Below are 144,179 nucleotides of genomic sequence, written 5' to 3'. Positions count from 1 at the left end.
GAGTAAAGAGAGCATTGTGAGCTTGAGAATATATAATGTTGAATTTAAATAAAGCCACTTGTTTTAGCCATTTGTTGTAGCAAGAAATTTATGTTAGAAATCTTCAGAATGTCAGTGTACGTTATTCTGATTTTTTTTCATGTGTTTTGCCTTAATTTTGAATATAGAAAATCTTAAGAACACTAGGACACTCCAAAAGTTTGTGGACACCCAAACATCACATCCTGATGTGCTTGTTGAGCATTTAATTTCAAAACCGCTGGCATAAACAGGGAGTTGATCTGCCCTTATAGCTTCCACCCTACTGGGAAGGCTTTCCACTAAATATTGGTATACATTGTGGCAGGGATTTTTTCCCCATTCTAAAACAGATCTGACACCTATGTTGAGTGATGGGGACTGGTTCTCAGTCTGTGCTCCAATTAGTCTAATTTCCAAAGGTGTTCAATGGGGTTCAGGTCTGCACTTGTATAGGGCAGTTCAGTCAGTTTCTTCCACATCAGACTTAGTAAATCATGTCTTTATGGACCTCCCTTTGTGCACCTGCACCCCAAAATGTTGCCACAAAGTCAGAAGCACACAATTCTCGAATGTCACTGCACACCACAGACCTTATTCACAGCAGCGCCATCTTTGTTATTTGATGGGAATGAAAATGAGGCAATGAGGGATAGACGTCTAGATTCTTCAGTGGGTTGTACAGTTGTTTAAAGTGTTTTTGGATCAAGAAATTATCTACTGTAAAAAATTTCAGTAGATAAAAAACTCCAGATAACATGAGTTGTGGAAAATTAAATGTGATCAAGGAGCTTTTTGATAGCTTTATACACAGAGTGACCAGATTCCTGCTTGTGGAAAATGGGACAGCCCCCTCCCAGCAAAAATGAAATTGACGTATCCTTACTTAGGTGCAGATCAATGCAAGTAAAGGGTGTATCCGCATCTGTAACTGTTGTCACCTTGTACTTTTTGCTGGCAGTAATTTTTCTCAGTGTGTGCTTGTCTTTCAAGAGTTTATCATAAAATGCAGAGCAGTTGAGTCCAAAATTAAGATGTATGAAAAGCATTGCCTTCATGACTGTTACACTGAGTTGAGATTTATCTGGTGTCCATGCTGCATTCATTAATGAGAACACATGCTCCACAGATGCAGATGTCCCAGGCAGGCATAAAACAAACTCCACGACCTTGGCTAAGACTCTGAAGTTGATGGTCTTGCTCTCCAGCTCACGAAAAACATCTGTCCATCTCTCAGACATGGCCGTGTTGTTCATGTTCCACTCAGTGATGCGACGAGTGACAATGTTTTTCATGCAAGCCCACTCATCAAAGAGTGTGGTTTCATCAATCAAACTGAGAGCGGGGATTCAGGAGTAGAAGCGTTCGAGACTGCTCTGAATGACTTTCCACTCTGGGATATCTCTCTCAGTAGGGCCCACTCAAGTTTTTCTGTGTTCTCCAATGAGCGGCTCCAATTTTGGAGGTAATCCACCGATGCTGAATAAAAGTTTCTCACTGCACAAAATAAATCATCCACTCACATATCACTAGCTTCAACCAGGGCATACAACGGCTTTTTAATGTCAGAGGGTATGAATGATTCCTCCAGCCTGACCTGCAAGACTTTTCTCAGGTCATGAATGTGCAAAGCTATGGTCATGCACAACAGAATGATAAGCAAAAAATCAAACTCAAATCATCAAATAACTTTTATTGTCACACAACCATATACACAAGTGCAACAGTGTGTGAAATTCTTGGGTGCAGTTCCGAGCAACATAGTAGTCGTGACAGTGATGGGACATATACCAATTTACAATAAACATCAGATTTACAGCACAATTAAAAATCTAATATACACATTATTACACATAACACAATATACAAATAATAACATACAATGTACAGAATACAATACACACAATATAGAATACACATTATACAATAAAAAAGTATATATAGTATATATAGAATATACAGTAGGTTGTATTGTACTGTATTGACATTCAGGCTGTCGGTTGATAGTAAGTTGCCAGTGCGTTGTTAAGAGAGAATATAATATAATGATAATATAATTTATGACAGTCCGGTGTGAGATATAAGAGTAACTGTAATAAAGTGCAGTGCTGATGTATTTTGATCGTGGGAGATCAAGAGTTCAAAAGTCTGATTGCTTGGGGGAAGAAGCTATCATGAAGTCGGCTGGTGCGGGTCCTGATGCTGCGATACCGCCTGCCTGATGGTAGCAGTGAGAACAGCCCATGGCCCGGGTGGCTGGAGTCTCTGATGATCCTCCGAGCTTTTTTCACACACCGCCTGGTATATATGTCCCGGAGGGAGGGAGGCTCACCTCCGATGATGTGTCTGGCAGTTTGCACCACCCTTTGCAGTCCTTTGCGGTTGTGGGCGGTGCTATTGCCATACCAGGCGGAGATGCAGCCAGTCAGGATGCTCTCTACAGTGCAGGTGTAGAACCGTGTGAGGATGTGGTGGTTCATTCCAAACTTCCTCAGCCGTCTCAGGAAGAAGAGGTTCTGATGAGCCTTCTTCACAACGGCTTCAGTGTGGATGGACCATGTGAGTTCCTCAGTGATGTGGACACCCAGGAACTTGAAGCTGATGACTCTCTCCACTAGTGCTCCATTGATGGTGATGGGACTGTGTTCTCTATCTCTTCTCCTGAAGTCCACCACAAGCTCCTTTGTCTTACTGATGTTGAGGGAGAGGTTGTGCTCCTGACACCAGTGTGTCAGAGTGTGCACCTCCTCTCTGTAGGCTGTTTCATCATTGTCAGTGGTCAGACCTACCACTGTCGTATCATCAGCAAACTTAATGATGGCATTGGAGCTGTGTGTTGCCACACAGTCATGTGTGTACAGGGAATACAGGAGTGGGCTGAGAACACAGCCCTGCAGGGCTCCAGTGTTGAGGGTCAGTGATGAGGAGATGTTGCTGCCCATTCTAACCACCTGGCGTCTGCTTCACAGGAAGTCCAGGATCCAGCTGCACAGTGAGCTGTTTAAGCCCAGAACCCGGAGTTTCTCATCAAGCTTGGAGGGCACTATGGTGTTGAATGTTGAGTTGTAGTCTACAAACAACATTCTCACATAAGTGTTCTTTTTTTCCAGGTGGGAGAGAGCAGTGTGTATTGTAGATGCAATGGCATCATCAGTGGAGCGGTTGTTGCGGTAAAATCCTTCACTTCCGTGCACCTTGTCAGATTTGGAGCTTTGCTTCACAAAAATTGTTAACACTTAGTGTGGCACACTTACTTTTAGCAGCATCCACATGCTTTTTTGTATGAACATGCTGCGCGATGTCGGTACGGCCTCCATGGGCCATACCCTCACTTTACTAGGCTCTGTCTGTGACTCCTTTTTAAATGTAAACTCTTTTGAAGATCCTCATTAAATGTACATGCACGCTTCCTTGACATACGTGTGCTCTTTCAAACTGACTCTTTAATCAGTTCACTAACTGGACGTCTATTGACAGGGGATTGTGATTGGATTGTTAAATCCAGTCATGTACTTCAAATAACACTGTGTCATTTTATTTGTTTTACAAGCTGTATCCTTGGCTACCTTTGATTAGAATACTCACATGACTGAGAAAGCCGCATAGGAAATATAGAAATTTTAGGAGAAGGTAAATACCAGACAAAACACGATTTTTACAGAATAAGTCAGGACACTATAAAAAGTGCTTGAATACGAGACTGTCCTTGGAAAAACGGGACGTCTAGCCACCCTATATATACAGTGCATGTCATTAAAGAGATGGTGATTCTGTCCCTCACAGACTCGTTTTAAATCATGTCAAAAATCAAAGATGGCGCGACTGTGAATAAGGTCTAGCATTAAGATGCAAGATGTAACTGTCACTAGAAATTGTCACTGGATTTAATTGGCCTAGCCAAATTAATTAGAAGGTAGTGTCAACGAACTCACAGAATGTAAATAAAGTAAGGTAAATCAGATATAAAACAGATATAAAATCATGTGGTGCTTTTCTTTGGATGTCATTGCAATGGGCAATAAATGTCTTAAACTCTCATCCTCCACAATAATAATATGGCGGTAGACTGTGGCTATCCACTTTGTTACAGCAATCGTGAAGCTGCGTTCATGAATCGCATCAGAGTGTCAATGCCTGAGCTTTGAAAACACCATGAAAATCACTTCCAGACAAAAACGTCTCTTTCTGCATTTTGGTGATAGTTAAGATTTGACTTGCTTTTGTGGTAATTAAAATGCATCTTACATGTCCCACCTGGGCATGTTTTGTAAATTAAATAGCGCTAAGAGCTCCTTTCTCCATTATTTTATCACGGACAGGGAAGCGCTGTCAGAGACTATTTTATTTACTTAGATAACAACCTCCTACAACCGCATAGGCAATAAAGAAATTTTAGGAGAAGGGAAATACCAGACAAAACATGATTTTTTCAGAATAAGTCGGGCCACTATAAAAAGTGATTGAATACGAGACTGTCCTTGGAAAAACGGGATGTCTAGCCACCCTATTTATACAGTGCATGTCATTAAAGAGATGGTGATTCCAATAAAATCACACTGTGTTATTTGATTTCACTCTATGAAAATGAGAAAACTTTTGGGAGAGACAACCAATACAAGTGAAGACGGTGTCAGTGGAGCTTATCATTCTGCTGTGCACTCTCATAGGAGAGTATTACCACAGAATATCTATGGGACTGCCGCGTTATGCTATTTTATGCCAGCTAAGCTTGCAGGCTGATCTTGGTAGAAGGGCTCTGGCACTGTGTCTATGAAGTGTGCATCAATGTAATGACACCGGGCGGACACATTACAAAGGTTCCGTCCTTAACACAAGTGTTAAATGGAGTTAATTAACAGAGGTTTGGGAGGAGCATGTTAATTTTAATCTGACAAATCACAGCCTGCGAGCAGGAGTATATAAGCCGCTGCTTACCTGCTTCCTATGACAGCTCTCCTGACACAAGAGTCTTTCCGGCATTCGGCCCCGCCCATTTCCCATGAACAGACCCAGGCAGTCGGATCATCGGATACAACTTCGCTGCAAAGCATTCAGCTCCACCAGAACAGCTCTTCCATCCAAACAATCTCGTTTTTCAACAAAAGCTGCCACAGCAGCTCTTTTGTTTTTAGCAGCATTGACGGCTACCACATTAAGTGTTATATTTTTTTACCCTGTCTTTCTTTCTATGCTCCATTCTCTGAAGCAGTTTATAGCGTGAAGTTGCTTCCGCAAACTGGCTGCTCCGGCTCTATACAAATGTGAAACAGCTCTCTATGACTATTTCTATGCTCTCTTATCTAAACTTTCCACCTGGAAAGCAGTGCAAGCCACAGGTGTCCCCGAGCGGCTGCGCCCCACGGTGGCCACCCTACAAGTGGTCAAAAACTGACCGTTTTTCTTGCAGTTCTGCAGCCAAATGCTGGGTGGCGCCACCACATCCCACTGCAAGCTAATTGCAATGGCCTCCTCTCCATTCAAATAAACCACAGGTGGGCCTTTTTTGGGGAAGGTGGGGGCTGACCACGAAAACCCTATATACATCCAAATACCCACTATATTGCATCACTTCCTCCTTGGGGGGCTAAGGACTGCCCCCATGTCCCATGGAGCCACTAAACGGCCCCTTACCAGCTATTTTGGGGGAGAGCCCACAGAAGCGAGCCTTTGGCCGACCGCAAAGGCGTATCCGGGACTGACCATGAACAAACTATTTGTCCATGTACCCACTATATTACAGGACTTTGTCCCTGGGGGACCACAGACCCCTGGAGTGTGTCCAGTAGGGGATGGGGCTGACCACAAAACAACTATTTGTCCATTTACCCACTAAATTGAACAAATTCCTCACTGTTGGTCTGAGGGCACTCAGTGTGTGCCCGGGAGGTGGTGGGGCTGTCCAAGGACAAATAATTTGTCCACTTTGACCATATTAAAGTATTTATGACTTGTAAGTGGGTGCAATAGCACCGGGGTGTCATTGTGCACAGTACAAGTACAAAGCCAATAAAATGCAGTATGCATCCATCCAGAAGTGCAAATAGTAATATATTATAAAAAAATAGATGTAGGTAAAGTGCAGTTGTGGATGAGGTAGATACAAAATGTAACATATCTATGCAATTTGTAACTCATAAATGTGAATAATATGCTTAAAAAATGTCCACAAGCCATGTATTTGCGTCCATTAAAATAAGTTGGACATGTGCACTTCCTACAAGACTAAGCAAAAAGACAGGAGGTGCCCACGTGCAATTTATTTTCATTGCCTGAAATAGTCACTTGGTGGACATCTGTTTTTAATGTGATAGATAGAGGAATTCACTGAATATCATATTTAGATGACTGTACGACACCCCCTGAACAACATACACCCTTCAAAACCTCAAACTTCAACTGTACACAAACCACCTAAAATTTTCAATGGGGTAAACTGTATGTGGGATCTGCATATCTCAGCTCTGGGAAGACTTTCAAAGCTGAAACCTGTACTACTGTGCTCATCCCAGTCTCCTCTATCTATGGTGTGAATTTCAAGAGGATTGGAGAAAGTCAAACATTTTTTGCAAAACAAATTTTCTGATGAAAGTTTCGAATTTCTCTGATCCTCTCGAAATTCAGAACATAGAAAGAAGTGTGCACAGGAGTACAGGTTTGAAGTGTCTAAGTTGTCCCAGTCTGGAGTAATTGAGATCCCATGTAAAATCTATGCCATTCAAAAAGTGCCACACTTTTTATTTATATGACTTTATTATAATTTATGTTACATATTATCAATAAAAATTCATGTGTACACTCAGGACACTCCTATAAATTCATGTATATAACTTACAACTCTTTAAAATGTATAATTAGCTTAAAAATTACTGTCCATGAACCATTTATTTTAATGGTGGCAAATACATGGTTCGTAGACTGTAATTTTTATGGCTTTTCTTGCTATTTGCATGTAATATTATCAATCAAACACCCTGTATAGCACTCAACAACTCAATGGAACCCACTTATGCAACTTACAACTCATATTAATGTATAATTTGCATTCAAATGATTGTCCATGAACCATGTAGTTGTAAGCCATTAAATAAACTGCAGATGGGACCTTACTTTTGGACTTTGAAAAATTGCCACACTTTATACACTTTATATATATATATATATATATATATATATATATATATATATATATATATATATATATATATATATATGAATTTATTAGCATTAAAATTAAATATTATCAATCAAACATAATGTATGGCACTCAGGACACTCCTATAAATGCATGTATGTAACTTACAACTCTTAAAAAGTGTAATTATCTTACAAATTACTGTCCACAAACCATGTATTTGCCACCATTAAAATAAATTGTATGTGGTACAATAAATTTATAGTGCAGCAAAGAGGTGGTCTGTGTACAATCATGTTTATGGCTTTTCTTGCCATTTGCATGTAATATTTTCAATTAAACATCATGTATAACACTCAGGGCACTTTTATAAATGCATTTATGTAACTTACAACTTACAACAAAAGAAAAATATATAATTAGCAAAAAAAAAAAAACTAACAAAAAAAAAGACTGTCCACGGACCACCTATTTGGCGGCCTTGAAATAGATTGCACGTGGGCACTTCCTGTGTGACCTGGTGAAAATAACCTTAAATTTGATGCTAAGACCTAGGGTCTTTGAATACTTCTTCTTCGGGCCCTCATAAACCATGTATTAAAAATCTGTGTCTCTCACAGACTGGGAAATACTTAAAAAAAATCAAGACAAATCTTCTGGAAAAATAACTGTCATTTTAGGTGCACAAGTCAGATAATTAAGCACTTAATGAATTCATTCAGACTTTAAACTTTGCACACTGTCTAATGGCCTCATGAGAAGCTATAGATTTCAAATTGGAGTCATTTTGAAATCAATGGAATCAATGAGACAGCCTGCCCTGTAGGCCCATGTGCAGCAGTACATTCATCAGAGACTTTAATAGTTAGCAAGCACCTATGACCTCCAAATTCTACAACCTGATTTGGGGGCCCCTGATGGTTGAGGATCTTGAATTTCAAGAGCCTGTGACCTTTTGACCCCTCCTTTCTAGACGTCCCACTTGCCCATTAAACTAATGCATTCTTCATAAAGGGTCTGTGGACGACATACCTAATTGGGCCAATTAAGTGTAAAAAAAGGTCAAAGGGTCATGAAACTCTGGACATGGCCTAAGAGCACCCTAACGAGATGCATATGTCAATTTCGGGGCGTTTGGAGCTTTCTGAGCACCGTCCACCAACCACTTACCAAAAATGAATGGAATAAATTGTAGGTGGGACTTTTCTAGAGGTCCTGCAGACCCCAAATTTCACATGGTGGTAGCCCAAGGGCCCTCAAACGCCATATTAAGAGGATGAGTTTCTAGAATGAGGGCAAAGATTGATTGGGAATTTATGCAGGAATCTCTCACACAGGCCTCTTCAACTTATGCCCAGATAGAGCCTCTTGAATGTTCAGAGTCAGCTAGGTTTAGGGTTGGAATTTATGCTCAGGAATGTTCTAGAGCCCCCGAATTTCGGGGCCTGATTCAGGAGCCCCTGAGGCTCTAGGATCTGGAGTTTCAAGTTCCTGTGACCTTTTGACCCCTTTTTTCCAGACGTCCCACTCGCCCATTAAACCAATGCAATTTTCATAAAGGGTCTGTGGACGATATCCCTAATTGGGCCAATTAAGTGTAAAAAAGGTCAAAGGGTCACAAAACTCTGGACACGGCCTAAGAGAACCCTAACATGATGCATATGTCATTTTTGGGGCATTTGGACCTTTCTGAGCACCGTCCACCAACCACTTAGCAAATCTTAATGGAATAAATTGCAGGTGGGACTTTTCTAGAAAGGTCCCACGGCCCCTAAATTTCACACGGTGGTAGCCCGATATCCCTCGAAAGACATATCGAGAGCACGAGGCTCTAGAAAAAAGGAAAAGTATTTTTTAGAGTTTATGCAAGATTCTCTCAAACAGGCCTCTTGCACTCACAGCTTGACAGAGCCTCTTGAATTAGATTAGAGACAACTAGGCTAAGTACAAACTAACCTTTGCTTCCCTTACAGGTGTTGATAAATCTAATAAAGTCATTTGTGCCCTACTCGATACTGCAGCAACAGTGTCCTGCCACGACAAGCATAATAAAGTTGTATTCTTAACTAAACTTTTGCATCCCTCAAAGCTGCATATAAACATAATTGACATGTTTTCCATAACTAACCTTTTGCTTCCCTTACAGACATATATAAAGGTAATAAATTGACGTATTCCTAACTAACCATTTGCTACCCCTACAGGTAAGTACAAATGAACCTTTGCTTCCCTTACAGGTGTTGATAAATCTAATGAAGTATTTTGTGCCCTACTTGATACCACAACAACAGTGCCCCACCCATGCCAAATGTGTTTACATGGTTATTAATATTTTCTCCACAGGCACTGCAGTACTCCCACAGGAGCACCTTTACCATGCCCCCAAATACTCAATCCACTGCGGCATCTGTACTCTAAACTCTGCTCCTGCAGGAGGCCCACTTACTCTACAGCTGCAGCAGCATTTTACCATGCTTCTGCCGAAGCACTTTGTCTTCGCTTCTCAGCAGCTGCAGCTAGCATTACAGGAGATAGCGGTCACCACCTCTTCCTGTTCTTCTCAAAGCACCATATATCCCTGTCTATGGGTAGTCTATTGAGTGAGGCTACCTCTTCAAGCAAGCCCCGATCGATTGCTTGCTGAGCTTACCCGTTCAAATGCCGTAAGCTCTCTCTCTCTATAGAGCAATCTCCCATTTGAATTGCAGTGTGAGCCCTCCCTTTCAAACGCAGCACAAGCCAACTCTCATTCTCACCTTCCCTGTTTGATTGCTTGCTAGGCTAACCCTTTCAAATTCCGGAAGCCCTCTCTCTCTATAGAGCAGTCTCCTGTTCGAATCGCAGTGTGAGCCCTCCCTTTCGAACGCAGCATGACCAACTCTCGTTCTCACTTTCCCCGTTCGATTGCTTTCTGGGCTTACCCTTTCAAATGCCATGAGCTCTCTCTCTCTCTCTCTATAGAGCAGTCTCGCATTCGAATCGCAGTGTGAGCCCTCCCTTTTGAACGCAGCGCGAGCCAACTCTCGTTCTCATTTTCCCCGTTAGATTGCATGCTGGGCTTACCAGTTCAAATGCCGTGTGCTCTCTCTCTCTATAGAGCAGTCTCCCGTTCGAATCGCAGTGTGAGCCCTCCCTTTCGAACGTAGCATGACCAACTCTCTTTCTTACTTTCCCCGTTCGATTGCTTGCTGGGCTTACCAGTTCGAATGCCGTGAGCTCTCTCTCTCTACAGAGCAGTCTCCTGTTCGAATCGCAGTGTGAGCCCTCCCTTTCGATCGCAGTGCAAGCCAACTCTCGTTCTCATTTTCCCCGTTTGATTGCTTGCTGGGCTTACCCATTCGAATGCAGTGAGCTCTCTCTCTCTATAGATCAGTCTCCTGTTCAAATTGCAGTGTGAGCTCTCCCTTTCGAACATAGCACGACCAACTCTCGTTCTCACTTTTCCCGTTCGATTGCTTGCTGGGCTTACCCATTCAAATGCCGTGAGCTCTCTCTCTCTCTTTCTCTCTATAGAGCAGTCTCCCATTCAAATCGCAGTGTGAGCCCTCCCTTTTGAACGCAGCATGAGCCAACTGTCATTCTCACCTTCCCCGTTCGAATGCATGCTGGGCTTCCCTGTTCGAATGTCGTGTGCTTTCTCTTTCTATAGAGCAGTCTCCCATTTGAATCGCAGTGTGAACCCTCCCTTTCAAACGCAGCATGAGCCAACTCTCATTTTCACATTCCCCGTTCGATTGCTTTCTGGGCTTACCTGTTCAAATGCGGTGAGCTCTCTCTCTTTACAGAGCAGCCTCTCATTCAAATCGCAGTGTGAGCCCTCCCTTTCGAACGCAGCGCAAGCCAACTCTCATTCTCACCTTCCCCGTTCTAATGCATGCTGGGCTTACCGTTCGAATGCTGTGAGCTCTCTCTCTCTCTCTATAGAGCAGTCTCCCATTCGAATCACAGTGTGAGCCCTCCCTTTCGAACGCAGCATGAGCCAACTCTCATTTTCACATTCCCTGTTCGCATGCCGTGAGCCCGTCCACTTCTACGATGAGTGGTGGTCTCCCATTCGAATCATAGTGTAGCCCTCTTGACCAGCCATCGTACAAGAATGCACCTTCAAACACATGCATAAAGCACTCCCTCTATACAGATTTTGGGGGGAAGAACAATTCAGAAGTATCCGCCAAGCCAATTTCACAAATAGAATTGTTGCTGGCTCGCTGTCCTAAATACTCCCTGCCATAGTCATGGTACCGATCTTTCATCTTAATGCCTTTTTGGGGCTAATCAGGACTCGAGTCGAGTCTCGAGCTCTGAGCCCTCCAGTATACGGACAGCAAGCCAAATACGTTTACTTCTTCAACACAAGATTACATTATCATACGAACTACTGAAATGGAGTTAATTAACAGAGGTTCAGGAGGAACATGTTAATTTTTATCTGACAAATCACAGCCCGTGAGCAGGAGTATATAAGCTGCTGCTTACCTGTTTCCTGTAACAACTCTCCTGACATCCCACCTCCACCCCATCTACACTGTTTCTCTAAGTTCATTATCTAAACAACTTAAACCCGGGGGCGGGGGTAATCAGGACTCGAGTCGTTTAATGCGTTAATTCTGAAAGCTCTAATTTAGACTAAATTTTATAGCTTTGCTTTTAGGACTTCCTACAAAAGCAGCATACAGCAATTTGAACAGGTTTATGTAACCAGGTGGATGAATTCCTCTTTGTACTTGTGTAACAAAATTTGTGATGGGGTGCAGGGAGGAGGCGGAAGATGTCTAATTCCAACTCAAAAGGTAATTTTATTTTGATTTGTTTCAGTATTTAACACACACTCAATGTTTGCTTTTCAGCAGAACTGTTTGCTTTTCACACACACACTGGTGTCTGGCTCACTCTTAAAACCAGTCTCCACTCTCATTCCAATGACAAACATCTGTTAGAGACAATCATTGCCAGGTGATGATCCTTACCGTCTCCTGATCTCACTCTCCATTCACAAGTCGGTGCTCAACCATGCCCCACCACCACATATCCCCACTGCCCAACTCAGGCCAGGGAGCCTTCCGGCCTGCCCAGTACTCCCCCACCAGTTCTGGAGAGGAAGTCCGCAACAGCCATCTGCTCCCCCGGCCTGTGCACCACTTCAAATTTGAAAGGCTGAAGAGACAGATACCAACGAGTGATCGTGCTTTGGTATCCTTCATGCAATGGAGCCACTGGAGTGGGGTGTTGTCTGAACAGAGGGTGAAAGCCCATCCCAGTAGGTAGTTCTGAAGGGTGAGGACCGCCCACTTGATGTCCAGACTCTCCTTCTCAACGATGTACATCACCAAGCGTTCCTCCCCCTCGACCACCTGGGACAACACGGCTCCCAACCCCCTATCTGACGCATCGGTCTGTACAACAAAAGGGAGAGAAAAATCAGGAGCATGTAACAATGGCCTGCCACAAAGCGCAGCTTTCACCTGCATAAAAGCCTGTCCAACCATTGAAAGGGGTCTGGGGCTTCCTCACCACTACCATCCACCCCAAAGGAGCAGCTGCGGCCATCCACCAGGGGATGGAGGATTTGCTACCGGCCACCTGGACGCGGAGTAACGGCCGCCATCCGCGAGGGGAGGAGGGGCTCACTGCCGGCCGCCTGGAGCGGTGGGGCCGCTGCCAGGGGAGGAGGAGTTCCCTACCAGCCACCAAAAGGTGGCAGGGTCGGAAGAATGGCTGCCGTCCGCAAGGGGTGGAGGGTCTCACTGCCGACCACCTGGAGTGGTAGAGCCGCTGCCAGGGGAGGAGGAGTTTTTTGCCCGGAAGGGCACGCCCCTCCCCCCCAGAAAAGGGGGGGGATGTACATTATGCCGGGGGCTCCCCAGCCTGAAGGAAAGGAGGGAGGAGTGTGTCAAGGAGGAGGGCAGGGCCGGGACGTGATGACGCACGCCCGGCCCCTAATCAGGCTAATCAAGCCAATGAGAGGGATAAAGGCTGCCGGAGGTGGAGGTTCGGGAGAGAGAGAGAACTACAGGCAGCTGCCCTGTATGTGTTTATGTTTGTGCGTTTTTGTTTATCATTAAACATTATTTATATTGTCAAGCCGGTTCTCGCCTCCTCCTTTTTCTTTTACCCCGTTACACACTGCTTCCAGATTTCGTGTTGCATAGTCCACCAGAACCAACACAAGCAGTGCCTGCGTGCCATCCACTCTAATGGCCCGATGAGGGCCATACCAATTATTTCGATCAAAGGAAGTGGGCGCAAAGGCACTCTTGAGGTGGCCGGCAGATTCACCAGCTGACATTCACAGCACGCCACACACCATCTGGGAACAACCCCGTGAATGCCCGGCCAATAGAAACTGGCCATTAGACGGCCCTAAGTGACCCGCCATCGGATTATAAAGAACCGTCTGGAATAACATTTCCCGACGACTCTTTGGTATCAACAACTGGGTTGTATATTCTTTTGTCTGAGTGTCCTGCATCACTCGATACAATCAGTCATTTATAATTGATAAGTATGGATATGTGAGTGCTATGTTTGGCTGAAGGCATTGACTATCAATCACTCTCACTTGGTCGAAGGCGTGCCTAAGAGTCTCATCTCACATCTGCTCCAGAGGGAAATCCCCAGCGGGGAATCCTCTAAGGGCTGGTGAAGCCGAGACCTCCCCCTCCCTTACATCATCCTGATATGGAGCTGATGTAGATGGCCCCGGCTCTGCCTCCCCAGCCAGTCCATCACAAATCCCACACTGAGACACTCTGTTACAGGACCCATCTGCACAAATTTCCCTTAATAAAGTAGAAAAACGCTGGCCAATTTGTGCCTAAAATTAGCGGATGGGTGAGGCGGGAACTAACCGCAGCCTTGACGCTATGCTTTTGTCCCCAAAATTGAATCATCGCAGTCACTACAGGATAATCATGGATATCCCAAAGCACACATCATACCTTCACCTTGTGACTAGCACCCAAAGCCTCGTCTTGAACCAGGCATTGATGGATGGAGGTTTGGCTGCAATCCGAATCCACCAAGGCCTGGTATGTACTCCCCTTAATACTCACAGGTATGCGGTACATCCCAGCTCGATCAGGGGTGGCCTGCGGCGCGTCTTGGACCCGAACCAATGTCCCCACCTCCATCACCGGGCATTGGTCCCAGAAATGCCCGGGTTCCCCACAGCTCCAACAGACCGGACTAGACTCCACACTCGTGCCCGTGGCAGCGGGTCCACCAACCAGGATAATGCCAATCGACTCTTTTTGCTTTAATTGTCATGCAAGAAAGTTCCCGGCCTTCTCCCATCCCTCATAAATGTTTGTTTTCAGCTGGAACAATGCATACTCTGCCTTTTTATTATAAATCTCATGCAGCTGGAACTTAGGTGTATATATGTCTTGATAGTCTTTATTTCTAAATTAAGCTGTTAATTTCTTTTCAAGTTTACATATTGATTTTTCTATCTCTGTCATTCTCTGCATATATTCTTTCTTTTTCAAGGATGATTGTGCTATATTTTTTCATGATACATAATCTTTCGATGTCTCCTGTCCCATACTGTGGCTACTCTAAAAAACTGGCAATCGTCCATAAACAGATCTTTGTGCGGATGTCTGGTTATGCTACTATTCAGAGCCGGATGTGATGATATGCGGACTGCACTAAAGGCCTATAGTAAGGTGTCTATTAATCATATTCAAATCTAATAGGACTGTGCACATTTGCACTCAAACAATCTAGACAACGTCAATGTCTCTACTCTATTTCACACCAACCGGAAGTCAAAAGGAACAATTTCAAGAGTTTTATTTGATCATTGCTATCTTTTTTGCATGTGGTACATAAAATAGTGGTTCTCAGATTTTGAGCGCGGCTGTGCGACCAGCGCATATTGCAGAGGGAACATTACCTTGACCCTGCAAATGCGTTCATGGCCATGAGCTAAAGTTTGAGCACTTAAGATTTCATGATAGCAAAGTAGGCATAAAACTAATTGTACCAATTGTAATGCATAAGACTTACTGTGCATATTCTTTATTGCAATGCTCTTATTAGGCATCACTTGCAGATTTTCCAAGCGCTAGAGATTAAACTAAATGAGCAGAACTGTCACAATGTACAGCCCTGTATTGGTCGCTTCACTGTCCGTCTGATCAGTTTGGGTAGGCAGACAACAACCAGCGACCTAGGACTCGTTTCGTCTCAGACACCTGTGCCGGCGGCCGTGGTGGCTGCTCCGATCCGGAAGGAATGGATGGAGTAGTGTTCGGGAGATATGTCAAGGTGCTGAGAATATTTTGAAAGTGTTTGTTAAACCAGAATCTTCTAGCCATTTTTTTTTTTTTTGTTCTCTGCGTGAAAGAATGGTTCTTGAGGTGATGAGTGGTTGGCATATCTGGAAAGGATGTATTCCGAAAGTGGCTTGTATGGACTGAGGAAGGAGTTGTTGGGCCTCATGTATTCAGATAGAAGACAAAGGCAGGCCTAACACAGTCGTAAAAACCTAACTCAGGCCCCCACATACCAGGTCATAAATTATACTGATAAAAATCATGCCAAAATCAAACAAAGGGAGTCCAAAATAGACTACAAATCCCATGAAGCCTTACTCACTAAAGGATCGAACTCTCAACTTCTATTGGATGAGGCACACAACAGAACGTTCCTCAAACCATGACATCATCAGGAGTAGAAATACCTCTGAAATGCTTCCAGGATCTGCTTCCAGCAACTTTGTTTGCCAAGTATAGACGTAGCTTATCGCTGCTCTCAGGTGCAACCTCGTGGCACAAGGAAGTAACATCCGACTTCAAACTGTGGTCATACAATCTCCATCTCACTGGACGAGTTGAGATTACTCTGTGTTCAACCGAACACTCTAACGGATCCGAAGGATACTGCTGAGCAATCCGCATCTTCATCCGTTTGCCTGCAGAAGTGAAGAGATGAAAGATTTCTCTTCCATCTTCAATCAAGTCGACATTTCTGATTTCTCCGCCAGCCCGCCGAGAAACAGTCAGCCGTACGCCCACCAACAGAGCGAGGAAACGGCCTCCCGTCATCACCCGAGCCTCAAGGAACCGGGTCGGTATTAAAGGATGGATGAACACACATTCTGCATCCTCATGTGATTCAAGTAAGAGGTTTACGTCTGGGCAGAGATAGAATATTATAGTGTGTTATTCTTGTGTTTCAAGGTTTTTGCTTGTACAGTTTACGGACTGCCATGTCCGCTCATTATTAATACTCAGGGTATTAATTATCACGAATTTGATTTGCTGTATTGTGGTCCAACCAAATTGGACTGTTGTGCATTTTCGCCATCGCGGGTGAGACCGGCAAACTGAGTTTATCCATTAAAGAGTCAAAGAACTAGCCATCCACCGCGTCTCTGAGTGATAAACTAACAGCTGCTTTCTCTCCCACGATCGCAAAATCGGCTTTAGGGCCGTCACTTTATTCTCTCTCTCTCTCTCTCGTACTAACCACACACACACACACGCGACCCCTCACAAACATTCTGGCACACATTTTTGGCTCGTTGATAGCTTCATGCTAAAGCTCAGCTTTGTCCCTAAGCTATGGTACAAGCGGATACATGTGGTAACTGGTAGACGCCATTGACTGGTTTCTCTCCCGTCCGCCATTTTGTGCGTGTCCCTCCTTACACATACACACACACACGCTCTCACACACACACACCCTCATGTGTTATAGGATTATTTTGATTTCCACATCTAATCATATCACTGTTTAGTTTGTAGTTGTAAGTCGGAAGTTTATTGACTGCATTGTATTAATTATTAATTGATATTACTGCATAAATAAACTTTGTTTATATTACAAAGAGAAGTGTTTTGGTTTGTTTTGCATATGCATGTGTCATGCTGACGGGATGTCAAGCCTTCATTCATTGTTTTTCTCCCGAAAATCGATATTCTGCGGATGTCTATTTTCCTAAGAAAACAGTCTAATATTGAGACTGTTATACTATCTGGTTATTAGTCCCTGATTCCAGGGTGGTGCCCCGTCAATGTTAATCCTTATTAATATTCTGTTGATTTTTGATAATTGATAATTATCTTTGATGATTGTGAATTTGAATGATCAATAAGCTTGTGTTAATTTTAATTAATGTTTCATCGATGTTAACAATTAATGATTATCTTTGATAACTGTTGATTTAAAGGATTAAAAAAGATAACATTGATTCTCATCAATATTCTATTGATTTTAATAATTAATAATTACCTTTGATAATTATTAATTATTGCTAATAACCAAACCTGCTCCTAAACATAGCACACTACATTTACTGGGGCCCCATATGAGGTTTTAATGAGTTAGATTCAATTAATTAATTTAAATATTAATTAATAACTAATGAAATAATTATTAATTATTTCTGATAGTAACACCGATCTAAACAACCAGTAAAGCCCTACAGAGTTGAGGCGAAAAATGTAGATGGGAAATGACTCTCCAAGTTGGTTGGTTTTACTTTTCTTCAGTGTGTATATGAGCGAATCTGCAGTATGAGCTGTGATGTCTGAGAGGCTGGGATGAATGGCAGGGTTGAAAGAAAAATACTGTAGATGGGGCACATTCTGAGCACCTCAGGAAGCCGAAGAATGCAAGAAGGAACATAGACTCTAGTGTTTTGTCGACCGAAGGACTCAAGTAGCCTGAACGTAATGTGCATTGGCTAAGAAGGTCGGAAGTTAATGACAAGCATTTAGTGATGGGACTGGATCGTGTTTCTGTAGACCTTTAATGAGCATTGACATGTGAGAATGAGAAATGGAGTGGCATTGGTTGCCGGTAGCGAGTTTGTGGATAAAGTTGATTCTGGATAGGTAGGTCTGAATGGAGGATGCACAGATTTTTTGATTAGAATGGGCATGAGTGATGAAGTTGCAAATGGACCAAATGTTTGTTAGAGGAAAAGGGAGTCGGTAGAAGGAGTGGTATGCCTTGAAACAGTTCCAACCGGTCAGGTAAGTGGAGAGGGTACTCTGGGCGAGGCTGTCAAGGATAGCTTCTTGTGAAGCATTTGAAAGATCTTCCAACTGTGGATTTAGTTGAAGATGGAGGTTGAAAATGGTGGAACTGGCATGGGGTGGATGTCTGATTCTGGAGCGAAAGTTCTGAACTTCTGGAAGGAAAAACGAGACAAAGAGTCAGCTATGGTATTGTGGTAGCCAGGAATGTGAGCTGCTTGAATGAGAAACTGGTGTTGGGCGGATATTAGTGTTAGTCTGCGAACGAATGGCATGATGGCTGGGGAACGAGATCGGCCTTTATTTGTGATTTCAGCTACTGCTGAGTTATCTGAGTGAATGAGTATGGAGTGTCTGGACCATTCATGACCCCAAAGGATAGCTGCTATGATGACAGGATACATTTCGTAGAGTGCGGATGAGAGAACGTCTGATTGTTGGACGAAGCGGCTGAACTCAGGCGGCCATTCGGAAGTAAACCAACGGCCGCTGTAGTATCCCACGAAGCCGGTGAAAGGCGCTACATCTGTGTACAGCTGAATATCTTTGGGTTGTGTGATGTAGTCATTATAAAAGAAGGATATGCCATTCCTTGAAGAGGAGGTTGGAAAGGAAAGATTTTCCTTGGGAAATTATTCTGATGGCATAGTTAAGGTAACCGAGGAGGGATAACAGTTGTTGCTTTGTGCACCTGACTGCTAGAAGATAATTTGATAAGAGCAGAATATGCAATGTATTTGTGTGGGAGGCAGAGATGCTTGGAAGGAGACAGAGTCTAAGGTGATACCTATAAACTTGATAGAAGTGCATGGCCCTAAGGTTTTCTCTTTTGAGAGGGGAACAGCTAGCTCGGAAAAGAGGGTGGAAAGCCGGCTGGAGGTGTGATGATGAGGAAGTCGTCGAGAAGGTGGAGGACGTAGGGAAGCTTGTAGTTATTGATTAGAATCCAGCATAAGGCCTCCGAGAGGGAGTCGAAGATCTTGGGGCTGCTTCTACAGCCAAAGGTGAGGTGCACTACGAAATAATAAGCTCCTTTCCAGAATATTCCAAAGAAACTGCAGAATTCTGGGCGAATGGGCATGACTTTGAAAGCTTTGGTGATGTCTGCTTTGGAGAGCCATGCTCCATGGCCTGCCTTGTGGATGAGAGTGATGGCTTGGTCGATGGTTGCGTATTGCATAGAGAAGTCGGGGGCTGGAATGATGCTATTGATGCTAGGAACTTTAGTGCCATGGGGGGATGAGAGGTCGATGATTAATCTCTTTTTTCTGGAATACTTCCTAGTGGCAATGCCAATGGGGCTAACGTGGAATGGAGAAAATGAAGGCTCTTTGAACGGGCCTATCATGAAACCTTGCTGTACTTCTTTGGCTATTAGTGTGTCAACGGTGTCTGGTTCAGAGAGGGCGGACTGGAGGTTATGGGGATACAAAAAGTGTCAGGATTTATTTCTATACCTGGATGGAAACCGTTTTTGAACCCATTGATAAGGAAGTTGACGAACTCTGTCGGAGTGATCTAGTAAGGCAGTTGCTAGGGCTTTTACCGTAACTGGTGTGCCGAGATACTTAAGTAGTCAGTCTGGTAGAGCGGTTGGGTTGTGGGGGCAAGAGTTCCTTGCATGGGCACCGCCGCAGAAGGAGCAGGTGTGAAGGAGTCTGTAGTTGGAAAGGGAGCAGCCAAGATGGTTGAAGTTGTTGCAGACCATTCTGCCTCTTTGGTAGAGGATTGCTCGTCCTCTTTTGTCGATGCTTTTGGGTATGGGAACATTGACTGTGGGACGTATGTCGAGGGGTTTTGGAATAATAGGAGGAGGTGGGGCTGCTGTAGATAATCGGATGAGTACTGAGTTTTTGCATGAGGAGGAGTGTTGAGAGTGAAAGGGGGTGATGACAATGCACGCTGAGGCTGGATGTGACGGGGCTCCGCATAGCTCGCAGGAGAGTGAAGTACGGGCTGCGAAAATGTGGCGGTAGAGTTCAGCATCGAGGGTGCCCCAGTATGTTCCTTGGTTGAACTGCTGTAACCGACCTGCTGCTTGAGTGGTGAAAAGGACGTGGTAGTTGTAGAAGCCTGTCATTCCGAAATGTACAGCCATGTCTAGAATGATTGATAGGTAATCGTCTAGTTAGGTCCTTCGATCTAGATAGACAAAGCAAATTATGTCACGGAGAATCGAGAAGGCTAAAGCGAATTCGGTAGGGGTGAGGTCTTTAGAGCAGGAATTTATTGTGTGGTTGAGCTGCATTAGGCCTTGGCTGGTTTGCAGCTCTCTGGGCTGGCTGATATTTAAGAGGGATGGCTGAAGAAGTTGGGCTAGATCGGTGTAGTTACCTGATAGGATTTGCAGACGTAAGGATGAAGAAACGGGGGAGGGCCAATGAATTGATGAAGCTGGGTGAGGAGGTGGTGCTGCTGTAGCCAGGGTATATGGGCTACTGTTTATTGGCAGGATGTGAGGGTATTGGGAAGGGGAGGGGTTAAGATAGGTGAGGGAGGGGAAAAGGGGTAGATTAGTTGGAAAGAAAGAAGAAATAGGATGAGGTTGAAAAGATCCATTGAGAGGTAGAATTCCTGGGTTTACTGCAAAGGGAACTTGATTTGGGTTGGTTGATAGAGAGGAACCGGGAATGACAGGAGCCGTGCTGCTGTTAACGGCTGAAGGAAGGGTAGAGGAATGGGTGGTGGGATGAAAGGATGTAAGTGCGTGAGGATTTGGAGCTGTTTGTGAGCATAGGTTTGAAAAGAAGGATGTAATGATTTGGGATAGATCTGAGGTAGAAGGAGCAGATATTGCTGGAATTTGTGCTTGGACTCCACTAGGTGGCATGAATGCTGCTGGCTGAGGCCGTTGTGGAGAATGCGTGGTGACATCACGAATGACGGTGGGAGGATTGTGTGAGAATACTGGAAGTATTAAGGGCTCAGAGTTTATAGTTGCTGACGTATTGTTGGATGCTGTGTAAAGTTGAAATAATCTTGATTTATTGAATGGAGCAGCTGAAGTGGATGCCTTTATCCTTAAGAGCTCGCTGAAGGTGAGCCACGGTCCACTCCTTGATGCTGGTCACCGTGAATGCGAATGCGAAAGCGCTGAGGAGGACTGCGGGTGGATGGATGAGAGAGACATTGTTGACGAGGAGATTGATCGCGTCGGCTTCCATGCCTGTGGCGATCTCGGCTGGTAGTTCTCATGAGCGGAGAAGAGCGGTCCTGTGATCGAGTCGGGGTTGGAGAAATCACCGACAGTGAGCTTGGATGAGAATGCCCGCAAGGTTGGGGAATAAGAACGGCAGAACGCAGTGAAATTTGGCTGTGTGAGGACTGTTGAGATGATTTCCTGGGTGAAGGAGAATTTATTCAAAATAAATCATCGTCTGAGTCAGAAGGGTTGATCTGAAGCTCGGGATCCATGGTAAGTGAGTCCATTGAGAAACTGAGACAAACAGAGCTCAGGAGGTTGGTTCAGTATAAGTGCGTTAATGGGAAGTAGCTGATTGGTTGAGGTGTGGCCTGCTCCCAAACTTTAGTTAACATGTTAACTTAATTTACTTATTTAAAATACAAAATATAAGTAACTGTATTCCAGTACAGTTACAATTTAAATCACTGGTATTTAGAATACAGTTACATTCAAAAAGTATTAAGATTACTTTGCATTTTATTGTCATTTGTTTCATTTAATATTTAGTCCTTTCAGGTGAAAAACATTTATACATATAAATGATGCAATCCAAAGTGCATTTGAACAGCGATGAAACACTTTCTTATGATGTGTTACATTCATACGAGCAGACAGAAAGTAAGTTTGAAGTTAGTCTGAAGCACAAGAAATAGAAATAAACCTTGTGTAAATTGTCAGCTTTACACTAAGCTAAAATGTTATTTCTAGCCATTTTACATGTACATGTTACCAGGCACGATCATATTTTTTTTATCAAGAAAATTCACGTTAGATCATAATTTCATTTTTTCTAGAGAGACCTTTGATATTAGGGCGAAAATCGTATTCTTGATAATAATTTTTTTATTGTTTTCCTGTAAAAATATCTAAAAATCCTTTTCAGTTAGAATGATCTTGTTTTAGAAACAACACTGCATAAGATATTTAGGTTTTTCAGAGAATGTATTTTTAACATGTGTATTTTGTCTCACTGTACTGGCAGATTTTTATAGTCAAAACAAGTGAATCTACCAGTGCTGAAGAAGTAATCCAAAGTATTTAGAATACGTTACTGACCTTGAGTAATCTAACGGAATACGTTACAAATTAAATTTTACAGCATGTATTCTGTAATCTGTAGTGGAATACATTTCAAAAGTAACCCTCCCAACCCTGGTTGTAATTTAACAGGCCGCCCAAGTGATAGAGATTATTTAATGATAATATATCATTATATTATTTAATGATCATGTGGCTTGTTGAGCGCGTTGCCACGGAGACATAACACTTGTGGAGGCTTCACGCCATCCACCATGGCATCCACACTCAACTCACCACGTGCCCCACTGAGAACAAACCACATTATAGTGACCACGAGGAGGTTACCCAATGTGACTCTACCCTCCCTAGCAACCAGGCCAATTTGGTTACTTAGGAGACCTGGCTGGAGTCACTCAGCACACCCTGTGATTCGAACTAGCGAACTCCAGGGGTGGTAGCCAGCATCTTTTAGCACTGAGCTACCCAGCACCCCCCCCCCTCCCCCAAAATTTCATTTTTAATCAATTTTATTTTAAAAAAATTAACTAGACAGTTCTGAATAGAATTCAAATGGGTCGCAATAGTTTTGTGGTTAGCGCCAAGATATCGAGGGAAGATCAGATGACGCGCATGCTCCAGAGATACAGTAGGATAGAGCAGAAAGCATCAGACCTGGTTTTCATTTGAAGAAGAGTGCAACTGTAGTGCGCATCAAGTATAAATACCCCCGGGCCGTCGAGAGCTGTGCGTGCAGTAAGTGTTGTAGGGCATATGGGCACATGTGAGCTCCATTTATGTCCAGAAGAGGTCACCAAAAGCTAGTAGTGAAGCCAGTTGTTTTCAGCTTTACAAGACGTTATACAATGAAGAGAAAAGCATATATTTATAGATTATATCACCCAACCCAAACCCAAACCTTACCTTAACCATTAGTGGAGTAAAAAGTAATGTTAGAGGGTCAAATGAAACCTCCAAATCATGCTCGTCATTGATTATTCAAATGTGGTTGCTGTCTGGCTTTGAACACTCGTCTCCCATGCAGCTGATGCCACTCGCTGCCAATCGCACCAAGTGGAAATGTAAACACATTGCAACCGCATGTCGATCCTAGTATGCTGAAAATATCAGAAACATCATGCCGACTTCACGTGTGATCATGTTGCTCGTTCAGAGAGTGCGTGTGCCACTCAAAACATGTCATGTGTACTCGCAAATCTATTATAACACAAAATAACTCTGCCTCTGTTTATTTATACAAATATTCTGCCTCTGTAGACATGATATAGCGAGGAAGAATACCAGAGTTTGAGGAATCAACTCGCCATTTGGTCGGTGGTGCATAATACATGGTTAAAGTCATATTGTCCGTATGATATTCTGATGCTCACTGACAATGTAAGAGACATGAGCAAATCAAATGACAGAAACCATTATCAAAGAATACATTGCGACTCAAGTCCTCTTAAAACTTTCACCTCAGTTGAAAACTTACCTGCACAAGTTTGTCTAGAACGCATAAATGATTTTTCAGAATCTATGTGGCGGCACATATGATGAAAATTGGAAAATATGTGGAACAAAATCACAAATCATTATTACAAGTTATAATTATAAGGGGAACATAAGATCATGTTGACGTGTGTTCATGTGTTTTTGACAGGTCCAGTTTTACATAGTGACGGAGACTGGCTCGTGATGCGAGTTTATCACAAATGTAGGCTAAAACAGTTAAGTAATCCCATTGTTAAAGGACAAACATCCATCCATCCATAAAAAAAATCATGTGAATTGCTCCAACGCCTGAATTAGAATGAATTTTGATAAAATAACACTAGAGGACGATACCTGAGAAGAAAATAAATAAATAAATAAACTTCAAATAAATGGCAAGAAGGCACTGTTGTTTAAAGTGGAAAGTTATTTTTCTGACATCTCATTTTTTTGTTTTCTTGATTATTGTACAGGCCTATATACAACATTGTGATAGACAGATAGATAGATAGATAGATAGATAGATAGATAGATAGATAGATAGATAGATTCAAAAGACTGAGTGTGTGTGTGTGTGTGTGCCAACAGAATTGTGCATTTTTGCTTATTTTATGACAGACAAGGACACGTAACTCAGACTTGTTGCAGTTATTGGTGACTTGGACTCGACTCGTACACAATATTGGTGATTTGGACTCGGACTCGACTCGTACTCGAGATCAAGTAACTTGACTACAACACTGCCCTTTACATGTCAATTGGAATGTATTTGAAACTTATCTGTTTTTAAAGGGTACATATTAGTACCTTTAGTGTCATATCTGTCCCTAAAGGGTACATATTAGTACCTTAAAATGTAAAAAAGGTACAGTAAATGTACCTTTGAGGGTACTGCCCCAGTGACAAGTTGTTGTACCCCTAAAGGTACAATGTTTGCACATTTTTTCTGACAAATACAATAAATTTGCTGTGAGTTGGGTGGGGTTTCTGCAGGTGTTTTTAAGTTCAAGGCATGGCAACAGTGTATAAGGCTCACAGACAGAGAGGACTGCCATTCAGTTGGGAGAATTCTGCTGCTCCTCCAATTCAATGCATCCTTAAAAGTACAAATTTATCTCATTCATTTAAATAATGAAATGAATGTGTTAAAGTACAATTCTCTTAGAGGAAATGACCAAATATGACTTACAAATTAAGGAACGGTATATATTATATTTGTAGATGCAAACTAACAGATTAGCAAAAGGCTTGTAAATAAATGAGAACCATTTTAAAAAATGTTTAATACTTCTATGTATGATTGCACAATATGTTATAACCATAAGGACAGCGCATAATAGACTGATTGAGATCTGGGTTCCAAGTAATTTTGCAGCCTGGTCTCATGAATAAAGACTAGGTTGAACATTTAAATATTTTGAAATTAAAAGGAAGATATTGAAGCTGGGATCCCTGGTCGCAAGATTGGAAAAAGCTAGGAATGGATGTGAGATAACGTTTGTGGACAATAACAGCAATGTAATAACTATGTATTAATGTAGTTCCTTTTCCAGAAACAGAAACCCAGACAGATTTAAACATGCCTCCCCCACTGGCTTCATATGGCATGTGCCTTAACATCATGAATGAGAGCAACACAAAGACAGGCAAGGGCCCTGCAGAAGATCCTTTGCCATGCCTGGTCTAGGACTACGGCATTTTACTAGATATGTGTCTCGACAAGAGAGTAAGATTTGTTGATGATTACTTGCCACCAGATTTTTATTTTTGCAATACCGTTCGGTGGCGCTAGTTGCGCAGACATCACACACTTCAGCTTTATGATATAGTGTCCTATTTTAAGAGCGCTATGCCTTAAAGGAATAGTTCACCCAAAAAGGAAAATTCTCTCATCATTTACTCACCGTCAAGCCATCCCAGGTGTGTTTGACTTTCTTTCTTCTGCTGCACACAAACAAAGATTTTTTAAAGAATATCTCAACTCTATAGGTCCTATAGGTCCTCCCAATTCAAGTCAACAGGGTTTGAATGGAAGTGAATGGAGAAGGAGCCTCAGACTGCTGAATAAACTGCTTTTGTGTGGAAATATTTCACCATGTGAAATGTTTTAGAAGTGAAGTCAGGACTTTTTATATCATCTCAAATATTGGCCAATGTTTATGGAAAATCAGATAATCTGAAAGTTGGCTGGAAAAGACAATATAATTTTGCAGGCTGTATCTGTCATTTTACATGAATGTGTTGACGGATAGATCTTGATCTATCTAATATGGCGGACGCACCGACGTATCGCGGTTCATAGCAGCTGCTAATAATGTATCGACATATAGATATATATGATCCAAAGGACTCCAGTGGTTAAATCCATGACTTCAGAAGTGATATGATATGTGTGGGTGAGAAACAGATCAATATTTAAGTCTTCTTTTTTTCTTTTTTTCTTTTTTTTTACTATAAATATCCACTTTTAAACAGCCCTAAACACATTTCTCTCCTAAGAGTTCTTCTTTTGTTTTTGGCATTTCACATTCTTTGTGCATTTTGCCACCTACTGGGCAGGGAGGAGAATTTATAGTAAAAAATAATTAAATATTGTTCTGTTTCTCACCCACACCTATCATATTAGTTTCATTTTCATTTAGTCCTTGCACTGAGATTAAATGTGGTTCTCAAAGGAAAATAGCAAATGTTTCTCAAGAAAATAGCAAATTGACATGAAAAATCAAAGATGACGCTGCTGTGAATAAGGTTTATAGTGGAACAGTTTCTGATGTGTCACAGACTGGTCTACCATTTTGAAATCTGTGGTACTGGAATGCTGTACTGAGTTGCCAGAATGGTGTTCTGGACCGTTCCGCCCCAATTTAACCCCTGGCTATTGTCACTAAGGGTTTTCTTAATTTGAGGGGTTTCTTGCAACCGGCTACTGTTACTTTCATAGATTTCCACAGTCTTCCAAATGCCAAATACAGAACGTATTACTTTGTTCTTTTCAGGTATTGTGTAAAGTGCCTGAATTAGTTGTTGGTAGACTGTCCAAGTTTGATTATGCCCAAGGGAATGTAGGAAAGCCTGGTTTTATACACTTATACACTTAAACCGACACGTTTACATAAATTATTCAGTCTATGATGCATGCAGTAACTTTCAAATTTGTATACTCAGTGTTACATGTCAAACTTAAGTTGTTAGAAAATGCAGTTGCAGCTGTAAATACAGTATGTTGTCAAAGATGGCTTTTTTAGTTTGCTGTGGGGCATGTTGTCACCTTTGTTAAATAACTAATATATTTTTTCTCGGACAATGTTCCTTAACAATGTTCAATACAGTAGCTCTTTTTTTTTTTTTTTTTTTTTTTTAAATCAAGAACACATCCACATACAGTGTAATAATGTGTCCTGGTCTCCAATATTACTGGTTATCCAATATATTGGGTTACTATTGCAAGCAAAGTAAAATACCTTTAGTAGAAAAAAAAAAAAAAAATCAAATATGAATTGAAAAATTACAGATATGTAATTTATTGTACTACCAGGTTTGCTGTTTTTATTCTCAGGAAACGTCATGGTTACTTGTGGAACCTCTTGTGGAACAACTCTTGGGAGCCCGAGACACCTGTGGTCTTTGATAAAAGGCCAATGAATATTGGTGAGTGGTATTTGCATGCTTCTCCCCAGGACATTCGGGTATAAAAGGAGCTGGTATGCAACCACTCATTCAGGTTTTTCAGCGGGTAGTTCAGCGTTGTGGCAGGAGGGACACAACGTCTCGTTCCCTCCATCAGGGAATGGAGGTTACACAAGTAACCATGACGTTCCCTATCTGTTACTCACTCGATGTTGTGTCAATGTAGTGACACTAGGGGTCCCTATACGAAACGCCACAACTGGCTGAACTGTGTTACGTGAACTGTGGTGTGTGGCGGGCAGACCACTGTGTGCCTCATAGCCAGCACACTAGGTCGACACGTAACCTCCCCCAACATAGTTATGAGTGTCGAACGGCCCTTTGGGGATAAGTCAACTACCCAAAAGATAGAGACAGGCTAACCCAGTCGTGGCCTCTTTTCCCCTTCTTTTTTTCCACTCCCTAAAAAAGAAGGGGGATTATCCGACTGGGCTGCCAGGTCTAGTTGGGGGGTGTCCCTCCCAAGGGGAGGACACCGTGCAGACCACACCTCACCCAAAGAGAGGGGGGGATATTTAAGTGGTAAAATACGTCACATGGTCTTTCCGACCATGTGGAGAGTCTTCGAGGTAGATCCTACCCAACGGGGGAAGAGTTACTACAAACATGGAGACTGGGGCAGAGGGGCTCTGCCCAAGGAAGACGCAGTTTGCCAACAGGGAAATTAATTAGTGGAAGATATACATTGCATAGGGTTTGCCTTAGAGGGAACCGCCACATGCGGAGCACTTACCCCAGAACAGGAATCTTAGTTAACATGTTTACTGGGCCGGCAGCGAGTCTCTCCGAAAACTCGACTGCCACAGGGCTCGGAGGAAGTCAGCCAGGGAACAAAGTTTGTGAACACTACTGGGAATTAATGGCGCATGTCTTCAGCTCAAAAAGAGGTGGAAGGCGCTATGTGCAAGCAATACACCCGGCCAGCTATCCCGGGCTTATCTGCTTGTATTGCGTGCCACTACCTGGAATGAAACCGGTTCCACCCGGAGGCTGTAGAACCTTGCAAAGGTGTTGGGTGTTGCCCAGCCTGCTGCTTTGCAAATGTCTGTTAGAGAGGTACCCCTGGCCAGGTCCCAGGAGGCCGCTACACCCTTGGTAGAATGGGCTCATAGCCCTACCGGGAGCGGCATTTCTTGGGCGTGATATGCCATATTTATGGCGTCAATGAGCCAGTGGGCGATCCTCTGCTTGGAGACAGCGCTTCCCTTCTGCTGTGCACCAAAGCAGACAAAGAGCTGCTCAGAGATCCTAAATCTCTGCGTGCGATCCAAATAGATGCGTAAAGCACGCACCGGACACAGCAACAACAGGGCTGGGTCTGCCTCCTCCTGGGTCAGCGCTTGCAGGTTCACCACCTGGTCCCTAAAAGGGGTCGCGGGAACCTTAGGCAAATAGCCCGGTCGGGGTCTCAGGATCACGTGAGAGTAGCCCGGACTGAACTCCAGGCACATTTCGCTGACATAGAACACTTGTAGGCCTCCTACCCTCTTGATGGAAGTGAGCGCAGTCAGGAGGGCAGTCTTCAAGGAGAGTGCCTTAAGCTTAGCTGACTGCAAAGGCTCAAAGGGGGCTCTCTGTAGACCCTGAAGAACTACAGAGGGGTCCCATGAGGGAACGAGGCGCAGTCTGGAAGGATTCAGCCTCCTGGTGCCTCTTAGGAACCTGATGATCAGGTCGTGCTTCCCTAAGAACTTACCGTCGACTGCGTCGTGGTGTGCTGCTATGGCGGCAACGTACACCTTCAAGGTGGAAGGGGACAGCCGCCCGGAAAGCACCGATCCGACTGCGCATCTCTGGGGGTCTTCCTGTCGGGAAGAACACCACTTAGCGGACAGACACCACTTAAATTCATACAGGCGCCTCATAGAGGGGGCCCTAGCCTGAGTGATCATGTCTACCGCTGCGGGTGATAGACTGCTTAGGTCTTCCGTGTCCCGTCCAGGGGCCAGACATGGAGATTCCAGAGGTCTGGTCGCGGGTGCCAGATGGTGCCCCAAAAAAGGTCCTACCTCAGGGGAATTCGCCGGGGGGGGGGGGGGTGCTGTCGTGAGGAGCGTGAGGTCCGAGAACCACGTCTGGGTGGGCCAGTAGGGTGCTACCAGGATGGCCTGCTCCTCGTCCTCCCTGACCTTGCACAGGGTCTGTGCAAGTAGGCTCAGTGGGGGAAATGGGGGAATTTGCACAGGCCAGCTGTGTGCCAGCGCGTCTATGCTGAGGGGGGCCTCGGTCAGGGCATACCAGAGCGGGAGGATTCTTGGGAGGCAATCAGGTGCACCTGTGCCTGTCCGAATCGACTCCAAATCAGCTGGACCACCTGAGGGTGGAGTCTCCACTCTCCCCTGAGGGTAACCTACCGTGAAAGCGTCCGCTGTAGTGTTGAGGTTGCCCGAGATGTGAGTGGCTCGCAGCAACTTGAAGTGCTGCTGACTCCAGAGGAGGAGATGGCGGGCGAGTTGTGACATACAACGAGAGTGCAGACCGCCTTGGTGGTTGACATATGCTACCATTGCTGTGTTGTCTGTCCGAACTAACACATGGTTGCCCTGGATCAACGGCCGAAATCTCCATGGGGCGAGCAGAATTGCCAACAACTCAAGGCAGTTGATGTGCCAATGCAGTCATGGGCCCGTCCACAAGCCGGCAGCTGCATGACCATTATAAACAGCGCCCCAGCCCGTTTTGGAGGCGTCTGTCATGACCACGACGTGCCTGGAGACCAGTTCTAGGGGAACACCTGCCCATAGAAACGAGAGGTCGGTCCAAGGGCTGAAAGGACAGTGACAGACTGGTGTGATGACCACGTGATGTGTCCCGCGGCGCCATGCCCATCTCGGGACTCGAGTCTGAAGCCAGTGCAGAAGCGGTCTCATATGCATCAACCCCAGTGGGGTGGCCACCGCTGAGGATGCCATATGCCCCAGGAGCCTCTGAAAGAGTTTCAGTGGAACCGCTGTTTTCTGTTTGAACGCCTTCAAACAGGCCAGCACGACTGTGTGCGCTCGTTCATGAGGCGCGCTGTCAAAGAGACTGAGTCCAACTCCAAACCGAAAGAGATGCTCTGAACCGGGAGGAGCTTGCTCTTTTCCCAGTTGACCCGAAGCCCTAGTCGGCTGAAGTGTGAGAGCACCAAGTCCCTGCTTGCACACAACATGTCCCGAGAGTGAGCTAGGATTAGCCAATCGTCGAGATAGTTGAGAACGCAAATGCCCAACTGGGCAAGGGCTGCCTTTGCGACTTTCGTGAAGACGCGAGGAGACAAGGACAGGCTGAAAGGGAGGACCTTGTACTGATACGCCTGACCCTCAAATGCAAACTGCAGGAAGGGTCTGTGTCGAGGTAGAATCGAGAAGTGGAAGTACGCGTCCTTCAGGTCTATTGCTGCGAACCAATCTTGACGCTCATCCGAAATATGTTTTTGCATCAGCATCTTGAACGGGAGTTTGTGTAAAGCCCGGTTCAGTACTCGCAGATACAAGATTGGCTGCAACCCACCGCCTTTTTTCGGTATGATGAAGTAGGTGCTGTAAAACCCCTTCTTCATCTCAGCTGGAGGGACAGGTTCTATCGCACCCTTCCGTAGGAGGGTAGCGATCTCCGCGCGCAAGGTAGCAGCGTTTTTGTCCTTCACCAAGGTGAAGTGGATACCGCTGAACCTGGGCGGATGCCTGGCGAACTGAATCACGTAGCCAAGTCGGACGGTCCAGACCAGCCATCGCGACGGATTGGAAAGCGCAAGCCACGAGTCCAAGTTCCGGGCAAGGGGGACCAAAGGGACAATTTTGTCGGATGTACCGGCAGGTGGGGCCTCGAGGTGCCACACCATGTCGTGGCCGTGCTGAATCTAGGGACATCGAAGCACTTACCTGGCTCCTTGTGACCACCCCCAGAACAGCCTAGGACGGGGGAGGAAGAGGCCTGTCCTCATGACCCGTGGAGACTGTCACATCGGGGGTGGATTTGTGCCACAGCTGGGCGGGAGACCACCACTGGAGCGCCAAACCAGCCAAATAGAGTGGTGGACGGTGGTCGTGATGACGGCCGTGCACACCGGATACGTGACCCAGGGAACAAGGAAACCGCTCTTGCTGAACTCTTGAGTACTGCAGCCACTTGGGCATGCAGCGCAATTAAATGCAAAGTTAACAAAAAGATTCTCCTCCCGGCCTTCGACCGGGGGATGGAGAGGTCTGCTTACCAGCTCCAGAGCAGCAGGTTTCGTCATCCCTGGGTCGCCCGTCTCAAGGGCGCTTTTAAGCCTTTCGCGGGTTCTTGGCGGCTTCAAGACGGGTGGCGTCTGCTTCCTGCGGTGGGCTCCACGCCGGGGCCGGGCTGAAGGGGCGGGCTGTGGCGGAGCCGGTGCAGTCACCGCAGGGGGACGCCCTTGGCGACGAGCAGACGGGGTTCGGGATCTTGAGCCGCACCGGGGCAGGATATGCCGGATAGCCTCTGTCTGCTGCTCCACCGTCGAGAACTGCTGGGCAAAGTCCTTGATGGTGTCGCCGAATAGGCCAGCCTGGGAGATGGGGGTAGCAAGGAACCGTGTTCTGTCGGCCTCACACATCTCGACCAGGTTGAGCCAAAGGTGGCACTCCTGGACCACTAATATGGACATCGTCTGCCCGAGAGACCGCGCCGTGACCTCCGTTGCTCAGAGAGCGAGGTCGGTCGCCAAGCGCAGTTCCTGCATCAATCCCGGGGCGGAACTACCCTCGTGCAGTTCCTTTAGCACCTTGGCAGACTTGCAGGAGAGCCATGGCATGCAGGGCAGAGGCGGCTTGTCCAGCAGCACCATAGGCCTTGGCCGTTAGAGACGATGTAAATCTACAGGCCTTGGAGGGGGGATTTGGGCACCCGTGCCAGGTGGCAGAGCTCTGCGAGCATAGGTGCATCGCGAGCGCTTTTATCCACCGGGGGATTGCCAAATAGCCCTTGGCCGCCCCACCATCGAGGGTAGTGAGGGTGGGGAAGCTGAAAATATCGGGACTGGGCAGTAAAAAGTGCCTCCCACGACCTTGTCAACTCTTCATGCACTTCTGTGAAGAAAGGAATGGGGGCGGGGAGTGGCTTTGAGCGGCGCCGCGAGCCCAGGAACCAATCATCGAGCCGCGAGGGTTCAGGGAAGAGTGGAGGGTTCCACTCTAGCTGATGCTCACAGCTGCCCGGGAAAGCATATCATCATCTCCGCGTCAGCCTGTGACCGGGCAATCATCCCCGAAGGGAGGAGCCCAGCTGAGGCTTCCGCATCTGACTGGATGAGCCCGCTCTCCAATGCTGCGCTTGAGAGCTCATCACTTTCGCGGGCTCCAAATAAGAGGTCAAACTCGCCGTGAGACGAGCCGGCGGACTCATCCGGAAGCCCGATCGGGGCAGATGAGCGTGCTGGGGAATGGGAGGTCTGTGGGGGGATACCCGGGGATGTCCCATTGGGGTCCCCAAATCGCCCCCAGTGCTAGCCATGCTGGCCTCATACCCGTGGGTAAAAGGACGGAGGCATGGCGCCTCTGGGGTGGCTTGCTTTCTTACGAAGGTGAGCTGCGACCGCATCGTTGCCATGGACATGTCCTCGCAATGAGTACATGACACATCCACGAACGCTGTTTCCGCGTGAGCAGTGCCCAGACACGAAAGACAGTGATTGTGACCGTCAGAAGGCGAGAGATAACGAGCGCAAACAGGAATAACACACAAAGGAAAGGCATCTTTTTAAAAGACGCGTCTTTAAAAAGACGTTCCGTGTGTGCTGCTCTTTTAGAGAAATATACTCTTTTAGAGAAATATACTCTTATTTCTGCCAAAGTGCCCAGGGGCATTCTCTGCAGTGCACCAGTGCAGAGGAGGGAGAAGCCGCTGAAATGCGCCGTTAGATCCAGCAGAGTTGAATGAACAGTCCTGGGAATTCAGCTCAGTGAGCATGACCGTTTGGCTCCAAAGAGAAAATGTGAATGAGTGGTTGCATACCAGCTCCTTTTATGCCCGTATGTCCGGGGGAGTGGCATTTTCATTGGCCTTTTATCAAAGACCAGAGGTGTCTCGGGCTCCCAAGAGTGACCCCTAGTGTCACTACATCGACACAACGTCGAGTGAGTGACAGATAGGGAACTGCTGGTTTTTGGCCTCAGTTGGGGCTCTAACTTCTCAGAATGAATTATTGCCCTGGGTCGTTCCAGATGGACAGTCATTCAAATACAACTATGCTGGGATATTTCACTTTAGGATAAGAGCTGACTGGACTGAGGAGATCATTTCAGCTCACAGTTTTGCAGTGAACATTTATAGCAAATTATAATAATTGTATAGCTATGAATATTTCAGTAATTACGATGCCTTTGTGTTTAATTGTCTTATCTGCCAAATCTAACACAACAGTTTCCCAGCTTTCTGCCACCACTTTCTGCGCATGCGCTGAAATGTTTGAAAACAATGGGATTGGTCTATTATCAAGCATTGCACCCTCAATAAGTTAAGTATTCTCCATTTAAAACTTTCTTGTCTTATTTATTTATTTATTTACTTGCACCAGTTGCTCAGTCTCTGTTCTGTATACTTAATTTTACAGTTCTGGCATTTTGGAAAATGGCTTGATGTTGTGATTGTTGACAAACTGCCAACACTAAATAGCAAACTCATTTTTGTGTGAGTTCTGGCCAACCTTGTTGGAGAAAGCTTATGCTCAGTAGGTGCCTGTACATGTTTTAGAAAATCACCTGACAGTGACTTTTAAAAAATACCATCTCATTTCATACATTGGCAAAAAAACAAAAACAAAAAAAAAAACAATGTGGTGACACAATTCTTAAAATAATAAATTGTAGACAGTCCTTAACATTTTTATGCAGTGGTATTCTTACATTTCAACATGCATGTCTTTACATTGTCAGTTACATTGTGGCATAAAATGTGAAGTTGGAATGACTGTTGCAGGGTGTGCAGCTTCTATGCTGACATGCACGCTTGCCATATATCTGAGGCCCTTATAGACTACACTGGTGGGGTGCACATGCACTATGAACTGAAAACAGCTCCAAGTGATTTGTGGGACCTCATGTGCCGTGCCACCAAGGCAAAGGCCCTCATGGGCAGTGAATCTCATCAGTCAGGGCTAAGCAGTGACTTATTGATCTTATATTTGACAGATAGATACTATAGTCTTGACATGCTATAAAAATATATACTCATATAAATTAGAGCTTTTGCAGAACTGGTCCTGTAGGTATGGTGGCCCTAGAGTGCACAACACAGCAAAATAAGCAAAGCAAACAAAAGCTGAAAACACATCAGAAATATGCAACAACACAACAACATTAAGGTTCTATAGAAAAGAATTAACAGAAAAGAAAAATTAATACAGTTGCTGTACTCATTCATGCACAAGTGCTCAGGACAACACATAGTTTGGTTTTCACCAGAACTCTTATTGCATATAACTTCATCAACATTTCACTATGTTGATAAACTAAAAGCCAAATGTATCAAATCAGTTTAATTTCAAAAAGACATTTCTAGGAGGGGTTTCTTCTTTTTATGTCACATATAACAGAAGAAATGGGGCATTTCTCTTGTGAGGGACTTGCACGGGTGATCCTGGCATACAGTATAGGTGATACAGGGCAGACTTCACTGTTTTCTAGGGCAGCAGAGGCTTTCTGCTGCTTCTGAGCAGTCTCATGTTTGAATCTCACCTGCATTGAGTCAGGACTGCCACATGACCTAAAATGCATTTTGAGCCACAGCTTTCTGTGCTTGGCTGACAGAAGTGGAATCCGATGTGGTCTTCTGCTATTGTAGCCCATCCGCCTCAAGGTTCGATGAGTTGTCCATTCTGAGATGCTATTCTGCTCACTACAATTGTACAGAGTGGTTATCTGAGTTACCGTAGCCTTTCTGTCAGCTAAAACCAGTCTGGCCATTCTCCGTTGACCTCTCTCATCAGCAAGGCATTTACATCCGCAGAACTGCTGCTCACCCTGCTGTGGATAGGACATTGTCATTGATCAGAGACAGATTTTTCAGGCCACAAATGCAACGTGAAATTGAACATTACATAAAAAAGAGTTCCAATTGTCTGAAACAAAGAAACCAAGCAAAGAAACCAGAGCACTACTCACCCATTCGAACTTGCTTCCATCGACTTCTTACATCTGGATAAATGTAAAGGAGGGTACAAATATATCTTAGTCATTGTTGATCACTTCACGAGAATTGCACAAGTTTATGCCACCACATCAAAATCTGCCAAAACAGTTGCTGATCGAATATTCAATGACTATGCACTGAAATTCGGATTCCCCCAAAGAATTCATCACAATCAGGGAGCAGAGTTTGAAAACCAACTATTCGCCCGGTTGACGAAGAGTTGTGGAATTGCTGGATCAAGAATCATACCATACCATACCCAAGGAAACAGACAAGTCGAACGTTTCAGTCGGACTTTACTCCGATGTTAAAGACCTTGACTGAACAACAGAAAACCAATTGGAAAGAGTCACTAAATAAACTTACCTTTGCATACAACATCACATGATGTGAAGTTACAGGATTTTCACCGTTCTATCTTCTGCATGTCCTTGTGCAAAACTTAACACCCAGAGGTGTAACAGGGAAGCTTCGCAACCACTGGGAAGATGTCATACACACTGTAGTACGTCAAGTGGGAGAAGATGGCCCAATTTACGAAATGAACCCGGAACAAGGAAGAGGAAGATCCAGAGTCCTACACCGTAATCTCTTGTTGCCTTGTGACTACCTTCCATTGGAAGTTGAACTCAGGACAGAGTCGAGGACATAGAGAAAAGTGAGTAAACCAACACTCATAGACAAAGATGATTCAAGTCCAGAAGAAGAAGAGGATGAAGACTATGGTTACTATTACTTAACTGTTTTCCAGCCTCAGCAACCTGTGGAAGAAAGCAGTGAGTTAGAACACACAAACTTACCAGTTGTCCAGCCCAGTGAACCTGTCAATGAAGAAAATGAATTTGGTCAAGAGATAACAATTAATGATGATGAGCCTGAAGTCCTAAAGGAAAATGGAGAGTATCGATAAGAGGATATATCACAACAGGATGAGAATGAAATGGAGGATGAACAACCTGCAGAAGTACCTGACAGTATAGCAGATGTGCACGCAGTCTCGGGTGAAGACAACAGTGAATCAGAACAGGCATGCAGATGGCCTAAAAGAGAAAAAAGACCACCAAAGACATTCACCTATGACTATCTGGGTACTCCAGCATGCTAGACTATAGAGCACCCAAACACAATACCTTACCAGTATGAGCCCACGCTGTATGGAATGCAGAACATGCCTCAATTGACCTACCCAGTACAACAGTATTAGCCAGTATACCTACACACATACTGAAGAGACCTCAATGTAAAGAGACTGAGAAAAGGTGCATTAAAAAAAAGATAAGAGACTAAACAGTTCTAAACAAATGCCTTTATTGATGAAAACTGAACACAATAAACATCAGTAAATAAACAATTTAGAGCACATCCACACAACATAATGTCAGGTGTATTTTGTTGATTCATGTCTTTTATTTTGAAAAGTTTAGTTCCTGTTCCCTAGTCATGTGATGTCTTGTTTTCCCTCCATGTTCATGTGTCATGTTTTCATTGGTTTATTGTTTAATTAGCTTGTTATCAGTTCTGTTGTCCATTGGTTTATGTTCCCCCATGTCCATGTATTTAAGCCTCATGTTTTCCATTGTGTAGTTGTCAAGTATTGAATGTGATGAATGTGAATGTTTTTTTGTAGTCATAGTCATAGTCAAGTCTAGTTTATGTTTTTGTTAGATCACGTTTATGGTTAGGGTTTTTGGATTTCACGTACTTTGTAAATAAACTGCACTTGGGTTCTTCATCTTCATGTCTTCGTCATTGCCATCATTGTCAGCAGTTCCAGCATACGTTACAGAATACTTGACCCCACCATGAACCCAGCAGTTTTACTTCTGCGCCTACGTCAGGGGAATCGTCCCCTGGAGGACTATGTTGAGGACTTATGCGGTCTAGCCAGCCAGGTGGACTTTAATGAGGTTGCCTTCAAAGACTGTTTTAGATTTGGACTGAATGAGTCCATTTCTTTTTTGATGCCTGGCGGTCGCAGTTCCCTCAGCCTGGCTCAATATATCGACCTCGCCCTACGGATCATTGGTTCCCTGTTCACTGTGGGGGAGGCGGATGCCGAGCCAGAGTTCCACGTCATGGCCACCGCCGAGCCAGAGTTCCACGTCATGGCCGCCGCCGAGCCAGAGTTCCACGTCATGGCCGCCGCCGAGCCAGAGTTCCACGTCATGGCCGCCGCCGAGCCAGAGTTCCACGTCATGGCCGCCGCCAAGCCAGAGTTCCACGTCACGGCAACGCCTCAGCCTGCTCCATGCCATGTCACAGCAATGCCTCAGCCTGCTCCATGCCACGTCACAGCAACGCCTCAGCCTGCTCCATGCCATGTCACAGCAACGCCTCAGCCTGCTCCATGCCACGTCACAGCAACGCCTCAGCCTGCTCCATGCCACGTCACAGCAACGCCTCAGCCTGCTCCATGCCACGTCACAGCAACGCCTCAGCCTGCTCCATGCCACGTCACAGCAACGCCTCAGCCTGCTCCATGCCACGTCACAGCAACGCCTCAGCCTGCTCCATGCCACGTCACAGCAATGCCTCAGCCTGCTCCATGCCACGTCACAGCAATGCCTCAGCCTGCTCCATGCTATGTCTCAGCCACACCTGAGCAGTGGAACCTGGAGATGGTTCCCACCCTTATACCCACTCTTAGTTCTCCTGAGCAGGCAAGGGGAACTTTCGGCCCTCCGATCCCGCCTGGACCCTCTGAGCCCTGGACTTCGCCTTGGCCTGTCGGTCCCTCGACATTGCCTCAGTTTGGCGTTCCCTTGGCTCCACTACGGTCCTTCAGCCTGTCGGCTGTGCCGGGGTCCCTCGTCCCTCCGGCTCCTCCTTGGTCTGTCGGTCACCTGGCTCCGCTTTGGCTCTCCGATCCTCTGGCTGCGCCTCGTCCCTCCGATCTGTCAGCTTCACCGGGGACCTCCTTCCCTACGGCTCCACCTTGGTCCTCAGTCCCACCGGCTCCACCTCAGTCTTCTGATCCCCCTTGATCCTCTGAGCCTCCAGCACCGCCTTGGTCCTCCCTGCCATCGGCTCCAACCTGGCCCTTTGAGTCTTCGGCTACTCTCCGGGCACCAAGTTCCATGGCTCCGCACCTCGAGCCTCTCACGGCTCCGCCTTCCATGGCTCCGCCCCTCGAGCCTCTCATGGCTCCACCCCCTACGGACTTTGCCTTGGTCCCATGTCCCTCGCCCTTTCTCGCCATGCCACGCCCCACACCTCAAGACACCCCCCTCCCCAGCTCCCTACAGAACTTTGAATTTATGTCATGTTTTACGTGTTTTGTTTATGTGTTGGGTTGTCAGTAGCCACCCCTTAGTGGGGGGGATATGTCAGGTGTATTTTGTTGATTCATGTCTTGTTGATTATTTTGAAAAGTTTAGTTCCTGTTCCCTAGTCATGTGATGTCTTGTTTTCCCTCCATGTTCTTGTGTCATGTTTTCATTGGTTTATTGTTTAATTAGCTTGTTATCAGTTCTGTTTGTTCATTGGTTTATGTTCCCTCATGTCCATGTATTTAAGCTTCATGTTTTCCATTGTGTAGTTGTCAAGTATTGAATGTGATGAATGTGAATGTTGTTTTGTAGTCAGAGTCATAGTCATAGTCAAGTCTAGTTTATGTTTTTGTTAGATCAGGTTTATGGTTAGGGTTTTTGGATTTCACGTACTTTGTAAATAAACTGCACTTGGGTTCTTCATCTTCATGTCTTCGTCATTGCCATCATTGTCAGCAGTTCCAGCATACGTTACACATAATCTCAAGTGAAGTCTAAGAACCTTTTAGAGAAAATTGTCTGGACAACGTTTATTTTTGAAAGGGAGAGTGTGGTGGTCATAAAAAATAAGATGACTCAGGGAAATTAGAGTTGGGCTGACACGGAAAGATTTGATGATTATCTGTACTACGCATCTAAATTTACTGTATACAGTGACAACAACCCACTCACCTACGTCCTGACAAGTGCCAAGCTCAACACGACTGGAAGTAGATGGGTAGCAGAACTTGCAGACTTTCATTTCACCATCAGATACCACCCTGGTAAAGAAAATGTAGATTCAGACAGTCTATCCAGAAAACCCATGGACTTTGAGACAATGAAGCAGTGTACAGAAGAACTGTCATCTTATTGTGTTGAAGCGACCATTCAGGCTGTTGAAGCTCAAAACTCGAATGTGTCATGGACAGCAATGGTCTCTCTCTATGACTCAACAGTGTGCAAAGTTATGCGAGTCATTTTCTGTCAATGAAATAAAACAAGCACAAAGAGATGGTGCCCACATTGTACCAGTAGTACAATGCAAGCTGACAGAGGGAGCCATCTCCTGAATTCTAGAACTGTTACATCATTAATTTCTTCATTGCATTCACCTGCTTCTTAGTTCCTATTTGCTAGTATTTAACCTGATTACTACATTTTGTATTGCTTGTGTTTCTTGTCATGGTTTGAATTTTTGCCTGTTTCTACGATCCACGTCTTTATCTCAATCCCTTTGGACTTGTATGCCTCATTGGACTGATTACTGTGTTATTGACCTTGCCTGTTCCACAACCATCTTCAAAAACCTGCATTTTGCCTATTTACTCTTTTGAATGCACTAAACCTTCCGTGTTGTCAGAAGTGTTACACCGGGTCTCTGAGGGTAAAGGTAAAGTTTTTTTATTTTTATTTATTTTATCTTTTATGTAAGCTATTATTACTCATACCTTACATGTACTACATGTATTATATACTTGTACATATACTTTTTGTTATCTATTAATAAAGTTGATGATCTATGACCCTGTGTTGATTATAATTAATTTACTGTAATGTAACATAAAGAACAATGTTAACTATTACCAATATTCAAATGTATTTACATAATTTGCCATTTTATTTTGAGGCTTTATGTGTTTGATTATTGAAAAATACTAACCACAAAATATAAGAACACAAATAATTGGTGATAAAGAGTAATGTGTTGCTAAGGAATCAGATACAAACAAATGTGGCTGGAACATCTTGCAGTTGCTGAATGTTGCACGACAGTGTTGCTACAGCCTTTCATATGTGCCTTTCTACGTTGTTACAATATGGAGATCACGTATCGAACAAGGTTGCACTTGCAATAGTAAAAATGGAACAAGGTAGCAATGTTGCCACGGCGTAAACTGAGTTTGCTGGGCTTCCCTCAAAATGTTCTTGAGGAACGTGAATACGCATTACGTATTTTTCTTTTCTCACTCAATCTAGTGTATTTAAATGAATTTATGGATATCAGAACATCAGCAGCTCTAATTTTCATGTTTCCAAATAAGATGCACAATACAGTTTATTAAATAGAGTACAGAATGAATAAGATTTTTAATTCTTGGGTGTGTTTTATAAAAGAATAACAAAGATTTGGCTACATGTGTGGCCAACATGCATAATATTTTTAATTGAATGAGAGCTATTGATTTGTTTTAACCTTGTTACTAACATTGTGAATGCATAGCCAAATTATTTGGTGCTCTGGATTGACTGGTGTGAAAATTTCCCTCTTCACTTCCTGTGATGTATATTATGTACCTTTGCAGTGCCCATTCGAACTGATTTGAAATCTCGCTTAGATGGCTGAATACCCTGTGAAGTCGACTGGAATGCACATATTGTCAGCTTTACTCATGAATATATTATTTATGTGAATTGAGGTTTACTCAGTGGTCAACGAATAATCAGTGAATGTTATTGATCATTTTAATACTGCGCTACGCCCATGGCCATAGCATTTCAAGTTTCAAAATGTAAAAAAATAAATAAAAAAAAATATTATAATAAATAAAATAATGAACACTTGTTTGTGTGTTTATTCTTGTTGGCAGTTTATATATATATATATATATATATATATATATATATATATATATATATATATATATATATATATATATATATATATATAATCATTATGAACAAACATATTTAAAAAAACAGAATGAAGATTTATTGTGTCCATATACCATCAATAAAACCAAAAAAGCTGGCAAAGATACACAATACACTTCATGATATACACTTCAACAGCTTCACAGCCGTCTCCGACTCACAGTGTTTACCATCCATTAATGGCAGAGGCTATTTGCACTAAGTGCACATAGCGATATATGCTATTTACACTAAGTGCAAATAGAGACAGATACTAGTTTCACTAAGTTTAAAAAGCAACAAAAAGCATCTTCGTTGCACTAAGTGTGTGGAGGTGAGGGCGTGGTCGACCGCCCGTCTGGGGAGCTGAATTGTGACTAATTACCATTCCAAGCGACCCCGGCAGCAGTGAACCCCCACGTGACGCTGGTGAAGATGGGGGCGCAAGATGACCCAGAGGCCTTTCTGGAGCTCTTCAGGCGCACGGGCCAAGCTCTCCCCTCGCTGGAACGCCAGGCCGGTGTGGCGCGCAGGTGGAAGTCATTCGCCACTTATCTTCCCGGCCTCGCTCTGCACAGACGCTGCTCGGCTCCGCCCTGCTCACCACAATTCTATTTCGGGGTCAAAAGCATATCATTGAGGCTGTGTTTAGTTCCCGTCTCACCCGTCCCCTTATTTTGGGTGCAAATTGGCCAGGTTTTCCCGAATTGTTAAAGGGGTTGTGTGTGGATGGGTCCTTTAATACAGTGGGACGGTGCTTCCCCAACACTTAGGGGAATTCCCGCTGGGGATTTCCCTCTGGAGCAGACACAAGACGAGACTCTTCAGCACGCATTTGACCAAGTGAAAGTCATTGATAGTCAACGCCTTCAGCCATGCATTGCACTCACAAATACATGTTTTTCAATTATAAATGATCGGTTGTATCGAGAGACATAGGACGCTCAGACAAAAGAAGATACAACCCAGTTGTTAGTACCAAGGAGCCATCAGGACAAGTGTGTACCACCCACAAACGGACGGCTTGGTCGAACGATTTAATAAGACCTTAAAAAATATGATTCGTAAGTACGTGCATGAAGATGCTTGGAATTGGGATAAGTGGCTCGAAACTCTGTTATTTGCAGTGCGAGAGGTTCCGCAAGCCTCCACTGGGTTTTCCCCGTTTGAATTGTTATATGGGCGTAAATTGGGGGGAGGAGCCCGCTGACTGATCTCACTAAAAAGGGAGCCCCAGACCCGGTCCAGTGGACAGAGTCGTGCCAACGAACTTTCGCACAGGAAAAGCTGCACTTTGTGGCGGGCTGCTTCTGCATTCCCCTGATTTCTCTTTCCCTTTGTTTTACAGATGGACGCACCGGACAGGGGGCTGGGTTCTGTTCTGTCCCAAGTGGTGGAGGTGGAGGAGCGCCTGGAGCTGGAACCATCACTGAGCAAAAATTTAATTCAATATGTTCTTGAGTCAAGAGCAAAACTACACACACTGGGGCGACTATCACAGGAGAATTTGCTACAGACGCAAGAATGTCAGTCTCAGCTGTATAACAGGGGAGCTCGGCTGCGGGAGTTTGCACAGGGAGAGAAAGTACTTGTATTAGTACCCACATCAAGCTCTAAATTACTCGAAAAGTGGCAAGGGCCCTTTGAGGTCACACGGCGAGTTGGAGAAGTCGATTATTAGGTAGTGCATATGGATAGATGCGGGGCTTGTCAAATTTACCACCTCAACATAATAAACCATGGACAGAGGCAGTCCCCATATCCTTGGCGACGGTTGGTCCGGAGGTGAGTCTAAAAGCCAATCAGTTCACACCGGTCCATTGTGGAGACCACCTCTCGCCATCACAACGTATGGATGTTGCCATGTTGCAAAATAATTTGTGTTCTCACCTCTCCCCGGCCACACTAATCTCATAAAACACCACATCGAGACAACCCCAGGGGTAGTGGTTGATAGTTGTCCCTACCGCTTACTCGAACACAAGAAACAAGTAGTACAGGAAGAATTAAAGGCCATGCTCGATATGGGTGTAATAGAAGAATCCCACAGCGATTGGGCCCGGTGGTTCTGGTGCCTAAGTGCGATGGCTCAGTCCGGTTCTGTGTGGATTGTAGAAAGGTCAATGCGGTGTCGAAATCTGATGCTTATCCAATGCCTCGTATTGATGAACTGCTCGATTGGCTGGGCTCGGCTCGCTTTTATTTGACACTTGATTTGACAAAGGGATATTGACAGATCCCGTTGACGCTGATGTCCCGTGATAAAACAGCCTTCTCCACACCGTTCGGCTTACACCAATTTGTGACCCTTCCGTTCGGTTTGTTTGGGGCCCCCGGCTACGTTTCAGCGTCTTATGGACCGAGTCCTCAGACCGCACGCTGCATATGCCGCTGCTTATTTGGATGATATCATTATTTACAGTAATGATTGGCAACGGCATATGCAGCATCTGAGGGCAGTTCTGAGGTCACTGCAACAAGCTGGGCTCACAGCAAACCCAAAGAAGTGCACAATTGGGCAGGTGGAGGTACAGTATCTGGGTTTCCACTTGGATCACAGGCAGGTTTGACCCCAAAGTGATAAAACTGCAGCGATCGTGACCTGCCCGAGGCCCAAAACCAAAAAGTTTCTGGGGCTGGCCGCCTACTATCGAAGGTTTATTGAATTTTTCCGACGTCACCAGCCCGCCGACTGATCTCACTAAAAAGGGAGCCCCAGACCCGGTCCAGTGGACGGAGTCATGCCAACAAGCTTTCACACAGGAAAAGCTGCACTTTGTGGCGGGCTGCTTCTGCATTCCCCTGATTTCTCTGTCCCTTTGTTTTACAGATGGACGCACCAGACAGGGAGCTGGGTTCTGTTCTGTCCCAAGTGGTGGAGGTGGAGGAGCACCTGGAGTTGGACATTAGTCGAAAGCTCTCTATTAGAGAGACAAAGTACAGCACCATAGAGGAGTGTTTGGCCATCGAGTGGGCGATCCTCACTCTCCGCTACTATTTGTTGGGATGAGTCTTCACCCTCTGTTCGGACCACGCCCCGCTCCAATGGCTCCACTGCATTAAGGATGCCAATGCCTGTATCACCCTTTGGTATCTGGCACTCCAGCCATTTAAGTTCAAGGTGGTCCACAGACTGGGGGCACAGATGAATAATTTGTGTTGGACTTCCTCTCCAGAAAAGGGGGGGGGTAGTGGGCAGTCTGGACAGTTCCCCAGCCTGAGTCGGGTGGTGGGGGAATGTGGAGGCGTGGTCGAGCGCCCATCTGGGGAGAGAAAAAGTGGTAAGGACATCCACCTGAGATGAATTGTGACTAATTACCGTTTCCATGTTCATAGTGAGAGTCGGGGGTGATAAAAGATGGCCCAGTCCACCGAAACGGAGGGAGAGCCCAGCTGAGAAGTTGCATATGTGTTAGCTGCTGCCATTGTTCTTGTATTATGAAGCACCTTGAGTTTGTGTGCGTGTGAAGCTGTACCATTGCGCTGTAAATCGTACAAGTTTTTGAGTTTAATAAAAGACATTCCTGTGTGGGAATCACCATCTTCCGCATCCTCCTTTTGATTCAAATACGAACATCTGTTACAAAGTGCAAATAGCGTTAGATGCATGGGAAAAAGTATGTCAAAGGGTGGGATTCAAACTCCGATCTCCAGCATGACAACACATACACATACCGTCATTACACCACCATATCACTGTCTCTAACTTTCGCATACGATTGTCGTATTTCTCCCCCTAGTGGCAGTCGTGATGAATTGTCATTTTGCTCGCAATGGATTTTGTTTATTAAAGGAGAAGCTACCAAAGGCTTACCTCAGAATGACATTACTGTGTGTGATTTTGTTGAGCAGATGAATGAATTCAATAAAATTCAGGATTAATATTCACTCAGTATTTATTATTAACAGTATTATTTATCATTATTACTGTTTTTATAGTTAATATTATGATAACTAACAGCAACAACAACCCTCATTCAGCAAATATGAATCAGAAATTCATAGATGTGATTTTAAATACTGTATGTAGGTTTTGCGTGTGCAGAAATAACATATGTACACATTTAATCACACGTTACTGTAATTCCAAAAGCTTTTAGTGATATTTGCAATGTAAACAATCATTTCTGACTTCTACGTTATTAATTGTCCAAAAGGCATTTAGAAAAAAAAGTTTAGGACAAAATGTATTGATATTTCTCACTTCGCGCTGATAGTTTTGCATGAATACATCACTTCTGGTCAGGCGGTCACATACGGTCTAGTCGCACGAGTTGAAATATTTTAATGCAGTCTAGGCTCAAATCGCATCCGAAAATGTCACATTCGGAGACAGTCGGAACCTCACGCAGCCCCCGTGCGACTCTCCATTGGAAATGAATGACTTCCAGTCTATCGTCTGTCTTATGTCGGATAAAGTGAAAAGGTGGCTTTACAGTCTGGCCTTGACCCAATACCCTGGTGTTTGGCCATTAGTATGCAAGTAGACGTGAAGACTACGAATGTGTGTATGACTTTTGATTGCGTGCTGGGACACTCATAGACTTCAATATGTTGGTGCTGGTTGCATCAGCTGTTTGTGTATTTTCACTCAGCTGAAGACTGATTGTTTTTGGTAGCAGTGACTGTTATAACCTACTTAAAATAATAAATAACTGAAAATTTTACCCATCTTTTCATTTATTAATACACTACTAGTTGTTGGAAGTGTATTGTGCTGTAGAAAATATGAGAGTAAAAAAATGTTATAATGTTTTTATTGTGTCAAAATAATTGTAAAAGTTAATTATTTTTACTCATTTTGATTTTCAATACTTTGCACATAAAAAAAAATTTAACTGTAAAGATATATTGTCCATAACTGCTGTAAAATATGAAATATAAGCAATTTCTTTCTACTTTGTTTCTCAATACACAGCATAAAACTTAATTTTAAATAATAAAAACTTTATTCTATAAACCTGTGAGATCCATTAATATCTACTAATACAAACCATTTAAATTATATGCTTTTGTAACTGGTCCTGCTTGACCTGCTCTGAACAGGATTCAAACCAGCATCACTGGCATGGGTGTCATGTGCACTAACTGTAGGCTAAAGGCTACAACCTCTAGCATCAGTCGCTAGTGCACCTCTTGAGGCCAGGGGAGTGAGGTTTACACACACTGCACAGCTACCTACCAGCTGACTACTGTTACACTCACCCACCTAAACCTCACTCCCATCTGGGTAACGGCACCACTGCAACCAGTCCTGCTTGACCCGCTCCAAATGGGATTCGAACCAACATCACCAACATGGGAGGCAGGCACGCTAACGAGCAGGCTCAAGGCTACATCCTCTAGCATCAGTTGCTAGTGTGCCTCTTGAGGCCAGGGGAGTGAGGTTTACACACACTGCACAGCTACCTACCATCTGGCTACCGTTACACTTTGGCTTGTCATTTATATAAGATGACCAAAGACTGCTTTACACAACTTATCAATATGTGGTTTCATACAACAAATAAAAAGCATTAAAACATACACTGGTGGCCAAAAGTTTGGAGTAATGTACAGATTTAGCTCTTATGGAAAGAAATTGGTACTTTTATTCACCAAAGTGGCATTCAACTGATCACAATGTATAGTCAGGACATTAATAACGTGGACAATTACTATTACAATTAAAAAAAAAAAAAAATTCAGAACTTCTTAAACTACTTCAAAGGGTTCTCATCAAAAAATCCCCCACATGCAGCAATAACAGCTTTGCAGATCCTTGGCATTCTAGCTGTCAGTTTGTCCAGAAACTCAGGTGACATTTCACCCCACGCTTCCTGTAACACTTGCCATAGATGTGGCTGTCTTGTCGGGCACTTCTCACGCACCTTACAGTCTAGCTGATCCCACAAAAGCTCAATGGGGTTAAGATCCATAACACTCTTTTCCAATTATCTGTTTTTGGTCTTGTCCAATGTCTGTTTCTTTGCACACTCTGACCTTTCCTTTTTGTTTTTCTTTTCAAAAGTGGCTTTTTCTTTGCAATTCTTCCCATAAGGCCTGCACCCCTGAGTCTTCTCTTTTTTTTTTTTTTTTTTTTTTAAATGAAACTGGTGTTGAGCGGGTAGAATTCAATGAAGCTGTCAGCTGAGGACATGTGAGGATCTATTTCTCAAACTAGAGACTCTGATGTACTTATCCTCTTGTTTAGCTGTACATCTGGTCTTCCACATCTCTTTCTGTCCTTGTTAGAGCCAGTTGTCCTTTGTCTTTGAAGACTGTAGTGTACACCTTTGTATGAAATCTTCAGTTTTTTGGCAATTTCAAGCATTGTATGGCTTTCATTCCTCAAAACAATGATTGACTGACGAGTTTCTAGAGAAAGCTGTTTCTTTTTTGCCATTTTTGACCTAATATTGACCTTAAGACATGCCAGTCTATTGCATAATGTGGCAAATCAAAAACAAACACAAAGACAAGGTTACGCTTCATTTAACGAACCAAATATATAATGGCAAGTGGTTTTCTAGTATCAAATTAGCAATTTAGCATGATTACTCAAGGATAAGGTGTTGGAGTGATGGCTGATGGAAATAGGGCCTGTCTAAGGGGCCGTTTACACGACAACGTTTTCAACTAAAAATGGAAAACTTTTTATGCGTTTTGGCTTTTCGTTTACACGACAATGGCGTTTTGGGACCTGAAAACGCAAACGTTTGAAAACGGGTTTCAAAGTGCAAATTTTTGAAAACAATGCCGTTATCGTCTCTGTGTAAACACACAAAAATGCAAATTTGTGAAAACGATGATGTCATGCGCAAGCGTATTACGTGTAGTATAGGCTGAAGAGTACTTCAAAACAATGCGTGAGACATTCAAAACTACAATGTCAGACAACAGGACTGTGTTTGTGCTGCTCAAGTTTGAGTTTATTGACGCTTCTCCAGCAAAGTGTAGATTTACTCTATCACTACTACGACCAGCGATCGCCATCTTCATTGTTTGTATTCACCGCTCAGTGGAAGAATGCTTATGTGCGCAGGCGCGTAGTGTTTCTTTACAAAGTGATATCGCCAACTACTGGCCTGGCATGCATAATACAGCCTTTTTAGTCGTTTTCGCGGATCCGTGTGAACGGGGATCGTTTTGACAACGTTGTCGTCTGTAAGCGAAACTTTTCAAAAACGCAAAGGAAAAACGTTTCCGTTTTTAGTACATCGTTGTCGTGTAAACATACCCTAAATTTGACCAAAAATGACTTTTTTCAAATAGTGATGGTGCTGTTTTTTACATCAGTAATGTCCTGACTATACTTTGTGATTAGTGGAATGCCAATTTGGTGAATTAAAGTACCAATTTCCTTCCAAAACAGCAAAATCTGTACATTATTCCAAACTTCTGGCCACCAGTGTATATTTTAAACACATAAAGATGAGAAAGAACCTGTGGTAGTGGTTGATACATTTTTAATTTTAAAATAACATTTACTAGACCGCATATTGTATGCCACACTGGCTGATAAATGACCAAAATCACCAACAGTATTAGGCAAGAACAAACAACGTAAGGTGATTACTGGGCAAGAAGGATAACAAAGAGGTATATAAATATACACATAAATAATATTTTGTAATTATGATGCTGATATTAAGTCATCCAAACACATTATATAATGTTGAATATTTTCATTTATACTCAAATACATATATGCTTCACTTACATTTCACTTTCTGATTATAATAAATAACTTATGTTGAAAAGCTTCACTTGACCTCATCATGGCGAAAATACACCGATCGCTCGGGTAGGCGGGGTGTGGCCCCTGAGCCTGATGAACTCTGGGATACACTTAGCCTGAAAGACCGCTCTGAGGTGGTATTTGCACTAGTGTGGATTTAGTGCGGGTTAAGTGCACTGAGCTTTGGCATGTTTTAGACATGAGACAGTCTTGAAGACTTACTTACTGTCACGTGCATGTGCACTCAAGTGGCCAAGACCGCAAGAGTTGGTATTGGGACAGGGCCCCAGATAGGGTTGCCACTTTTGTAGTTTTAAAATAAGGGACACTTTAATGGCAATAAATGTGTTAATATGCATTATTAATAATAAAAAAAAAAAAATGATATCCTTTCTTATATGCTAAAATGAGAACTTTCCTGACCCATGACTTATATAAAAAAAATACATCATTTATATGTTCAAAATATATTTATTTTAATTTTTTCGATTATTTGTCTTCTTTATCTTATTTATGTATACATTTTGGATGGTTTATAAAACATTTTTTAATCATTTTTATTTAGCTAGTTTTCCTTCACCTGTACTTGTCTTTATAATTGTATTCATACATTGTTTGATCTTATTGAACATTTATATAGGAAAAAACTCCAGTTTTACCACCATTTGTGGACTTTTCAGACGGTCCCTTACCACACCCTCCGGTAATAGCACGTTTTAGCACAACGTGTGGACTTTTCAGACGGTCCCTTACCCACCATAGGCAAAATTTCCAGTCTATATCTATGTTAAATTGGCGATCTGGAACGATTTCACAGTGACGCCATCTGACCAGTTTAGATACGGGACAAACCGCGTCCCGTATTGAATCATTTTATCTTTAAATACGGGACGATCCCGTATTTTACGGGACGGTTGGCAACCCTAGCCCCAGAGCTACTACAGCTGCAAATGGGGGCGCAGTTTGTCGTAAAATCTTGTGTTTCCACCAGACTATTGGAGCGCAAATAGTCACTTAGTTATCCAATCTCTTAATCCACTAAATGTCTAACCCGTTAACCAGTTTAATATATCTGCCCCATCGCGAAAAAAATGAAATATGCCCGTCTTCATTTGATTAGCAGTTGACCCCAAATATATCTGTCGTGGCCGTCTTGAGTTTGGCCCGAGCAGTGGTGGGCGGAGTTAGTGTAAATAGACTCTGCCAACAAGATGGACTATTTGCACTTAGTGTAAATAGACATTCCGTTCATTGATTTCATATATAGCGTACTCAGTGGCTTTCACTATATTTGGATTAGTGAATGAGTAAACGATTAAGCCAAAGTGCGTACTTTTATACTGTCGCAAAACTGTGGTGCAGTTTGCGGCATTTGGATCATGGCGGAGTCTGTAAACGGAGGACCGTTGATTTCGGTAAAACATTTGATTTTAATAACTTAAAACACAAATGTATGCATGTCATTTATTTTGCTATTGGTTATGTTTTTGACAGGGTAAGATATATGCTAGTTCCACGTGGCAAACCTCGAGGTTCTGTGTTATTGAAGATTTAACGGGGAACATATTGCTCAGATAGCAGCTTTTTGTTGACATGTTTAATGTTTTCCATGTAAACACATGCAGACCTAACAACCAAATTGATAGCTAATATTAATCTAGATCATCTAAATCTATTCGAGATCATCGCTTATTTTTAACAGTATTTTCTGGAATTTATTTTTAACATATAAACGATGATCTGATGCTTTTAACAACGAATTTATGTACAGATGTGAACACTATAGAGGGTTGATTACATTTACTGTTGACTATAAGATAGCGATATAACATTAGAGAGCTCAGAATTCAACAATAGTGATATGTTTATCTTGTAAATTGGATGCACTTGGACCTTCTGAGAGACACAGTATCTTACTATCTTAGCAAGTGTTTGGCTGTGAAGTGTGAAGTGACACCTTTTAATACAGCACAGTCAAAACATTATTATTATTATTATTATTTTTACATTTATGAACATAAGGGACATGTTTTCTATATTTGCTGGGATGGAATGCAATGCAAATGTAAACCAACCACATGCTAATAGTTAAGCTAATTTAGAGGAAGCTAAACCATTAACATATGGTTGGTGTACATTTGATTGCATTCTATTATTTTTTATAAATGACATCCATAGAATTGATTGATTTCTTCATCATTCCGAAGCGAGAACACAGTGATGTTGAGATAAGAAGTGGTACCCATAGTGTCTCTGTGCTGCCTGAAAAGTGCCAGATTAACTATTTTCCTGTCTGTATTCTGAGACAGAAACTAGGCCGTGAATGTTAGTGGCAGAACCACTAACAACTTCCAAGGTAGAAAATAAGAGGTTTGTTGTTGTGTCTTTGTTACATAATGTGGCAGTGCAGAGGTTCTGTGTTTTCATAAAACAAAGATAATCTCAAAGATAATGCAGTTTCACTCATCATAGATTTGACAGTTGGAAATAACCATCACTTTGAAAAAAAAAAAAAAAAAGTGTCAGGTTTTATGTGGATTGTCCTTCCTCACCAGGTCAGTGTGCTTAATATCACAATTAATTATTACAGAATACTGTGACATAAAAGAACTAGGGAAAGTTCATTGCTTTTTATGTAATAAAAATGTGTTTGTTTTAAACTGGGTATTGATACTGATTTCCCAATTCAATTCCAATTCACACGCTTTTCCAATTTTAATTTGATTCAATATCGATTCATGTGGTTATATTTCAGTTATGATGTCCCATTTGCTTACATATGAAAGAAATTCTCTCCCAGCTAATTCTGTTAATTATACAGGGGACCTTCTAACTAGGTACTTTACAAAAATATTAATTTGACTGTTTATTATATGTTATTAGTTTTTCTTCATTTTGGTCACACTTTGGCTTTTTAAAAATGAACAAATCCATGTATTCAATCAATAAATAAGATATTAATAGTTTATATTTAATATATTACTTTTTTGTTACTTGTTTGTTTAATTGCATAATTTGTAATATTTACAAGTATTTACATTGATTTGTTGAACACGTGCCATTACAAATGGTTTGCGTGGATCCAATGAGCTCTACCGTGGATCTCTTCTTTGGACACGCATTACACAGAACGACTTTGATTCTCAACAAGCAGTTAAAGGATCTCGCTGCTGAATACTGCACCACTATACTACACAATTACTGGTGAGTGAAATGTAAACATTTCCAGCCAGTTGCCAAATCTATGTTTTTTGTTTTATTTTTATTCTTTCCCCAATTTGGAATGCCAAATTCCCAATGCACTCTAAGTCCTCGTGCTGGCGAAGTGACTCGCCTCACAAATGGTGGTTGAGAAAACTGTTTTGAGAACTGAACGATGATCTAACTGAAACATTAATCTATAACTAGCCCACAAACGCATACAGCACATTACGGTCTTTGCTTACAACAAGACTTGTGCCCATTGCAGATGAATGAGAGACAAGCGAGTAAAAGATCACAACGTTTTTAATCACAATACACTAAATATAAAGAATAAAGGACACTCTCTCATGCTGTACATCTCAAGATACCTGCATTAAAAAATATTAATAAACTTCAGAAACATCAGACTTGCTTTGTATTCAGTAGTAATAAACTCTGGAAGCATTCAGGCATGAAATGTCTCGAACACAACTGCGAATTCGCTGTTATTTCTTCCTAATTTAAATTCATGCCAGCGGGTGCGTAACCAAGGTAGTTTCGTGTTGGGAACAGGATTTTGAGAGGGAAACAGTCGAAAATACACCTCTTCTCTGTATTAGCTGCTTTGACGCAGTTTGTTTACATGACTTCTGAAGGGGCGTGGTTAAAACTGACTATCCTTTGTATATGTCATCAGAGAAGAGTCAGTCATATAACCGGAAGAGCAAGTTATGACATTTAAAAATGTTTTATAAAACAACAAATGTGCATGGATGAATCATTCACAATAAGACCAGTAACATACATTAATAAAAAAAAAAAAATGGGTAAATTTGATTTCATGAGAATTTAACCAGGTCTCTGGGCAAAAATGCCACCAAAATTGCCAAAATGCCCCTGAAATTTAAAATGTGGGGGCAAAAAGCTTTTAACTCTGGTATTCTGTTCTAAACCTAGTTTAACACAAAAGCTTCAGATTGAGAATTTATGTTGATGAATCGATTAATTTAAAGTATTGGATGTAAATGGATAACGTTTTTATATGGTTCAAAAATAATGCCCTCATAAAGCTAAAAAAATGACCCTTGGATTTCAAATCCAGGGGGAAAATATACCTCTTTATGGAAGTAAATTTTTTGACGTTGGTATGAGGCTCAGAGTCATTATTGGACCACACTAACAAAAAATAGGTTGCCCAGACTAGTTACCAAGCTTATTCTTTATCAGTTTAATTTAGTATGCATATGTGACTGCTTTATACGTGTGTGCTTAATAGGGTTTTCTGTGGTTCATGAATACGAACTAGAGGTAGACAGATATATCAGCTTTACCAATTAATCTGTGCCGATATTTGCTTTTTGGAACTATAGGTTATCAGCTAAAATCTATGCCGATAGTTGCCAATGTTTTTTTTTATTTCATCATTTCAGAAAATGAGTCCCCGGTGTGTTTCAGGCTTATTTATACTTTAAAATCCTGCATTATGCACCAAATATAAAAATAATTTTTGGTGGAACACTAAACTGCATCTGGGATTCAATTATATTGCATTCTTCTCATTACAAGCCAGGTGTGGTCATGTTTCTCCATGGCACAACAAGTAGTAAAGTAAATGACAAGAGCAGCTGACTGTAGACACTACAGTAAACAATAAAAACAAAGAGTAATAGGAGTAATAAACAATATCATGCTAACCCGAATTACTTCCTTATGATGCGTTTCTGAGATCAAGACTGGCAGAATGAGAACAAAGTTAGCTTAAAATGTAGACATGAATGTCAAATTGTAACTACCATTTTGTCTTATAAACACATAAATAACCCTATAGTGCAATCAATGACAGAACATTAGAATTCAAAATGATTTGCTTATTTACCAAACATGTAGGAGCACATAGCACTATGTATTAGAGAGATATGCATGCATGTATGTATATATACACTATATGGACAAAAGTATTGGGACACCTACACATTACACCTACAGGAGCTTTTATGACATCCCATTCTAAATCCATGGGCATTAATATCGAGTTGGTCCCCCCTTTGCAGCTATAACAGCTTCCACTCCTCTGGGAAGGCTTTCTACAAGATTTGGAGTGTGTCTGTTGGAATTTTTGCCCATTCTTCCAGAAGAGCATTTGTGAGGTCAGACACTGATGATGGACAAGAGGGCCTGGCTCACAATCTCCGTTCTAGTTCATCCCAAAGGTGTTCGATAGGGTTGAGGTCAGGGCTCTGTGAGGGCCAGTCAAGTTCTTCCACACCAAACTCATCCAACCATGCCTTTATGGACCTTGCTTTGTGCACTGGTGCACAGTCATGCTGGAACAGAAAAGGGCCTTCCCCAAACTGTTTCCACAAAGTTGGAAGCATGGAATTTTCCAAAATGTCTTGGTAAGCTGAGGCATTAACCTTTCCCTTCAGTGGAACTAAGGGGCCTAGGCCAATCCTAGATAAACAACCCCATAGCATTATCCCTCCTCCACCAAACTTTACAGTTGGCACAATGCAGGCAGGCAGGAAACGTTCTCCTGGCATTCGCCAAACCCAGACTCGTCCATCAGACTGCCAGATAGAGAAGTGTGATTTGTCACTCCACAGAACACATTTCCACTGCTCCAGAGTCCAGTGGCAGCGTGCTTTACACCACTCCATCCGACGCTTGTCATTGTGCTTGGTGATGTAAGGCTTGCATACAGCTGCTCGACCATGGAAACCCATGCCATGAAGCTCCTGGCACACAGTTTTTGTGCTGATGTTAATGCCAGTGGAGATTTGGAACTCTGCAGTTATTGAGTCAGCAGAGCGTTGGTGACTTTTATGCACTATGCGCCTCAGCATTCGGCGACATCGCTCTGTAACTTTACGTGGTCTGCCACTTCGTGGCTGTGTTGTTGTGGTTCCTTAACGCTTCCACTTTGCAATAATACCACTTACAGTTGATCGTGGAATATCTAGGAGGGAAGAAATTTCACGAACTGACTTGTTGCAACAGTGGCATCCTATTACAGTACCACGCTCGAATTCAATGTGCTCTTTAGAACGACCCATTCTTTCACAAATGTTTGTAAAGGCAGACTGCATGGCTAGGTGCTTGATTTTATACACCTATGGCAATGGGACTGAATGGAAACACCTGAATTCAGTGATTAAGAGGTGTGGCCCAATACTTTTGTTCATAGTGTGTGTGTGTGTGTATATATATATATATATATATATATATATATATATATATATAATATTTATTATATTATATATAATATTTATTTATACAGTGTTGTGAAAGTATTTGATTTCTTCTATTTTTGTGTATTTTTCATACTAAATTGATTTAGATCTTCAAATGAGATATAACATAAAATAAAGGCAACCGGAGTAAACACAAAATACAGTTTTAAAATATATATTTTTTATTGAAGCAAAAACGTTATCCAACACCTATATCACCCATTTGAAAAACGAACTGCTCCCTTAAATTTAATAGCTGGTTGTGCCACCTTTAGCAGCAACAACTGCAACCAAACGCTTCTGATAACTGGAGATCAGTCATTCACAACGCTGTGGTAGAATTTTGGCCCACTCTTCTTTGCAGAACTGCTTTATTGCAGCCACATTGGAGGGTTTTCGAGCATGAACTGCCCGTTTAAGGTCCTGCCACAGCATCTCAATTGGGTTCAAGTCAGGACTTTGACTAGGCCACTCTAAAACTTTAATTTAGATTCTTTTGAGCCATTCAGAGGTGGACTTACTCCTATGCTTTGGATCATTGTCTTGCTGCATAATCCAGTTGCGCTTGAGCTTCAGCTCACAGACTGATGACCGGATGTTCTCCTTTAGGATTTTCTGGTAGAGAGCAGAATTCATGTTTCCCTCAATTATTGCAAGTTGCCCTGGCCCTGAAGCAGCAAAGCATTCCCACACCATCACACTACCACCACCATGCTTGACCGTAGGTATGATGTTCTTTTTGTGGAATTCTGTGTTTGATATACGCCAGATGTAACGGGACCTCTCTCTTCCAAACAGTTCCACTTTGGACTCATCAGTCCACAGAACATTCTCCCAAAAGCTCTGAGGATCATCAAGGTGTGTTTTGTCAAAATTCAGACAAGCCTTAATGTTCTTCTGGGTTAGCAGTGGTTTTCACCTCGCCACTCTTCCATGGATGCCATTTTTGGCCAGTGTCTTTCTGGTATTGTAGTCATGAACGGTGACCTTTATTGATGCGAGAGAGGCCTGCAGTTCCTTGGATGTTGTCCTTGGCTTTTTTGTGACTTCCTGGATGAGTCGTCGTGCTCTTGGAGGAATTTAGGAAGGTCGGCCACTTCTGGGAAGGTTCACTACTGTGCCAAGTTTTCTTCATTTGGAGATAATGTCTCTCACTGTGGTTCTTTGGAGTCCCAGAGCCTTTGAAATAGCTTTGTAACCTATTCCAGCCTGATGTATTTCAATCACCTTTTTCCTCATCATTTCTGGAATTTATTTCGACCTTGGCATAGTGTGCTACTGGGTGAGATCTTTTAGCCAAATTCATGCGGCTAAAAAAGTTATATTTAGGTGTTGATTTGATTGAACATGGCTGGCAGTAATCAGGCCTGGGTGTGTCTAGTCCAGCTGAACCCCATTATTAATGCAGTTTCATAGATTTGGGGATTTAGTAACTAAGGGGGCAGATACGTTTTCACACAGGCCCAGTTGGTATTGGATAACTTTTTTGCTTCAATAAATAACATTATCATTTAAAAACTGTATTTAGTTTTTACTCAGATTGCCTTTGTTTTATGTTAGATTTTGTTAGAATTTTTGAAACAATTTAATATGCGATATACACAAAAATAGAAGAAATCAGGGCAAATACTTTTTCACAGCACTGTACATATTTTTCCTAAAGGTCCACTTAGAACAAGAACAGTCACAATATTGGCTATTTTTTTCATTTTCCACCCTCTCTATCACCTTTAGAATTACAAATTTTTTTTAAAAGTTTTTTTTATGCTGCAACTTTAAAACCTCTGTGTAAATAGCCTTGACACTTGTGAAGTAACAACAGTTACTGATAAGTTGTGGGTGTGCTGTTGAGTCTAATTTGTGTGTTCTATTTAAACAGCAGCATATTTTCAAAGTCTGCATTGCATTATGGCAGTTCCACAAAACAATCTGTGATAAAATGTGCCACAAAAATCAAGGAAACAAGGAAAATCCCTCCCAGGCCTTGCCATGTCCATCCCGCATTTTCAAGCTAGTGTTTTGTCACTACTTACACAAGAACCAATTAGGGCTGCAACTAACGATTATTTTTATAATCGACTAATCTAACAATTATTCGACTATTCAGGCGATTATTGCAGCGATTAATCATTAGCTCTTAACCGACTATTCAGCTTGTGTCTCGACTTAAAAGGTTGTATTAAACATGCTTACAATAAAGAGGACAAAATCATCTTTTAAAAATACCTCTAAATGACATTCACTGAATTAAAAAAATACTTTTTATTGAGTTTAATTCAGTAAAAAAATCACTGCAAAAAATCCTGTTATAATCAAGTGTTTTTGTCTTGTTTTCCATTTAAAATTATCTAAAAATCCTTAAAACAAGCTACATTTACTTGAGAAGTAACACATAAGATATTTAGACTTGCTTTTTTCACTTGGTTATACTTCTGCACTTCTATACTTATATTCAAGATCTATTCTCTAAAAGCAAGTATAAATATCTCATATGCTGCTTCTCAGGTGAATGCATCTTTTTTTAAAGGATTTTTAGATGTTTTAAAATATTTGTATTTTTAATATTATATTCAATATTCTCAGATAACAATGTTTTCCTCTGCAGTATAGCTGCTAAATGTGTTGTTTTAAAGGAGTTTTAGATATTTATATTGGAAAACAAGCAAAAACAAATCATAAACGTATTTGGTTGCAGTGTATAATGGGTCGAAGATTACCCTCTCTCACCTTTCTGTTCACTTCAATCCATCTTTAACTCACAATAAAACAAACTCTCTCTATTAATAAAGCTGCATATTGCCAATTTTCTTAATGATAATAAACACACAGTGACAAACATACACTATATTGCCAAAAGTATTCGCTCACCCATCCAAATAATTGAATTCAGGTGTTCCAATCACTTCCATGGCCACAGGTGTATAAAATGAAGCACCTAGGCATGCAGACTGCTTCTACAAACATTTGTGAAAGAATGGGCCGCTCTCAAGAGCTCAGTGAATTCCAGCGTGGTACTGTGATAGGATGCCACCTGTGCAACAAGTCCAGTCGTGAAATTTCCTCGCTACTAAATATTCCACAGTCAACTGTCAGTGGTATTATAACAAAGTGGAAGCGATTGGGAATGACAGCAACTCAGCCACGTAGTGGTAGGCCACGTAAAATGACAGAGCGGGGTCAGCGGATGCTGAGGCGCATAGTGTGCAGAGGTCGCCAACTTTCTGCAGAGTCAATCGCTACAGACTTCCAAAGTTCATGTGGCCTTCAGATTAGCTCAAGAACAGTGCGTAGAGAGCTTCATGGAGTGGGTTTCCATGGCCGAGCAGCTGCATCCAAGCCATACATCACCAAGTGCAATGCAAAGCGTCGGATGCAGTGGTGTAAAGCACACCGCCACTGGATTCTAGAGCAGTGGAGATGCGTTCTCTGGAGTGACGAATCACGCTTCTCCATCTGGCAATCTGATGGACGAGTCTGGGTTTGGCGGTTGCCAGGAGAACGGTACTTGTCTGACTGCATTGTGCCAACTGTGAAGTTTGGTGGAGGGGGGATTATGGTGTGGGGTTGTTTTTCAGGAGCTGGGCTTGGCCCCTTAGTTCCAGTGAAAGGAACTCTGAATGCTTCAGCATACCAAGAGATTTTGGACAATTCCATGCTCCCAACTTTGTGGGAACAGTTTGGGGATGGCCCCTTCCTGTTCCAACATGACTGCGCACCAGTGCACAAAGCAGGGTCCATAAAGACATGGATGAGCGAGTTTGGTGTGGAAGAACTTGACTGGCCTGCACAGAGTCCTGACCTCAACCCGATAGAGCACCTTTGGGATGAATTAGAGTGAAGACTGCGAGCCAGGCCTTCTCGTCCAACATCAGTGTCTGACCTCACAAATGCGCTTCTGGAAGAATGGTCAAATTCCCATAAACACACTCCTAAACCTTGTGGAAAGCCTTCCCAGAAGAGTTGAAGCTGTTATAGCTGCAAAGGGTGGGCCGACGTCATATTAAACCCTATGGATTAAGAATGGGATGTCGCTTAAGTTCATATGCGTCTAAAGGCAGATGAGCGAATACTTTTGGCAATATAGTGTATTATGATTTAATAAGTCGCGAGCCATCGCGTTATAATCTAGCATCAGCAAGCGCGCGTGAGGGGGACGAGCATCCCCGTGACAGAGTGTGCATCAGTTGGGTGCAGTTTCAATTTCTTCCCCTTAGATCGGGACACTTCACGCTACTCATAGAAGAGGCACTGACCGCACAGAGAAATGCTTGTGTCGGAGTTTGTAGTTATTTATATGACCTGCTTATTTGACCTTATTATTTGAACTTTAATAAAGCTATAACGCATTAAATATAACTGCGTTAAAGATGTAATGCCGGGGTGTTTCATTTAAAGATGCTCTGATATGCAAGTTTTGCTTAAGCGGAGCTGCAGCTCTGGCTCCACAACGAGAGTGCTTCTGTATTTACTTATTTTGTATTTCTGTATAATTCCCTCACACTTTGCAATCTACATCACCTGAAGCTGTTTGGAAAGTTTAGAGTGCATCTGAACTGTGAGCAGTGTTTTCTTCCTCTCCTCAGTTAGGCGCGAGCTGCAGTGCTGCTCTCGCGCACCATCATTAGAGTTTAATGTGATCTCATGTTATGTTAAATGACATCAAACGACTATTCGACAAGGAAAATTTTGTATTGTCGACAATGTCGATTACGTCGACTAATTGTTTCAGCCCTAGAACCAATAGAGTTTGGCATCAGTGATGTCAAACTTGACACAATGAATTAATGCACCATTTTTCTGAAGGCAGTCTTGTGAGATTTTAAAGCTTCGACAGGTGGGTGGATTTTCAGTGAGTTATGACTTAAATTTTGGTCTATTCATCACAAAGTTATCGTAATGCTTCAGAAGACTTGGATTACAGCGCGTGTGTCATATAGACTACTTTTATTGGGCTTTTATTGGACTGAATTGATTAGAAGCCTTGTTTGAAATACACTTCAGCCACTGTTTTCTAGTGTTGGAAAGATAATCTTAATGTTATTAGGCAGGCCAAGTTGTTGAACACCATATACTTTAGGCGTCATTGACATTAAAATGTGAGAAAATGTGTTAAATGTATTTTTGAGTGAAGTCAAAGTTGCTGAATTTAAGAATGGTCTTTTTGCACTGGGGAGGAACATTTGAGTTACAGTTTGTTTTTTATTGTATATCAAACACAGTTCTTCCTAAAGATAATGAAAAAAAAACAAACAATTAATGTGTTGGTCATATTATATATGCTCTTGCTTTTTTGCCACCAGAAATGGCTTGAGGCTTCAGACAGAAAAGCTGCAATACTACGCTATGTGGGAGAGCAAGTCCCCCTCATTTACTGCCTGGAGGCGGAGTCACAACAACAAGAGGAGGACCAAAACATTCAGGAACGCCTTCTCTATCCCCTGGAGTGCTTCCTTTTTGGGGAGGACCCTTGTGTTGGCCTGGAGAAGTTAGAGCAGTGTAACAGTGGCTCATCTTCTCAGCAATGTGGACGTGTTTTTAAAGAAGGCGAGACAGTCTACTCCTGCAGGTTAGAGCAAAATCCCCTTAATAAATGACTTCACAGTTTATGCAGTCACCATCAACTGCTATACATTTTTGGGGGGCAATGCAGTGGTGCCTATTTTTTGATGTTTGACCTACAAATTTTTTCCAAAAATATAAAAATGCGTTTCAAATGTACAATAACTGCAATACGCCTCTTCTACAATTAATATGTATTAAGTGTATTTTTGATACTTTTTTTTTTTTAAGCATAATGTCAAAAAGTGGTGTAACTGTCCTGAGATCGCAACAAAGATTGTCATTATAAGGCTGGAAAAACCTTATCAGTAGGGCTGCTAGGATCACCATGACAACCCCCCCACCGCGGTGAGCCAATTGTGCTGGTTGTGGGTATACATACGAAACAAGAATGTCAGTGGGTTGTGTTATGTAAAGACTACTATAGGTACAGGAGATGAACCAACATAAACTTCAAAGTGTTGCAGAGTAAGTAGCATTGCCAGAGCCTCTTTCTTAATTGTGGAATACTTGAACTGATGCTTGTTGAACTTACGGGAGAAAGAGCACACTGGATGGTCAGCTGCATCCTTGCTCTCTTGTAACAGCATTGCTCCTGCACCTAAAGCGCTGCCATCTACCTCCAACTTAAATGGCATACTGAAATTTGGAACAGCAAGTATAGGAGCACTACATAACAGAGCTTTTACAGTGACAAATGCCTGCTGGAATTCAGTTGTCCACTCACAGTTTAAAGAGGGACTCAGTAAATTGGTAAGTGGGATAACAACAGTTGAGAAGTTCATACAAAAACTCCTATAATACCCAGCCGTACCAAGAAATCAACAGAGCCATCTCTTTGTAGTGGGTGCTGTAAAGGCAGTGATTGCAGCAACCTTCTGTTCAGCAGGTTGTACATGCCCTTTTCCAACCTGTTTCCTTAAATAGGTAATGGTGGCTTTCGCAAACTCACACTTAACAAGATTCAAAGTTAAAGCAACTCTTGCAACACATTTGAACACTTCCCTAAGAACATTGACATGGTGCTTCCAGTCAGGGGAATAAATTACCAAGTCATCTAGATAGGCATTATAACTCTGTACTTCAGCTAGAACCAAGTTCACCAATCGTTGGAATGTTGCTGGGGCATTTCACATTCCAAAGGCCTTTACAGAGTAATGTAGGAATTAATCAGGTGTCACAAAAGCGGAGATCTCCGAGGCTCGAGCTGTGAAAGGAACTTGCCAATATCCTTTCAGTAAATCCAGTTTAGTTACATATTTTGCTGAGCCAAAATTATCTACACAATCCTCAATCTTTGGAAGTGGGTAGGAGTCAGGTACAGTAACAAATAGTTGCAAACCCTCCTTACCTATTGCATCTAAATGCAGTGTTATTAGTAACTACGTGTTGCAAAAATGTGCAGGGCCCCTGACCTGTTCCCAATTCAGAAAAAAATAAAATAAAATAAGTTGTATAACAACGCATGCAACAGGCATGCAGGTGAGTCTCTTCAGGTCAGCCATCTTGGGTGTTTTTATATAGGCTCCCATTCCTCAGGTTCGCACAGCTGATTGGCTGTATAGCAGATGGCTTGTCAGTGATTGATTGAAGCAACAGCACTTGATTGAACCAATGGAATCAAGAGACTTGGAAAGCAAAACACACACACGCAGAGAAAAGAAAAACACAGAAACATACGCCTAGGAGGCGTAACACGTGTTACCTTCATATAAGGCTATTGGTGCAATAACCGACAGACATTTTAAAATCAATGCAAATTATTATCTTTTTTTTTTTTTGTTGTATTGTTTTTTGTGATATTTTTCAAAGGTTTTAATTTCTATTCTGTGTTCAATGACGCACTTTTTCAACAATTGATCCACAATAAACTCTTAGTTTGTGCGTACCCCTCCACTGCCCCCAACATACAACACCATTCACTGGCAATGGTTGACCCTTAACCACCGCAATGATAAAAATTTGCCACCGCAACAGCCCTACTTATTGGGTAGTTTGGCACAATCCTACATAAAAAAAAAGTCATTAACAGTTTTATTTTAAAGTAATATTTAAAAAAAAAAAACTTAAATCATAGTCATTGTGGCATTGCCAACATGCTGGAAGGCATTTTGTTTTCATGTGACAAACATTAATCAGGTTATGTTTAATGGGGGTTTTACAGGGTTCTGGAGACCTTCATCAATGGTCAAAATGTCAAGATCAATACGTTTACAAAAATCTGATAATTTAACATTTTTATATTACATGGTAAGTTTAGTTTAGGTTGTCAAATGGAATAACCCCAAGAAAACATCACAACCCCAGTGAGATCCTCTCAAAAACAATTTTATTTTCCTGTCGAAAATAATCAAAACATCTGACAAATGAAAAGCTCTCAGCCAAGGCAGAACTGAACCAATGTTTAATTATTGCCATCATTTATCTTTAATCCAACTTTAATTCAAAGTTGTCTAAAGGACTTTCAAAAACACATGAAACAAATATAAAACAAAGATCATTTTTCTTAGAACTTGGCACATGTGTTTTAAACTACATTTTAGTTTATTTTCATCATGTTCTACATCCTTATTTGCCATTGATCCTTCAGCTTGAGTCGTACACACTTAAGTGTACGTTTATGGAGTTTCTGAAGAATCCTGCTGCAGCTGAAAATAGTGTAACTTGCTGCAGCCCCAGAAGAAAGCTGAACATTATATGTTGTGACAATATCAATCTTGCGTTTGTGTATAAATTACTTGCAAAACGAGTCCGAAGTTCCTTATCTAGTGTATAAGGTCTACAAGGTTGTTAAAACATTCTTATTCTGTATATATTTGCAGGGAGTGTGCGATAGATCCCACTTGTGTACTCTGCATGGAATGCTTCCAGAAAAGCGTGCACAAAAGTCATCGCTACAAGGTACACTCTCTCAAAATCTTTGTCATCTTTGTTGGGCATAAACAACAATCTAAAGTAAACTAAGTTTTGCTGCAGTATTAATAGTTTCCTCACAATAAATTTGTTCATCCAAAAAGTTCACATCTGTCATTATTTACTCAAAACCCGTATGCTATGTTTTCCTTGGAGCAGATTTTTAACAGTTGTATGTAGCTTGCCATACAATGGGAGTTCATAGTGACTATCTGTCAAGCTCCTTCACAGGCAAGTAAATGGAAGCATGCTTCATGAAGATTATCAATGAATAACAATTACATTTTTTCACACAAAGCCATCGTATGGCTTTAGAAGACAAATAATGTAGCACACGGGTCACTCTCTTTTATGGGTTCTATTGTGTGTGCTTTTTGGAGCTTAAAAAGCCCATGGTCACTATAAACTACTGTTGTATGGTAAGGGCTATTTAACAATTTAGCAAAAATCTTTTCTCTTTTTGTGTTTCATAGAAGAATAACAACATACAAGTGTGTATATAATTACCGAATTCTCATTTTTTGGCGAATTGTTCCTTTAAGCCCTGTTCTCTTTAAAAGTAGAGTTTTGATTTTTGTGAGGTTTTGATTTTTTTTTTTTTTTTTTAATAGTTTGATAAAAGCAACTTATTTTGCACAACAAACATTTTACACCATCACAGATGCATGCATCAGCAGGAGGTGGTTTCTGTGACTGTGGAGACTTGGAGGCATGGAAGACCGGACCCTGCTGCTCCCAACACGACCCCGGCACATCAGTCTCTATGGAAACGGTACAGTTCATTGTCCAGAAGCTCTTCTATGTTGTATACGGTTGTAGATTTTTCCATGAGCACAATTGATGAACTAACTTCCTGCCTTGAGGTCAGAAGAGCAGTTTGACCAGTGGTAAAGAACACTTTGGCATTTGTAAACTCCAGCACATTCTTTCAAGCCTGGGAAAAAACAAAGTGTGTGGGAAAGTGACACACAGGATGTCTGTGATGCAACACCAGAAAGCAGGGATCTTCAGGCAGGGCTCGGAAATTAGGATTATAAGTCCTTTTAACAAATCAAGTTCAATCAGCATAACCTTTTTAGTACTTTAAGAGTAGATATATATATATATATATATATATATATATATATATATATATATATATATATATATATATATAAAAGAATGCAATACTTGTTGTGTTTACTGCCCTCAGAGACCTAATGCCTTTTTACTGACATTTTAGAAGCAGCATAAATACAATACAATTTTTGTCCTAATTATACAGTGCCTATTAAAAATCATCATACCTATTTGCAGTAGTCACTTTTTTTGTCTTACAGCCTGAAATGTAAGTTTTATTTAGATATTGTGCCTTACAACATTCAAGTAAAGGAAATAAAAAGGCAACAGTTCCAAAAATGGTATTAAAGATGATAAACTGGAATAAAAGGGATTGAAAAGGTTCATACCTCTGGAATTAATACTTCATAGAGCTACCTTTTGTTTTGATGACAGCCATCAGCCTGTTTGGATATCTATCTACTAGCTTCGTGCACCTAGATTGGGGAATATTTGCCAATTGTTCTTTGCAGAATTGTTTGAGTTCAGTCAAATTGTGGGGTGAGTGGCGATGGACTGCTCTCTTCAAGTCCATCCACAGGTTTTTTTTATTGAATTTAGGTCAGGGCTCTGACTGGGCCACTCAAGGACTTTGACCTGACTATCCTTAAGCCACTGCATTTTTTTGGCAGTGTGTTTAGGGTCATTGTCGTGCTGAAAGGTGAACCACCTGCCCATCTTCAGTTGTCAAGCAGAGGGCCACAGATTTTCCTCAAGAATTTGGGTGTGCATGGCAACATCCATTTTCCCATCAATCCTGATCAATTGTCCAGTCCCAACATAATGTTCCACCACCATGCTTCACAGTAGGTATGGTATGTTCTGGGTGGTGTGCTGTGTTTGGTTTTATCCAAATATAACACTTGGAGTTCAGTCCAAAAAGTTACATTTTTGTCTCATCTGACCACGAAGCCTTTTGCCACATGGCATCAGAATCTTCCAATGAGACTTAGTGTGGCACTTTTTCAGAAGAGGCTTCTTTCTTGCCACTCTGCCATACAGGTCAGCTATGTGTAAAGCTTTGGAGATTGTTGACACGTGCACAGACCAATCAATCTGAGCCATAAGGGCTTGTAAAATCCTTAAAAGTTGCCTTTGGCCTCTTGAAAGCATCCCTGATCAATATCCTCCTGGCACGGTCATCGAGTTTGGAGGGACGGCCCGATCTAGGAAAGGTTTTGGTAGTGGTGGTTTCCACTTCTTAATAATGCTCTGCACTATACCCAGAGGGATAGTTAAAGGCTTTGAAATTTCTTTTAACCCTTCTCCTAACCTGTGCCTTGCCACAATTTTATCCCGAAGCCCTTTTTTAAAGCACCTTTCCAACCTTGTTTAATTCTTGAATTCATTACCATGCACTACTAGTAATGGAATCCTCATGCAACAGCCAGTTTTATTCTAAGTAATCAAAACCACTACAGTTGATGTCAGGTGGGGGCCAAATAGCCAGGTGTGTGATCTGAAGGGTGACTGGTGACCTGAAAAGGTGACCTGAGCAAGTTTGTAATGGTTACTCTAAAGGCCTAAGTAGACTTCCATTTTTGACACGAATGCTCCGTGTCTGCGTACAGTCAAACACGAGCCTGTTAAAGGATATTCCACTTTACTGTTCACGCATACACAGGCGGTTGGCACATGCGCGCTACGACAGCTATGAGACACTGGACTATTTCTCCTTAGGAGTTTAGACAAATAAAGGTGTCTTTATATTCCTTCAGACTCTAGCTATACAAATGCAGGTAACTCCTGACCTCCACACACACCCGCGTTTGACTTGCACATTCACTGTGGTTATTTTTACCTTCATTTCCTGATGATGTTTAGTGGCGATTACATCTTCTAACATTGACAGCAATAGCTTAAATGTGAGTGTTGCCACCTTGTGAACCCATTAATTAGTGCAAATAATTCCAGGCGCATACACATTTAGAAAATTAGAAAAATCGGGCTGCACGTGTTCAGTGCTCGAGCACTCTGCTGATGACGAGATTTGCGTCACGCATCCTGTGCTCGAACGCTCGGCGTTCGTGTCTGACCGAAGTATACTTTAGGCTTTAGGGGGCTGGTCACTTATCTAAACCAGGTATTTTACTAATTCATTTTTACTAATTGTTCTGAAATTATTAAACATGTTATTTTCACTTTAACGTTGAAGATTAAAATGTGTAAATACAGCTGGAAAAGGATACATTGGATTTATTTAAATTTCCAGGGTGCAATGCCACATTTTTATTTTTCGGTTCCTTACTCTACTCTAAGAACACCTTAGCAACCTGCAGTGTAACTATAACACAAGTCAAGAATATTATCGTGTCTGATTTCTAGCTAGGAAAAATAGCTAGTGTGCTGATTTGGGCTTATTTTTCAAGGAGAAGGCCTGGATTTTAAAAACAGATGGTGTTGGTTCAGTGTTCAGATAACTCAATAGATCCACTCTGATAAGATCAGACTCCAGATCCACACATGCTCATGGCCAGTCACCACGTCCTCACCTTTGTTGGAAAACAGCAGGTGCCTTTTTGTGTTGAATGCCCCAGGCTGGCTTTTATTACTGTCGGGAGATCTAAACCTCCACATAATGAACATGACAGCTCGTCATTAAACCGAAAGGGCAAACATATGCTGCTCAAAGTGCTCTTGTCATGTTTTGTGGAAAGTCACATTTGTTTTCTGTAGCTAAGCACTGTTATTGGTGATTTACCTGCTGGGACTGGCTTTTTTTTTCTTTTCTCCCCAATTTGGAATGCCCAATTCCCAATGTGCTCTAAGTCCTCGTGGTGGCGTGGTGACTCGCCTCAATCCGTGTGGCGGAGGACGAATCCCAGTTGCCTCCATATCTGAGATAGTCAATCTGCGCATCTTATCACGTGGCTCGTTGAGCGCATTACCGCGGAGACATAGCGCGTGTGGAGGCTTCACGCTATTCTCTGCGGCATCCACGCACAACTCACCACGCGCCCCACCGAGAGTGAGAACCGCATTATAGCGACCATGAGGAGATTACCCCATGTGGCTCTACACTCCCTAGCAACCGGGCCAATTTGGTGGCTTAGGAGACTTGGCTGGACTCACTCAGCATGCCCTGGATTCGAACTTGTGACTCCAGGGGTGGTAGTCAGCGTCAGTACTCGCTGAGCTACACAGGCTCCCCTGGGACTGGCTTTTAGAAGTTTCAGCTTATGATCTTCTAGTATTGAGGATTTGAAGAAATATACATTATGAGAATAAACAATTATACATCCTCTCTCTACAAGCTTTCTGCCCCTAAAATACTTAAAACGGCAATGAAACCACAACATGGATTTTATAGTTCACTCAAAAATGAACAAACCGTTATCATTTACTCATCAATTTAATTCTAAACCTATATGATTTTTTTTTTCTTATTTTGAAAGCAAAAGGAGACATTTTACAGAATGTCCCTAATGCTCTTTAATGTACAATAAAAGCAGATGGGATCGGATGCTGTTGAGCTGCAAAAATGACAGTAAAGGTATCATTATAATATCATAAATGTAGTCCTTAAAATTTAGTGAACTATATTCCAAGCCTTCTTAAGCAAAACGACAGCTTTTTGGTGAGAGTAAAAACTCTAAATGATATTTAAATCAATATTCACTGGAATGTTCCCCTTAGCTCTTCCATTTTCGTCCTCGTACATTTAAATATGGCGCATTAAGCCACGTTTTGATGTCAGTGACATTAAGCGGAATTGGTTCTCGCTGATGGTCATTGGCGTCAAACATGTGTAACAAGTCTTGACGAGTCATATAGACTTCTTTTAAAGGATTTTTTTTTTTTTTTTTTGCCAGTTTCTGAGCTTGATAATACCGTAACCATTCATTTTCATTGTATGAAAATAGTGCCTATAGCATTACTCCTTTTGTAGAAAAAATGTAAATAATTACATCTTATGGGTCTGGAAAGACATAAGTGTGAGTAAATGATTACAGAATTTTAGGTTTTGGCTGAACTTTCACCTAATACATCTAAAACAAGTGACATTGAGCTTGTTTACATGCACACCGATATGCTGATTACTCCCAGAAATCAGCTTATTAAAAAAATCTGACAAAGCAGGAAAACCATGTTTACTTGAGATTTGGTATAATTGAGTTATTCTCTGCTTTTGACTTCAATCCGTGAAGAGGTATGCACACAACACATACGTTCATTGAATAGAACGCCGGTAATGGGCAAAAATCTACATGTGTCAATAGGTTAATTCTTAAGCTGTTTGTGACCTTACACCGATAAAGGAAAGCCGTTTGACCACAAACGTTGTTTGCTTAAGCATAAACGTTGTAGGAACGTACATATCAATAGTGAAAACACTTGGAATGCCAGATAATGATTTTTAGTCGATTATTAGCATCTGTTGCTTTGAACAAGTACAAACTTCACTGAATGACAAGATGCAGTTATGAAATCTGTTGCACGAAATCTTCCGTTATGAAATCACAGAAGTGTGTGTGTGCATGTGTGTTACAGGATGAGTGTGTGATGGATCCAGGCCTCCAGGAACGGGCTCAGTCATTGTTCCAGGTGCTGCTGAGTTACACTATTGACATGCTGGTTTGGGAGGAGGATGATGAACTCTCAGAAGAGCTGAAGCCCAAGTAAATGAACTAATGTTAAACATGCAATGTCCAAAACAATACTTTACATGTAGCTCCATGAAAAGTTTAGTAAAAGAGGTTATCTTACCGGTTTAAACAGTACTACTTCCTGTTGCAGGCCAGAGATGCAGCTTAGTGCAAGACAGGTAAAGGAATAGTTCACCCAAAAGTGAAAATTCTGTCATAATATACTCACCCTCATGTTGTTCTAAACTCAAATGACTGACTTTTCATTTAAACTACTAAAAATGTTTTGGGTTGTTTCTCATCAAAACCTTGGAATATGACACAGAATTTGCATGGACTACTTTTATACCTTTGGGTCCTTGTTTAAAACAGTTCACCCAAAAATGATAATTCTCTCATCATTTACTCACCCTTATGCTGTCTCAAACTCGTATGACTCTTTCTTCTGCGGAACACGAACAAAGATCAATGGGGTCCAACACTTCCAAGCTCCAAAAAGGACATTAAGGCAGCTAAAAGTTTATCCAGACAAATATGTAACTGCGCTTTGCCCATGTACATGCGGGCTTCAAATCATGATTGCCTAGGATACTGCAGATGGCAAGATTTTTTGTTGAAAAGGATTTACATTTTAGTCTGTTCTCACCCAAAACTGATCGTATCGCTTCAGAAGACGTGGATTAAACCACATGCGCCGTATGGACTACCTTTATGCTGCCTTTTCTGTCCTTTTTGGAGCTTGGAAGTGTAGGACCCCATTGACTTGCATTGTAAGGATATATAATTACATCATGTCTCCATCAAAATATCTGTTTTTGTGTTCCGCAGAAGAAAGTCATATGAGTTTGAGATGGCATAAGGTTGAGAGAATGATGAATTATCATTTTTAAGCTTAAAATGCGCCACTATCCATTTGCCATTTTATTGAGAAGAAAGTTTGTTATATTAATTTAAAGAAATCTCCTTTTGTGTGCTGCATAAGAAATAAAGTGATACCAGTTTGGAACGACATGAGAGTGAGTAAATTGACAGAATTTTCATTTTTGGGTGAACTATACCTAATATGGATTTTAGATCAGATCAGGTTTGTATCTATATAAAAAACTGATTTTCACAAAGAAGCCTACCCTGAGAAATATTCAGTTGAGTAAAAAGTGGGACAACTAGCCCCGTCCCCCACCACTCAAACATTTAGCATGCATTTACTATTTTGTATTAAAGACAAACTGTTATTTAATGTTGTGTTTAGAGTGAAGGAGGACACCTACTTCTGTGTGCTCTACAATGATGAACATCACTCATACGACCATGTCATCTACACACTTCAGCGAGCTATCAACTGCGACCCAAATGAGGCTAAAACATGCACTGCTGTCATTGACAAGGAGGTGTGGTACTTTAATAATGTTTAATAATTAAATATTTAATAAAAATAGTATTCTTATAAATTCTCATTTACTCACTTTCATGTTGTTACAAACTTGTATGACTTCCTTTCTTTTGTGGAAAACAAAGAGTGATGTCAGGTAGAATGACAGCCTTAGTTACCGTCCACTTTCATTCTGTGGGAAAAATAAAAGATGCAGTGGTGCTCAGTCAGAGCTGTCATTTTGCCTAGCATATCCTTTTGTGTTCCACGGAAGAAACATTTGTAACAACATTAGGGTGAGTAAATGATGACAAAATCATAATTTTTAGGTGAACTAGCCTTTTTTACTGCCTCAATCAGATATTACTCACTTTGATTGCCAGTCAATTGTCTTGAGGTCAAAAAGAAATGCTTCCTTGTCTAATAAACACAATCTACTAGTATAATGCATACAAACAGCTTCAGGAAGATTTCATTAGTGATGACCATCGAGGAATATCTCAGTCACAGCCTTTTCTGTGCAGATCTTCACTGTTCCCACTCTGATACGATGAATAACTATCTGAAATTACAACAGTCATGTTTGTGTAGCATCTTTCTGTAATCCATTATACAGCCCAATACATTTTTACTAATCTCAAAGCAGGGATGTATTGATGTATCATGTACTGGTACTCCATGTGACTTACAGTGGGATTCAAAAGTTGGGATTTAAAATCTAATTGAAACCAGGAGATAAACCAAGTTTTAGGATTTTGAAAAATGTATAACAAAGAAACTGTATTAAATACAGTAAAATGAATAAGAAATATTTACAATTTCTAGGTCACTAATTGGAATCACATTTTCAAAAATTCAAAACTCTTCACACATTACAGTACACTAATCTAGGGGGCCTGGGTAGCTCAGCGAGTATTGACGCTGACTACCACCCCTGGAATCACGAATTTGAATCCAGGGCGTGCTGAGTGACTCCAGCCAGGTCTCCTAAGCAACCAAATTGGCCCGGTTGCTAGGGAGGGTAGAGTCACATGGGGTAATCTCCTCGTGGTTGCGATTAGTGGTTCTCGCTCTCAGTGGGGCGCGTGGTAAGTGGTGCGTGGATTGTGGAGAGTAGCATGAGTCTCCACATGCTGTGTGTCTCCGCGTTGTCATGCACAATAGTTCAATAATTTTTCAGTTTTAATACATATGCATTTCAAAGCTTAGCTATATTTATATTTGTTAAACAGAATAATGGCATGCCCTACAGCAAAATCAAAGAAAAGTATTCTTCTATTGCACAAACAAACTTTTCATTGGTGTTGTTACTATTATTAAAGGGACGGAGAGCAGTTAAGAGAGGTACTCTAAGTTCCTGCCAACAAGTCAAGGAAAGTATCAGGGTAAACATCCTCATTATACTTTATTCCAATACATTCATTTTCCATCATCAAAGCTTTATATATGTAATGAATAATTCAGAGTATCCGTTCACCCGTCTCCGTGTTTCCTCTGCAGCATAACTCAGAGCAAATTACCCAGCAGCCTTTGCGGGTGGAGATCCTTCACACTGCTGTGATGGCTCATCAGACCTTTGCCCTCAGACTCGGTACATGGTTCCAGAAGATCAACGGCTACTCAGGTAGAGAATTGAGAGCATTAAGGCATGTTCACACCAAGACTGATGCAACTTCAGTGGCGAGACTACACAGGAAACGCGACGTCCCATGATATTTCCTAAGAAATGTGGCAACAATGAGTTTAATATATGTATAAATAATCTATATAAGTTACATATGACTTTTTTGTGCATTTCAATATTTTAAAGAAATAAAGTTTTCTATATGAAAACGCCAATAGAAGACCGTGGACGAACAGCCCATAAAGCGCTATTGAAGCTGTGCTTCAAAATCATTACTATTAAGATGCGTTTTGGCCGTCAGTTTGAAACGGGATGCTGCTAGGAACAGGTGCAATATACTTCCGGAGAAGTTCTTCTTTGTTCAGTGGTAAAAAGGATGTTCGAAACAGCCGAGCAATGGTATAATGTTTGCGAACATTCAGACACCCGCCGCACCGCTGTAGCAAGTGTTTAGAAATAAATTTAAATATGAGGACGTTCAAGACTACATGTATAACATCAACTAATGTGATATTAAAATGTGTTATCAATGACTTCATGCCTAATTCTATGAGGAGAATTCACACTAGATCAGTAAAAGATGCTTTTTAACCACTTGATGCAGTAGAAAATGCGCAATATGTCTTGTTTACATACTAAATTCATGATGCTAATGCGCTAACACGCTATACGTGGCCAATAATATGCACTGATTACACTCTGTTATTGTAATTTATGACACTGACGCAACTGCAAAGATTGGTGTATAAAAGAGTGTTAATGGAAAGATTACAGACAAATGAATGATGATAGGAATACCTTACTATGGGTAGATGTTTGAATGGCTTTCACTGCAATAGGCACATGAGTGAAGCAGCATATAAAACAAAAGAGTGAATGGGCACTTGAGAGTATTTGAGTAGATTTGATTCATTTTTTTTTAAACAAAAAAAAAATGCTTGACATGTTTTTGGAAAATGTTTCTATACAAACGATCGTGCAGATGTAGGTAAATTTGCACCAGCTCGCTAATAACTGCATGCCGGTGTGTTTATTGACGGATCTCAACTGTCAGAACGCCATGAATGGGAATTAGCTGCCAGCCTCAAAGTAGGTGGAGCTCCAGGTCACACCTACTGATGACATGGACCAATGGCAGTAAGAATGTGTTTAGCAGCCGATAAGACGTTTTCCTAAAAGTTCGCCCAGGCGAGCTGTTACGAACCACTGAAACGAACGCAAAAACACCTTCTTTTTGGCCAGATTTTGTTCTAAATGACAACACACCAGTTCTTTCTTCGATTTCATATGAAGGATATCAGGGCCTTTAGATAACAGGGAATTAAAGATTGATGTTGATTAGACGAGAGGCTTTAAACATGTCATTTTGGGTCCTGTACAGAAGCCATGCTTCTCTGGGAGTCTTTTGGTGCTTCATGAGTGCTTTTTGCATATGATATGCATCTGATGGCCTATTGGACATTTGCTATTAAAGGTTGTTTTTTTTTTTTTTTTTTTCCTGTTTGGAAGGCCAGCTTCTCTCTATGATAATTGCTCAAGCTCTCAAATGGGCAGGACTTCTCAATAAACAGCCAATAATTGAAACTGTGATGTGCATGATTGACAGTGTATAAAATATGAAAGCACCTGTGTCGAGTGCTGTGTGTTCGGCAGCTCAGAGATATGCACAATTATTTGCAATCTGACTTAACACGTTTATTTCAGCTTTCATTATTGAATATTTTATATTTTGTTGCAAAAACAGGTTTGAACTTAATAATTTTCGTTAAGAAATTTGACTGTTGGAGTAGTATTTGGTGCAGCTTTTGGGAGAAACATTAAAGACCATTTGCAAAAACAATATTCTGTGGTTCCCCAATTTTGAAAAGCACCAGCCGCCGGCGCCACTGGACTTAGGCGCTGTTTACACCTAGTATTAAGATGCGTTTTGGCCGTCAGTTTGAAACGGGATGCTGCTAGGAACAGGTGCAAATGCGGTCCGAAACATTTTGAGATTTGTCAACTTCAGCCACATTCGGAGGTGGTCGAAAACGCATATGACCACACTGTGCTTGTAGTGTAAACGCTTACTGATGTAGTTTGAATGTGTTCAGACAGCAGAGATGCACCGCCTACTGACCTGTCAATCAACTGCTGCTCAAAAGCAAGAGCTTTAAACTTTGCGTGTGGCTTTCAAAGAAAATTACCATCTGGTCAGAAAATTTGAAAAAAAGGGGCAGCCATGGGGGCATCCATCTTAAGGTCACATGACCAGCTGAATACTACTCGCTCAATCTCAGTAACTGCACTGTTATTGGACACTTTCATTCATGGATTAATTCATCCTGGTTTACTGTGCTTAGTGAATTTCCACAATGGTATTGCTAACTGAAAACTACTGTTTAAATGATGCAGCAGCCAGGCCACTAGTTGTCAGTATAAGCCAATGTAAGCCACTTCAACATACTTCAAAATATAACTGAGTGCACCTTTAACTTGTATTGAACACGGAACATTCCCTTACGAACAGAATTCCTGAATGCACATTTAAAAGCTGGTACAAAAAAGTTATTTTAATGTAATCTGTTACCTGTTTTTTGCAGAACAGCTATCATGAAGCTCATTTTTGTAAATAATGTTTTGAGACGTTTTGTCCTTGTTGGTTCTTTAGTAGGCTTCAGGCAGGTGTTTTGCCAGGTGGCATTGGAGCCAAGCGCTGACAATGATAAACTCTGTCTGATCAGTCGAGTCATGCTACATGACGCCAAACTATATAAAGGTCAGTATTGTGGTCTCTTACTCATCAGGTAATGCAATTTTAATAGCTCAAAGACGTTTCAAATCTGGAGATTTTTTTTAAAATCTGGAATACAGTACTAAGTGTAAACCTGGTTTCCTTTAACTCTCCTCAGGAGCCCGCAAGGTCGTCCACGAGTTGATTTTCAGTAGCTTACTAATGGGCACAGAATACAAGAGGCAGTTTGCCATGAAATTCACAGAGGTATCATTTTACCACATCATCTCATTGTTTGAACTTTATTGGAGATTTACAGTTGTCACATGCTCAGTTCACTCATGACAACTCTCGCAAAGATTTAGCATGTTAATGTGGGTATGACATATTAATAGGATATTGGTCTTGTTGGACTAGATCTGCTACGCTGCTGCTGCTGCAGAGCGAGTACAGAGACTTTTTACTGCTAGAACATACACAGACATACTGAGTTAAGCATGTGGACATGCTGCTGCTGCTGTACAATTAGGGGAAAAAAAACCTAATTGACATTCTGCATGCACAATTAGACATAAATTAAATCCCCGTGTAGCAGATCTAGACAAGTGGAGCTGGGGAATTGGTGGAGGGTTTTAGAGAACTTTTGCAGCATGCTGCAGTGAAACCGGCTTACTTACAAACTGAACAAATTTAAATGTTAGGTGGAGAATATATGCAATTTGTTTGGCTACCTGATAACATGCCAAAGGACCTATTAGCTACACCATGTGAGCTGAATGGCTTGAAATATCACTTGTTAGCGAGCTGATTGGCTTTCAGATAACAAGCGCCATTCAGAGTTTCTAGCCTGAACTTAGTCATTATTTTCAGTACATAGGCCTCTTCACACACTATACAAAACTATGCAAAGCTGTGATGATAATTATTACATTTGAGTGTTATGTTAATCATGTGATGTTGTATACATCATGTTTCAGCACTACAAACAGCTTCAGGAAGACTTCATTAGTGATGACCATCAGAGGAATATCTCAGTCACAGCCTTGTCTGTGCAGATCTTCACTGTTCCCACTCTGGTACGATGAATAACTATCTGAAATTACAACAGTCATGTTTGTGTAGCATCTTTCTGTAATCCATTATACAGCCCAACACATTTTTACTAATCTCAAAGCAGGGATGCATTGATGTATCATGTACTGGCAATCCATGTGATTTACAGTGGGATTCAAATGTTGGGATTTAAAATCTAACTGAAACCAGGAGATAAACCAAGTTTTAGGATTTTGAAAAATGTAAAACAAAGAAACTGTATTAAATACAGTAAAACAAATAAGAAATATTTACTCTTTCTTGGTCACTAATTAGAATCACATTTTAAAAAATTCAAAACTCTTCACACATTACAGTACACTAATCTAGGGGGCCTGGGTAGCTCAGCGAGTATTGCCGCTGACTACCACCCTTGGAGTCACGAGTTTGAATCCAGGGCATGCTGAGTAACTCCTGTCTGGTCTCCTAAGCAACCAAATTGGCCCGGTTGCTAGGGAGGGTAGAGTCACATGGGTAACCTCCTTGTGGTCGCGATTAGTGGTTCTCGCTTTCAATGGGGCACGTGGTAAGTGGTGCGTGGATCACGGAGAGTAGCATGAGCCTCCACATGCTGTGAGTCTCCGCAGTGTCATGCACAACGAGCCACGTGATAAGATGTGCGGATTGACGGTCTCAGAAGCAGAGGCAACTGAGATTTGTCCTATGCCACCCAGGTTGAGGTGAGTAACCACGCCACCACGAGGACCTACTAAGTAGTGGGAATTGGGCATTCCAAATTGGGAGAAAAGGGGATTAAAATGTTTTTTTTAATAACATTTAAAACGGTACAATAATCTGAATTACACAGCAGTGAGCTTCACTTGTACAGTAATTCTGTATCAAAGAAGAGTTAAAAAAAAAATAAAGGTTCAAATGGAAAACAAGTAGACTTTCGAAAGCTGATTCTCCTTAAGCTGAAGACAATTGCTGCAGTTTTGCTTTATCATTTTCATTACCATCTATTCACAAGAGGTCATCTTTGTACTGTAATGTCTCAGGCCAGGCAGTTGATAGAGGAGGGTAATGTCATAAAGGTGATCATAGACACAGTGATGGAGATGATGAGGGAACATCTGGACAACAACAACCGCTTCCACTTTCAGGGCTACAACTCCGACAAGTTCTTCCGTGTTCAAGTGATCTTCCATGACCTCAGGTAAACACCATAGTCTCCACACGCAAGATAGAGTTGAAGGTGATATGTGTAATTAATGTGACACTATTAAAACATGGGTCCATTTGTTTGAGCATCACAACATAGCAAAATATTGTTTTTTTCAACAAATGGCGTGTAGTTGGGGCGGAGCTATCCGCTGGCTTGGCCAGTGGCAGACAGGTGGAGTTTTCAGGAAGCTCCTTTGAAAACATTCATCATTATTTTTTGCTAACAACATATAAATCACACACTTCACCTTTAAATCATGTAAAATAAAAATGTTTATTTTTTTGCAAATTGGTTTAATGCAGGTTGGTTTATTTTTGATGATATCAGGTACATTCTAATCAGTAAGCCCTCAGTATGGACGGAGGAGCTAAGGGTGAAGTTCCTTGAAGGCTTTCGTGTCTTTCTTGGTTTCCTTCGCTGTATGCAGGTACTACTATTTATCTAGAATTTTTGGGCTGAAAGGCATTAAAGGTATAGTTCACCCAAAAATGATAATTCTCTCATGATTTACTCACCCTTTTACCATCTCAAACTAGTTTGACTTTTTCTTCTGCAGAACACAAACGCGTTGTTTTTGTCAATACAGTGCAAGTCAATGCAGTCTTTCAAGCTCCAAAAAGGACATAAAGTTAATCCAAATGACTTGAGTGGTTCGATCCATGTCTTCTGTCGTGGCACAATGTGTATTGGATGAGAAACAGACCGAAATATAATTCCTTTTCCACTTTAAATCTTAATGTCTACAGTCTCCTTGGCACGATCGTGATTTGAAGCATGATTACACTTCCTTGCACTTGACGCATGCGCGGAGTGCGTGTACAGCCTGTGAATGTGCGTAGAGCGGGTGTATAGAACTCTGTGAATGCGTTAATTCTGTCCCTTTGTGTTCTGCAGAAGAAATAAAGTAATATAAGCAGGGCAGTTTTTAGCTATAAGCGATATAAGCGGCCGCTTAGGGCCCCCGAGCCACCGGGGGGGCCCCGTAAGGCAATTTTTATTTTTTATTTTTTTTTTTTAAATGTACTAAAAGCTGTGAGTAAGACTCGGGTAGCTCTATGGCTCAATTAGACAGATATAGGGGGCCCCCTTGTGGCCCGAGATGGAAGGGAGTGTGTAACCGCAATTTACGGATGGGCCTGTATCCCGGGTGTCACGGGGAGCTCCAAGTAGAATTTTGCTTATGCCCCCATATGCTCAGAAACAACCCTGCATACTAGTCTGAGATGGCAAAAGGGTGAGTAAATCATGAGAGAATTATAATTTTTGGGTGAACTATTTCTTTAATATGGTTCCATTTTGTGTCTGTAGCAACAAACTCTGTGTTCTCATCACCTATGTCCATGTACACTTTTTTTTTTTTTCCCCCAACATAATAATTGGGTTTGCCAATTAAGTAAAGGTCTCTTCTCTTATGGCAGGGGATGGAGGAGGTGAAGAGACAGTTTGGTCAACACGTTGAGGTGGAGCCAGAGTGGGAGGCGGGGTTTACCCTCCAGATGCAGCTACGCCACATTCTGGCTATGTTTAAGGAGTGGTGTTCTTCTGATGTGAGTAATGGCTAGTCAGAGATCTTGATTTTTTTTTATTTATTTCTCTTTAAACAGATTTTTAAGGGAAAGCTAAGGGAATAAACCGTTGTACGTGAACATACTATGCCCAAACTCAAGTTATTTCATTGCAAAATGTCTTGGATTGAATTTTTCCTCTAATTATTGTACAGAGTTCCCATATTCATGGAAAACTGGAAAATATCAGGGAATGTTAAAGTAGTGATTTCCAGGCCTAGAAAAGTGATTAATAATTTGTTTTTGTTTGTTGTTTTAGTTTTTTTAAATAATACAATTACATATTTTTATAGTGAATATATTTTTTGGTTGTCATGCTGAACTCTAAAATATATAAATGGCTAGAAATTGCTCCTTTTGGGTGCAGTCTCTATAAATATATTTTTAAAATCCTTATCCAGTAACCACAAAAAAAAAAAAAAAATGGAAAAGTCAAAATAAGGGAGGAACAGAAGACATGAAAAGTGGATGAGTGTCTCCAGAAATAATCACAGAATTTCACAACATTTTACAACATTTAAGGATTGTTCAACCAAAAATATACTCACCCTCATGTTGTTCCAATCCCCTATTACCTTTTCTTTTTCTTTCTGTGGAACACTAAACAAGATGTTGGGGACTGACAGCCTCAGCCACAATTCACTTTCATTGTATGGAAGAAAAAGCATAAATTTCAAAAAAGCAAAAAAGTAAGCGGTACAGGTTTGGAACAAAATGAGAGTGAATATATGGTGAGTAGGGGTGTTGCTTTGACAGTGATTTGATTCGATTACGATTCTTAACCAATTAAGATGCATTGTGAAATCTCAAATTTGGTCACGATTTGATTATTTTGGAACAGTTCATAATTATAAAAAAAATAAATATAATGCCTAAAAGGGTTAAACATTTTTACTAAACATTTTTCTTTTAGACAGCACAGACATGCACCAGACTTGAGCACTAAAGTCACAGATAGTTTGGCGTATATGTGTGGCTGCATAAACAGAAAAATAATGTTACATGCATAATAGATATGAGTGATGTTACTTAAGGACGTGATGTGCTACATACATACATGTGGTTACATTCATTTTAGATATCCAATATGAATAAAGGATAACAATGTCAAATGTAACATTATGACTTAATGCAAACACACACAAACAGACAGTATGTAAACCGTGGAATAAGCATAAAAGATTTGAATATGTAACATTAAGATTTATTGTACCAATAATAAGGAATAAGTTGTGTGCAGTCAGATAAGATCCATATTTAAATATGTGAACTTGACAGCATGAGCTTTCTTAATTTCAAAGTGTGCTTTTTCCCTCCAATCTTGCATGCTCCATGCCTGTGGCGGGAAGGCTCATATAATGAGACAGCATCTGTATCACATTGGGTATTAATAATAGTGATGATAATCAGTTCTTAATTTCTATAATAAATGCATCGAAATTTCATTGATGCATTTGCAGACCCCTAATGGTGAGAGAATTTTCAATTTTGGGCTAACTATCCCTTTTAACTACCTGTTAAATGGAAATAGAAAATGCCTAACTAAACACATGTAGTATATGCAACTGTAAAAGGTTTTGACCAAGCACTTGAATATGGTCTACTTCTAAAGCCGTTACTATTGCTCCACTGGTTATCTTACAGATTTTAAGCACTTGTTAATGAATGACCTGGAAATGTGACAGTGTGAGTTGTTTACTTACAGGAAAGGGTTCTGCTGCTGGCCTTTCAGGATTGTCATAGAGTGCTAATGTCCTGCACCAACCAGCCCTTCCGCAGCGAGCCAACAGACAGCTACATGTGCAAGCAAATCCTCCACACACGGCCGTACAAAGTCTCCCAGGAGCCTGTGTCCATCCACATGCCCCTCTCCAGGCTGCTGGCCGGTTAGCATAAAAGCAGCACAAGTCAAATACTACTTGAGGGCTTCTATGTAGTGAAGCTTATAGGAATATTCCATATTAAATACAGCTTTAAATATATCGACAGCATGTGTGAAGCTCGTATTTTTGATAAAGTACTTGCATTAAATAATCCAGACAAAAAACATTACGATTTTATCTGTAAAATTGTTTAAATTGTCCTTTTGATGTGGGCCTGTATTTTTAGTCAGATGAATTTCTGGTTATAAGTTACCAACATATTCCTGTAGGGGGAATATAAAGACAAACTTGAAAGTATGTGACCAATAGACTATACACAGTAAACTGTTAAATTTAGATTTTCATGATGAGATGTAACCCATTTTCTGCAGGTCTGTGGCTGTTTTAACCCATCTATATCTGCTCTCAGGTTTATATGTGCTCTTGTGTCAGACCGGAGCAGTCCAGTATCTCCCTGACTTTGTGGATCCTGTGAGTATAGAATCAGTTAATAAAAATAAATGTGTAATATGTGAAGTTCTAGCACTGAGGATTACTGTGGTTTTTGTGTGTTGTAGGCGCAGCTGAATTTCACAGAGCTAGCAGAGCAGCCACTGCGCTGTGTGGTGCTGGCAGCTCAGGTGTGTGCCGACATGTGGCGCAGAAACGGCCTGTCACTCGTCAGCCAGGTGAGAATGGCACATTTATCACACAGCAGACAAGCCCTCTAAATTCTTAGAGGTTTACAACTGATTTGAAGTGTAAAGTGGCAAATGTTTTCAATATTTGAAAATAAGTTTGGGTACCTGATGGAATTGTTGGGCATGTAAACTATTTACATAAAAATACACTATATTGCCAAAAGTATTCGCTCACCCATCCAAATAATTGAATTCAGGTGTTCCAATCACTTCCATGGCCACAGGTGTATAAAATGAAGCACCAAGGCATGCAGACTGCTTCTACAAACATTTGTGAAAGAATGGACTGCTCTCAGGAGCTCAGTGAATTCCAGCGTGGTACTGTGATAGGATGCCACCTGTGCAACAAGTCCAGTCGTGAAATTTCCTCGCTACTAAATATTCCACAGTCAACTGTCAGTGGTATTATAACAAAGTGGAAGCGATTGGGAATGACAGCAACTCAGCCACGAATTGGTAAGCCACGTAAAATGACAGAGCGGGGTCAGCGGATGCTGAGGCGCATAGTGCGCAGAGGAGTCAATTGCTGCAGACCTCCAAAGTTCATGTGGCCTTCAGATTAGCTCAAGAACAGTGCGTAGAGAGCTTCATGGAATGGGTTTCCATGGCCGAGCAGCTGCATCCAAGCCATATATCACCAAGTGCAATGCAAAGTGTCGGATGCAGTGGTGTAAAGCACGCTGCCACTGGACTCTAGAGCAGTGGAGACGTGTTCTCTGGAGTGACAAATCACGCTTCTCCATCTGGTAATCTGATGGACGAGTCTGGGTTTGGCGGTTGCCAGGAGAACGGTACTTGTCTGACTGCATTGTGCCAACTGTGAAGTTTGGTGGAGGGGGGATTATGGTGTGGGGTTGTTTTTCAGGAGCTGGGCTTGGCCCCTTAGTTCCAGTGAAAGGAACTCTGAATGCTTCAGCAGACCAAGAGATTTTGGACAATTCCATGCTCCCAACTTTGTGGGAACAGTTTGGGGATAGCCCCTCCCTGTTCCAACATGACTGCGCACCAGTGCACAAAGCAAGTCCATAAAGACATGGATGAGCGAGTTTGGTGTGGAAGAACTTGACTGGCCTGCACAGAGTCCTGACCTCAACCCGATAGAGCACCTTTGGGATGAATTAGAGCGAAGACTGCGAGCCAGGCCTTCTCGTCCAGCATCAGTGTCTGACCGCACAAATGCGCTTCTGGAAGAATGGTCAAAAATTCCCATAAACACACTCCTAAACCTTGTGGAAAGCCTTCCCAGAAGAGTTGAAGCTGTTATAGCTGCAAAGGGTGGGCCGACGTCATATTAAACCCTATGGATTAAGAATGGGATGTCACTTAAGTTCATATGCGTCTAAAGGCAGATGAGCGAATACTTTTGGCAATATAGTGTATGAAGGTGTTCTTAGAGATGCATTGTTTCGGTTTAAAATAGTTTTATGTTAATTTGGACTTTGTAAATAGGCCTTTACTGATTTATAATTGCAATTAATATGGCGTTTAATTCAAGCTGTAAATGTTACGAACATTGTGTTGTACATCAGAGGCATTGGAATTAAATGCATAAATTATCACTTTCTGTTGCATTATTGACATATTACTGCCTTTTGCTTCTATTGTTAGGTGTATTACTATCAGGACGTTAAGTGCAGGGATGAAATGTTTGATAAGGATGTTATCATGCTGCAGGTATGTGCCTTGAATCAGGAAAAATACAATTATTTAAGCATGGGAATATACTTTACATATACATTTATATTAATGGAAATTTCTGAACATCCATAGATTGCTGCTTCCAAAATGGACCCCAACCATTTTCTCATGCTCATTCTTTTGAGATTTGAACTTTTCGATATTTTCAATGGTAACTGTTCCAGTAAAGATCAGGTCAGTAAAACTGCTCCTCCTCTTCTTGACTGTTGAACTATACCCACTTATTTCTGTCAAATGTTGGGAGTGAATACCAGTGTTAAAGAGTAAATAACTAAAAGTAGTGTTGCTAATAACTACAGTTTTAAATGACATGACAGCTTATTACTAGAAAAGCTATATTATTTCGAAAACAGCAATTATGGGGCTTCTTTCTCAGACCTCTTTATATTCACCTATAGCCTTTAACTCTGATTTTTATAAGGCCCATATGTGAAAATTATTTTCGGAAACGGCAAACAGAAGGTATTAAATATTTTCTAAACTTATTTCATAAGAATACTAAAACCATGAAGTCCTTTCAAGAGTTACAAACGGAATTTAGGATTGCTCAATCAGATTTTTTTTTTTCAATATCTGCAACTTCGACACATACTTTCTACTCTTATCTCCATGGGAAAGATTAGATGGCACCTATCTGAGATTGAGGATCTTATTATAAATTCTTCATCAACAAAAGGTATTATTTTGAAAATATATAAATGCATATCATATCTATATCTATTAGTGACGAACACTGGATTAACGTTTGTAAAAATATATATATATATATATTATTTTCTTCTACAATGTCCTTCAATGTAAAAGAAGCAAACTGCAAGTTTATTATCAAATATTATTTAACTCCAAGTAAAATGCATAAGATTAAAAAAAATATTTCAGAACTATGTATGAAGTGCAGATCAGAAATTGGCACTTGTCTGCATGTTTTCTGGTCTTGTATAGAAATAATAAGATTTTGGAAAAGTATACATAAGGTTGCTGAATCAATATTGGGGATCACTTTTGAAATGTATATACTTGTTAATTTTAACACATGATTTGAATTTGGATAAACAGAAAGAAGAGGTTTTAAATATTATTTCTTATTATGCAAGAAAATGTATCCTCCTGTGGAAATATGTAGATGTTCCAACACTTGAAATGTGGCTTCAGCAGATATAAATGTTTCTACCTTTTGAAAAGTTAACCTACAATCTTTCCAATAAGCAAGATGAATTTGATAGAATTTGGTTTTCCTTGTTTAACTTTATAAATACTAGAGAAATAATACTGAAAGATTTATGGTTTCTGTTTATTTCATATTATTTGTATGTATATGCGTGTATATACACAGATCAGCCACAACATTAAAACCACTGACAGGTGAAGTGAATAACATTTATTATCTCGTTACAATGGCATCTGTCAAGGGGTGGGATATATTAGGCATCAAGTGAACAGTCAGTTCTTGAATTTCATGTGTTGGAAGCAGGTAAAATGGGCAAGCGTAAGGATCTAAGCGACTTTGACAAGGGCCAAATTGTGATGGTTATATGACTGACTCAGCTTTACTTATTATATACTGAACTATTGATTTATTTTATATTATTTATTTGAATAGGGACATTACAAGAACATAATTTCAGCAACAAAAAACAAAACAAAAAAGAGAGATGCATTGTATATAGAGATTATAGCACATGCTAATTTGCATCTCAGGTCCCTAGATAAGCTTTTTCCCTAGGAAAAAAAAAATAAAACTAAACAAAAATAACATGAGCATTTGAAAAATTGAAGAGAAAATATGAACTTATACAGTTTGTATCCAATATTACATAAATGAGACTCAGTTATATGGCTTTAAAAATAACAACATGAATGGGTCGCATTTTATAATATTAACGGATTTTAATTTGTAGTACTTCTACTTTTTGATACTTAAGTATTTTTAAAGTATTTTTTAAAACCAGGTACTTTTTACTTAAGTAGTATTTTAATGGATTACATTTACTTTTACTTAAGTAATACATTTCTGTGGTATCTGAACTTTAACTTAAGTATGGAAATTGAGTACTTTTTCCCACCACTGGTGAAGTGCAACAAAATGCTGTATCACAGTTGTTTTGTCCCATTGTATAGCGCACAGCCTTACAACAATCAAACTGTCTGAGCAATAAGCAGACTCTTTCAAGTCTGATTCATTTTGGTGAATTGGTTCATTTGGACAAGTCATTTCAAAGAGCCAGTTCATGTGATTCACCAATTCATTTAGGACAAGTCATTACTCAGTAGTATTCCCAGAAGCCACTGCTCTGAATTTTTGTTGTTTTTGTTGTAGCTATTAAATTAATTAAAGTGAAATTCTGCTGTTTATCACTTTTTAGTTTTAGTAGTTGTTTTATATATTAGAATTGGTTTAATTTACACTGGCGGCCAAAAGTTTGGAATAATGTACAGATTTTGCTCTTATGGAAAGAAACTGGTACTTCTATTCACCAAAGTGGCATTCAGCTGATCACAATGTATAGTCAGGATATTAATAACGTGAAAAATTACTATTACAATTTGAAAAAATGTTCAGAACTTCTTAAAATACTTCAAAGAGTTCTCATCATTCTAGCTGTCAGTTTGTCCAGATACTCGGGTGACAATTCACCCCACGCTTCCTGTAGCACTTGCTATGATGTGGCTGTCTTGTCGGGCACTTCTCACACACCTTACAGTCTAACTGATCCCACAAAAGCTCAATGGGGTTAAGATCCATAACACTCTTTTCCAGTTATCTGATGTCCAATGTCTGTGTTTCTTTGCCCACTTTAACCTTTTTTTTTTTTTTTTTTTTTTTGGGTGGCGGAGGTCGAATCTCAGTTGCCTCCGCATCTGAGACCGTCAATCTGCGCATCTTATCACATGACTTGTTGAGTGAATTACCGCAGAGACGTAGCGCGTGTGGAGACTCACGCTAGTCTCCGTGGCATCCACGCACAACTCACCACGTGCCCCACCAAGAGCGAGAACCATAGCGACCACGAGGAGGTTAACACAATGTGACTCTACCCACCCTAGCAACCAGGCCAATTGGTTGCTTAGGAAGCCTGACTGTCACTCAGCACACCCTGGATTTGAACTTGCGACTCCAGGTGTGGTAGTCAGTGTCTTTACTTGCTGAGCTACCCAGGCCCCCGTTTTAAAGAAAACCTAAAAAAAAAAAATAATTATAATGAAATAGATTGATAAATTATGAGACTCTCAGCCTGAGAAACTTCTGAAAAATCACAAAGAAAAACTTGAGCCAAAAATGAACTTTTTATTTTTTTATTTGATATTATATATCTCGGGGAGTAAATAAGGAAAACTGTTTTTGTTTTGTTCCCAAGCATGTCACCTGTAACTGAGTAAAATTTTGTTTTGATACGACAAAGTGATCAAAAGTTATAGCAATACAAAAGTAATTTATAGTGGTGTACAAAAATGTTTCAGCCTCTCCAAACAAATAAAACATAATTGTACATAAGACCTAATTACACATGCTAATACAACAATGACTAAAGGTATGCTCTCTCTCCAAAGCATACAGGCATGAGTAACGATATCTCATTCAGTTCCATTCTGTGTCATTTGAGCCATCATTGAGGCTGTGTCATGTACTTGGCACCATCTCCTGGTGGCCATATGTTATTAGAGTGAACAATCTTCCCTTCCCATATTTGGATGACTTCAACCTCTGGTTGCAGCGATCTGAATCCTAATATGATTGATTTAGCGTTCCATGACGCTGGACAATGTACTACATCATTTCTGATGAGGTCATCTGACCCAGGAAATCAAATGTGTTTTTAGCCAGATAGCACATTTATGTGCTGTTTTCACATTGTGCTTTGTGTGCATTATCTAATGATCTATTCATCTGATTACATTGTGTGTGGGCTCGTTTTAATGGGAATCCCCATTGCTATATAATATTTTATTTTCTGTTTATTTTTCGTGAATTTATAAATGAAAATGCGGCTTATAAGCAACACCTGTTTACATGTAACATGCATGTCATTGACAAGTACTTGTCTATCACTCGCTATATTTCTGTCTGTGAGTGAAACAAATAGGCTGGTTGTATTCTACTCTTTGAGAGCTTTCCATTGTCATAAAATACATGGCTATTTGATCAGTTTGATGTTTTTACCAATTACAATAATATGTACAGTGCAAAATTATTAATAAATTATCAAAACGGAACACTTCTGATTTGTCTGCAAATTTCAAAGCACTTGTTCAGCTTTGGTTATAATGCCTAGATGCATTGTAAAGTACAGCTTCTAAGCTTTAAAACGAAACCTGTTTTCTGTTGGTCAAGACTGTAGTTATTAATATTTTGAAAAAAATACAATTTGACAGCAGGCCAATCTGAGCTTAAAGGGTTAATTATTAATGAGTGGCTTGTAGTTTGGCAAGCTACTGTCTTAAAGTATCTTCCCCAACACTGGCCTTTACCTGCATAAGCAATTATCTATTACCCCTGATGTCATGAGTGGATTGATGTTTGGATTGGTTTCTTTGCATTTTCACTACACAGGAAGTGCTGAAACAGTGGAATAGGGTAATAGAGGAGATGCTGTACCTCATAATCATCATTGTAGGCAAGTCATCATATACTGACCACAAGAAAAACAATCTATTCATACTGAATATTGTTTCTCCATGTTTTTCCATTCTCATTTTTAGAAACTCTAACGTTGCAGTTTGTCAATTGAGCCTTAAGTAAAATGGCTACCATTTTCAGCCTTTTGTTTAGTAAATTAATGGCTCATAAAGTGTTTTATTAAAGTTGTTTATTAAATCATAAATCACTCCTTTTATGATTTTACTTCTCATATACTGTATATTTTGCCTGGGAAATGTGCAGGTGAGCGGTACGTACCTGGAATCAGTTATGTAACTAAGGAGGAAGTGACTATGAGGGAGGTCATCCATCTGCTGTGTATTGAACCCATGGCTCATAGCAGTCTGGTCAAAAACCTGCCTGAAAATGTAAGACAACAGATATGTTAATTATTGTAAATTGTTTATCTGATTTGCTATCCGATTCACTTTTATTAAGGGTTCAAGTACATTGTGCTAGAAACTCTATTGCATTTGTAAGGATTATTTTTATTTTTATTATTATGATTATTCTACCTTAAAACTGATCATGCAGACCAAACCGTAAGGCCTAGAACTTTTGATTCATGCTCGCAATGGTACGCCAAAATGTTCAAGGTGGGTGTGGCCACATTTACTTAAATGGTTATAACTTTTGAACGGAATGAGATCACCAGATTTTAAACACTAATGTAGGAGGTCAATCTCTGTGCTTCCTAACCTGATGTTTCTGAAAATGAAGACGCTTTATCATTGTTTTAGGTGCTAACAGGTGCTCCAATTTATACTTATTATCTGCTACATAAGCACTAAATTTCTGCTTTCAGCTATATTTGCATCTCTTTTTTCATACAATGAAAGTGAGTGGTGACTGTGGCTAGTATTTTTTCACTTTCTTGCATCACAGGAAAGCCATGAAACTGGACTTGAAACCGTCATCTCTAAGGTTGCCACCTTCAAGTGGGTACATTTCAGCAAAGTTTGGTTGTTCATACCAATTATTAACATTGGCATCTCTATAAAACAGCTGAATGACTGAGTTTGTTTATACAAAGCATATTTCAAACACAGACTCTTTGTTCATCTTTGCTTAGGAAACCAGGAGTGTCTGGCCATGGCTTGTATGAGCTGAAGAAGGAATGTCTAAAAGAGTTTAACCCCTTCTTTTATCATTACTCCAGACCACAGCATAGTAAGGTACATGATGCATCTGTTAGTACTATTCCCAAAACTCAGAATCTCGCTCTGCCAGTTATACCTAGAGTCTTTTCTATGAAACAACAGGAAATAATTTGTGTATATTTGTATATTATTATTAGGCAGAAGAGGCTCAGAAGAGAAGAAGGGCTCAAGAAGGTAGTGATAAAGGTATGCTGTCCTTCTCATGGTACTGACGGAATGCACCTGTGCGCATGTACCACAAATAAAAAGACAAAATACTAAAAAGTTCAGCATTTTAATATACAAAAGATTTGTTAAAGCTAGGGCTCTTAATAGATTAAAATAATAACTTGCAATTAATCTAATGGTTTTTGTAGTACAAATGATATGATTCTGATCTTTTAAGATTTTGAATTTGTTAAAGTTTGTTTCCAAAATATATACAGGTGCATCTCAATAAATTAGAATGTCGTGGAAAAGTTCATTTATTTCAGTAATTCAACTCAAATTGTGAAACTCGTGTATTAAATAAATTCAATGCACACAGACTGAAGTAGTTTAAGTCTCTGGTTCTTTTAATTGTGATGATTTTGGCTCACATTTAACAAAAACCCACCAATTCACTATCTCAAAAAATTAGAATACATCATAAGACCAATAAAAAAAACATTTTTAGTGAATTGTTGGCCTTCTGGAAAGTATGTTCATTTACTGTATATGTACTCAATACTTGGTAGGGGCTCCTTTTGCTTTAATTACTGCCTCAATTTGGTGTGGCATGGAGGTGATCAGTTTGTGGCACTGCTGAGGTGGTATGGAAGCCCAGGTTTCTTTGACAGTGGCTTTCAGCTCATCTGCATTTTTTGGTCTCTTGTTTCTCATTTTCCTCTTGACAATACCCCATAGATTCTCTATGGGGTTCAGGTCTGGTGAGTTCGCTGGCCAGTCAAGCACACCAACACCATGGTCATTTAACCAACTTTTGGTGCTTTTGGCAGTGTGGGCAGGTGCCAAATCCTGCTGGAAAATGAAATCAGCATCTTTAAAAAGCTGGTCAGCAGAAGGAAGCATGAAGTGCTCCAAAATTTCTTGGTAAACGAGTGCAGTGACTTTGGTTTTCAAAAAACACAATGGACCAACACCAGCAGATGACATTGCACCCCAAATCATCACAAACTGTGGAAACTTAACACTGGACTTCAAGCAACTTGGGCTATGAGCTTCTCCACCCTTCCTCCAGACTCTAGGACCTTGGTTTCCAAATGAAATACAAAACTTGCTCTCATCTGAAAAGAGGACTTTGGACCACTGGGCAACAGTCCAGTTCTTCTTCTCCTTAGCCCAGGTAACACGCCTCTGACGTTGTCTGTGGTTCAGGAGTGGCTTAACAAGAGGAATACGACAACTGTAGCCAAATTCCTTGACATGTCTGTGTCTTGATGCCTTGACCCCAGCCTCAGTCCATTCCTTGTGAAGTTCACCCAAATTCTTGAATCGATTTTGCTTGACAATCATAAGGCTGCGGTTCTCTCGGTTGGTTGTGCATCTTTTTCTTCCACACTTTTTCCTTCCACTCAACTTTCTGTTAACATGCTTGGATACAGCAATCTGTGAACAGCCAGCTTCTTTAGCAATGAATGTTTGTGGCTTACCCTCCTTGTGAAGGGTGTCAATGATTGTCTTCTGGATAACTGTCAGATCAGCAGTCTTCCCCATGATTGTGTAGCCTAGTGAACCAAACTGAGAGACCATTTTGAAGGCTCAGGAAACCTTTGCAGGTGTTTTGAGTTGATTAGCTGATTGGCATGTCACCATATTCTAATTTTTTGAGATAGTGAATTGGTGGGTTTTTGTTAAATGTGAGCCAAAATCATCACAATTAAAAGAACCAAAGACTTAAACTACTTCAGTCTGTGTGCACTGAATTTATTTAATACACGAGTTTCACAATTTGAGTTGAATTACTGAAATAAATGAACTTTTCCACGACATTCTAATTTATTGAGATGCACCTGTATATTTGTATATTTTTAAATATAACAGATTTTTGCTGCTAACATGTTGCAACAGGCAGCATTTCACTTGTATTTTATATTAAGACACTTCAAACTGTGACACCTGTGCTGGTGCTCTTGCAAAATCTCAGTTTAATCATGACAAGGTGTTAATGGGTATTGGTATGTTTGGACTCGGTGGACTAGATCTGCTTACACTGCCACTGAAGAGCAAGTACAAAGACTGTTTGAGCATGTAGATATGCTGCTGTTGCTGCACAGTAACACATACAATCCCCCTTTGAAGTAGGGATGTGCAAAACTACCAATTTTAATAACTGACTAGTCGGTCGGTTATTTGAACGCGTGTTAAGTATAATAATGTATAATATAGGCTCCATTATGGTCACGTGACCCCAATCAGACACGTTTCAGAGGGATATACGGATGCCAAGCGCAGCACTTTAACATGGTGACTAACAGATATTCAACAAATAAAAAGCCTTAATAACTGTAATATCTTGTTGCACAAAACTATCAAAGAAAGAAAGAAATGAGAAAGGGTCCAATAAAGAACGACACAAAACCGCTTATGCGCATCCTGAACGCAGAATTACACACTTCAATGTAAACAGAGAGCTTGGGAGTCTCAGGGTGATCCTGTCTTCACATTCAAAAGCGCAGACTGCAAGATTGTGTTGCATGTACACATCTAGTTCACGACATCGAGCAGTTTAACATTTCTAACTGCAACTATTTATTTAAGCAGTGTCAGACAGAATCAGCAAAAGACTTCAGTCTCTCCAAAGCACCTAAAAAATACGGGAACATTACTTACAGAAGATAATTTAATGTCCGACGGTGATCGTCTTGTAATGTGTTGTTGATGCAGTGCTTGATGGCTGTAACAGCAGCGGTGCATAAATGGACTAAACTTAAAGCATTAAACAGATAAAACTTCTTGCAGAGGGTTTTACTGTGCTGACTATTATTCACTTTTAAACACAGTAGGGTTTAGCTTTGGTACAATACCAGCCCTGGTACCCTGGTATCGATACTTCGGCAACAAGTAAAAAAACCTCAGATTACCGATGAAGTCACACAGAAGAACTGAATAAAGTCTTGCAGTTGTAAATTCTGCATTTTCCATTAGAATGTTTCTGGATTTCATTTTTTAATGATATTTAATCATAAAAACGGTGTTTAATAAAATGTATGCATAAAGCTTTAATCAAATAAAATATAATAATTCATTTTCAGCAAAAATATAATTTTTTTTGGGGGTCAAATATAATCCTGCACGACAGAGCTTCACAGTATAAATAAAAACATCAATGAAAAAATCTGATTACCTGTGGCACAAGACTGGTACAGCTAAATCACAGTGTTATTGTTTTTTTGATATTGCTTACATGTAATAATAATTGTACTAAAATATTGTTTTTAGTAGTATTGTTATTACTTTGAATATTATATTATTCTATACAATTGTAATATTTTTCTGTCGTAACGTCTTCAACTTCACGTATCCAGTTAAACAGAGCTTTTATTTTGTTGGAACTTTTATTTGATGGACATTTTAAGTTTAAGAAGGTCTGCATTCTAAATGAAATGCTGAAATACTTGCGAGCTGAAATCATAGAGCAGCACCGAAGGAGTTTATGTGAGTGAGTGCCACTCATGCACTAAACACACCGCATCACGTGTGATCGGTTTGTGTATGTTTGTATGAAGTTTGGCAGAGAGCAGAGCAGCACCTCTCGTTCATTATGGAGCGTGTGGCGTGTATAGACTGCATATTATTTAATTAAATGACATCCTTTTGTTGTTAAGTTATTACACTTGGCTTTATTACGATTTTAATTTGACTAATTATCAAATTATCATTGATGTCATCTAAAAAACATCCTGTAAAATGTTGCTTATAGCACCACACTGTAGTATGGTACTGAAATTAGCAACAAGATGATATAGTACCATTTTTTATTTTTTGGTATCGTGAAATTTCATTAGTACCGGTATACCGCAAACTTAAAGCAATGCAAAAACTCCCCAAGAAGTTGTGTCTCTCAATTAATTTGAGAAATGTGTCTCCCATTAAAACATTAAAAATATTAATGTTAGTTGTCGACCCCACTAATCAGACTAGTCAGTTGTTCGACTAGTTGGTTAGTCAACCACCGTAGCACATCCATACTTTGAAGCAGAACTAGACCAGTGGTGCTGGGGAGGAGGAGGGTTTCAGAGAGAAAGCTCTTGTAGCGAGCTGCAGTGAAATTGGCTTAACTGTAATTCAGATGTGAGACAAAGAGAGAGCACATACACTATATTGCCAAAAGTATTCGCTCATCTGCCTTTAGACGCATATGAACTTAAGTGACATCCCATTCTTAATCCATAGGGTTTAATATGATGTCGGACCACCCTTTGCAGCTATAACAGCTTCAACTCTTCTGGGAAGGCTTTCCACAAGGTTTAGGAGTGTGTTTATGGGAATTTTTGACCATTCTTCCAGAAGCGCATTTGTGAGGTCAGACACTGATGTTGGACGAGAAGGCCTGGCTCAGAGTCTTCGCTCAAATTTATCCCAAAGGTGCTCTATCGGGTTGAGGTCAGGACTCTGTGCAGGCCAGTCAAGTTCTTCCACACCAAACTCGCTCATCCATGTCTTTATGGACCTTGCTTTGTGCACTGGTGTGCAGTCATGTTGGAACAGGAAGGGGCCATCCCCAAACTGTTCCCACAAAGTTGGGAGCATGGAATTGTCCAAAATCTCTTGGTATGCTGAAGCATTCAGAGTTCCTTTCACTGGAACTAAGGGGCCAAGCCCAGCTCCTGAAAAACAACCCCACACCATAATCCCTCCTCCACCAAACTTCACAGTTGGCACAATGCAGTCAGACAAGTACCGTTCTCCTGGTAACCGCCAAACCCAGACTCGTCCATCAGATTGCCAGATGGAGAAGCGTGATTTGTCACTCCAGAGAACACGTCTCCACTGCTCTAGAGTCCAGTGGCGGCGTGCTTTACACCACTGCATCCGACGCTTTGCATTGCACTTGGTGATGTATGGCTTGGATGCAGCTGCTCGGCCATGGAAACCCATTCCATGAAGCTCTTTACGCACTGTTCTTGAGCTAATCTGAAGGCCACATGAACTTTGGAGGTCTGTAGCGATTGACTCTGCAGAAAGTTGGCGACCTCTGCGCACTATGCGCCTCAGCATCCTCTGACCCCGCTCTGTCATTTTACATGGCCTACCACTTCGTGGCTGAGTTGCTGTCATTCCCAATCGCTTCCACTTTGTTATAATACCACTGACAGTTGACTGTGGAATATTTAGTAGCGAGGAAATTTCACGACTGGACTTGTTGCACAGGTGGCATCCTATCACAGTACCATGCTGGAATTCACTGAGCTCCTGAGAGCGGCCCATTCTTTCACAAATGTTTGTAGAAGCAGTCTGCATGCCTAGGTGCTTCATTTTATACACCCGTGGCCATGGAAGTGATTGGAACACCTGAATTCAATTATTTGGATGGGTGAGCGAATACTTTTGGCAATATAGTGTAAGTTGATTAGCTAACAGATTACATGTGAAAGTCGCTGCATACATACATCAGCTGCTCGCCGTGAGATGATTGGTTTAACAGATTACATGCTCAAAAGACCTGTTAGCTTGTGCAGAGTTGTTTCATGACTGAACTTAGAATTTTTTTTTTTTTAGAAATCAGACAGAACAGAATTAAACAGTTGAAGTGTCAAATTAGGTAAATGTTAACTGCATAAAATAAATGTAATGCCATCAAATATATTTATATATTTAGATTGCATCTGGAATCATTCAGAGTGAGAAATTGTGTTCACTAGATACTCCAAACTATCTGAGATTATATTGTCAATGTTTATGATGCCTACAGCATCTGCTCACTGCTGTTTATCTGTGTGTAGCGCTCCATCCCCCAGTGCCCCCTTCCTTCTGCCCAGTGTTCTCCAGTGTAGTGCGTCTGCTCTGCTGTGACGTCTTTATCCACATCCTGCGAAGAGTTCTCCAGAAAGCAGTGGAGGACCGATCCAACCGATGGACTGAACCCATGATCCAGAGGGTATGTCCTTATACAGCTAGAGTAAAGATGCGTTTCATATCTGGATTTCTATAGCTTGAATGGATAATACATACATGCATACATGGGATGTTGTTCATTAAATCGAAACAGCAGTGTCTTTTTAACATTGCGAGAGCAGAATAAAAAGAAAATGCCAAGAATCTGCAATACAGCCATTTAATGTCAGATAAAAACAAAGCATGGCAGAAAACATATGTACATGTTCGACAAATGTGGTCAGAATCCATCCCTGACCACTTCTGAATGTGGTTTCGGTGCATCTTACACATGGATTTTAATGTGATCGGATGCTTTCCGATTGTTATCCAATCACCGAATCAGTGTTATTACAAGGTGTAAAGAGGGCTTTTTCTTTCTCATTCCTCATGTCAGTATGTGTATGTTCATTTCTACAGGCACTGCATCTTGTGGGACAGGCGCTAATAGAGGAAAAAACGCAGTTGGAAGCCAGCAGTGCTGAAGAAGTGACCTTTGACTTTAGTCTGAAAGCACAAAGTGAGATCTCACCCTTTGTCTCTGCCTCTGTAAGCTGCCCTGTACTCTAAGGCAGCATCATTACTGAAATTGAACCTTATTTTCTGTTACTCTACATAGGCGGCAACTCCTTGTGAGAATCACAGTTCCATTAAACACAGTCCATAAATGGTCAGTGTATCATTCGATTTTTGTTCGAAAAACAAAACACAAATTCTGCTTTGAATGTTGTTTTTTCTTTTCAAAAGAAACAAAGAAACAGCTTGTTTTTTAATTATTTGTTTTGTCTTTAAAAACGGATAAATGAGAAATCAGCTCGATTTCTCTTGGAAAAGATGTGTATTTAGCTGTTTTTTGAAGACAGAAAGGGAGTCTGCTTCACAGATGGAGTTGGGAAGGTCGTTCCACCAATGAAGTACAGCGAAGCCGAAAGTCCGGGATAGTGAGTTGGTGCAGTTTCACAGACCACATCTCAAGAACAACCCGATCATGTAGATTTACACTCTACAACATCAGGAAAATAACACCTTTCCTTTCTAAACATGCCACACAACTCCCTGTTCAGTCGCTCGTCATTTCTGAACTGTAATGCTCTATTAGCCGGCCTTCCTGCATGCACAATTAGGTCTCTGCAGATGATCCAGAATGCAGCAGCACTTGTTGGTATGACAAGGCGCCGCTCATTTGTAGACCACAGGCTTCTGGTGGGAACGTACCTCTGCAGGAATGATTTTAGGTATGCTGGAGCAGACCCAGTGACTGTTCTGTATGCCAGCATCAGAGCCTTGAACTTAATACGTGCAGCAACCGGCAGCCACTGTAGAGAGACAAGGAGGGGTGTAACATGCGCTCTCTTGGGTTTGTTGAAGACCAGAAGTGCTGCTGTATTCTGGATCATTTGCAGGGGCCTAATTGTGCATGCAGGAAGACCGGCTAAGAGAGCATTACAGTAATCCAGTCTAGATATGACAAGCGACTGAACAAGGAGTTGTGTGGTATGTTCAAAGAGGAAGGATCTTATTTTCCTGATGTTGTAGAGTGTAAATCAACATTATCTGGTTGTTTTTGAGATGTGATCGGTGAAATTTAGTTGGCGGTCGATGGTTACCCCAAAATTTTTGACCGTTTTGGATGGTGTTATTGTTGATGAACCCAGCTGAACGGTGATGATGTGCTCAACAGCAGGATTGGCTGGAAATACGAGGAGCTCAGTCTTAGTTAAAAAAAAATAAATAAATCTGCTACATGTCATTGACCAGTCAGAGATGACATTTAGCTTTTATGTAGTCAGTTAAGAACAGTCTGATCATTCACTCCCTATTCCAAATTTCAAGTATATGCGAGTTATATCTGTTATTAAACTATTTTATGGAAGAAAACACATTCACAGAAAAATACAGAGCATTTTATTTAATTTTCTTCTATATTAGGCATCACCTACATTGAACACAGAATATAATATTTACAGTAATCACCTAGGTTATAAATGATGGATTATAAATGTTTTCACCCTCTATTGAGCTGTAGCAGTTGCGGGCATTGTTGCCTTTGTGCTGGCGAGTTGTGCAATGCATCTAATGTCTTGTACAGAAAATGCACAAAAGATGCGGCAAGATCACAAGAAAGCATAAAACCCCCACACCCATCAGGCACTCCACCTCATAAAATGCAACCAATCGTGTCCCCATTATTAATAAACATTTACTGACAAACAGCTGGAAATAAAATAGGTTTATTAAAAACGTTTGTTTTTCATTTATTAGTTTCTTTTTCTGAAATGAAAATTGAATGACCAGAAGGTACATGGACCACACATAAACCTTAAAGGGGCAATCAGTAGTTCTCTTGCTAATGTTAGCATTGCTTTTCTTCGTGTACTTTAAGTACCGATATGACTGTGGTGTTAGATGCTGTACTGCCATCTATCAATGTGGATAAGCATAATAGTCTGTGCTGCCCCCACCAGCTCCGGCATATCATTTTTATCTGGAAAATGTCGTAGTTTGACGTAATATCTAAAGTTATTGATTACTAATGTATTATAATTGCTTTGCCTAAAAACAAACATAAGAATTCAAGCAAACAGACTTCTACAGTTAACAACAGATTATTATTGTCCCTCATGTCAATAAACTTTGGAGACTGTGTACATTCCACATTATTTCTAAAGACAGTTATCACCTTTATTAGAGAACTGCTTAGCGTACAATAAACCTCAATTATCTAGCAAAACAATGTTATGGTAAAGGAAAGATTAGAATTGTTTTTGATGATCAAATTTAGCATGTCTATGAATACTGTATTTGAAAAACTCGTTTTGTTTCCAAGCAAACCAACGTCATGGTTTACTCAAAATCCACAACAATCGCTGTGCCAAGCTACTAAACAAATGAAGACGTATGCCATTTCATAGAGGTGGAAGTAGATGGGTTTACTTACTATAGCTGTGACAACAAAGAAAATAAATTTACATGTTGCTTTCCAGTTGCATTTGTAAACACCTCTGAAAACTGTCCATTACGAACACACGTTGACAAGTTCGAGGGAAACTTGTACGAGTTTTCTGTAAATTCCACTGATACTATATTAGAGAGTGGTCCAAACAATTAATAATGTCTTACCTGTCCAACAGAAAAGCAGCAGCATCGGCATCACTGCTCAGGTTTTTCTCCGTCATCAAATCTTTCCACATTGTGTATGCCGTACCGATGTTTACTCTATTTTTTTGCCTTTGCCGGTCTTTCTGTCTTCTTGCTTCGGACCTTTTTCGCTTCTTCGGCAGTACAGTTAATGAATCTCCTGTTCTCTCCACTTCTAAAGCACGATAATATGTGTGTTCCATTGTATTATTTTGCTCTTCGCATAGCCAAGTGTATCTACATAGGCGGCAGCCATTGAGAGCAAGAATTTTCATTTAGTGAAACACAGCGGGTCATGTAATTTCAGCATGGAGAAACACATTGAAGGGGTGACCCACACCATGTATAATAAAAACACTTTTTATAGAAAACTATTATCAGTACAGTCTTCATCTCATGTGAGTGTACACCATTCAGATCACTCTTCACAAAAACACAATTCATTTGTTAATGGGTAAAACTTTTTAAATAAGCCCCAAATTACTGAATGCACCTTTAAAGGTGCTGTAAGTGATTTTTTTCTTGGAAAGTTATGCAAAAAATGTCCTACTCCCTGAGAGATATAAGATATAAGTGTTGTGAGATATCTCGCCGGTCTCTGTGACAGCTCTAGACTCAAAAATGTGTCTGCGGACAATGATGCTTTCGACCTGTCAATCATTTTGCATGTTCTCATGGTGTTGTAGTTGCAGCTAATTATTGAGACTCACTGCCATTTTTAAGCCATCTTTTTCATAACAGTTGTCAATTGAGGGCGCCATTTTGCCGCTGCTGTTGTTTTTAACAACCGTTTCTGGACGATGTCGATCTCAATAAAGCTAATTTGGAGCGTGGGTTTTTTTGAAAGAGGGAGCGTGGCTAATCCAACAGCTGAGTCTCGTGGAAGTAGAACGGCTGAAAACGCTTACAGCACCTTTAAATACACTTTAAAATGTTTGTATAAAAACAAGTTAAAATTTGAACAAAGGCATGTAGCCTTTGTATTTTTTGCCAGTCATGAAATTGAGTTGAAACTACAAATTCTGTACTGTACTGTAGCGATAATAATTTCCCATCTCTCTTATCGTTTTACTTTTTATGCAGTAGCTGATATGTAAAAATGTGTTTTTGTATTTTCAGTAACTGGTTCTGAACATGGCAAATCGTTGTTCCACTTCCTGAACAAAATGAAGTCTTTACCTTCCCTTGAAGCTCAGAAAGACATGATTGCTTGGAACTTACAGGTATAAATGTGGGCAAGTCATTGATTTTGACATGTATTTAATTGATTGGTTAATTAAATGAATGTTTTTCCATTCCTGAAAGATGTTTGAAGTGGTGAAGTGTCTTCGGCTGAAATCAGGCGCTGTAGCTTCTTCATTTGCAATGGATCAGAGCAAATCAGAGGAGGTATTGTGAATTTACAGTGAGCTCTGGTTAAATGCAGCTCTTAATTGAATCTCAATCCCTTTAAAGTGTAAAGATGGCTCTTCTCTCTTTTTAGACTGTTCAGGATAAAGAGAAAGCAGAGCGGAAGCGAAAGGCAGAGGCTGCTAAAGCACACAGGCAGAAGATCATGGCTCAGATGTCTGCCATGCAGAAAAACTTCATTGAGTCCAACAAGATGCTTTATGACAATGTGCCTGAGAGCTTGAGTCAGAGCGAAGCAGCCACCTCTGTGAAGAGGTGAGGAGAGATCTTTTCTTTCTTTCACTATTTCTTCCGCTCTTTCTTCTATGTCAGTTTTTTCGAACATTCTTTTTCTTTTGTATTTTCTCTGTTTCTTCGTTAGTTTTTGCTTTTGTCCTTTCTTTGGTCTGTTCTTTTGTTCGTTGGGCCTTTTTTCTGAAACATGAGCAGAATAACTTTGTGTAACTGCGCGTCACGGCCGCCAGGCTAGGAAGACAGGCCGCCACAGAAACCACCACGGAGGCGAGCGCATTGCGGCCGTCCGACCCTACCCCCACGTCCTGGACCATTCCTTTGGACACTCCCCATCCACTGCAAGGATGCCAGATTCCCCTTTATTTTGGACACTTTCCCCCACTAACACATGAATTCTCCCTTGGACATTTCATGTTTATTATTTCAAATAAACGCCTCTCTGAGGCCTGACGCCACACCCGCTGTCTGTCTTCTGTCCTCACTCTGCCAGTGTTTCAAGTAAAAAGACCAGTTTTTTCTTTGTTTTTGTTTGTCCCTTAGTTTTTAGTCAGTTCCTTTGTTTGATCTTTTGTGTTCCTTAGTTAATTCTTTAGACCATTCCTTTGTTCTTTTGTCTGTTCTTTAGTTTGTTCCTTCATTGTAAATGTTGATATTTTTTCTTTTTATTAATTTTTCTTTTCGTTCTTTCTTTTTTCTTTCTTTTTTTTTTCTTTCTTTCAGAATCAGAATGAGCTTTATTGCAAAGTATGCTTACACAAGGAATTTTTCTTGGTGACAGAAGCGTCCAGTGCACAGAGAAAACAACAAGACACAGATGATAAAATACAATAAAAATAACTGAAATGTATATAGAAATGTACAATAAGACAAAAAAAGAACATATGTGCAAATATGCTATCTTTTATGTAAATTTATGGCTATTGCCTTAACCTTTCCTCTGTAACAAAAGCTTCATCATTACAGATATTTGATGTCATTTCTGCAAACACAAATGTAGCGATGTTACCAGCTAATTAATTTTTCTGTGTCGTCTCTATGCAGTTTTGGGATGGATGTGGATGACAGCAGAGTGGCCGTGGGACCACAGCAGGGTTTATGTTCCACAGACTGGGGGGCTTTGACCTGCATCCTGTGTCAGGAGGAGCAGGAGGTTCAAGCTTGGGCACCTGCCATGGTCCTCACAGCCTGTGTACAAAGATCTACAGTGCTCACCCAGTGCCGGGGCAAGACACTCTCTGCTAAAGGTGAACGATATTAAATACGCTTCCTGTGATGTAATGCATGTATAATGCGATGTGGAATCTTAAACATTTTTGTTTAACAGAAAACCACTACCCCATGTTTATGCCCCCTGATCTGGCTGTGGGCACACACACTGGCAGCTGTGGACATGTAATGCATGCCACCTGCTGGCAAAAGTGAGTCAGTGCTTACAATTCATTGAAACAACTTGGTTCATTATTTCCCATGTACACAGAAATAAAAATGTACAAACAGCATTGCAGCTGCCTGATAAATTAGCTCTGTGTTTGTGCTTTGGTGAGTGCATCTTTTTATTTTTATTTTTATTATTTTTTTATATAGGTTTACATTTATAGGTTTGATAGATATCATGGCTTCCTGATCCTCTGAGCATTTACAGTAAATGCACATGGCACTATTTCGTTCTCTGTGCAGGTACTTTGAGGCAGTGCAGAATACCACTCGGAATCGGCTGCATGCTGAACTGATCATAGACCTGGAGAATGGAGAGTACATGTGTCCACTCTGCAAATCCCTCTGTAACACTGTTATTCCTCTCATCCCCATGGAGCCCAGCAAGCTCAACTAGTACAACACCTCTACTTAATTCATTACTATCAATCTAAAGGGATAGTTCAAAACTGCAGCAAGTAAAGACGCTGACTACCACACCTGGAGTCGCAAGTTTGAATCCAGGGCGTGCTGAGTGACTCCAGTTAGGCTTCCTAAGCAACCAATTGGCCCGGTTGCTAGGGTGGGTAGAGTCACATTGGGTAACCTCCTCGTGGTCACTATAATGTGGTTCTCACTCTCGGTGGGGCGCGCGGTGAGTTGTGCGTGGATGCCGCGGAGAATAGCGCGAGCCTCCACACACGCTAGGTCTCCGCGGTAACGCGCTCAACAAGCCACGTGATAAGATGCGTGGATTGACGGTCTCAGACACGGAGGCAACTGAGATTTGTCCTCCGCCACCCAGATTGAGGCGAGTCACTACGCCACCACGAGGACCTAGAGCACATTGGGAATTGGGCATATCAAATTAGGGAGAAAAAAAACAATGAAAACTCTATCATTTATTCACCCTCATGTTGTTCCACACATGTATGACATTCTTTTTTCCTTGGAACACAAAAGGAGATGTTGGCAGATTGACAGCTTCAGTCTCAATTAACTTTTATCATATAAAAAAAGATGCAACGAAAGTGAAAATTGACTGAGACTAACATACTACTTTTGTGTACTGAGTAAGGAGGTCATACAGTTTGGAACGAAAAAGATTAATTGAGTGGATTCATTTTTGGGTGAACTATTCCTTTTAAGTCAGCTTTGGATTTTTACACTTAATGATTCATGTATGAAATTTCTTCCCCTCTGTCATTTTGTTTCTCTCAGTGAGAGTGCCGAGTTAGTTGGCCAGCATCTCACTCTTGCGCGCTGGATTCAGATCGTGTTTTCTCGGATTAAAGGACTGAGAGCTGCACAGGAACCTGGTGAGAGTCAAGACTGATTCTTGCTGGATATACCTTCTCAATCAATACACAACTTGAGCTACTTAATTCAGATTGCTGCGTTTGTATTTACAGAGAGTAACAATGACGCAATGGCAAATGAAGCGACAGCACTTTTTGAAGAGGATCAAGCAGATTTCAGATCCATTCTCAGTTTTGGAGTTCAAGAGACGTGAGTCTCTCAGCAAATGGGTCTTTATTAAAGGCAACATGAAACACATTCGCAACACATAACGAAACGTAACATTTCAGAGAAAAACGCAGTATTCAGCAGGAAATCAAAATATTCAGTGGACAGTAACGTAGGGTAGGACTTTTATGCATTAGGATTTGATTGGAGGGAAACATGTTATGCTGTGATTGGTTAATATTATTTTTCAGCAGAAAAGATTAGTTTGTGTCGGAGAGAGAGAGAGAGACATATTTTACCACAACAAAACAAAAAGAAATAAAAATAGAAAATGACAAATTATATCAGTTATTTAAATTATTTAGTAGTATTTTTTACTGTCTTTATGCTGTTTTAAATTTAAAATTCTTATTTATAAATCCTTGTTCCCCCAAAAAATCTAAAAACACAAAATCCTTATTTTAATTATAAATAATAAATAAAATGTAAATAATAATAAGAATCATCACTGAGAATAATGAGAATTAAAAAAAAATAAATAAATAAAACACCTGGACACAATACATAAATTAGATTTGGGAAGGAGAATGTTCTTAAAGTTCACCCAAAAATTATAATTCTCTTATCATTTACTCACCCTTATGCTGTCTCAATCTCATATTACTTTCGTTCTTCTGCGGAAGACAAACAAAGATATTTTGATGGAAGTATGACATGAATATATCCATTTTGCGCAAGTCAATGGGGACCAACACATTAAAGCTCCAAAAAAGTACATAAAGGCGGCATAAAATGTAATATGACTGAAGTGGTTTTATAAATGTCTTCTGAAACATTTTGGGTGAAAAAACAGACTAAAATGTAGCTCCTTTTCACTATAAATATTGGCATCTGCAGTCTCCAGGCACGATCATGATTTGAAACTCCTCACATGCTTTGTTTTCTTAGTGAAAAATTGTTTCTTATTTTTTACTATTGATATGGGGTAAAATATGTTTTCCTGAGATTCATACAAGAAAGTTAACAGGGTAAATTTTTATTTCACATTGTTTTTAAAAATAAAATATGTATATTGTGGCAAATTTGTGTTATTACTAACTAGTATGTTCTGTTATGCTATGCTATGTTATGTTATGCTATGCTGTGCTTATGTTTGTTTATGCTATGCTATGCTATGTTATGCTATGCTATGCTATGCCATGCTAACTCTCCGTTTCTGATTAGGCCAAAGTTCTCCCGTAGTATCACAGAGATGTTAGGGGTCTGTGCGACCACAGTGCACAGGGTGGGTCTGCAGACTGCCCCCAATGATCTGTGCCCATATGTGCCAGTCATGTCCTGGAACACCTGTGCCTACACCATCCAGGCCGTCGGTAATACACTCCTCTAATGATTTCCCTCATATTTCTTTTTGTTTAGTCATGTGCCGTCTGATTACATTTTTTTTGCCTCTTTCTGTAGAGAACATGTTACAAGAAGAGGGGAAAGCACTGTTCGGCTCCCTCCAAAACAGACAGGTGTGTTTTGGCTCTGCTGCTGTAGATCAGTATGCGTTTGGTGCAGTTTAGTATGAAGTTAATTTGTAAAACAATATTCTTTTTTTTTTTTCAGCTTTCTGGACTCAAAGCAGTGGTGCAGTTCTCAGCAGCTCAGAGGCTGAAGAGCAGTCAAGCTGTCGTACAGAAGCATTTTGCTAACATGTTAGCAGGTGTGTGTGTGTGTGTATATGTTGGATTTATGAGAGAGAGACAACGAGTGGATGTTGATATTTCTCACTCATGCAGTCGTTTTCTTTGTCTCTCTCCAGTCTTGTTACCTGTTCCTAATGTAGAAGAAACACCATCAATATTAGAAGTGGATTTCTTTCATCTTATGGTAAGTTTTTTTTTTTATTATTACTGTAAATTAGAATCTAAGCCCCTAGAAACTGCATTTGCAACAATTTAGCTTCCATGATGTGCCATTTTTCCATTTAAAACAGAATATTCCATAGAAAATTATGTAGGACGGGACTTGGTTTTCATCCTTTAGGGTTTGATTGCATTGTGAAGAAAAAAAAAAAAAAAGATAAATAGAAAATTATGATTTTAAATTATATTATTGGTTGATAACTTGTTTAACAGGTGGGGAATATTTTTATTATATATATTTTTTGAATCTTGCACAATAAGATAAGGGACATTTAATAAAGTATAAAGGGTCTTTTTTATGTAATTTTATTTTTAAACTTTCACATTATTACAGTAATTGAATGTTACATTTTCTTCACTGTAACTATTACTCATATGTATGCTTAAGAATTTTAACACATCTGAGTAGAGTTTTATTATTTTTCTAAGTGATCTGACTTGCAATTTGTGCCTAGTAGACAATAAAACGGATGTAAAAAAAAAAAAAAAACATCTCATAGACTTACTTTGAAGGAGGAAATTAAGTCTTATCTCTGGATCATAGAGACTTGAGGGTGGACTCCCAGTACACCCTAGCAACTACATAGCAGCACACTATAAAATCACTTGAATACCTTAGCTACTACATGGCAACCTTCTGGCAAGCACCCACTGCAACATAGCATTATGGAGGGGACGTTTGCACGGGCAATTTCTTAAGAAAATATACAAATCTATTTGTCTTTAAAATGTCATTTTTTTCTTACTTTGATTTATCATTTTGAGTAACTAGTTAAGTTAGCTGAGTTGTTGAACTGAACTAATCTGTTGTTGGACTACATGTTGTGACTGTTGTACCCAGGTGGGGCTGGTCCTGTCTATCCCAGCACTGTATCAGGAAGAGGCTGTAGACTTGCAGCCGTCTATAATCAGCACTGCATACAATCACCTCCACCTTCTGCACCTTCTCACTATGGGACACATGCTGCAGGTCCTGCTGGCCTTGCACGGTAAACACACACATACGCAATGCTAAAAGCCTGTTTACATGGAGTCAGATTGGAACTATGGGAAATATTACCCCAGCTGAATAGCTCTGACTGTATATTATATATTTGGTAAATTATAGTAGCATTGTGGATTCATATCAGTATGAGTGGTATGTTATTGTAAACAGACTGCACAGATCAGTAGTTAGGTGCCAAACTAATCAACAAAAAGTATAATATATTCACAAGTATTTCACATTGAAACTATTCACACTGGGTCCAATGCTGATTTTCAGTGTTTGGATACCTCAAAGTTCGCTGAACACTTTATAAGCACTTAAAAAAATGGACGTGGTCTCTAAATAAAAAGATGATGGATCACTGCAGTGTAATGTGCGTTCATTGAGATGCATTGTTTCATTTCAAGTTTTTGTGCTGAAAATTAGACTTGGTATGGATAGGCCTAGAGATTATCCAGATCTGTTATTGTGGCAGCTGTTCAGACAAAACCATATGGAAATGTGTTTTTTGCAGCAATTTCAGTTTCGTATTGGGTGTAATGGTGTGTGCGCGCATGTGTGTGTGTGTGTGTGTGTGTGTGTGTGTATTATCAGATTGTGCTGTGACAGGAGGAGGAGACGAGGGAGATGAAGCTCAGGCCGCAGCAATGCTCTACTCTACTGTATCTCAACACACTGATGGGTGAGTTCACGGTACTTATGTCTCCCATAGCAGGTTTTTTTTTAGATATGTTAAATAAACTATTGTATAACATAAAATTAGCCTAGCATGAGAAGTAGGTAGTTTTAAACACATCAAATGTCTATATTCCCATTTTAAAATGGTGATATTCTTTTTGGCCTGTCCCTTCTCAAAGATCGTGACCTTCTTGATTGTATCCAACAATAAAAATCATTCAGCAGTGTCATCATTTTGACGCTGTCTGTTGAAACTATTTTTAAATATTATAATGTCATATAATTGCCGAAAACATAATATTTAGCTGCTCCACATTTGTTACCGCACCTGTTATGGCATGATAATAACAAATTTTAAATTCCTAAAAATTCTACCACCCAAGAAGTAACATTATTTGGACGTTTTCTACAGCGTGGTGAGAAGATGAGTAAATATTCCATTCCAAATGTTCAAATTGTTTAACAAATATTTTTGTGTTGATTGCATTTGTCAAGCTCAGTATGCAGCCCAAGTTATTGCAAGAAAAAATTATTTAAAAAAAAAATTATGGGAAATATAAGTTTATCAGATTAAAAACCAACATTTGGTCCCAAACTTGCTATCCCCATTCTGACATTTTTTTAAATTATATTTTCTATTATTTCTATTTAATATAGATATTCATTTAATGTTTATTATCTAGAAAATTTCACAGTAATGGAAATCAGGTTTTTAAACCGTATTTAGGCATGTCCCACATTTAGTAACAGGGCTGCAAAAATTACAAACCCCATTGAAAATTAATGGAAAATAAAATAACTCATAAAAATATTTAGTTTGACCTCCTAAGTTTGACTATCAATATTTTCTGAACGTTAAGCACCTCCTTTTATTGACCATTTGTAGAAAAGGTTTTTTTCAGCCCATATTTTGTACCCTGCTCATGGAAAGTACCTCATACTGTCAGAGACATTTATCATGCGGGTAAAGATTATGTTTGTTTTCAGGTTGAGGACTGGTGTATCTGGCTCCACAGTTGCAGAGGGAGTAAAGATAGGTGTGATGCCCTTCCTGCGCTGTGCCGCTCTGTTCTTTAATTGCCTTACAGGAGTGCCCCCTCCAGAGGAGCTCTCCAGTATTACAGGTTGCCTCATTTATTCCACATGTTCTATTCAACATGCGCTAATACACTGTAGTGATATGTATGTATATACTTTATAGTCCATACTATTTTTGACATGGTATGCAGTGCAGTACCTAGTGTGCAACCATAAATGACTCATATGGTTTATATATTAAATTTCAGTCATTTGTTATGTTTATTTTAGTATAAAATATGGTTCACAGTATGCATATTAAGTTGATTTTAAATGCATATGAGTATTTTGATGGTATGTCATTGTTAACATGCTGCATTGTTAAGGCAGAAGACTGCATGTTCAGTAGGAAAATAGCAATAGGAAAAAAGTTCTTCTCTTTTTCAGAATCACCAGAAAGTGAGCTGCCTCTGCTGTGTAGTTATCTCGCCTTGCCCTGCAACCTATTTCAATTGTTTCAGGACCACAGGGACGTGATAACCCCCTTAATAAAGAGGTACAAACCAAACCAGACACTCATACTACCTAGAGTCAGGTGACATAGTTGTACAAAATGTTTATTATAAATTAGATTATTCCAACTCTGAAGTCTAATTGGATGTGCCATGTTCAAAGCCATTGTAAAATAGTCTACACACAAACACACACACACCATCTAAATGGGAACATACCATATACTTCTATTATTTTATATAAAGCTAACAAAAACCTAACCCTAACAGAAAAATTTGAGCATTATTAGAATTTTAAAAATCATTATTTAATTTGTGAATGGATTGTTTAACCAAATGAGAACATCCCAAAGTGTCCCCAAAGGGAGGTTTTGTCCAATTTTACTCACTTCTGGGTACAAATTTGTCTCCAAACTAAAGCTAAGAACACACACACACACACACACACACACACACACACACACACACACACACCTCTGACCACACTAACATTTAAATTGAATATTAGTGCGCCAAGTGTATCTACAATATTGTGCCTTAAAACAGCCCTTAACTATGTTAAATCTTTGTAATCTGCTGCCTTTTATTATGTATTGTTTTATTATAGACTTGCGGTATATTTCTAAATTGGTAATACCATCTGTCCACGATTCACTTTGATTTATGTTGCTTTGTGTGTGTGCCTCAGGTGGTGTGGAAATACAGCCATATCCAAAGCCCTCAAAGGAGAAATGCATATCATCAGGTTAGATTAAATTTACCGTCTCCTCCGGCTGAAGGGACAGTTCACCCAAAAAATGAAAATTCTATCATAATTTATTCACCCTCATGTTGTTTCAAACTTGTATGACTTCCTTTCATCTGTGGAACACAAAAGTGCATGTTTTGTCACCATAGTCACCATTCACATTTAGGGATGCACCGATATGGAAATTGTGGCTTATATAGACAGCCGATAATGACGTAGATTTAGGATTTAGGCCGGTATTTGCAGATAAATCTTAATCTGGATATAAATCTATGTTTTGTATGTCTTATCACCTTAAAAAGCCATGTCCAGAGCACTTCAAATTAAAATAAAATGTACAGTGGATAACTGCTTTTAAAATAAGTTCAACTGCAAAAAACAAGGAAACTCCAAGGAAACATCAAAATCTTTCTTTTCCTGTAATCATTTACCAAATATAGCGTACTTTTAAACCAGTTAAATAAATACATGTTACAATCCTACGGCCAACTTTCTTTTATTAACCAAAAGTCTGTCGACGGTTAGTGAGCCACTTTTATAAATACAGTGCATTACACTTACAGTAGTTCAGACCAGTCAAAAGACCACAGTAAGGAATGTAAACAAGTTGTAAAATGACTGTAAACATGGACAGCATGACTTTACATCAGGGTACAAAGTAATTTTTTTTTTGCCCACCAGCCACTGTGAATGCCCAATTTTAACAACTCCTGACCTGTATCTGCATGATTTTATGGATTGTTGCCACACAACTGGCTGATTAGATAATCACATATATGATTGTTAGTGCCATACGGGCTGGTTTGAGTATTTCTGTAACTGCTGATCTCCTGGGATTTTCACACACAACAGTCTCAAGAATTTACTCAGAATGGTGCCAAAAACAAAAAACATTCAGTGAGCAGCAGTTCTGTGGACGGAAACACCTTGTTGATGAGAGAGGTCAACAGAGAATGGCCGGACTGGTTTGAACTGACAAAGTCTACGGTAACTCAGATAACCACTGTGTACAATTGTGGTGAATGCTATTCTGAGATGCGGGTTGGCGCTGTTTTGGCGGCACGAGGGGGACCTACACAATATTAGGCAGGTAGTTTTAATGTTGTGGCTGATCGGTGTACTAGTCTTGGCTAAATGTTTCCAGACAACTGACAGAGAAGAAAGTGTGAAAACTTTTCACACGCTTGTGTTCCGCGAGAAGCACTTGCACTGTGCGTGAGCGGCAAAGCGCCACTGAATCTCTAAACACACAGCAAATCAGACACGCGCACTGACTGCTTTTCTTTAGTCTGTTCTTCAAATACAATCATGATTCTTTACAATTGTGTGCCTAAAGACATTTCTTTTCATATGTCACTCCAAGATATCTTACAGGTCGCCTGCCACAGTAGCGGACAGAAAACCAAAATTACCCGCCACTGCACAAAATGTACTCACATTTGGCATGTGCAAATTTCATACCCAGCTTTACACCCTGTCTACATCGGACACAAGCAGCTCATTACGTTGCGTCAAAAGCAAATAGGTTCCGTTATAACCAATGAAGCTGTCTACACTAGAAGCGTCATTTGCAGCGTGCTGACAGTAAACAGATGTCGTTTTCCATTTTGCGCTGTATGCGTTGGTGCTACTCCTACCAACAAGATAAATAAACGGTTTAGAACGTTCGCTTTGACGCATCCAGTGTAGACTGACTCGAGCCATTCGGCTTGAAAATTGAGTGTTTACTCAGATCCAGAATTATCTTCTTAAAGGAATGTTCCGGGTTCAATACAAGTTAAGCTCAATTGAAACCATGTGGCATAACGTTGATTACCACAAAAATAAATTGACTCGTTCCTCCTCTTTTTAAAAAAAAAAAAGCTAAAATCGAGGTTCCAGTGAGGCACTTACAATGGTAGTGAATGGGGGCCAATTTTTTAACCTTAAAATACTCACTTTTTCAAAAGTATAGCCACAAAACACAAAGGATATGTGTGTAAACATGATTTTAGTGTGATAAAATCACTTACAAGCCTTTTCTGTGTAAAGTTACAGCCAATTTTACAACTTCGTTACCATGACGATGTAATGTCAACAAACCCTAAAACACAAATGACAATTTAAACAACTGTACAGCTCAAATAATACACAAGTTTTAACAGAAGAATTAATGCAAGTGCTTTTATAAAATGATCAGCTTCACATTTCTCTGTTTAAACTCTCCAATATTTGGCCACATTCACTTCCATTGTAAGTGCCTCACTTTGCTTTTTTTTAAAGAAAAGGAGGAATGATTCTAAATACATTTTTGTGGTAATCAGCGTTATGCCACACATGCTGTCGATTTAGCTTAACTTGTATTAATCCCAGAACATTCCTTTTAAGTCTGTTGCGTGCAGACGTGTTGCATGCAGATAGGTTAATTTAGGCTCATTTTCTTAATGGACCGATACCGATATGGCCACTGATATATAATGCATCCCTATTCACTTTCATTGTATGAAAATACTGTCATTCTGTCATCTAGTGTGTTCCATGGAAAAAAGGAAGTCATATATATTTAGAACAACATGAAGGTGAATAAATTATGAGAGAATCTTTATTTTTGGTTGGACTACCCCATCTAACACATACTCTCTTCATTGAAAGAATTATTTATTTGAATTTCTGATATTCAGGTATCCCCGCAAGAGAAACCGGTTAATAGATCTTCCAGAGGACTATAGCGTGCTACTTAATCAAGCTAGTCACTTTAAGTAAGTGCATATAATGTGCATTCAGTGAGTTACATATAAATGTACTTGCACTTCTATCTCTGGTCTGCCCATGTCATCTCTCACGCTATCTTTTCTCTCTTCCTGACTCCTGTAGATGCACAAACTCATCAGATGATGAGCGAAAGCACCCTACTCTGTGTCTGCTCTGTGGAGTCACGCTGTGTGCGCAGAGCGCTTGCTGTCAGGTGCAGCTGAACGGGGATGAGGTGGGAGCCTGCACGGCTCATGCTGCCACCTGCGGGGCTGGAGTGGGATTGTTTCTCAGGTGAGCAGAAGCAAAACTGAGTTTACTTGTGCGTCTTAAAGAGTGGATTTGTGCAGCGCTGCGGATGTGATTTATTTTTTTATCCCAGAATAGAAATTGATTTGAAAAAGCTTTCTCAGTGGTGATGAAGTGTGATGGTTAAAGAAAGGTTGTATTTTTTTTGAACCCCCTAAATATGCAATCCAGAAGTAATCACCAGGCCCACACTGCTTTTGAGGGACAATCTGCGGAATTCTGTGAAAGGGATTTTAACATAGTAAAATTTGTTAAATGGAGTTGAGAGTATTAAACTCAATGATTGCTGAAAGCATCATGAAATTATTCAAATATCTAATAAACAAACATGCAAAAGATTGGGGATGTGTAAAAATATTTTAAATGACAAATGTTGCATTTATCACACTATCACCATTGTGTCCTCAACCCTTGTGGTGTGTTCATTTTGTGCTAAGACATTTTGTGTTCCCTGTAAAAAAATGACTATGGCTCACTAAGATTCTTTATAAATCTCTCATATTGCATATATCACCACAAGATATTGCATTAGATCTTTTTATCATCCTCTTTAGTAATTATGAATTATGGTTTTGTACTCCTTTGGTTTTTTTTTTGTTGTTGTTTTTCTTTCATATTTTTAAATATATATATATATATATATATATATATATATATATATATATCTATATTGATAGAAGGATTCATTGAACTGAGCTCATACCGGGTTAGTGGGGGCACTCCCTATGGAAAACCAAAAAATAATATAATATATAATAATTACTTAATAAATTAATAACCACTTGCTTAATCGAACAAAATAGGTGTCATTTTGAAGCTTAGAATCTGGACTTTACAATGCGTTCTCATCATTTGCAAATTTGTTAACACAACAATTATATTCCGAGTTAGTAAAACCATTAAAAAGATGAGATGCCATGTGTTATATATCATTGGAAAGGTCTAAATTTGTAGAACACAATGAGCACATTTTTTTCATCCAGAGCCCAAACTGCAGTGAGTATTAGTGTATGAAATTTCCACTGAGACACACAAAAAGAATAAACAGGAGTGTCATTTGGTCATGTTTTTCCTTATTACATTCTGAAACAGACATAGACAATGACATATCGTAACTTGCAGCAGAGTATCCTGATTTAAATGAGCCCAAACACAACATAATATGATAAGTAGATCTTGAAATATTCAAGTGTACATGGAAAGACGATGCACAAAAGGGCACTCAACCAACATTGTGTTTGTTTGTGTGTGTGTGTGTGTGTGTGTGTGTGTGTGTGTATGTGTGTGTGTGTGTGTGTGTCGTTTGTGTGCACGGGTCTGAGGACTTTGTGTGTGCAAATGTGGTCATCTTAAGGATTGGGATGCTCCTGAACACTTAATATGTCTGTATTTTGTAGTCTAATCCATTCATTTCCAATTGCCGGTCATTTTTGACAAGGAACACAACAACTGTAACAAAGTGGAAAAAAAAAAAAAAGTTTTCAGATACCATATGTGAACAAAGTCAAGGAATTTTATTCCAATTGTATTAAGTAAAAAAACAACAAAAAAACGTAAGAAAAAATGTGTCTGGGTCAAAATGAACAGAACACAACATAAGGGTTAAGCAAGGCTCTTACTTGTCCCTGTAATAAGTCTACTGTAAGGCATTTTGGGTAAAAGTGTCTGCAAAATGACTCTTTACTTGCTATAAATAAAGATATTGTTCCTGTCTTTTTTGAGCAGGGTTAGAGAGTGCGAGATTGTTTTGATGGCCAGTAAGACGCGAGGCAGTCCCTATCCAGCACCTTACCTAGATGACTATGGAGAAACAGATCCTCAGCTTGGGTAAAGTATATTGTATAAATGCAGAATAACCAGGGATGCACAGATACAGAAATGTATGCTAAATTCATTAACCAATGATTATTTTTATATTGTGAAATCAGTCATGAAATCATTAAAATTATAATTAAAATGCTTGACGTTTTAGTAACTTAAAAATGTAGCATAGAATAAATGATTATCTGTTTGCTTACAGTCCGCAGGTCATTATCACAAAATAAACACTGACAGGGGAAGCAGGACCCTGACGTGAAACAAAAGGGTTTTGTTTAACCAAGAAAGAGTTTATTTTGCAATAACGACCAGCTTACTGTACATAACACTGTACAAAACAAGTCTTAAAATGTCTTAAATTAAGTTTTCCAGTAACACTTTATAATAACTACACGGTATAAAGTATTTGTAAAGCATTTGATTTATAGTTAATTGATCATTTATAAATTATTGTTCCTACATTATTAATACATTAATAAGCTACATATAAACCTTATGTTATTTGTTTCTATTCACTTTAGCAAATCATTTATTATTGTTTAATACACTATATTGCCAAAAGTATTCGCTCACCCATCCAAATAATTGAATTCAGGTGTTCCAATCACTTCCATGGCCACAGGTGTATAAAATGAAACACCAAGGCATGCAGACTGCTTCTACAAACATTTGTGAAAGAATGGGCCGCTCTCAGGAGCTCAGTGAATTCCAGCGTGGTACTGTGATAGGATGCTACCTGTGCAACAAGTCCAGTCGTGAAATTTCCTCGCTACTAAATATTCCACAGTCAACTGTCAGTGGTATTATAACAAAGTGGAAGCGATTGGGAATGACAGCAACTCAGCCACGAAGTGGTAGGCCACGTAAAATGACAGCGCGGGGTCAGCGGATGCTGAGGCGCATAGTGCGCAGAGGTCGCCAACTTTCTGCAGAGTCAATCGCTACAGACCTACAAAGTTCATGTGGCCTCAAGATTAGCTCAAGAACAGTGCGTAGAGAGCTTCATGGAATGGGTTTCCATGGCCGAGCAGCTGCATCCAAGCCATACATCACCAAGTGCACTGCAAAGCGTCGGATGCAGTGGTGTAAAGCACGCTGCCACTGGACTCTAGAGCAGTGGAGACGCGTTCTCTGGAGTGACGAATCACGCTTCTCCATCTGGCAATCTGATGGACGAGTCTGGGTTTGGCGGTTACCAGGAGAACGGTACTTGTCTGACTGCATTGTGCCAACTGTGAAGTTTGGTGGAGGGGGGATTATGGTGTGGGGTAGTTTTTCAGGAGCTGGGCTTGGCCCCTTAGTTCCAGTGAAAGGAACTCTGAATGCTTCAGCATACCAAGAGATTTTGGACAATTCCATGCTCCCAACTTTGTGGGAACAGTTTGGGGATGGCCCCTTCCTGTTCCAACATGACTGCACACCAGTGCACAAAGCAAGGTCCATAAAGACATGGATGAGCGAGTTTGGTGTGGAAGAAATTGACTGGCCTGCACAGAGTCCTGACCTCAACCCGACAGAGCACCTTTGGGATGAATTAGAGCGAAGACTGCGAGCCAGGCCTTCTCGTCCAACATCAGTGTCTGACCTCACAAATGCGCTTCTGGAAGAATGGTCAAAAATTCCCATAAACACACTCCTAAACCTTGTGGAAAGCCTTCCCAGAAGAGTTGAAGCTGTTATAGCTGCAAAGGGTGGGCCGACGTCATATTAAACCCTATGGATTAAGAATGGGATGTCACTTAAGTTCATATGCGTCTAAAGGCAGATGAGCGAATACTTTTGGCAATATAGTGTAAGTTCATATATAGGCAGTTTGATAATGTTTTCTTTTTTTATCCTTAGTGAACAACGTTTTAATCATACCTAACTTATGTATTTTAGCTGATGCAAACCAGTGGTAAATAAGTGTTTATGAGAACATTAAGAAAGCATAAAATGGGGGGTCTGGGTAGCTCAGCGAGTAAAGATGCTGACTATAACACCTGGAGTCGCAAGTTCGAATCCAGGGCATGCTGAGTGACAGTCAGGCTTCCTAAGCAACCTATTGGCCCGATTTCTAGGGATTGTAGAGTCACATGGGGTAACCTCCTCGTGGTCGCTATAATGTGGTTCTCGCTGTTGGTGGGGCCTGTGGTGAGTTGTGCGTGGATGCCGCGGAGAATAACGTGAGCCTCCACAAGCACTAAGTCGCCGCGGTAACGCGCACAACAATCCACATGATAAGATGCGCGGATTGACGGTCTCAGACGCGGAGGCAACTGAGATTCGTCCTCCCCCACCCGGATTGAGGCGAGTCACTACGCCACCACGAGGACTTAGAGCGCATTGGGAATTGGGCATGCCAAAATAGTTTTTTTTTTTAAACAAACAATCTAAATTATAAATGTCACAAAGACATCTGCTGAATGTCTTACTGACATCCGAGATATACTTGTTGACATACGTCTTATACACGTAAAAGAAATGAAAAAAAAAAAACATCTTCAGGATGTAAATACATATCAAATAGACATCAGGGTGATGTACGTGTGCTATCAGGGATTATTGAACCGCATAAGAGCTGCTATTTAATTAGATAAATGTACCGTCTTTTTCTCACGTACTCCAAGCACATGTGAAGCTCATGATATTTCAGAGCGGTTTGAAATATGGTTTGAGGACCTCACATTTATTTTATTTGTTTGTTGAATGATGATCTACTGTTGATGAATTACTGCTCTTCTTTATTATTGGAGGTTGATTGTAAGAGAATTGTTTGCCTTTATTTTATTTTGTATTTTGTATAATAATCATTAAAACTATTTTGTTAATTGGATATTTCCTAATTATTATTGGTATTTTGGTTATAAAATAAATAGCATCTGGCATTTCATTCATTTGGACTCTTGTAGCCTCTATGTCTGTGCTCGTCAAAGTAAAGCACAAAGTATACTTTGGTTTTGACGTGAACGCTTAGCGTCTGCGCACGTTCAGTGCTTGAGCACTCTGCTGATGACAAAATTTGCATCACCTGTCCTGAGCGTCCACGTCTGACCAAAGTATACCTTGGGCTTAAGGAAAGGCTAAGACATTTTTTTAACACATTCAATATATCACTTTTTAAAAACTACCGGTCAACTAATTGGTTATAGGCTTTATTCCAAAACCTTATTAACAGTATCAGTAATATTTTATGTTTGTCGACCTCTAATTTGTAGGTATTGATATAGTAATACATAAACCAATTTAAATATGATACATATAATCAAATGTAATTCTTCTGTTAACTAATTTGTCAAAATCTTGAGTATTTTAAACTTGCAGATACCCTGTTTTGCTGATAAGCAGTGTTACAAGTTCTAAGGCCTTGAATGTGTGCCCCGTCCTGTTTAAGTAAAATAATCTGTGATACACGATTTATTTTTAAGTTATGTATATTTTTTCTGGTATGGACATAAGATATTAATTTTATTTGTTCAGGTCTTAAAAAGTTTTTAAATTGCCTTAAATTTGATTTAAATAATTGCAGCAACCCTGTTACACACCTACTAACCAAATAAATAAATAAATTGACATGAAGTATTGATTTCAGTTGAAATTATTTTATTATGCGAGATGAGACAACACAGAGCGACACGAGAGACATACAAGCAAAATTAGCACAGCTATGAAGAAAATGTTTTGCCTGGGACAATGGTTAAATATACAGGTTAGCGGTCACTATACAAAAATATGTCACACCAGAATGCTGCGATTTAACTAATCAGAATCAAGTATTTCAGAAAGCTGAGTAATAAGACCTCACTTTATCTGCTTTCAATACCGGCAAAGGTGTTAATAAATAAATGATAATATTAGCATATTCTGATACGCTCACAGATATATTGTGCATCCCTGATAGTCAACTTGCATGTCGAAATGCGCAATGTCAAATAATTTCTATCTCGCACTAATGCTAACCTTTTTTTTTTTTGTACTGTGTCAGGCGAGGGAACCCACTGCATCTGTGTCCAGAGCGCTACCACAAGTTGCTCCTTATGTGGCAACAGCACTGCATCCTGGAAGAAATCGCCCGCAGCCTGGAAGTACTCAACGTCATGTTTGCCTTTGAGTGGCAGATGCTTTAAGAAAAGCATAATGCGAACAGCGGGGCTCACCACATTATTCACATTTCACATGCCTGCGCATGAAATCAGCCTGACTGCAAGCAGTAATAAAAATGCCTAACATCTTTATGTGCTGCTGTCAGTTTTTTCAAGCAGCTATTGCATTTATATGAGCCACAGTGAACAGACACATCCCACAAAAGATCTTTTATGAAGTCATTGTTTTTTCTCGGCTCTTTATTTATTTAGCTTTGGCTTGAGTGCAGTGGAAAAGTTCACACTATTCTGATTCGTTGGAGAGATCTACATTTAATATAGCATTGCAGCTTTTCCTTTTTCGCTCATGGTGTTTTTACATTATTTTCAGGGAGTAAAGATTTATTGACTGTCACTATTGAATGCAATGGGTTTTTTTTTTATACCTCTGTAAAATGCTAACCTATTCAGCTTTTTCTTTCATCTGTGTGAGGAATTTTATTCATTTGAATATATCTATATATGACGTTATTTTGCAAACAAAGATGCCCTGAGTGTAAAAGTATAATCAGTGTTTCAGGGTGAGAATCTGCTTTGCGAGTTATGTACTTAAAGTAGGTGGATTTCATCAGCGTGTACAGATCACATTTCTCCCCAACATTAAAAGAAAAATAAATGCATTTTTGCATTGACTTTTTTTTACATTTGTGAGATTATGGAAAAAGTCACAATGGAAAAAAGACTTCATTTACTTTAAGAATAATATGACTTCTTTCTTTTGATTTTGGGGTAAAATATGACTTACATTTTGTTCACAGGTTTAATGGAATTCACCCATGTAATGGATGTTACATGAGCATGTACATAAAACATTAATGTAGATTAAGCTTATTTTACTGTAAGAAACAGCTGTGAAGAATAAAGAAATGCCAACACAATTCAAGCAACACTGCTAGTCAGTTATCACCTGCAACAATGCCTGTTGGTTAAACCCAAGTATATTCCACTTGTCAATGCATATTAAATCAAACACAAGCCTCTTTATTGAGTGACAGTCCAGTGAGAGATATTTAACATGGGGAGTTTATGAAACCCCTTTATTTCTCACTCATGTACTGTAAGTTGTTTCAGAAAGATTTTAAATTGCACTTGGCTTCGAGCTGCTTATTTTTACTAAATAAACTACGGAGTTATTTCAAATCCACACTGATAAACTTCTTGATTTACATTCTAGAGCCACATTATATGACTGTATTCATGAGTTCTCTGTATTTATTTATTACAGTTTTAAAATTAAACTTACCATTTCCTAATAAAGATTGGTGGCTAAAAGAGAGTAGAGCAATTATGCGTCTTGTTTAGAAGTCTCCAAACACACAAAAAAGCTGCACTTTATTAATGAACATTGGTTTTGATGCAACTTTCTGAATTTATTACATTTATTCAAGTTGAAATATGTAATTGTTATGTAAAGAATTTAATGTGCAGTGATGCTTCAAATCAAGACACTTTACATCACAAAACATTAAACACTGTGGTACCATCAAAATATTGTTTGAGTGGTCCAACATGTCAAGACTCTGTCAGTGGTGCAAGTCTGAGGCAGGACTACCTCTTTGGCTGAACAGTAGAGGACAGTGGGTGGGGCGAGAAGGGTGGTAGGAATGTTTGGTGCTGTTAGTGGCACAGAAATTGCACACTTGACCTTCACAGGGTTCCAATGATAATGGAAAAACTGGAATTATAAGAATTTTAAATGAATGATTTCCAGGCCTGGAAATGTTATGGAAATGTATACACCGATCAGCCACAACATTAAAACCACCTGCCTAATATTGTGTAGGTCCCCCTCGTGCCGCCAAAACAATTCCAAACCGCATTTCAGAATAGCAATCTGAGACGCTATTCTTCTCACCACATTTGTACAGATTGATTATCAGCGTTACCATAGACTTTGTCAGCTTGAACCAATCTGGCCATTCTCTGTTGACCTCTCCGCCTGCAGAACTGCCGCTCACCGGATGTTTTTTTGTTTTTGGTACCATTCAGAGTAAATTCTAGATACTGTTGTGCATGAAAATCCCAGGACATCAGCAGTTACAGAAATACTCAAACCAGCCCATCTTAGGAGCTTCAGTTAATGTTCACATCAATCATCAGAATGGGGAAAAAAATGGGATCTCAGTGATTTGAAGCATGGCGTGATTGTTGGTGCCAGATGGGTTGGTTTGAGTATTTCTGTAACTGCTTATCTCCTGGGATTTTCACACACATCAGTCTCTAGAATTTACTCATAATGGTGGCAAAAACAAAAAACATCCAGTGAGCGGCAGTTCTGTGGATGGAAATGCCTTGTTGATGAGAGAGGTCAACAGAGAATGGCCAGACTGGTTCGAGCTGACAAAGTCTACGGTAACTCAGATAACCACTGTGAACAATTTTGGTGAGAAGTATATCATCTCGGGATGCTATTCTGAGATGCGGTTTGGCACTGTTTTGGACACGAGGGGGACCTACACAATATTAGTCAGGTGGTTTTAATGTTGTGGCTGATCAGTGTATAGTAAATGTAATTTTTTCTGGTTATGATCAGCAAGAAATTACTCTTTATGAGTGCAATCTATAAAGTGATTTTTAAAAATCCTTAATTGCAAACCAATGGAAAAGTCATGGAAATCTGTTTAAATCCAAATGAGTACAGCTAAAGATTATCACACATACAGCAACAAAGTGCATTGTCAAAGTAATTGTACCGATATCGATTATTTTTTTTATTTTTTTATTATTACTGTGAACAGTGAAGACACAAGATAAATAATTTGGCTTATAAATGAAAATATACAAAATATTTTTGTGAAATCCATGAAATTCTAATGTTATTCTCTTGTCGGGATCAGCTTTGAACTTGCTTTATTTTTTTCTTATAAGTACCATAGGCCTACAACTAAAACTGCAAAATCTATGGGATGTTTTATTTGACAAGATTTATCATCTTCAGGCAAACATCGTAAGTCCAGGTGTTTTAAAAAGGTATAAGTACACCTCTCCTCAACTATTGAAGCCGCGGAGTGCTGATTAAAAAAGAATGAAGAAATAAATGATCAAACTATTATTTTGAAAACAATTTATAAATGGACAAATAAATAGACACATTTAAATGTGTTTATTTCATTCATGTTTAAAAATGTAATTATATTTAACAATAAAAATTGTGCATTAATAAATCATGTATTTAATTTATGTTTAAAATGTAATTAAATGTAACAATAAAACAGTACATTAATAAGACATTTTTAAATGCACCTTTTAAATTGCGTTTTAAAAAACTATTTAGCAATTGCTTTTCTTCATTCATTTGCCAATTGCTTTTCATCGTATATTTGCCAAAGGCTTTTCTTTTCGTTTTACTTTGGCTTTTCTTTTTCGTTTTACTTTGGCTTTTCTTTATCCATCTGACAATAGAGTTTAAAAATGACAGTTGACACATGGGAGCAACCAATGAACTTTCGACTCAGTTTTAAGACACACCTCCTCCCAAGTCCCACTCGAAGGAGATGTAAGACTGTAATGTAATGTAATGTAATGTCTGTCATTAGACGGCTATTGATAGAGATTTACGTGGTCTATAAAAAATAGAGGCGAGGCGTATCAGAAGTTAATGGTCACTTTTCGCTGCTGCATATAAATGCCAAGCGCGGCCCTCCCCAAACGTGCAGAGTGGTATGTGTCCAGGAAGGGAGCCGGTAACCAAGATGCTGTCAACAGAACTGATCCGTGCTACTGACTGAAAGCATGCGGCAGCCATACTCGCGCTCCACTGCCGTGAGGTACCGAGCAGCTGGAGAAAGATGCCTGACCTCTGGGCTTCAACGGCCGCTAGATCCTACCTGAAACGAATGCTTCTCTGTGCTGCCTGACCTTCCAGTTATTCATCTATTTCATATGACTTTACTCTATGACTGCTCTCTCTGCCATATTTGTGAACAAAATAGAGGTATGCAAGAGAGGTATATGATAAATGGAGCAATACTTCACAAAGCACTTTAATGCCAATATACAGTGTGTGTTTAATGTGTGTATAGCTACTGTTATAATCAATAAATATCTTTATGAAGAGGTGCGCAACACAAGATTAAGAAGCAAAAACTTTGGGGGCCTGGGTAGCTCAGTGAGTATTGATGCTAACTTCCACCCCTGGAGTCGTGAGTTCAAATCCAGGGCATGCTGAGTGACTCCAGCCTGGTCTCCTAAACAACCAAATTGGCCCGGTTGCTAGGGAGGGTAGAGTCACTTGGGGTAACCTCCTTGTGGTTGCTATAATGTGTGGTTCTTGTTCTCGGTGGGGCATGTGGTGAGTTGTGTGTGGATGCTGCGGAGAATAGCATTGGCCTCCACACGCACTACATCTCCACGGTAATGTGCTCAACAAGCCACGTGATAAGATGTGTGGATTGACGGTCTCAGACGCAGAGGCAACTGAGATTCGTCCTCTACCACCTCGATTTAGGCGAGTCACTACGCCACAACAAGGACTTAGAGCGCATTGAGAATTGGGCATTCAAAATTGTGGAGAAAAGGGAAGAAAAAAAAGAAGAAAAAACATTATTAATTATTTAAAACATTATAAATAGTCATGTACACAGCAGGTAGATATTATACAGTATTTTAAAATTAGCATTCCAAAGAGACCGTTTTTAAATGCTTGACAGCAAGTAAAATACAACAGTAGTTTCAACTCTACCATTTTCAACAAAGTGTGCTCGCCTTCTGTATATCAGCTGGTTCGCATTTTCCTGATCATACTCAGGTAATTCTTTAAATAAAAAAGTAAATTAAAATATTAAAAAGGTGGACATAAAGTGTCTTAAGTGGAATGTGATATCACTGAAAGTGGACGTGGTGTCACCACTTGATATAAGCAGACGAGGGAAGGTCTGGCCAGACAGAGAAGCGTTTGCTTCAGATAGGATCTAGCGGCCCAGAGGTCCTGCGTCTTTCTCCAGCTGCTCGGTATCTCACACCGGTGGAGCACGAGCATGGCGGGTGCTTGCTTTCAGTCATTGGCATGGATCAGTTCTGTTGACCGTTGATGGCATCGCAGTTACCGGCTCTCTTCCTTAACACGTACCACAGTGCACATTCGGGGAGGGCCACGCTCTGTATTTAAATGCAGCAGCAACAAGTGACCATTAACTTCTGATACGCCTCACGTTTGATTCTTTTGCGCGGGCTTCATAGACCATAAACCTCTATTAATAGCCGTCCAGTGACAGACCGTCTTACATCTCCTTCGAGTGGGATGTGGGAACTGAGTCAAAAGTTCATTGGTTGCTCCCACGTGTCAACTGTCCAATGGCATTTTTAAACTTGTTTGTCAAATGGATAAAGAAAAGCTCTTGGCAAATAGATGAAGAAAAGCAACCGGCAAATTAATGAAGAAAAGCAATTGCCAAATGCTTTTTTTTAAACACAAATTAAAAGGTGCATTTAAAAATGACTCATTCATTTGCTATTTATTGTTACATTTAATTACATTTTAAACATGAATTAAATTCACGATTTATTAATGCAAAATGTAATTGTTAAATATAATTACATTTATAAATGTGAATTAAATAAGCACATTTAAATGTGTCTATTTATTTGTCCATTTATAAATTGGTTTATTTATACATGTTTTTATTTTCAAATTGATAGATTGATCTTTTAGTTCTTCTTTTTTAATTGGCACTACATTGCTTCCATACTCAACAAGCCACATTATTTAATGTATCTTTCATGTCCATGACCTCATTTCACAGCAGCGCCATCTTTGATTTTTGACGGGAATGACAACAAATCTGTGAGGGATAGACATTCAGTCTCTTCAATGGGCTGTACTGCAGTTTAATTTGTTTTTGGATAGTTCTGAGGAAATAAATTAATAAAATCTTTCCAAGAACATTCATTAGACAAAAACACTCCAGACAACATGAGTTCAGATGTGATCTAGGAGCTTTTTACAGCTTTATGCCATGCGTGCCATTGAAGAGATGGTATGTCTATCCCTGACAACCTTGTTGTCATTCCCATTAAAAATAAAAAAATGGCGCTAGAGTGAATAAGGTCTATTAACAATAGTAGCAATAAGCACTGGCATTTAAATTAGAATCCTTCAATTCCAGTGGGTGGAATCTCCATAGCTATGGGATTAACACTCAAAAGTCTTTATTTGTTCATCAGTTTTCCCTGTTGCATTTATTATCATTATATATCCACGATAATGGGATAATGGCATGGGAGAACTTTGAGCCTTTTAAAAATACGATTTAGTTGATATCATGTTTTCACCAGTGTACTGATTACAATGTCTGAGTGTAGGCACAAGACCAAGACATGACAGTTAAATTCTTTATGTCTTGTTTTTTCATATTGAATATATGAATATAAATAGAATATTTTGATTTAATGGAAATTATGTTTCTTAGTGCACCTACTTAACCAATAAAAAACAAACTCAGATACTCCCTAATAAAGTCAACATGAAAACAAAATTTACCCTATTTACATTCTAAATGCACATTCCTTGTCTTATTTTGACCATTTATTGGTGTACGTTTTTTGTTTTCTTTGCTAAAATCACCTAGGCCCTACAGGCTATTGGATAATGTTAACAATATCCAAATAGCTATTTAAGCATTGGTTTAGCAAACTCGCATTTGGTGTTGCTACATTCTGATATGTAATGCCCACTATTCACAGGATAATCAATTCCTGGTGGATAAAGTCAAGCCACACTCTAAATTTTTTTATTATATCCTGTTTCACTCGGAAATATGTCACAGTACATAAGTAAAATGGGTTGCAAATGGCAAGTCACGTTGACTTTATGTCAACAGTTTAAGAGTTTAGTATTGTGCAAGACCTTCAAGGCCTCATGTTGCTTTCCACTGTAGACTGTAAGCCCTCCTTTGCATGTTAAAACATTACTCGATTCCATTTTTTTAATTCAGTTCTTTCACTTCACATTAAAACAGAATTCAGATTATGTTGTTATCGCTCTCTCTCTGTTCTCGCTGTACAATTTAATGCCATCTAATTTTTCAGTTAGCAGTTAGAACAATACTCATGCACTGATACAGTATAGCATCACAGTCCAGCCCTCTGTGGCTTGTGTAATACTTCTGATTAAAAAATCAAAAGGCACATTCTGGCCTAAGGCTAACTGTCCATGGGAAGAGACTTTGGAGGCACATTGTCTGGACCATAGTGCGCTGTAGATGGTCTGTCGATGTTTGGATCGCCATTACTGGCTGTGTTGATCTGGTTGAACTTGCCCAGGTTTTTGATGATGTTGAAATTAGAGCGAGCAGTCTCCACAAAGCTGTTCTCGAGGAGCCAACCGTCAGACTCGCATTCGGGGTCCCCCTGTCTCAGCACATTCTCTAGGGCAGTCTGGAGGTAACGGACCCCCGTAAGCACAGAGAGCTGTTAGAGAAGTAATAGTATGTGAGTAGAAACGTATATATGTACCGGAGGGTAAATAAAAGCTTGCGAACAGAAAGCCACTCACCCAAGAAAATAGCAAAAGGCTATTACTAATCATAAGCACATCATTGTCACATACACATAAATACACTTATACACGTTGGACGCTGAGGGATTGGACTGGTTCACATAGAGCAGATTACAAAGAGAGCATACAATCCCAGGATGGGATAATGTCATTCAACCAGAGCTATTTTGTTGAGTGTGTAGCCCTTTCTTTTTATTAATATAGTACCACTACCTAGTACCTGTGACAAAGGTTACAAGATAGATATTTATTTGTTGCTTTCATATTATAAGACATGCTGAATCCTACCCTAACTCATTACCAAAGCAATACAGACAACCAACCTCAAAGAGCCAGATGATAAGAACTGTTAGGCCAATTGAGTGCATGATGTTGGTGTAGTGATCTAGCAGAGCCTGACGACAACCCCTCATCCACAGGTTGAGTTCCTCTGTCTGGTAGTCGTAATTAAAGTAGGCAGAGTTATTAGTGATTTGGTACTGAATGCATGGCCGAGGAGAGTTGACATTGCAGCAACTGAAGGGAACACCGTCCATTAAGTATTTTCCATCCACATTGCTGCGTAGACGGCTAGCAAGAAAATAACACATTTTGAAATAGAGAAAAGGATATCTTTAGATGTCATTATTATCTAGAGATTTCAAGTAGGAATGAGCTGAATGGTAGGAGGGTTTGTTTACAAGCATCATATATCTTTTGTCTAAAATCAACTTATACCAAAAACAGTCAAAATGTAAAACCTTGCATAATTTTCACCCTCTTCCTGATCCTGAAGTTTTGCTGTTGTGCTTTTTAAACGTCTGTGTAAATGCCATTTATTATGATTGGCTAACCTCTCAGTGCAGGTGAAATGAGTAGCAACGTGTAGAGGTTGCCGGTTTGCAGTCAGGTCCAATATAGATGCCAGTGCCTCATCTTTCAATAACAGCCTTGTTGTAAAGCCTCCTTTGCATTGTGACGGTTTTACAAAATATTCTGTGCTGAAATGTGCTACACAAACTGTTGAGGTTGAACTAAAATAATCAGAGACCATTTCAAAAATAAACATCAGCCACTCTTTCTTAGAGGTAGGATAGCTATGCAGAGCTGTAGGTACTACACCACAGTCAGAATAAGTATAAAGTTTGGTGAATTTACTCTTATAGTTACCAGCTAAAGGAATAGTCTTCCTCTGGTGTTTAGGTATAATTGCATCTATCCTTGGCTGGGCAGGCCAAGTTGCTGAACACCAAATAGCCACTGATGATGTGTAAATGTGAGCAGTTGTGTTAATTTTAGGGCTATCAATCGATTAAAATGATTAACTGAATTGGTATGCATGGTATGCAGATTAATTATTCAAATGAATCGCAATTAATCGCACACATTAATATATGCAAGATAAAAATGTAAGAAAGCTCCCCAAATAAAAATAATTCAATATATAATGATAAAATAATTATAATGTAATATATATAATAATTAAGATTATTAAAATTAGGGCTGCGATTTAACGCGTTAATTCAGTGTGATTAATTATATAAAAAATAACTCGCAAAAAAACACAATTAATCATGTCTCCGGACCGTAATAAGGAATTTTCCTTCCATCTGAGCAAGCATGAAGTGCGACCTGTTTTCTCCAGGCAGCAGTATCCGAAACTCGCTGCATAGGCAACGCATAGCTATACAGACAGTGAATAAACCACACTTACTGAGAAAAGAGAACACAAGTAATCTCTAGATGTGTTTTTCTAAGTTTCAAACTTCGTTTAATTTAAAAATTGTATGTTTATGACACAATGCAACAGAGACGCTCCAAAAATGTTCGTCTGATGCAGGTGTACATTGAAGTGTCCTTAGACAAGTCTTTATAATAAATTTCGGACTGATTGACAAATTCAATTGCAAAAGGGATTGCTGTGAATGATAGGCTTACACTGATGAGCCAAAACATTATGACCACTCACAAGTGAAGCGAATAATGTTGATCATCTCCTAACAAGGCCACATGTCAAGGTCTGGGTAGATTAGATGGTAAGCAGCCAATCAGTTCTCGTAGTCAATGTGCTGAATGCAAGAGAAATGGGCAGGAGTAAAGACCTGAGAGACTTTGACAAGGGCCAAATTGTTATGGCCAGATGACTGGGTCAGAGCATCTCTGAAATGGCAAGGCTTGTGCTTCCGGTCAAGTGTTCTGAGTACCTACCGACAGTGATCCGAGAAGGGACAAACCACAAACCGGCGACAGGGTGTTGGGCGCCCAAGGCTCATCGATGCGTGAGGGCAGCGAAAGCTATCCCGTCTAGTCCGAACCAACAGAAACTGGAACTGGACCTTGGAGCAGTGGAATAAGGTCATCTGGTCCGATGAGTCCCGTTTACTCTAACATCACATGGAAAGCAGTGTATGTGTGCAGCGTTTACCTGGGGAAGTGATGGTACCAGGATGCACTGTGGGAAGACGACAAGCCGGCGAAGGTAGTGTGATACTCTGGGCAAAGTTCTGCTGGGAAAACCTGGGTCCGGCCATTCATGTGGACGTCAGTTTGACACATGCCACCTACCTAAACATCGTTGCAGACCAGGTACGCCCTATGATGGCATTGGTATTCCGTGATGGCAGTGGCCTCTTTCAGCAGGATAATGTGCCCTGCCACACTGCACACATAGTTTATGGGAATGGTTTGAGGAACATGATGAAGAGTTCAAGGCGTTTCCCTGGCCTCCAAATTCCCCAGATCACAATCCAATTGAGCATCTGTGGGATGTGCTGGACCAACAAGTTCGATCCACGGCGGATCCACCTCGCACTTCCTAATGTCATTGTGCCAGATACCACAGGACACCTTCAGGCGTTTTGTAGAGTATTTATATTTATAATTATTTATAATTATTTATAATTATTTAAATATAACTATTTACAATTATTTAAACACTATTTATTGTATTATTGTTATTTGCGGGGCTTCCTCAGCAAATATATATGCATGCGATTAATTACGATTCATTCAATTAATTAATCAGCACACCATGTAATTAATTCAATAAATGTTTTTTTATTGATTGACAGCCCTAATTAAAATGCAATACATTGTTTTAGCAGGCATTGCTAGACGTTGTTTCAGCAATACAAAAAGTGGCTTTAGAAGGCAGTGTATGGTTTAATTCCTTATTCGCTTATTGAACACACTCCTATCATTTGCCTACAGTCCACATCATTCCATTTTGCAATTGAATTTATCAATCTGTCCAAGGTAGCCTTATTACAAGGTCTTTTTTAAGGGTACGTCTACGTACATAGGCATCAGACGTTAGCTTTTGGAGTGTTTTATTTGGTTGTGTTGTGTCTTAAACAGCGTTTTTAGGATTCTATGTCAAGTTTAAGGAATGTTCCGGGTTCAATACAAGTTAAGGTCAGTCGACAGCATTTGTGGCATAATGTTGATTACCACAAAAAATTATTTCGACTCGTTCCTCCTTTTCTTAAAAAAAAAAAAAAAAAAAAAAAAAAAAAAAAAGAAGCAAAAATCGAGTTTACAGTTAAGCACTTACAATGGAAGTGAATGGGAACAATGAAAGTGAACATGGCCAATTTTTGGAGGGTTTAAACAAAATGTGAAGCTTAAAATTTGATAAAAGCACTTACATTCATTCATCTGTTAAAAATTGTGTATTATTTGAGCAGCAAATTTGTTTAAATCTTTATTTTTACAGTCGTTTAGGTTTTAGGGTTTGTTGACGTTACATCGTCATGGAAACAAAGTTGTAAAATTGGCTGTAACTTTACACAGAAAAGGTCTGTCAGTGATTTTATCACACTAAAATCATGTTTACACTCATATCCTTTATGTCTTGTGGTTATACCTTTGAAAAAGTGAGTTAAAAAAAAAAAAAGGCCCCATTCACTTCCATTGTTAGTGCCTCACTGTAACCTCGATTTTTGCTGCTTCTTTTTTTGAAGAAAATGAGCAATGAAAAACATATCTCAAGAGCCCTGCATTCCGAGTTGTGCTCCTTACAGCTCTGTTTGAATGCAAAAATGCGTCCTCATCTTGTGCTGTCTGCTGTCAGTATGTGTGGTTTGTTTCCTGTACTGCTGCGTGTTGCGTGTACAGCTGCAGTTGCGCTTATTGCCCCCTGCTGACGGAGACTTGTAATAAAATGGTGGTATCTCAAGCTTGAATTGCTCCGATCCTTATTATTGTCCGGGGGCATGATTAAATGCATTAATTTTTATTTTGCCTTTTTTTAATATAATTAATCACACTGAATTTAATCTACAGCCCTAGTTATTTCTCAATATTTTGGAAAACCTTGCAAAAGCGATTTATTTGTGGCCAACTTATAGGTAATTTGCCGCAAGTTTGTGGTAAAGAAACCGGTTTGTCGCACAAGTTTTCCAGAAGTTTGCAACTCTTTGGCGCTAGTGGTGAACTTGGGGCAAACCTTTGACAACAATGGACAGTTTGCCACTACTGGCGAAGTGTTTTGTGGTGAACTTTTATTGGCAAACATTTAAGGCAAACCTGTGGCAACAATGTACAAACCAACATTTTTGCTGTTTATTTTCAATAATTTGTATTTATTTTTTTGACTGGAGAGAAAGTTTGAGTTCTGAAAATTAGAGTAGATCAACTCTCAGTCCATCAATCATTACATTTTTCATGATATAACCTCTCTAAATTGTAACTTTGCAGGGGCTACTTACTCTGCCACTTCCTGTCGAGACATGTCCAGATAACGGTTGCTGATCCACTGGATCTGGAACCAGTCTCTATGGCCCTCATTTCCACAGCACTGGAACTGGATCTGCAGCAGGTCTACCGTGCGTTTCAAGAAGCAGCGACCTGGCGTGTCTGTGTCCTTGTAGTAGCGCATAGCATCACGTAGCCCCAGTGCGAGGGATTCCTCAAGCTGTCCATGCATGCTATAGCACATTATGGCCCCCACAAGCATGCTCAGTGTGAAGAAAAATGTACAAATAATGTACGGGAGCATCACCAACTTCCAGCGCAAGAACTTGGTGGTGTCTACACAGTCATAGCAGATCTTTCCTCCTAAAAAGTTGATTCCGCAGGCTATAAGTCCCACAGCAATAAGCATGTTTGGTACAGACTGATGTTGACGTTCGGCCATTAGATCTTGGCGTTTGTTGATCTCCACTTTCAGGAAAATGCCTAAACTAAAGAGGATGATCCCTGTTACAACAGAGACCCAGTTCAACACCCACAGAACCTGGGCCAGTTTATCCCTCTTTGTTTTAGTGAACCTTACCGGCAGCACAGCCATTTTGTATGTTTGGTAAATGCTTCAAAGGTTCAGAGAACTTACACCTGATATTTTGATTGGTTTTGCTGGGAGGCTAAAGGAGTTCTTAATGCAAAAATGAAGTGAATGAGTTGTAGATCGATCTTACAGAACACATGAATGGACTAATGCTTATTAGCTATTAACTCCTTACGCTAACTTGTTAGTGTCAGTCATTAGAAAGACCTTGAATCCAATAGCTATGGCCAAACAGAAGGAACGTAGCCAGTTATTTTTAAAGGACATTTCATTGTGAGGTAACCAGATATCACTTAAAGGAGTTTTCTTTTATAAAAAGTAGTTTTACATCAATTGGGAAAAACTAAGCCATTCTACCATTGGACACCCTTTAGAAAGAGAGTGAGGGCAAAATATTTTTCCATTTTTATTTTTATTTTTTTGCAAATGTGCACCTAAAAGGAGGAAAAAAGAATGCAATAAAAATTAAGACAGTGGGTGGATACACAGAGCATTATATTACTAGCTATGAAATGAGTGTGAAATGCAAAATAGAAGATCTCTTTACTAATATTACTTCTTGCAAAACAACTAAAAGCAAATATTTTTGTAATATAAGATATAAGAATACTCATGCCCTGAATGCTCAAAAGCTCAAAATAGCAGCCAAAACAAAGTTCACCTTAACAAACAGGCACAGGGCTTGTCCTCAGCCAGGCTTGGTGAGTGGAGATGATCCATGCAAAAGACTAGTAGTAAACAGGTTATTACTCACCCATTCATGTTGACCTGTCCCTCAATGATATTCTGCCCCATTCCAAGTAATTTTTCTTTTGTTCTCCATCAGATGTCCTCAGTTTTTGTGTAACAATAAGAATGCATTGTTTGGTCTTAAAAACTGATTGTCTGTGTTAGTGTGTGCCACAGGCTCAACTGTGACCTCTCTCGTAATTCCTTCTAATCAGTAATCAGCCCAGTTGGATTTGGAAGAGTACCTTCTGCCACCAGCACAAATCTCACTGACTGGTGTGTGTGTGTGTGTGTGTGTGTGTGTGTGTGTGTGTGTGTGTGTGTGTATTAGAGATAAAAACTAAAAAAAGAAAGAGTTACGGAAAACAGGGGATGCTCAGAGTCGCCTAATATAATGCATAAAAAATGGCACATTCTCTGCATATTCTGGTAATACTTACTATTTCGTATTTAATATTTACTTTGTAATTTGATAAAAATAATCTACACCTAATTTAAAAATTAGGATTATATTTGCCCCTCCTCCCAAAAAACATTATGAACTAAAACCCATCCTGTGACCTTTATAAAAAAAACAATTTCATTTCGTCTTAAGCTGCCAAGCCTCACATGGGTATTGTGTACACAAAGATTCTATTTCATATTACTATACCCCCATTTTCTCTTCTTGTTTTAAAATGACTGAAAACAAACAAACAGGTTGCTGATAAGATAATTATATGCTTTTAATCATTCAAATTTCAAGTTAGGAATACATTTCCTCCTGACTCTAAGCTCTTCATTCAATATGCATATTTCATGTAATTCCATATACACTCACCCTCCTACACATGCACTGACAGCCAATAATATTCAGAGGATTACTCAGGCCTAAAAGGGATTGAGTTAGGGGAAAGCACATACATACTAGTCAGCAGATCTAAAGGCAGGATGCTTGAAAAGTGCATTATCTAGTGAGTACTGGTTGCCTCACAGTGTTTATGGGTACTGACCAAACCATGGATAATTTACCATATAGTTGACTAACTATGTTCAAATGCATGAACTTTTCAGTGAGATTAATGAATACTGAAACAAATTTTTTTTTTCTCTCTTTCCTTTGAATTGGGTTCAAAAAATATTTGCAGATCTTCAGCACTAAAGTAGATGTTTTAATTTAAATAATGTTCTGGAAGAAATGTTGAATATTTAAAAAATCCATGGGTGGAAATAATTTTGGCCTCAATTATATTTCTTTTCCATATTGTTGCTATGCTCTCCAACGTCAGGTATGCCATGCAGGTTGTGTGCACTGGGCAGCAGAGCTTCATATGGGTGGGATTTTTGGAACCAGAACCATTATGCCATCAGACAAAACATACTGCTTGGCAGGCTGGTGCAGTGGTGGTGCATGACAAAACTTCTGCCCAGCCTCCAGGTGATATTCCAGACTGATCACACTTTGACCCTTTTTCCACCTGATATTAAGATGCGTTTCAGTTATCAGACAGTTATTGAAGTGCAGAGGACAGACTCAATGACTGCTGAGTAGAACTGTATCAGCAGCGCCTGTGGCAGGTTGAACTTCCTCAACTGGCAAAGGAAGTACAACCTCTGCTGGGCCTTTTTCGCAATGGAGTCAATGTGGGTCTCCCACTTCAGGTCCTGTGAGATGGTAGTGCCCAGGAACCTGAATGACTCCACTGCTGCCACAGTGCTGTTTAGAGTGGTGAGGGGGGTCAGTGTTGGGGTGTTCCTCCTAAAGTCCACAATCATCTCCACTGTTTTGAGCGTGTTCAGCTCAAGGTTGTTTTGACTGCACCAGACAGCCAGCTGTTTAACCTCCCTTCTGTATGCAGACTCATCGTCATCTCGGATGAGGCCGATGACAGTGGTGTCATCTGCAAACTTTAGGAGCTTGACAGAGGGGTCCTTGGCAGTGCAGTCATTTGTGTAGAGGGAGAAGAGTAGTGGGGAGAGCACACATCCCTGGGGGGCACTGGTGCTGATTGTACAGGTGCTGGAAGTGAATTTCCCCTGTCTCACAAGCTGCTGCCTGTCTGTCAGATAGACGTGGGAACAGAGAGTTGGTGTAATTTAGTCCAGAGAATAGCTGGGATGATGGTGTTGAAAGCCGAACTGAAGTCCACAAAAAGGATCCTTGCATATGTCCCTGGTCTGTCCAGATGTTGCAGGATATGATGCAATCCCATGTTGACTGCATCATCCACAGACCTGTTTGCTCGATAAGCAAATTGAAGGGGATCTAGAAAGGGTCCAGTGATGTACTTCAGGTGGGCCAACACCAGTCCCTCAAACGACTTCATGACCACAGACGTCAGGGCGACAGGTCTGTAGTCATTAAGTCCTGTGATTTTTGGTTTCTTTGGGACAGGAATAATGTTTGAGTGTTTGAAGCAGCATGGGACTTCACACTGCTCCAGTGATCTGTTGAAGATCTGTGTGAAGCTGGGGGCCAGATGGTTAGCACCGGATCTAAGACATGCAAGTGAAACGCCATCTGGACCATGTGCTTTCCTTATCCTTTGTTTTTTCGAAAGCCGCGGCTCACATCATCTTCACAGATCTTAAGTGCAGGTTGAGTAGCAGGAGGGGGAGGAGGGGGGTTGCAGGAGGTGTTGGTTTTTGTGTGAAGTGAAGGTCAGAGTGGGTGTGGGGTGTGGGATTGGGCCTTTCAAATCTGCCGTAGAACACATTAAGGTTGTCAGCCAGTTGTTGGTTCCTTACAGGGTTGGGGGTAGGAGTCCTGTAATTCGTAAGTTGTTTCATGCCACTCCACACTGATGCAGGGTCGTTAGCTGAAATCTTGTTTTTCAGCTTCTCAGAGTATCTTCTTTTAGCCACTCTGATTCCCTTTTTCAGTGTGTTCCTGGCCTGATTGTACAAGACTTTATCCCCAACTCTGTAAGCATCCTCTTTGGCCTGACGAAGCTGCCTGAGTTCCGCTGTAAACCATGGTTTGTCGTTGTTAAATGTTAAATAAGTCCTAGTAGGAATGCACATATCCTCACAGAAACTGATATATGATGTAACAGTATCTATGAGCTCGTCCAGGGCTGTGGCTGCAGCCTCAAAAACACTCCAGTCAGTGCAGTCAAAGCAGGCTTGTAGTTCCAGCTCTGCATCGTTGGTCCATCCTTTACAGTCCTTAATACAGGCTTAGCAGATTTTAATTTCTGTCTGTAGGTTGGAAGAAGATGAACCAGACAGTGATCAGAGAGTCCCAAAACTGCTCTAGGGACAGAGCGATATGCATCCTTTATTGGTGTGTAGCAATGAACCAGTATATTTCTGTCTCTGGTTGGGCATGTAATGTGCTGTTTGTATTTGGGCAGTTCACGTGTGAGATTTGCTTTGTTAAAATCCCCAAGAATAATAATAACTGAGTCCGAGTATTGTTGTTCTGTGTCTGTGATTTGATCAGCCAGCTGTTGCAGCGCTGTGTTCAAACACGCGTTTGGCACGATATACACACTCACCAGAATAAATGAGGAAAACTCCTGCGGCGAGTAGAAAGGCTTACAGTTAATAAAGAGCGCTTCCAAATGAGGACAGCACATCCTCTTTAACTTTGTTACATCTGTACACCAACTTCATTGATGTAAAAGCATGTTCCACTGCCTCTTGTTTTCCCCGTTAACTCTGCGATGCGATCCGCTCTGAACAGCTGAAAGCCCGGCAGATGTAACGCGCTGTCCGGAATGGCTTCACTCAGCCAGGTTCTGTGAAGCACAAGGCAGCAGAGATTGAAAAGTCCTTGTTTGTGCGGGTGAGGAGATGTAGTTCGTCCGTTTTGTTAGGGAGAGAGCGGAGATTCGCAAGATGAATGCTCGGCAGCGTTGTTCGAAAGCCCCGCCGACGGAGCTTGACCAGCGCACCGGCTCGTCTTCCTCGCCTGCGTCTCATAGCGCGTTTAAACAACACAGCCGCACCTCTGACTAAAATGTCAAACAAAACGTCCAAATATTCAAAATCTGGGAATAGATTGACTGGTATATGCTGTCGAATGTTCAGCAGTTTGTCTCTGGTAAAACTGATTGGAAAAAGATTACTAAACACAGGACAAACAAACAAAAACAACAAAACAATAGAAGCGCTCCACACTGAGGCGGTCATCCGTGGCGCCATCATGATGTAAACAAGAAGGCATGTGTCCAGATCGCATTTGAAGTGTAAACGCTATTCCATCCCGCATGTCCCGGCAGCAGTGACGCACCGCCCCTCACCTGTCAATCAACCGCTGTGCTTAAACAAGAGTATAAACTTTGCCGTTTGTGAGCGGCTTTAAAAGGAAATAACCGTCTGATCGTAAAATTTTAAAAGGTGGATTAGTGTATCTGATATCAATACAGATGACAAGCACGAACACCTGAAGCTCATTTAATACAGGTAATCCACTAAAATAATAGATAATTCTGCTTGACGTTGCGTTTGTGCTTAAATAAAATTTCAACCACGTCTGGGAGAAACATCGCACCATTTTTTTTTTCACGCTTTCTTTGTCTTTTCTGACTTTGTTGTGTTTTATTATCATGCAGTAACACACTGACATAGTGATTGATGTACAGTATGTTGTCATGAAACAGAGACCCTCCCCTCCAAACCTGAACACAAGTGGTCACAGGAGACTTATTTAAGTGATCAGGTGTAAACAGCAGTGTCTCACTTGACCACATGTGATCAGATCACCTGAGACACATCATAATACCAGCTGGAAACGGGGTCTTTTATCAAGTCAAGTCAGGTAATTCTTTTTATTTTTTTTTTATTTATTTTTTTATAGCGCTTTTCACAACACACATCGTTTCAAAGCAGCTTTACAGAAATTATGCTTTAAGACATTACAGATATTACATCTTCATTTTCTGTTAGAGTTGTCATTGTGCGGTTTGATAAAAACACGATTGTAAATTGTGCCTTAAAATAAATAAATAAATAAGTAAATTATATTTGTATTTAGTCTTCCAGTGAGCAAGCTAAAGGCAACTTGTTAAGAACAGAGGTCACAAGTTCTACTGCAGAAATCAGTCTGTACTTAATGAAATTTTAACCACTGCCACCAGTGGCTGAATTTGGAAGTGCTCTAGAGGTAAAATGTCCACAGTGTGGTGTAAAAAGCAAGTTGTAATTTTAGTGGTAAAACATGTAATACAGTCAGCAGGAATGCATATTTTATTAACCCTACCCCCTAACCCAAACCCCAATCCTAAACACAAAATGTGAGAAAAGTTGTAATTTTAAAGCAAAAATGCATCCTCCGAATGCTCACCATTGTTTATGTGAACGCCATTACTACATGCTTGCCACTGGACCAGAACCCGTGTCTTGGAGTGAACGTGATTACTTCCTGGTTCCTATGGGACCAGAAACAGTGTCTCCGAGATGTAAAATGTCTGACAAGTTGTCTGGAGAGGACTGTCTTCTAGAGTTTGATAAAGTCACTCAGACTGCAGTTCCTTTGAAATGATTGTAATAGCATGTCAAGCTGAGCACAATGACTTTAGCATAATAAAAGTTTATGAGGTGAAACCCAAAGTGATTTTTCATTGAAATTTATATTGATTTCTCAGAGACCTTAATAGATTTTGTTTTTTGTTTTCTTTGAGAAGCCCATGAGTTGAAAGTGATATTGCAGATGTGGCGTGAGATGGACCAGAAACACAGGAGAACTTGTCTGGAGTTGGGGTAAAGGTGCACATTTTCCTGTAGCTGACAAATTCATGTACTGTACAGAATATAAAGTATTTAATATTTTAAAATATGTACTGTATAACCAACATGCTATGTCTCTCATTAGCTGTTATACTGATGAGAAATATCAGTGGAGTTCTCTTATTCAGGGTATGGTAGCTCGTATGGACAAACAACATGGGTCCATATGGGTTTCAGAAGAGTGTGCTTACCAGACTTACATACCACCATCTCTACAAGCTTTGCTGAAGCTAGTGAAGATGCCTAATATTGACATAGAGTCTGTTCAAGTCATCATATGCTGCTTATTTTCTATTTTACCCCCGAAATTGTATGCAAAATAATAAATGATTAGGTTGAAAGTATTAAACACAAAGGAAATGCTAAAACAATTGTCTTCAATTTTAAATTTGTCTGTATCTACAGTTTTTTTTTTCATCTGTAATTTAACTTTCTCGCCTTTATTTTTTAACAGGGCATTTCCAGATAATGTACTTTGTCTTGGATGTTTCCAGATTCCTGCAGTGTAAAGATGATCTCTTACAGTTATTCTCTGATGCCTTCACCATCCCATCCACATTCTCCAAGCAGATCTATGGATTCTGGCTTCTAGATCATGGACTAGTATCAGTAAGACTCAATTTCATCTTTCAAAATTCTTCAAAAAGTTTTATTTTTGGGGAACAGAACAGACTCGTCGACAGACTCCATGATCGGGAGCACTGACAGCGACTGGGAAATTGCCTCTGTAGCCGGGAGAGCTGGCAGCAACTGGAGAATGGCCTCCTTGGCCAGGAGAGCTGGCAACGACTGGAGAATGGCCTCCATGGCTGAGAGCGCTGGCAGTGACTGGGGAACGGCCTTTGTGTCCAGGAGTGCTGGCAGCGACTGGGGAACAACCTCTGTGGCTGTGAGCGCTGGCAGCGACTGGGGAACGACCTCTGTGGCCATGAACACTGGCAGCGACTGAGGAACGGCTTCCGTGGCTGGGAGCACTGCAGCAACTGGGGAATGGCCTCTGTGGCCGTGAGTGCAGGCTGAGACTGGAGAGCAGGGGCCCTTTTCCTCTTCCTCTTCCGGATGGCCGGGAACACTGCTGTGGGAATGGCCACCGTGGCCAAAGATGCTGGCACTGGGACAGCCGAGGCTTTAGGCACTGGCTCTGGGATGGTCGAGGCTTCAGGCAATGGATCAAGGATGGACGAGACTTCAGGAACTGGCTTGTTAACCGTGGCAGGCATGGGCACTGGCTTGTTAACCATGGCAGGCATGGGCACTGGCTCGTTGACCATGGCAGGCATGGGCACTGGCAGCGGCATGGGATTGTTGCCATATGCCACAGTGTAAGGGGAGAATGTGAGCCTCAAAGCATAGTCAATGAATTCGACCAAGGAAAGTTTACATCTGCCACCTGGCAGACAGGATTTCACAGGCTCATTAAGTCCAAACTGATAGCAATCCTTGATACAAATATCTCCCCAACTGAAATCCTGGGTGAGACTGCAGAACTGCTCTGCATATTGCTCGATGGTATCACCTCCTTGTCTGAAAGACAACAATTGCCAAGCCGCTAGATCCATAATCTGGTCAGTTGTTCTCTAACATTTGCAGGAAAGAGGCGAGAGAGGGAGGATCTATGTGCAGGATTTTTAATTAAAACTCAGAGAAATAAACATAAAAGAACTCAAAACAAGACAACAGAACAAACCATTGCATCCATGAAAGTTTAACAGCTGACAAAGACAGAGAGAACATGAGGGCAATATACAGTATACACAAGAACTAACAAGACACAGCTGGGATCAATCAAGGGGAACACATAGAACAGAGACACAACAAAATCCAAAACAATCTTCAAACTAAAAGTCTTTATCCTTCTAGCGAAATCTAGTGGCCACTAGGGAGAATGTCCCAAGTGTTACAGTATGCAACTTTTTTTTTTTGGCAAGGCAGTATATGTAGTAACACTTTTTATCCATAGGATTCAATCGATATCTTATTGAGCCCAAGGGCTTGTCCTCCAACACTGCCATGGCACCACTGTGCTGTTCTGAGGACTTTGCTGAGGACAGGCGAGAATCTGCAAGCTTTGATGTATCTATATAGCATCAAACCAGCCATGGAGAGCATTCATGACATCAAACTCCACGTGGATGTCTTAAAACAGAATAAGGAAATCTTAATGATTACTAATCCTACATAAGCACCACACTTGACTGTTAACAATAACTAAAATACTGTAGGTCAATCTTTGCCTTTGCTGCAGCAGAACCAATGAATTAAGGGTTATTTTGCTTTGACATATGGGTTTTATGTCTCTGTTTCAGTTTTGTCTCTGAGGCATGGGCACTGCTCAGGAGACTCCAAACTGGAAATTATCATCTGTTAAAACATTTTCTTCATGGCTGTGAGAATCAGGGTTTTTGTAGTGACACATTGGCCACTCTGTGCAAGGTGATTCTACAAGAGATTATCTTTGATACTGCAATGATTTTCACCCTGCAAGTTTATGATTTCTGACTTTGATTGTCCATTGCACAGAAAAGATTGTCATTGCACACTTTCTTTTTACTCGTGTTTTCTCAGCTAATTGGTAAGCTCTGTGAATTGTGGTTCAGTGAACATGAATAGTATGGTTTAAATAGGTTTGTATTTTGTTACAGGGTATGACTCATCTTTGTTTGATGAATAGCCAAAATATGGAGTCCAACAAAGCAGACATATTGAAAAAGAAATATTTGGCCAACAACTAATAAGAACTGAACCAGGTAAAATATGGGGATCATTTTTAATTACTTTATGTATTTTCTGGTGATATCCTATATTTGATTATATTAGATTACGTCAGTGAAGTCATTCTTCACATCTTACTTTTATTCATGGTATATGTATAAAATGTGGTTTGATGTGTGGTAAATGGGACTTCAAGGGCAGATTCCTCATCCACTGTCTGCATTGCTGTACCAGTCTACTGGTGATGACCCACTGTCTCCTGGAGATTTTATTAGGATACTCAGGAAATCTATTTCTGTAATATGCCCACCACCAAAAGTTAAAAGGTAGGAAACACACCAACCATGAAGGAAATATTTAAAATTGGAACTTTACTTTCACAGCATGTTTGCTGTTATTGTATTAGTTCATAGTCAAAATCGGTTCCAATGTGATTCACTATTGTATGTTTTCTGCTTATAGGGAGGTTGTGTTGCTGCCAAAGTATTTGGATAAAAGTGTGAATAGTATAGAGTTGCCTTTCTCCTCTCAGGCCTTACATCATATCAAAAGCTCATCATTGTACATTCATTATGAGTTCAAAAAACAAGCAGAGGAGGGCGTGTCTGAAGAATGCATGCCTCTATTGCCAAAAATGCACCGTCAAACTATTTTAACCATCTGTAAGGTACTATCCCAGAGATACTAACATATTCATTCAGAATGTATGGAGTTGTCAGTTTGTGGATGATGTATAATTATGATTTTATCCATCCATCCATCCATCCATCCATCCATCCATCCATCCCCTTATTTATCCCTTCATCGAAACATCCATCCATTCATCCATCAACTTATTCATTTATCCACTTATTTATCCATCAATTTATGCATCCACTTATTCATCCATCCATCCATCCACCCACCCATCCATCCATCCATCCATCCACTTATTTATCATCCATCCATCCATTCACTTATTCATCCATCCATCCGTCCATCAGTCCGTCTCTCTTTATATTTGCAGGAGGAGATGTTTGAGTCATTGCCAGCGTTCTCCTTTCCCTCCATATCACCTGATAGCATGGAGTCTATTGGTTCCTTCTCCTCTGCCTGCTCCTTACCAACAGTTGTCGAATGTAATGCTCCACCTGAACAAGAGACCATCCTGCTACTGCAGAAGTCTTATGCTGTGCTTGATCAAGGGGAAAAGCAAAATCCCAGATGATGACAAAATCCAAACTCTGGTGGACATGGTGCCCTGCTGCCCTGATCTAACACTTACTCTAGAGGGCACCACTGAGGCAGTTTCCATCAACAGCCTGAGCAGGGAATTTTTGTAGGTGAGATTGTTGTCTACTTGGGTTTAATATTGGAGAATCTAAAAAAATAAAAATAAAAGTACAGAGGTACACTTTTCACCCCAGAATGAAAAGTATATATATATATATATATATATATATATATATATATATATATATATATATATATATATTAATAATTCTTGAAATGTAATATGATTTATTTACCCACCACAAATTCTCAATAAAAATATGGAAAAACAATTATTATTATTATTATTCTTACAAAAAATAAAATTAACTCACTATCATAATGTATACAGTAAATAGTTTACCAATATGTAAAGGGGGTGTCACAATGCGAATGAGAGTATCACAATAGAAAAAAATCGGCTTTTGTAATAATTTATATTTAATATATTATTTCTTTCTTTGATTTAGGCTCAGGCTTTATGAGATTCACAATATTGCGTTTCATTAATTATTGTCTCATGATGTAACCATCATCAATAACTCCTTTTTTAATCACAGGGGGTATTGAGGAGATCTTAACTAGTGCAATACCTGGAGACATCTCACAAAAATCTGAGGGCGATACAGTGGAAGCTGCACAGGCAGAAAGGAGGTGATCCATTATTTATCTCACATGAAACCTTCTGAAAGCCAACTGTGAGTTTGTAGAGAGCCTGAGCAGATAGCTTCATAAACAAATCTTAGCAGCAGCTTTCATGAAATATGTGGCACTTGAAAGAAAACGCTAGGTATTTCTGTATCACAATTATCTGAAATGGCTATAAATCATGCTTTTTGCTCATGCATGCATTGAATGGTTTTGTCACTCTGTTATGTTGGAAACATTAAAAATTACTCAAAATTGCCATTCTGATCATTTTGGGATGTTGTCACTCAGTTACTTTGTGATCATTTTGTTTTGTAATGTTTATAATAGGTCTATAATGTCAGACAAAAAGGTGTAATGATAGTGTACACATTACTGCATAGTAAATACTCACAATCAGACCACTACAGAATCTGCAACCGCAGAACTCTGCAGAAAGCTCCACATATTTCCGTGGAATTCAAACACCCATTATTCATACATTTTTACACATCCCCACCCTGCATGCTAAAAAACTGTGGTGCTCTTAGCAACGTTTAAAACATTTTACCATGTCCATTTAACAAAATTGCACAGATTTTCTTCTAAAATCAGTGCAAAATATTTCTAACTCTCCAAAAAATATTTTTTTGTTGCTTTAGCAATGGAATTATTTTTCAGATTTTCCTTAAATATTTGGCATGAACTGTGATCTGTCAGTGTCTGTCTATCTGTGAAACTGCACCTGTCACAATGTGAAGACCCATAGTGAATTTTGTTTTCATGGCTTAAGTTTTTGTGAGGAATATTCCACATGGATTTCTAGAGAAACAAAATTAGGCATCCTAAATAAACCTTTGATGGTAAAGCTTCCACTGTGGTAAAAGTTAAATTTACGATTTGTGATGTTTTCTTTGGTAGATGGTTTGCAAGTTTTTTTATTTGAATTGCACACATCGAGAGTCACATTATTGTTCTTGCAGTGTAACTACTGTATGTATTATTTTGCAGTTCCTACTAAATTTACCGACCACAGCGGCCACAGCAGTGTTGATTTTGGACCCTTGCACACAATCATGTGTTGATCATCGTGTTTTATTTGTATCTGTTTTAGGTCATGGATACACTTAACCTCCACCCTAACAACTACAGTAATGAGGACATTCAGTCAGTGTCCTCTGTTCCTGGAATCCAGGCAGAGAGTCATAACTTTTTAGCACCTAATCATGGCGTGTCAATAAGCATTCATGTCCTCTATGTTGTAATGTGATCAATTTGAGTTTTCTGTCATAATTTAGAATCTAGTTGAAAAGGAGAATCATCCCATGTAAGAAAAAATCACACAAAAAAGAAGAGATCTCTTTAAGTTCTAACATTTCTCATCAAAATTTTCCAAGACCAAATTATTTGGGCTATGCTCTGCACATTCATTTTATGTTTGTAACACTTAGTTCACCCCAAAATGAACTTGCTCATTTACCTCTGATTTGTAGAAGTAGCATCTGTATCACATTTTGAGAGAGACAATTTCAACTGTATTCTAAAAAGTCTTGCCTTCTGACCACACGGTGGCAGTATTGGATCATTAAAGTCCATCTGGTAGGGCTGTAACCACCATAGACATTGAGGGGATCCTGATAATCATTTTTATCCCCAACATACAACAGTCTGCATTGCATGATTATTTATATTCAGTACAAAACATTGATTACTGAAACTTTGTCTAAATTGTAAATCAGCCTTACCATGGATTGAACAAATATTACTGCTTGATTGGTAATAATTCTTAATATGCAATGCTTTAACTCTATGCGGTTATGCAATTTTCCCTTTGGAATATGTAGATTATTGGAATAAATATTATATTTGAGGTTTTGTGAAAGTGGAAATACTACCTTATTTTTTACAGTTTGTCTCAGCAGGGTCATTTATGTAATATATGACTTATCTGTATTCCAGTGGCAACAGCAATTCGATTATTAATCGTTGCCAAACCAGTGCTTGTTTCTGATAGCTTTCAGTGTGCTTCTGGTTTTATAATGTAAACACATATTTTAATAAAAGAGGATAAAATATATTACAGTGGCTATATATGACTTTTGGCATTTTCATGTAATGAGACTTTGTAGGTACAGTATAATAACACCCAGTTAAATGACCTTTTAGAAATGCATCAAGTGTGTCACACTGTATTTTATATTTTATATATGTATATTGAAGTTTTAGTGTAACAGTGCACTTTTTACAGTGTTTTGTTTTTTTTTTTTTTTTTACAAGTATGGACTGGGTAATTCTAATGATCAGCATGTACTTCATATGTAATAATTTGTGAAGCAAACTGTAGTTACAATGTATTTACATTGTAATATGTAATATGACATGTAAAGTGTAACTGAAAAAAGTCTTTCTT

The 144,179-nt window shown here is 40.3% G+C and overlaps 2 protein-coding genes and 1 pseudogene across 4 annotated transcripts; 1 reads left to right on the top strand and 2 right to left on the bottom strand.

Annotated features, from left to right (window-relative positions):
- Window positions 1-18,215: 18,215 nt before the first annotated feature.
- LOC127454716 (uncharacterized) lies at window positions 18,216-19,486 on the bottom strand (annotated as a pseudogene).
- A 30,966-nt stretch (window positions 19,487-50,452) lies between these two features.
- Window positions 50,453-118,860, top strand: ubr1 (ubiquitin protein ligase E3 component n-recognin 1). Of its 2 annotated transcripts, none has more exons than XM_051722879.1 (47): window positions 50,453-50,670; window positions 60,969-61,234; window positions 64,050-64,128; window positions 64,802-64,912; window positions 69,730-69,857; window positions 71,074-71,212; window positions 72,516-72,578; window positions 72,694-72,817; window positions 75,468-75,575; window positions 75,709-75,797; window positions 76,508-76,606; window positions 77,621-77,778; window positions 78,115-78,214; window positions 79,206-79,334; window positions 81,058-81,238; window positions 81,645-81,706; window positions 81,793-81,903; window positions 83,524-83,589; window positions 83,686-83,787; window positions 88,163-88,226; window positions 88,493-88,617; window positions 89,135-89,187; window positions 89,322-89,424; window positions 89,547-89,595; window positions 95,334-95,488; window positions 95,905-96,004; window positions 99,742-99,845; window positions 99,928-100,011; window positions 100,106-100,287; window positions 101,308-101,510; window positions 101,591-101,684; window positions 101,944-102,096; window positions 102,901-102,998; window positions 103,092-103,188; window positions 104,371-104,519; window positions 104,608-104,663; window positions 104,758-104,854; window positions 104,954-105,021; window positions 105,898-106,045; window positions 106,639-106,726; window positions 107,710-107,846; window positions 108,187-108,295; window positions 108,940-108,996; window positions 111,660-111,737; window positions 111,853-112,023; window positions 113,764-113,865; window positions 117,821-118,860. In XM_051722879.1, exons 1-47 carry the CDS (start codon window positions 50,635-50,637, stop codon window positions 117,960-117,962), a joined length of 5,217 nt encoding a protein of 1,738 aa, XP_051578839.1. In that variant the 5' UTR covers window positions 50,453-50,634; the 3' UTR covers window positions 117,963-118,860. The 2 variants fall into 2 exon arrangements, with proteins under 2 accessions (XP_051578839.1, XP_051578840.1); XM_051722880.1 differs by lacking the exon at window positions 50,453-50,670 and adding an exon at window positions 52,293-52,459.
- A 5,252-nt stretch (window positions 118,861-124,112) lies between these two features.
- LOC127455209 (photoreceptor outer segment membrane glycoprotein 2-like) lies at window positions 124,113-131,638 on the bottom strand. Of its 2 annotated transcripts, XM_051722915.1 has the most exons (4): window positions 131,493-131,638; window positions 130,161-130,634; window positions 125,796-126,042; window positions 124,113-125,384 (listed from the first exon to the last, which is right to left on the bottom strand). In XM_051722915.1, exons 1-4 carry the CDS (start codon window positions 131,531-131,533, stop codon window positions 125,118-125,120), a joined length of 1,029 nt encoding a protein of 342 aa, XP_051578875.1. In that variant the 5' UTR covers window positions 131,534-131,638; the 3' UTR covers window positions 124,113-125,117. The 2 variants fall into 2 exon arrangements, with proteins under 2 accessions (XP_051578875.1, XP_051578874.1); XM_051722914.1 differs by lacking the exon at window positions 131,493-131,638 and having other exon boundaries at window positions 130,161-131,228.
- Between the last annotated feature and the right edge of the window lie 12,541 nt (window positions 131,639-144,179).

The sequence above is a fragment of the Myxocyprinus asiaticus genome, chromosome 17 (genome assembly GCF_019703515.2).
Source record: "Myxocyprinus asiaticus isolate MX2 ecotype Aquarium Trade chromosome 17, UBuf_Myxa_2, whole genome shotgun sequence".
Taxonomy (NCBI): domain Eukaryota; kingdom Metazoa; phylum Chordata; class Actinopteri; order Cypriniformes; family Catostomidae; genus Myxocyprinus; species Myxocyprinus asiaticus.
This window is presented reverse-complemented; position numbering and strand designations above follow the sequence as displayed.

Excerpts from the sequence above, each read along its gene's own strand:
- LOC127455209 (XM_051722914.1), bottom strand. The coding sequence starts at position 130,741 with ATGGCTGTGCTGCCGGTAAGGTTCACTAAAACAAAGAGGGATAAACTG. Across the intron at positions 126,043-130,160 it reads TCTCGACAGGAAGTGGCAGA|CCGTCTACGCAGCAATGTGG; the intron begins GTAAGTAGCCCC and ends TTTTCTTGCTAG. Across the intron at positions 125,385-125,795 it reads TTATCATCTGGCTCTTTGAG|CTCTCTGTGCTTACGGGGGT; the intron begins GTTGGTTGTCTG and ends CTTCTCTAACAG.
- ubr1 (XM_051722879.1), top strand. The coding sequence starts at position 50,635 with ATGGCGGAGTCTGTAAACGGAGGACCGTTGATTTCG. Across the intron at positions 76,607-77,620 it reads TCTTCACTGTTCCCACTCTG|GCCAGGCAGTTGATAGAGGA; the intron begins GTACGATGAATA and ends GTAATGTCTCAG. Across the intron at positions 107,847-108,186 it reads GGAGCTCTCCAGTATTACAG|AATCACCAGAAAGTGAGCTG; the intron begins GTTGCCTCATTT and ends TCTCTTTTTCAG.